This window comes from Mytilus californianus, unplaced genomic scaffold (genome assembly GCF_021869535.1).
Source record: "Mytilus californianus isolate M0D057914Y unplaced genomic scaffold, xbMytCali1.0.p SCAF_19, whole genome shotgun sequence".
Taxonomy (NCBI): domain Eukaryota; kingdom Metazoa; phylum Mollusca; class Bivalvia; order Mytilida; family Mytilidae; genus Mytilus; species Mytilus californianus.
The window spans coordinates 3,489,381-3,624,992 of NW_026262667.1; the positions used below are offsets into that span (position 1 = coordinate 3,489,381).

Consider the following 135,612-nt stretch of genomic DNA (forward strand, 5'->3'; position numbering starts at 1 on the left):
TGTGCTATTGTGCAATACTGTGCTGTTGCACAACACTTAGTTAATCTGTTATATATAATAATTTACACACAAAAAAATTGAAAGAAAATCCCCAAACTCAATCCTAGCCTTATCTTTGTGGTATGGAACCTTGAAGTACAATTTCAGAGATATCCATATACTTACACACAAGTTATTGGTCAGAAACTACAAAAATGCTTGTTTTTGGCCACTTGTTGTGCCCTAATTCCTTAACTGTTGGTACCATAACCCCCAAAATCAATCCCACCTTGCTCTTGTGGTATTGAACCTTGTGGTAAAATTTCAAAGAGATCCATTCACTTAAACTGAAGTAATTGTTGACGACGACGAAATGATAACATTATACGAACGCAATTTTTTTGCGGTCGTATAAAAACACCATGACTAACCTCAAATCCTGGATTAGCTCCTCAGTCATATCTATGAATTTGAAGGGAATCACAAACTGGAGGCTCCAAGGAGCCTGTGTCGCTCACCTGATATTTTTATTTACAATTGATGCATGAAATAATGCAACCGTTATACATTTGCTTTAGTTTCAGAGATATGTCAAAAACGGCATTTTCCCCCTAAGTTCTATTTTTAGCCATGTCTGACATGTTGGTTGGCAGGCAGGGTCATCGGACACATTTTTTTAACTAGATACCCTAGTGATGATTGTGGCCAAGTTTGGTTAAATTTGTCTCAGTTGTTTCAGGAGAGAAGATTTTTGTAAAAGATTTCAAAAATTTACGAATAATTGTTAAATTTGACTTTAAAGGGCAATAACTCCTTATGGGGTCAATTGACCATATTGGTCATGTTGACTTATTTGTAGATCCTACTTTGCTGAACATTATTACTTTTTACAGTTTATCTCTATCTATAATAATATTCAAGATAATAACAAAAAAATGCAAAATTTCCTTAAAATTACTAATTCAGGGGCAACAACCCATCAACGGCTTGTCTGATTCGTCTGAAAATTTCAGAACAGATAGATCTTAACCTGATGAACATTTTTATTTATTTCAAATTTGCTCTAAATGCTTTAGTTTCAGAAACATAAGCCAAAAACTGCACTTTACCCCTATGTACTATTTTAGCCATGTCGGCCATCTTGATTGGTAAGCGGGATCATCGGACATATCTTTTAAACTAGATACCCTAGTGATGATTGTGGCTAAGTTTGGTTAAATTTGGCTGAGTAGTTTCAGAAGAGAAGATTTTTGTAAAAGATTACAAAAATTTACGAAAAATTGTTAAAAATTGACTATAAAGGTCAATACCTCCTTAAGGGGTCAATTGACCATTTAAATCATTTAACTTATTTGTAGATCTTACTTTGCTGAACATTATTGCTGTTTACAGTTTATCTCTATCTATAATAATATTCAAGATAATAACAAAAAATGCAAAATTTCCTTAAAATTACTAAATCAGGGGCAGCAACCCAACAACGGGTTGTTTGATTCATCTGAAAATTTCAGGGCAGATAGATCTTAAGCTGATGAACATTTTTACTAACGTCAGATTTGCTCTAAATGCTTTAGTTTCAGAGATATAAGCCAAAAACTGCATTTTACCCCTATGTTCTATATTTAGCCATGTCGGCCATCTTGGTTGGCAAGCGGGGTCATCGGACACATTTTTAAAACTAGATACCCTAGTGATGATTGTGGCCAAGTTTGGTTAAATTTGGCTGCGTAGTTTCAGAGGAGAAGATTTTTGTAAAAGTTAACGGACGACGACGACGGACGACGGACGACAGACGACGGATGCCAAATGATGAGAAAAACTCACTTGGCTCTTTGGGCCAGGTGAGCTAAAAATCAACACATTTTATCTTTTGTGTTTAATTTTTTCTTTTACATATTTAATTTTTATCTGTATGAACTTTACTTACTCTGTCAGTCCCCTTTACGCAGAAAACGTAGGCACTTTCCCAGTGTGCTCGACAATTCGTGCATGTGAAAAATCCATATCTACGTTCTGTCCTAGGCATTCTGCTTATTCTCCCTACTAGTTAGGCCAGCTTTGTGTTAATATAAAAATATTAATAGATCACACGCATGCTTCGTGGTGAAATAATATAGGAATAGATTATACGCAAAAACAAATAATCCAAAGTGTAGGTTATTTTTCTGTAAATCTACTTTCGGTTTCAATTTAAAAATCACTGTAAATAAACTCTTCAATCGATAAATATTGTTTAACAAGTATAATTTTTGGAGTTTTCAAAGAAAACTGAAAAACTTATCATCACAAGAACTCGACAAACTGAATTCTATCAACAGATCTTTAAGCGACGTTAAGTTACACTTAAAATAATATTTGTAAACCTTTTTTTCTCTCTCTTAGAACTAATTCTAACGATTTACACAACATAGAACTATAGTTTAATCCAATTATGTTTATGTGTCAGTTCCGCAAGTCAGGAATCTTGTCCTGATGATTACTTCTTTCTTAAATGTATTTCTTTTTTTCTTATACTGTCTTCTTTTTAGAAGGGTCTGTTTTGGGTGGATTTAATTTTAATTAATTGATATTGATTCATCGGATGACTCTGTTTAATTGATTTTCAACTTGTCAAGATCAACCGAGTTTAATTGCTTGCCACCCAATTGTCGTGTTGGATTGTTGTCTCATTCGGACGTTTTCAGTATCCAATGTGTATCCATATATCTGTGTATTAAATAATAAATTCCTTATTACTAGAGAAAATACTATGACTTTTTGAGATTTTATTTTCGCTGATGATTTCATATAAACAGCTACAGAAATTCAGTCCCTATGGAACAATTCAACCTAAACCTTCACGATCCTAAGATCCATAATCATTCATATATTTGTACTGATACTTTGAAAACCTGAACTTTTCATGAAAGAGTCAACAACATTACATTACATTGATTGTGATCGGCATTTATGTGTTTCGGGTGTATTTTATTTACTTAGATTTTATCATTATGCAAAATATGTATTATTTTTTATGAAACCCATGACTTGATATCTTAGACTTCTGTTTTTTTTTACAGACTACGAAAATAAATTACTAGACAATACGGTGACAACAAAAGACCCATTAACGGCAAAGGACATCAAAATCCTCAGCAACAATAGAGACTATCAAGATGTTATAAACGTAGGAGATTATAATATAGAAGATTATTACTACGAAGACGACAACAACACTTCTATCGTTTTAGTTGTCTGCTAACTTGGATGTCAGTCTTCGTCGCAACCTTCATTTTCATATGAAAAGGGTGCTAGCAACAACAATACTGATGAAACAAGAAGCTCAAGTGCTTTTTCGTGAAGTACTATAACATACTACACAGAGGACAAAGAACTCGGATGTTTTCTCGTGAAGTACTATAACGTACTATAAAGAAGGCCTAGAAGCTCGGATGCTTTCTCGCTATAGTACTAACGTACTATACGCAGGGCCCAGAAGCTCGGATGCTTTCTCATGAAGGACTATAACATACTATACAGAGGGCCTGGAAGCTCGGATGCTTTCTCATGAAGTACTATGACGTACTATACAGAGGGCCTAGAAGCTCGCATGCTTTCTCATGAAGTACTATAAAAAGTAAAATCACAAAAATACTGAACTCCGAGGAAAATTCAAAAAGAAAAGTCCCCAATCAAATGGCAAAATCAAAAGCTCAAACACATCAAACGAATGCATAACAACTATCATATTCCTGACTTGGTACAGGCATTTCTTATGTAGAAAATGGTGGAATAAACCTGGTTTTAAAGCTAGCTAAACCTCTCATTTGTATGACAGTCGCATCACATTCCATTATATTGACAACGATGTGTGAACAAAACAAACACAATAGGTAAAAATGTCACAAATAGGGGAACAACAGCAACACGATCCCCATCAAAAACCGGGGGTGATCTCAGGTGCTCCGGAAGGGTAAGCAGATCCTGCCCCACACGTGGCATCCGTCGTGTTGCTCATGTTATTACAAAGTCGGTAAATAGTCTAATTCGGTAGGTCACATTCGTGAAAAGGGAACGGGATTGTAGTTACGACATAAGGAACATACCCGATATCATCTGTGAAACGGATATTCCATAACGGTCAACCAATTCGTGATGGCGTCCGTAAAATTTACGAAGTGATGATTTCAACTTCACCATTTGGAACTACAAATTGAAAGGTCACAATTGGAAAGCTGAAATCATCTCTTGTAAAGTTTTGTTTTCAACCGACCCTCATTGTCAATTTCTAGATGTAAGTCAAGATATGAGGCAGACAATAACATTCTATACAGAGGGCCTAGAAGCTTGGATGCTTTCTCGCTAATTGCTTTAACGTACTATACAGAGGGTCAAGAAGCTCGGATGCTTTCTCGCTAAGTAATTTAACATACTATACAGAGAGCCTACTCTTTCGTCAAGTACTATAAGATACTATAAACAGGCACAGAAACTCGGACGCTTTCTCGTGAAGTACTACGACATACAGAGGAACCAGAAGTTCATGCGCCTAATCGTGAAGTAAAACTTTCATACATGAGGCTAACTATTCGCCTGTGCAATATCCAATAAAGAGCGAAAACCGTGTCTGAAATCTGGTTTATAATAAAGCTGTTTATAAACAGAAGTAGACTTGGAGACTGCAATGTACAGAAATGTATAGGAATCGAGTTAAAGTCTCAGTTAGGAGGGATTAAAACGCATGATGTGAAGAAACATTTGTATAATAATTTTTATACTAGTAATCGACAAAGAAACTTTAAGCAGTTTGAATTATATAATCACTCGTGCATTTAAATTTAATTTAAAACTGTAACTAACATCTTATGAACATTAACTAAACAGGCGCTTGCGATAGTATACATATTAATCAATAAAAGAAGGTTTTGTGAATTTAAAAATGAATTGGCTTTTTTTCTATTTATTCAATGATAAAATATGCTTAAACATTCGATTTCAATAACGAGACTGTCACTCATTCATAGCTATCAGGTTCCGACTACACTATACCTGCGACTCTTTTCACAAAATATCTTACGATTAAAATTGATCGTAAGTTATACTGAAATGTGTGTGACTTACGAGTATTTTTTCTCTTAAGATTTTTTGTGAAAAGAGCCGCAGGGACGTAATACATTGAGTATACTAGTCCAGGGGCCGGTAACAAGAAATTTTATAAAGAGAGATCGTAAGTATTGAATTAAGGGGAAGATAAGATAATCCTAAGATCATTCAAAGAGTGTAAATCAAAGCTCCCTCAGGTTGTTCGTAGATAGGTCTTATTTCCCCCTTAAGTTGCATCGTAATAGTTTTCATTTTACGAGTTCTTAATAATTTTCCGGCGTCTCCGTGTTAGGCTCCTCGCAAAGAAATTAGAATCGCCTCAAATGAATCATACAAACGTTTTAATGAACGATAAAATGCGCACAATAATCAACTACCCATTTAACCTAAGGAATTCTAACGGTTCATTCTAACAAGTAATAGCTTTTCTGAAAAGCTTGCCGTATTTTAGTTGATTATGTCGAGATCGGTGGTTTGTGGGTATAGGTTTTTTATTGGAATCTTGCAAGCACTATGAATATATAGTGTGTTTTTTCTCTCCTGGAATTGTTTTTAGTTGTAGTATTGGTGGATCAGGGTAATGATGGAAGGAGGAATTATAGTCACATATGATATAATATATATTTATATCCAGATAAAATTGCATACTATTGTACTTATATGTATATTAGTCTAAAAATTTGCACAACGGTACTAATATATGACGGTATTACACAAAGACGTTGTTATTAAATCGTGTTGACAAATATTTTGGCTTAACAAATAGCCTTCGTCAGTGTCAATAATTTTAACAATACTGATTGTATGTGTAAAATAGCTCAGTAATATAGGTAAGTTTTGGTCTATTGATTTAATCCAAAATCTTGAATATCATAATATAAAACAAAACGCAATACTCAGATATACGTATCTGAGTATATTTACATCCCAAAATGAGTGAAAAATAAAACTGTTAGTATTTCTTATTGATGCCGTTTGGATGATGTACATTAAGTTCCTTTATCCAAAAGCTTTTCCGAACCAGTCGCTGGGCATTACTCCAGTGAATGTTCTGTTCAATCACTAGGATTTTCATGCGGTTAAAGTCATCATGTTTGTGACCCGACTGTCTGAAATGCTGAGAAACTGGGAGAAGTGGCTTCTTAGAGATATCACTCCTATGGCCATTGAGGCGTTTGTGGAAAGGCTGCTTTGACTCACCAACATATTGGAGGTCACAAACATTCTAGAATGTAAATAACATTCATACTTTTGCAGGTAACATTGCAAAATATCCTATAGTTATTTTCGGTTGCCTTACTGTGAAAAGTTGATGAGTGATGCATCTGTAGGCAACATTTGCAGCACTTCTCCCAGTTTCTCAGCATTTCAGACAGTATATATATATATAATAGCTAGAGTAGCAATACAAACACTTTTTTCTTTGTTTTGAGGAATATGATTGTTTACTGTTTATGACAATGCAAGTAGTTTTAAAATGCATACTGTGTCTGGACAGTTATGTAATAGTTTGTGAGGTTAATATAATCAACTTGATAGGAAAAACGTATTATTTACTTTTGAGGATTACTGCTTGACAAAATGGACTACTACAGAAGGCCGTTCAAATATAAGAATATTACATCTTATATGTATAGAAGTGATGAATATCTTATCTGGTTTTTGTCTTAGAAGAAGCAATTAGTTTTGACGGTACAGGTTAAGTGTTGTTGTTACTAATTTACAGATGTAGTAATACTGTAAGAAGATGTTTTGTGGTAATGGATTTGGAATGAAATATTAATTGCAAATAATTTTCTAGAACATGTTGTCAGCTGGCTTCTTATATCTTTTGATATATTACGTTGTGATTTGTAATCTTGACAATTTTTTTGTAAGTTCTATAGATGAGAGCTTCATATTGGTATTAGCATTTAGTGCTTTATATTTGGTTGCATGTGTAAGCATATGCTTTTGTTAGTTGGAATATTTATATTTCCATTTCTGATGGCAACCAGTTCATGTTATACATATAGGCAGGATTATTAGTAAGCGATAGTTGTTAGTTTTATTTGTTTATGTTTATTGTCATGATTGATATGGACTTTATAGCTTGCTGCTTGGTGGGAGCCAAGGCTTCGTGTTGAAGACCGTACTTCGACATATAATGGTTTACTTTTACAAATTGTGACTTGGATGGAGAGTTGTCTTTGGTACTGATATGACATCCTGTTATATCTGTCTACAAGATTGAGAACACATATTTTGTAATAAAACATATTTAATTCTATAATATCATATATACCAATTTATCGGTAATTTGTGCATTTTTCCTTTGATGTGTCAACTGTTTTCTGATAATGTCAGTATCAGTTGACTGGTCGTGATAAAAAATTATTGGGTCAGTAAGCAATTGACATGCGCGGGTGCACCGCGTGAGGATCTTCTTTCCCCTTTCATTCACAAAATCGCGCGTGATTTTTTTCGCAGAAAGTTTCAGTAAAGTTAGTTTAGCCTTTTTGACATACATACAGAAGCAACGCCATTTTATTATATTATTAACAAGTGAATGTGCAGCTAAGAGTAGTCGGGACCACTCTTACAAAAAATATCAAGAGAAGCTATTGCGAGTTGTTCTTGGTACACCCCTAAGTCGCCAAGTTTGTTTTAAGAACACTTAATAACTGACCAAAATTTAAGAATGATTTAGTGTTACCGGAATTAGTAAGATCGCTTTAAGGTAGACTTAAGAATCGTTCTTAAATCATGCACTTTTTCAAAACATTAAGGGCTGTCAATCATTCTAAGATAGGTCTGAGGTTGGGTCTTGTTACACTCTTAAATCTTAAGACGCTCTTTAAACGTTCGTAAGACATAAGAATGCTTCTTGTTACCGGCCCCTAGGACTATACTGAATACAGGATCGTTATTAAAGAAAAAATAACTTCTATAAGGAGTCGGCTGATGATTTCAATCATATAACTTATTGTAAATCTAATTGATAAATTTTGCTCATTTCAGGTTCTCGGTCTCTTTCAAAATTAGGCAAAAACGCAAACAATCAGAAAAATAACCCCGGCAATAACTCCAATAACTCCAATGTCTGCTTATTTGTACATCTTGTCCTTCTGATCCTTTTTTCCGGTTTTAAGTATCTATTTATCTTTTATAGTATTTATGATACATGTATTAGATACTTGACCTGGTAAATAAAATGTATACAATTGTATCAGGCAAAGACATTATTCAACAAAGGGGTAATCTGTAATTTATTCAAATAAATTTAAATTACTATTAGAAAATCAATCAAAACTATAATAATAACAAGAGTAAGGTTCTTAAAAACGAAGTATAATACTTCTTTCAGCATATTTATTTCCGTGTGTACAAACAAGGACGTATAACTAACATATAATATACATCATTAATTTGGTACAAAGAATAAAGAAGTTACGTTTGCTTATTCGCTGGGTGTACCATGACACCAATCCAATTACAATCTCTGGTTTCGTTATCCTCATATGAGCTTATATATACAAGCAAGAAAAAAACAGATTAGTAAGTATTTACAATAGCCAATACAGAAGTAATGATTCACCTAGCTAACAAACAAACTTAAGTTTCAAGAATAAAGTACAAACTCAAATAGATAAGCTATAATAAAACAAGTTTATACGTGAATTTAGGTACAAAAAAATTAGGAATATACATTCAATTTCCAATCATCTTCTCCAATTGTAAAACTACGTATCCAGAAAAGGAAATTACACAGCTCCATTTTAGTCCATGCAGGGGCGTCCACTTTGACATTTATGACAAAGATCACTGCGGTGGGGCTTGTTTGGATCGGTATGGCGTTGTGCTTTTTCCTACCGGGAACAAGTGCAGTCGCTCTGACCACAAATCGAGCATTTCAGCTTTTCAACTTTGTAAGGGCTACAGGCTGTATTACACTTTTTGCAATCTTGTTCGTAGTATTCCTAGAAATAGGTGAATGTTCGTTAAGACATGTGACTTAGATTTGCTGTTCAAAAAATAATGATAAGCAGTATACACACATATATGTATTATCTGCAATCATTTGAACCACCAGAAGTAGAAACACTAAAAAAAAATGAGAAATAGTTATTTGATCAGAGTATTCCAAGCATGTCCCGACTGATGCAGTCATCTAAAAAAAATTACTAAATAATAATGAGAAAAACTAAAATGAAGTACATGTATATGACTTATATGCACCATTTGAGTCCCAATATGAACACGGAAATTATGTAGCATTCATGAAAGGCTAAGCCTATGTTAAAAGTCAATAACAAATGTTTCACTAACTTAAATATCAATCCGTAAACATCAAATGGATTTACTTTAAAGAAATCATAAACATTCTGAGAAAAACATGACCATCGTCATAGTTAACACAACTTGTTTCATCTGTTGTAGTTGATTTGACCTTCCTTGTGTCTTGCTTCGAGCGCCACTGATGATTGCTATGTAGACGAAAACCAAACGAGCAGTCTGGTGTACTAAATTATTATTCTGGTATCTTAAGTAACTTCTGTGGTCAAGCTTTATATAAAAGGTAAACGGATGTCCACAGAAGTGAATTGTAAAAATTCGTAAATGAAAATGATTTTTGATTAAAACTCGACAAAAAGATTCTATTTGTAGTTTTTAGAAAATGTCCGGTAGATCTACATTTTATCAATCTGAATTTTCCTTACACTGTAAGTCCCCTGAACACAAAACACATAGGCACTTTCCCACTGTGCTCTACAATTCGTACATCTGAAAAATCCATATCTACGTCCTGTCCCAGGCATTCTGCTTATTCTTCCATCTAGTTAGAGAGCTTTGTACGGACATATATGATAGATATTAATAGATTATACGCAAATAAAAATCTATATTATTACATGATTCAAAGTTTAGAGATTTTTTGTAAATCTATTTTCTGTTTCAATTCAAAAATCACATAGTGAAACGCTTCGACCGATAAGTATTGTTTTATCAGGAGAACTTTAAGCAACGTAATTACAATTTAAAATAATATTTGTATACCCTTTTTTATTATTACTTTGTTTTGACACAAAGCCACAAAACTGGTTTAATTCGATTTTTTGTTATAAATTAGGCCGTTTGTGTTTCGATTGAATTGTTTCATATTTTTCAAGATGTGGCTTTTTATGGCCGACTATACGGTATGGGTTTTTCTCATTGTTGAAGGCTGTACGGTTGCCTGTAATTACTTACATACACTTAATTTGATCTTTGGTGGATTGTTGTCTCATTGGCATCATACCACATGTCCTTCCTTTTACAGTTAAAATACCACTCATGAACTTTAAGTAACAACAAAAAGTCCATTATTTGACAACAATAGCTTGTTTCCGTGGCTCAACGCACTTGTTTAAAAGAAAAGCATAGCTCTTTGAACACTTCAAGGAGTACAGTGTTTTCTGAAGACATGCTCTTGCGTTTTAGATTTGAACAAAAATCCCAAGTTTATTTGAAATTAGAGGTTTCTAAGAGTCCGAATCGCTCTTCTGTCAAACGCATGCCATTTTGATTTTAAGTCTAATCTTTGTTTCAATCAGTTATGTTTGCGTGTTTGAAGATCTTATCTAGCTGATATTTTTTTTCTGTTTTCCCTCTATATACTATAGTTTCACAAATGCAAAATAGGTCAACATTGTCATTTAAAAGCAATAACTTCGACAAGGAGTCGATAAATGATTGGCGAATTTGTTGTTTATGTATTTGTAGATCTTATAATGTTTTTAACTGCGGCTGTTAGCAGTTTTTCGCTGTCTATGATAGTTTTTAAGACAAATGTCAAAAAATGCAGAATTCCGAGAAAAATCTCTATATATTGAAGGCTTTTAATCCTTAAAGAAGTCAAAAGACAATTTCATTGATTTGATTTATTTGTAAACAATATCCTACCGACTATGTTTACCATCTACTGTTTTCTTTCTATCCTTTATAATTTTGAAAATAATTGCCTTAACGAAAAAAGTGCAGTTTCGTTTATGTTGAATTTTATTATTATTATTTCTGGAAATTTATCTTGTTGATTATTATTGCCGTTTACACTGAGTTTCTGACCACCTTCAATAAATACTGTCTAGATAATTTAAAACACATATCTTATCTGTTGAAAATGTTAAAAAAAAAAAACACGCAAAAACGCAAAATATTGGTAAACATCGTCACTCAAGGTCAAGAACTCCTACAAGGATCCAATACACCAATTGTAACTCCTTACAAACAATGTTATATTGCTGGGTCTTCCAACTGTTTTACGAAACCTCTTTCTTAATTATCAAAATTAACTATATCAGGACAAAGCCGGGATTCAAAGTTTTTGTGAAACTACCCATTGTAGAGGTGGCGTGAATCAGATGTGGATACTAAAACAATCCAAAGATCTTTAAGACACATTCATCTTGCAATAGTATTAAAACATTTGACTTTTCTACACTTTACACTTTACACAAGTATTCCCCATTCTAAACTAAAAGAAAAATTGAAAGAGTTGGTTCTGCTTTGTTTCATAAAAAAAGAATGGCCAACATAGATACAAATATCTTGTCTTAGGGAGGGATAAATCGTACTTTGTAAAACAATCACTCTAATTCAAACAAAAAATTCTCTTAAACTGACATTATCAAGATGCTTAATTTCTTGATTGACAACATATTTGTTACGTTTGGAGGACGCGTTTTTCAACAAACAATCCGCATTCCCATTGGAACCAACTCTTCTAGTCGACTTGTTTCATTATTCATATGAGGCTGACTTCATATAGGATTTTCTTAGGAAGAAAGGAAAGAAGTTATAGCAGTATCTTTTAACTTTATTTTTTGCTAATTTAGATGATGTTCTGTCACCAAATAATCAAAATTTGGTGACTATGTTGAACGCATCTACCCGACGAACTTCAAAGTATACAACAAATACAGTTAAGTCTGCCTCATATCTTGACTTACATCTAGAAATTGACAATGAGGGTGGTTGAAAACAAAACTTTACGACAAAGAGATGTTTTCAGCTTCCCAATTGTGAACTTTCCATTTCTATATAGCAACGCATGATTCCAGCAGCGCCTGCATACGGAATATATATATCTCCGAGTTGATACCGTACTATATATATTCCAGGGCTTGTATTTCCTATCATGATTTGCATTAAAGAGGGTTGCTACTCACAAGGAAGCTATTAAACCAAGCGTTTCAAGTGGTGAAGTTAAAATCACCTCTTCGTAAATTTTACGGACGCCGGGCGCCATCACGAGTTGGTTGACTGTTATGGAACATCTATGACAACGGATATGTTCCAATTGTCGTACTACAATTCCATCCCCTAATCCCCCGAATGTGACCCACCGAATTAGATTTATCACCGGGTTTGTACTAACACGAGCAACACGGCGTATGTCACATGTGGAGCATGATCTTCTTACCCTTCCGGAGCACCTGAAGAGATTACCCCGTTTTTGGTGGGATTCGTGTTGCTCATTCTTTAGTTTTCCGATCATGTTGTGTTTTGTCTGTCTGTTTGTCTTTTTCTTTGTTAATCATGGCGTTGTCAGTTTATTTTCGACTTATCAGTTTGAATATTTCTTTGGTCATAATCTTAAGAAAGCTTCTTACTGTAAAAATCCTTGATGGGACCATGTAAGCTTAATTTTGGTTATGCTCTTACAGTTCCGGAAAATCAAGAGTCACGGTACTTATTTAAAATTATTGCATTTTGTCTTTGTCTCTTTAGCGCTTGAGATGATATCAAATTTTAAAGTAGAATTAAGAAGAAAAATTACATTGAACGAAATTTTGTATACATATTTTTGTTTCGAAACCACCTGCAATAACTCGCTTGAGTTGACACTATTCATTCTTAATTATTTTAAGTCATAAAATAAGGTAGAAAATATGAATAATGCAGGTAAATAACTTTACTTTTAACCGTTTATATAAAATATAAATGTCAGTTAAAAAATCACGATATTTGGCCAAAGTTCATGAAAAGTAGCTTAATTAAAAGTCGGTTTTTCATATATACAAATTAATATAGAACTAGAGCTCTTAAGAGATATTTAAGCAGCTGATATAAAAAAATATAATACAACAAAATGAAAATATTGAATAGCAACAGATTCATTTACAGCACATACAATCAATACAAGCAGCACATATCAGTGAAGCAGTGTCTTTGAGACTCTGCATACAAGGATGATTAACAAAATTGGCCTTCATAGGCTACGCATACCTGCATCCTGTTCAAAAATAAAATGTCATCCGATTGTTTATGAAAAGTGAAATATACACTGGAATCATCGGTACTTTGCAGATGTGGTGAATTCAGTGAATAGAATGGCAAATAGTGTTTTTTGATTATTATTTTTTAGTTAAATATACATAATAAAAATTGCAAATTAGATGCACACTAGAGGTAAAATAACAAAAATGCCAAACTCATGATAAAACAGCAGTCCCTGTAAAAGATAAAATTATCAAAACTAAATGTAAATGCAAAGAAAAAATTATACTGAATTACAAAAAAAATGCTATGTAAGGGCACGACCATTTGATATTCATGGGGGGGGGGGGGGGGGGGCAGGAGGATTTGTTTTGGATCGGTTATTTATTTTTTTGTGGACTCAAAGGACAGATTATTTATTTTCTGCACTGTTAAAGCACGATTTTTCATTTTCATTAAAACAAGGGACTGATTATATATATATATATATATATATATATAATTTATTTTCACAATTATATTTATAATATTTGAAAACATACAATTTTTTAATTCATTTTTTTAATTTTTTTAATAAATAATACAGTCAAGTCATTATGTACCATTTAATCAGAATTAATCATCACCCTCTGGAAGTTAATCTTCTGAATTCCAAACTGCATATATTGCATATATACAAGATATTAAAGTTGGGCTGTAACTAACCTCTTTTAAAAGTAATGCCAAACAAAATTTCGGCAAAGGGTTTGGGGGACGCTGAAGGCCCAAAGAAGCTATAGAAAAAATGATGCAAAATCATGCATTCTGCGCATTTCCCAGACCCTTTCTTAATCTGAAACGCAAGTTCTGTTTTAATTATTTTTTCGACAATATTTTTGGTGTTAAAGCAAAATATATAGAATCAGTGTGAGACTTCTAGTTTTTTGGGACAACATCTTTCAAATTAAGTTAAGAGGGGGCTGATTATCATTGATATAACTGTGTCAAGTAATTTTTATGACACATTTCAATAATAATAATAATAATAAATTCTTTATTTAAAGAGGGTAAACACAGTTAGTTACAATTACTAATCTTCCCTGAGGCCCTCATATACAATACAAGTAAAAAATAATAATAAGAGAAAAAAAACAAAAAAAACAAACATACAACATATTAACACAATCGTATAGTCATGATATTTCAATGTACATGTACCATTAGAACATATAAAACAATTACAGATTGCATGTAGTAAATAGATATTATATACAAATCAAAATCATACATTCTAAAAAAGTAATAGTTGCAATCATTTCAAGACTGAATATTGGGACTGCCTCAAGTATCGTTTAAAATTTGTTTAAAAGAAAAAGTGTTTTGCACTTTACGCATTTCATAAGGTAGTCCGTTCCATAAAACTGATCCAGAATAAGCAAAAAATTTTTTAAACAGTTCAGTTTTTGGCTTAGGAATTTTCAAATTACCTTGAGTAACACCCCTTAAAGCAATTACAACTTGATGTTCCAAACTGGGATACAATTTAAAGTAGTTTGTAAAATTAGATAAAAAGTCCTTAAATAAAATAAAACTCAAGTTTAAAACAAAATAACTAAATTACAAAATGCATGGAATGCAACACTAAGAGAATAAAGAAGGGCAATCGATGAACAAAAGACAAAAACGACAAACAATAGAGAAATAACACTGAAAACTAAAAATAAATGAGAAACATGAATCCCGAAAAACGGGGGCTACGTCAGTGGGTGAACAGAACTTGCTTCTTGCAAGACACTCGCCGTGAAAACATTTGATATGAAAACAAGCTTTTGTTTTTTGAAATTTCCTACATGAGGCATTTGCCTCAATGTAGTTATGGCCCTGTAATAAAAGTGAGGTAAATGTTCCCGAGACAATATACCTCAAGTTAAATGAAACCCATTTTCAGACATTTCAAGTACATTAGTATTTATCATTGTATTATTAAAAGATTTGGGAAGTTTTTCACGAAAAAAATATACAAAAAGATGAATTTTTGACGAATCTGGTGCCATCTCATACTTTAGAATAGCATTTATAAAATGGCTTAAAAAGACCTGCCGAGCTATTTATTTTCAATACATTGTAAGTCAGGTTTTTTATTTTCAAACTACCACAGAACAAATTAGATATTAATTAACGTAATCTATGTATTACTGGTAAATTATTAAGTTACCACAAATTACTTAAAACCTTTACTATAATGTAAATTCTTCCATAGATATATATAAAGATTTGGTTTTGAAGTTTGGTTGTACCTGTAGAAAAATTATTTCAAAAGGGATAGCACAACCCCTTTTTTACGGAGATGTTGTTTACCGTGCCCTGAAATTTAGAAATGATCCTGGTAAACTTATCAATGCTTTAAATAAACTTATTATAAAAGGTTACCAATTCAACACTGTAATTAGATCTTTGAATATTGTTTTTATTGGTATTGATATTGGTTTTGTTAACAGTAAATTAAAAGCAAACTAAATATTATGGTTATATACATATGCACTTTCATGGACCTACAAACTGTCGATACCTGTATCTTGACATTGCACAAGGTCATGTTTTTCTCTGACTGTTTATGACGTCTCTACACTAAATCCATTGGATGTTGGATGTGTACTGATTGATAATTTAGTCTTAGATGCATGATTTTTTTTATTAGTTATTATAGGCTTTGAACTAGCTGTCAGTAACTGGGAGTACTCTCAGATCTGTACTTAGTGTCTTTTTGTTGTTGGGATGTACAAGTACCCCGCCACGTCTACTCTGTGTTTTTGTTAGATGTATTTCTATTTGTATCCATCTGATGAGTTAAGCTTTTTTCAACTGATTTTTATACGCCCGTTTACGGGACGTATTATGGTATACCGTTGTCCGTCTGTCCGTCCGTCTGTCCGTCTGTCCGTCCGTCTGTCCGTCCGTCTGTCCGTCGTCAACATGTCGGACATTAACTCAAAATTGCTTAAACCAATTTGCATAAAACTTTGGTGAATTGTTTATATCTATTGACGTGAGCTCCCTTTCGTTTTTTATAAAATTTAGATTTTACGTTTCCGAGTTATGGGGTTTTATTCATTAAAAAAAGGGGGATTTTCCAGTTTTCGGACAATAAGTCAAGAATGCTTTCACCAACTTGCAAGAAATTGTGGTGAATTGTTTATATCTATTGACATGAGCTCCCTTTTGATTTTTATAAATTTTAGATTTTACGTTTCCGAGTTACGGGGTTTTATTCATAAAAAAAGGGGGGACTTTCCAGTTATCAGACAAAAACTCACAAATGCTTTCAGCAATTCTTATGAAACTTTGGTGAATTGTTTGTATGTATTGATGTAAGCTCCCTTTAGAATTTTATAAATTTTACATTTTACATTTCTGAGTTATGGGGTTTTATTCATTAAAAAGGGGTGATTTTCCAGTTTTCTGACAATAACTCAAAAATGCTGTCACCAATTCTCATGAAACTTTGGTGAATTGTTTATATCTATTGATGTAAGCTCCCTTTTTATTTTCATAAATTTCTAATATGACATTGAGAATTAATTATACTTTATTTGTTTATAGTCTGACAACAGATTTACTAAGTATTGCACAACAGCAAGAAATCTTTAATTGAACATAAATTCAATTCATATTTATAACCAATTACAAGTTCTTTGAATACATTTATTCAGACACCTATAATATGTCAAATATTTAATTACAATCCAAATTCAGACCTGAATCAAGCTTGAATATTGTGTCCATTTTTGCCCCAACTGTTCAGGGTTGGACCTCTGCGGGCGTATCTAGCTGCGCTCAGCGAAGCAGTTTATTATAGTTCGTTCTTATGTTGTACCATTACACCTCTGTCCCAGGTTAGGGGGATGGTTGGGATCCGGCTGACATGTTAAACCCCGCCACATTCTGTATGTATTTGCCTGTCCCAAGTCAGGAGCCTGTAATTCAGTGGTTATTGATTGTTGCTGTGTTACATATTTGTTTTTCGTTAATTTTTTTGGACATTAATTAGGCCGTTAGTTTTCTCATTTGTCAATTCAGGGCCTTTTTTAGCTGACTATGCGGTATTTGCTTTGCTCATTGTTGAAGAATGTATGGTGACCTATAGTTGTTAATTTGTGTGTCATTTGGTCTCTTGTGAGAATTGTCTCATTGGCAATCATACCACATCTTCTTTTTAAAGTCGTGTATTGGTATGACGTTGGCGTCGTCGTCGTCGTCCGGCATTGGCGTTGTCCGAAGACACATTGGTTTTTGGGAAATGACGCTATCAGCGGCATGTTTCCGATACCATTGACCAGAACTAACGGAAGTTGATTATGCCTCCGCCTACCGCACTCGGTTTCATATTTACTATTTTACATACTATTACTAACTGGAATCTGCTTGTTTTACGCTACACTCGAACAAAGTGTTGTAGTCGGACGGGAACTAGTTTACATACGTTATTTTATTTACCAAAAAGATATCTTGACCTGTCCATATGTTTTTTGTTATTAAATGGTATTTGGAGCTATCCCTTTGTTATATTTTTCATATTTATTCGAGCTTTCACTTTTATGCACATGTCTTACAATCGTAAACAATCGGTATGTATACATGATAAATAGATCCGTTTTATTATGGTGTTGGACTTTTTACCTTCCAATGATCAGCAATCGCTAGACAAAATAGTTCTCCTAAATAATGTCAGCCTTTCATGCCATTTCAACTTTACAATCATTAAAAAAGTAATAATCGGAATCATTTTGATATCCATTGGATAGAAACTGGTCTTTTTCCAGATTTACGAAGATTTTAATAATCGGAAATTAGTAATACGGTTATACCCACGCGGTGCGTATGAATCTTTGTTTACAAAGTTATAGCAGCAGAGTCTGCAAAAAGTAAAATCACAAAAATACTGAACTCCGAGGAAAATTCAATCGGAAAGTCCCTAATCACATGGCAAAATCAAATGACAAAACACATCAAACGAATGGACAACAACTGTCATATTCCTGACTTGGTACAGGCATTTTCAAATGTAGAAAATGGTGGATTGAACCTGGTTTTATAGCGCTAAACCTCTCACTTGTACGACAGTCTTATCAAATTTCGTTATATTTACAACGATGCGTGAACAAAACAGACATTATAAATAAAATAGTCAAAATATGGGTACAGCAGTCATCACTGTGTTACAATATCAAAACAAACAATTATTTACAAAAAAAGCACAAAAGCATCTATCAAATTAAGACCCACATTCATTGCTTCGCGTGTCTGACGTCAGAAAATGTAAACGTCACATAAGAAAAAAGTTTGTCATTCAATGTCTATTCAAAACAATTTTATAATTTCACATGGGGAATGTTGGTATACAGGGTTAAAAAATCAAAAGTTATGTTAGAATTAATTTCAGAAATAGACCGAGATTTATAATTGTCCAGAAGTTCTTCAGAACCCTTAAGAATCCACATATGGCAAATACCACTACGCGAGTAAAATAAATTTGTCGTTTGTCGTTCAAAGTATTTTCAAATTTATAATAGAACAATAACATAATGACATATAATAGAACAATAACATAATGACGGGATCTTTTAAAGTACAGAGTCACGTTATAAGAACCACAGAAACACAAAAAGTCGCATATACAAAACACACCAGTAAAAATTAAAGATAATACAAACACATTGACGGGATGTATAAGTACCTAGCCACGTCAAATGGATATCACAGAAAACAAACCAAACAGTAAAAGTAATATTAATAATAGAACAAAGACAAATGAAAGAACAATATTACACGTTGTTAAGATGATAAACAACGTCAGTATGCAGAATCTATACTTCAAGACCATCATGTATTGTTTGTGAAGTTGATACGGAATATTTATCAACAAGGTCTTGGTACCTTCCGATGAACTTTTTTAGAAAAAGGACGAGACGTTCTTTGACATACCCCTGGTTCATCAACTTTCTGCTCAGACACTGGTGACGTTTTACAAAGTCTGAGTAAGAGCTGCAAGCTCTTGAATATCGAATAAGTTGGGAAATGTATATCCCATATGCAGGTGAAGTTGGTATATTGCTACTAAGGTGGGGGAAATTTATAATTTTATCTGTATCATTATTAATTAACTACACTGTTATTGTACTTAATATGATGAAAACTGCATATGCAATATAAGATGTCAACTCGGCCAATACAGATTTTTTTTCCGTATTTGCCGAGTTTTGATCCGGCCAAAACAGGATTTCGGAACGTCTCTAGTTTTTAGATCGTAAGTCAGGATAAACTCAAACTGAAAGTAAACAGTTGTTTGTACGACACAGTTTTTATTTACTTACCATGAACAAGCTAACGTTTAGTATGGCATATATTTTAGGTTAAAGACGGTCCCATTCATTTGAAAAGCATTTTGAAAGTAGACGATGGAATTATTTCAGGTTTGGGGAACGAGTAAATTATCACAAAGTTCATTTGTTCCATATCACAAGGGGAAAGCTGGAATTGAGTTTGGGGGTAATTGCTCAAAACGTTTAGGAATAAGGGACCAAAAAGGGGCCAAAAAATAAGCATTTTTATAGTTTCCAGACAATAACTTTTGTTCAAGTGTATGGATCTCTCTGAAATTGTACTGCAAGCTACCATACCACAAAGAGAAGGCTGAGATTGATTTTGGGGGTAATTGCCTCAAAATTTTAGGAATTAGGGGCAATAAAGGGGCAAAAAACAAGCATTTTTCTAGTTCAGTATGGATCTTTATGAAATTGTACTACAAGGTTCCATATCACTAAGGGAAAGCTGGGTTTGAGTTTTGGGGTAATTGCCCTAAACGTTTAGGAATTTGGGGCCAAAAAGGGGCCAAAAAACAAGCATTTTTACAGTTTCCAGACAATAACTTTTGTTCAAGTGTATGGATCTCTCTGAAATTGTACTGCAAGCTACCATACCACAAAGAGAAGGCTGAGATTGATTTTGGGGGTAATTGCCTCAAAATTTTAGGAATTAGGGGCCATAAAGGGGCAAAAAACAAGCATTTTTCTAGTTCAGTATGGATCTTTATGAAATTGTACTACAAGGTTCCATATCACTAAGGGAAAGCTGGGTTTGAGTTTTGGGGTAATTGCCCTAAACGTTTAGGAATTTGGGGCCAAAAAGGGGCCAAAAAACAAGCATTTTTACAGTTTCCAGACAATAACTTTTGTTCAAGTGTATGGATCTCTCTGAAATTGTACTGCAAGCTACCATACCACAAAGGGAAGGCTGGGATTGAGTTTGGGGGTGATGAATCATAAGGGGGTTCAAAAAATTGGGGGGGGGGGATTTTTTTCCCTTTTTTTTTCTTAAAAATTTTCCATTTTAAGTTGGTTATTTTTTATTTATATATAAAAGCAAATAATAATGATAAGGTTTGATTTCATCAAAAATTGAAATATTGGGGTTCTTTGATATGCTGAATCTAATCGTGTATTTAGATTCTTGATTTTTGGTCCCATTTTCAAATTGGTCTACATTAAGGTCCAAAGGGTCCAAAATTAAACTTAGTTTGATTTTAACAAAAATTGAATTCTTGGGGTTCTTTGATATGCTGAATCTAACTGTGTATGTATTTAGATTTTGGATATTGGACCATAATAGGTAAATAAAAAAATTTTAAGTTCTTAGACCACATTCATTCTGTGTCAGAAATATGCTGTGTCAAATATTTAATCACAATCCAAATTCAGGGCTGTATCAAGCTTGAATGTTGTGTCCATACTTGCCCCAACTGTTCAGGGTTCGACCTCTGCGGTCGTATCAAGCTGCGCCCAGCGGAGCATTTTATTTATATTAAGACTGTTTTTGTCGAGCCTTCGACTTAGTCGAAAAAGCGAGACATAGCGATCCTACATTCCGTCGTCGTCGTTGTCGTCGGTGGCGTCCACAAATATTCACTCTGTGGTTAAAGTTTTTGAAATTTTAGTATCCAGAAGTAAATTTTGTAAAAATAAAATTCCTGTTTTTCCATATTTTACTTGTAAATGGACTTAGTTTTTCTGCCAGGAAACATTACATTCACTCTGTGGTTAAAGTTTTTAAAATTTTAATAACTTTCTTAAATTATCCTGGATTTGTACCAAACTTGGACAGAAGCTTGTTTATGATCATAAGATAGTATCCAGAAGTAAAGTTGTTAAAAAAAAAATTTCATTTTTTTCGTATTTTACTTATAAATGGACTTAGTTTTTCTGCCAGGAAACAATATTTTCACTCTGGTTAAAGTTTTTAAAATTTTAATAACTTTCTTAAACTATCCTGGATTTGTACCAAATTTGGACAGAAGCTTGTTTATGATCAAAAGCTAGTATCTAGAAGGAAATTTTGTTAAAATTTGTACCTGTTTATCAGTATTTTACTTATAAATGGACTTAGTTTTTCTTCAAGTTAACATTACATACAGTCTGCACTGAAAGTTTTTAAAACATTTATTAGATTCATAAACTATCCTTGATTTATACCAAACTTTGACAGAAGCTTCTTACAATCAAAAGATAGTACCTAAAGGAATATTTTTATTGATTTTTTTTTCCTCATTTTTGTTGAGCCTGCGATTAACAGCAAAAGTAGGCGAGACACTGGGTTCCGCGGAACCCTTACGAATTTTTATTTTAGTTTGGTTTTTCTCACTTGTTTGTAATGCTTTTTGATTTGATTATCATTTAAATTTTTCTATCGATAGTTTCCATTATTAGTATACCAATAATAATAGTTAATACTTTAATGAAAATTATTTAAAAACTAACCAGGGACATTTCTCATCTTTGTGAGTAATCAATGTATTCACTAATTGCGATAAATTTCAAGTTTATTTCACGTTTTATTCCCAATCCAATGACATTAATCATAATACCAGAAGCGGGTACACATAGCCTTCTAATGCCAATTTGGCTACTTGTCCCTGCATGCGGGGTCGCACAAACACTGCCTACAAGAAAATAAAAAGCACATGCTACAAGCAAAGCAACATATACATTTAAAACACATAGGCATTAAAAGCATAATAAAAGATAAGTGTCTGTCAATTCCAGCAGGTAGGAATCGTGCGGCCAAAACAGAAAATTACTCCAGACATAATCCCAAAAGACAAAGTTCTTTTCATAAACTCTGTTATTGTAGTATCTTTTTTTTCCCATACCACCATAATTTGTTGAAGCAATTTTTATGTGCATATGTGTTTCTTTCCCATATACTACTTAATTGATTAGTTTATGACTTTTCTTTAACGAAGGGTATAAAAATATGTTCACATAATGTCAACAGACCAATGAACACAAGCTAGATGAAATCAAATACAATTTGATGTTCTCTGAAAATCCTCCAGATATATACTGTTGTTGTGAAACATTTTTGGACAGGAACACCAAGGATAATTTTATACAAATTCCTGGATTTATTTTAAACAGAAAAGATAGAATATCACGAGGTAGAGGTGGTCTGGTTGCTTATATTTCAGAAAAAGTTCCATTTAATAGAAAAGCTGAATTTGAAATAAGTAACATTAAAACAATGTGATTTGAAATTAAACCTGTTCACAAAAAATAATTTTTATTATGTTCAGTATACAGACCTCCTAGTTCATTAATTAATTGGACTGATGAATTTGAAAAAGAAATGAGAACTGCCATCAATCATAATTCAGATATTATTTTAGTTGGTGATTTTAATATAGATTTTTTGAAACCTAATAAACAACCACAAAAAGGGCTAAGTTTATTAGAAACCTATAATCTCAACCAGAAAATCCAAGACGCAACAAGAGTTACACCTGATTCTAGTACACTAATTGATCATGTTTATGTCACCAATAAGGATTTGATACTAGAATCACATGTTGCTAAATTCTCAATAAGTGATCATTATCCAGTATGTTTAACTAGAAAAGAAAAAAATGCCACTTATATTAAAAAAGATATTCATACTACCATTTCTTACAGAAACTTTAAAAAATTCAATGAGACAAATGTTCTAAGTGACTTAGCTATTGCACCTTTTGATAAAATTGAACATGAAAGTCACCCAAATACATGTATTCAGATGTGGTATGACATATTTAATGGAGTTCTAGATAAACATGCACCATTTGTTACTAAAAGAGTAAAAAGAGACAGACAACCTGAATGGTTCAATAATGAAATTATATATGCCAGGAAAATGAGAGAGAAATACCATAGACTAGGAATATGGTCTGAGTTCAAATTTTGATGAAACAGGACAAAACACATATATGATGAATCTAAAAGAAATTTTTATTCAAAGGTGGTAAAAATTCAAAAGCTTCAATAGATTTGTGGAAATGTATTCACAGTCTTAACCCATCCCAACAAGAAAAACCATATGAACTTTTAAATGAAGATGGTGTTAGAACTAAAAATGTCAGTGACATTTGTAATGTTTTTAATAAGTTTTTTACATCATGTGTTGAAAACCTGAGAACTGATAGATGTATGACAAATAATCATGATTATGCAAAATTAACTCAATTTGTACAAAAGAAATTTACTAAGTTAAAACAAGTAAAATTCTCAATTCCACCAGTCACAATAAATAATCTATTTAATGAGATGATCAAACTCGACATTAATGAATCCACCGGATCTGATAACATAGGACCAAAAATTTTAAAATTAAGTGCTCCTTTCATGACTTCATCTTTAACTTACATTTTTAACAGAATAATAGATACAAGTGCATTACCCAGTGTTCTAAAGAATGCAACAGTAACTCCTGTTTTTAAAGCTGGGAAAAAATTCATGGCAACAAATTATAGACCAATTTCTGTACTTACTGTTTTATCAAAACTTTAAGAAAAGCATGTTTCAAAACATTTGTATGACTATCTAAAAAGACTAAATCTTTTACACCCAGCACAGTCTGGGTTTAGACAAGAACACTCTTGCCAAACTGCCCTTATCAATATCATAGATAAATGGGTACAGGATATGAATGACGGTAATATCAACTTAACAGTCCTATTGGATTTCAAGAAAGCTTTTGATGTAGTAGATCATGATATTCTCTGTAAAAAACTTGAAATTTATGGATTTGATAATGCTGCTGTTCCTTTTTGTCAAGCCTGCGACTTTTGTCGCAAAAGTGAGACATAGAGATCCTACATTCCCTCGTTGGCGGCGGCGTCCACAAATATTCACTCTGTGGTCAAAGTTTTTGAAATTTTAATAACTTTCTTAAACTATCCTGGATTTCTACCAAACTTGGACAGAAGCTTTTTTATGATCCTAAGATAGTATCCAGAAGTAAATTTTGTAAAAAAAAAAATCCTGTTTATCCGTATTTTACTTATAAATGGACTTAGTTTTTCTGCCAGTTACATTACATTCACTCTGTAGTTAAAGTTTTTGAAACTTTCTTAAACTATCCTGGATTTCTACCAAACTTGGACAGAAGCTTGTTTATGATGATAATATAGTATCCAGAAGTAAATTTTGTAAAAAAAAAAAATCTGTTTATCAAAATTTTACTTATAAGTGGACTTAGTTTTTCTGCCAGTTAACACTACTTTCACCCTGTGGTTAAAGCTTTAAAAAATTTAATAACTTTCTTAAACTATCCTGGATTTGTTCCAAACTTGGACAGAAACTTCTTTATGATCAAAAGCTAGTATCTAGAAGGAAAGTTTGTAAAAATTTATTTCCTGTTTTTCCGTATATTACTTATAAATAGACTTAGTTTTTCTTCCAGTTAACATTACATACAGTCTGCAGTTAAAGTTTTTAAAATATTTATCAGATTCATAAACCATCCTGGATTTTTACCAACTTGGACAGAAGGTTCTTACAATCAAAAGATAGTATCTAGAGGAAAATTTTTAATCGGAAATTCAATGTAGGATCGCTATGTCTCCCTTTTGCGACAATAGTCGCAGGCTCGACAAAATTCAATAATATCATAAATTCAGGGAATGGAAAACTGGGAAATTTTACATTATTAAAACAATTAAATACATATTTAGTTATTGGAAGAAAAAGCTAAGGGTTGTATTATATAAGAAATATAGCTATAAACAATAAACTTATATTTTAAAGTAAGAGTATGAGAATTAAAACACCCAAGTGCTCAGGGGTAATACTTATACAAGTGTTTTTTTTATTAACTTATATTTACCTGGTCATGTACTTGAATGTCCATTTGGTATCTTTTGTTTCTCTTATACATGTCTTTTTTTAGAGGTAAAGCTAAAACCCTTCAATATTCAGTGTTTAAAACACATTTTACTTTTATATGCATGTAAGTATACTTTCATATTTTCTTCTTTTCTTGTTACTACATTGCTGTAATTGATTGTTTGATTGTCTGCCAATGATAATTGTCTTTACTTTGTCTTATTTGTCTGTTATCTTCAAAATAATGCCTATTCACAAGACTATAGATACTAATTATTGGAAGGCCTTGCACAGTACCTTTAAAACATTTGTGGAAAGTAGATTTCTTAAATTTACTTTGTTTAGTTCTTGAGAGAAAAGGATGAGCTCTTATTTAAAAATATGAGCAGAGCAGAAACTTTTCTTTAAGTATGTTTTGACCTCCTAAAATTTGAGAATTTAAAGGGTTGTTAACAGAACAAAATTACTTGTACAATTGGAGAAGATTACGGGGAGATTATTCAAACCTTGAATAGAAAATCGAAATCTCAAAGATTTACTAAATGTTATACTTCATTTTCAAGTAAATAAACATGACTTGTATTATTAACACCCCTAACTGACAGGAAAACAGTGGAAGTTACATGTACATTTAAAAAATATTGTATATTTTGAAAACAAACTTTGAATGTTGTTCTATAATTAATTACAGCTCCCAAGCCTCAAAGACAGCCAAGAGAAAACAGAAGACATAGAGCAGCAATGGCTGAAGGTATGAAGAGAATTAAATGTTTGCCAGTGGTAATATTAGAAATTAACATACATGAGAAACATTTATTAATAACCATAATAACATTGCAGTCAATATTACAAAATGATTTGTCATCATAACACTTTGTCAGGTCATTGGAATGGAAATTGAGATTTTAAGGGATTTTCAACCAGTTTTTGTTTGGGTTCATGCTGCTCTGTCTCTAGTTTTCTACGTCATGTTTTGTAGACAGTTAGTCTTTGTGTTTCGTCATGGTAATGTCAGTTTTTCTTCGACTAATGACTATGGTTGTCACTTTGGTATTTTATTCCTCTTTTTTTTCATTTTAAATTATTCCAAACGTATTAAAGAAAACTGACAGCCAAACAGAAGTGAATTCAAAAGTATAATGACTATTCACACATGTCTGGCTAGTTTATAATGGCTAATATGTGGGTTACATTCTTTTCTAACACATTGGTCAGCAGGTTACAAGTTTTTTTAATGTTACCCTTTTGTATTAACCAACAACTTGGCAACAAGACACTCCATTTTTTTTAGTAATCATGTTAGAAACATTCAGTATAATTGATTAAATAACACATAGCTTTGCCTTGGTTTACAATGTTTTTCTTTGGGTAAAAATCTGCTCTTTCACCCAGTTATGTATTATTTAAAAAGTGCATGTTGACATTATATTTACAAGAGGACTAGTATACATGTATTTAAAAAAAACTACTGAATTGTCTGATTACTTTGACATAGTTAGTTGCTGTGTAAACATGGTAAAGTTTAATGTTTCCTATTGTTTACTAATTTTTTGTTACAAACTGCAGATCAAGATTCTGGAGCAGCTTCTAACATAATACCAGGTACAAGTTCAGAACTAGTGTTGAAGGCAGCCAATAGTATTCAGGATACTAGTATTGTTGATATTGATGGAGGAGCTCTTGAAGGGGTGAGTGTTTTATCCTGATATTACTTATATGTGGAGGACAAGTGCCAAAAAATTCCTTACTTCCTTACTTGTTGATCGATTGGTACCATGCAAAAAACAGTTCTAGTATAACTAATCTTTGCAAGTTATTGCTTATGGAATTGAAGATTTCATATTAGTAATTATAAAATCAGATAAAGATTCTGTTGAAAGATAAAGATAAAGAATTAACTGATAATCAATGACAAATATGGCATTATTCAAGAATAATTCTTTTTTAAATCTCCTCGAGTATATACTGTGTGCTAGTGATATTTAGCAGATCACAAAATATAACATACACGATGTAGATAGAAATATTTAGAATTTACATTGTGCCAGGCAAGACAACTACATTGTATCGGGTTAGTTTTTGAATGTAAGTAAAATGAATACAATCATGACAATATTGTAATAACTTTTAGATTTAAATGAGATGAATAAATAAAACAATAATTTATTGTTAATGTAAATTGCATATTTACATGTGTGTGTGATCTTTGTTTGAACAATGAACTCTAAACTTGCTTGTAGGTATTTTCATAATATAAGGTTTTTGGTACAATTAACAAATGAAAGTATGTTGAATGTTTTATTAATCAGTGAACATTGTGAAATGGACTGAGAACATTTTGTTCCTTCTTCTTGTGATTTCAACCATTTATTCATATGCATTAGATCTGATTACTCATATTAAAAAAAAAATATATAGAGAGTGACAGATTATCATATGGTTGTTAGTTGCTGACAAGGGATAAATTGTCACATGTGATAGTGTTAATAACATTTGTAGGAGGAACATAAAAGTAATGCACAAAGCTATTTTTGTTTAATACAGAAATATGTTGAATGAAAATTGCAATTTGTTTTTCATCTACTTATCTTTTTTATAAGCTGATTGGAATTGTATTTGTGTAATTGTAGGGAGGTCAAGTCTTGAGAAATACCGTTTCATTTAGTTGTTTATTACATAGACCTGTTAGAGTATATAACGTTAGAGCTGGCAGAAGTAAACCAGGATTAAGGTATATTTTCCATATTCTACACATTGGTCTTTGTGCATCTTTGTATAACACAAACTGTCAAACATACCTCACTTGGTGTCCCTTTCTCTTCAAAATTAGCATATGATGATCTATTCATGGAGTCTTATGCATCTTTAAATTTTTTATGCAAGGATGGTCAAATGTTATTTGTGTTCAAAGGAAAACATAGAAATCTTCCAAAGTTACATGAACTAACATTTTTCAAGATATATCAAAACTCATACAAAAATATGGTTTAAGCATTAAACATGTCAAACAACTGACTTATTTTAAATTTGGCAAAATGAAACAATGAAAAACAAACAAACGATATTTTAAAAAATGTTTTGCCTTTTCTCTGTATGTTTCTTCAGGCCTCAACATTTAACTGGTATAATGTTAACCAGAGATGTTTGTCATGGTAGACTGGAAGGAGGGGCTGTTGGCTCAACAGAAATCCAATTTTATCCAGGAAATATTCAGCACGGAGAATATAGAGCCGACACAGGTACCGCAGGGTAGGTTCTAGTTAAACTCCAAATACTTGAAAAACAAGGCAACATTTCTCTACAAGCAAACATATTGGTAAGTGGATATATGGATGAATGTTTAACATTAGGGATCTTTCAACCATATACAGCTTGAGAATATGTTAATTTTAAATGATTATGAATTTTAGACGAAAATACAATTTTTCCTCAATCCACAAAAATAAATAAATCCACAGTAAGCTAAATTTGTCAAAAGAGCATTTCCTGAAATCGTAGTAATTAATCCCCATTTAGTCCTTAGTGAAAAAAAAATGAAAGCAGTACGTTATAAATTTTGTGCGTCCAAAGCGTTTTTCTTGATTGACCTTCATCAGGAACGTTCAAAGCTGAATATTTGAAAGCGAAGGATGCCAACAATAGCAATAATAAGGGCACACAACCTATTCTGAATTTACAACAACCAAAACCAACATTCCCATATCTGCTACAAAGATCAAAGAAAGATATACAACAATAACATGACATGTTTAACATCGGATTGTCTTTCATTGTTTAGTGATATAGATTTCTGAAAGCCTGTAGTTAGTTGATTACCAGTAAACAAAATGCATTGAAAAAAAGAAAAAAAAAGAGTTCTTTTTTTCAGGAGTATATGTCTTTTATTGCAAGTAGCTATTCCATGTTTAGTTTATGCTGATGGTCATACAAATCTGACATTAAAAGGAGGAACCAATGCAGATATGGCACCTCAGTTAGATCACATGACAATGGTATTTAGACCTATCGCAGAAAAATTTGGAATGAGATTTGACTGTAGAGTTATCAGAAGGTATGGATATTGTTACAATTCTTCAATTGTTGATTCATTTGATATTGTGACATTTTAAGGTCCACTTGCATCACATGTGTAATATATGTTCATTCATGTACTTTTTGTCGAGCCTGCAACATTTATGTTGCGAAAGTGAGACATAGTGATCCTAGATTCTGTTGTCGACAGCATCAACATTTAGGTTTAGTCTGTGGTTAAAGTTTTTTTAGACATCAATAACTTTGTCAAACCTTCATGGAATTTTAGGAAATTTGGACAGAAGCTTGTTTATGACCAAAATACAGTATCCAGAGCAAAATTGTTCAAATATTTATTTTCATTTTTCCGTATTTTACTGATAAATGGACTTAGTTTTTTTTACAGTTAACATTCAGATTTTGTCTGGGGTTAAAGTTTGTTACACAACAATTACTTTGTCAAACCTTCATAGAAATTTATGAAACTTGGCAGAAGCTTTTTTATAATTAAGAGATAATGTCTGAAGCAAACTTTTGAAAATATATTTCATTTTCAGTATTTTTCTCTGATAGATTCAGAGTTAGTTAGTTTTTTATGGTTAACATTTACATACAGTCTGGGATTAAATTTTTGTGACATGATAAATTTGTTAAGAATGGATTGTTATGAACTTGAACAGACACTAATCTTCAAGACAAAGAAATAGCATCCAAAGAAAAAGTTTGAATTTTTGTTTAAATTGTGTATTTTACTGATAAATGGAAACACTTTTTAAGTCAATATTACACTTTTACACTGACAGCAGCAATAGTAGGCAAATTTTCTTTTCAGAAAAAGGGTGAAGGTTTGGTACCATTAAAACGTTTAAACCCGCTGCATTTGTTTGCACCTGTCATAAGTCATGAATCCGATGTTCAGTGGTTGTCGTTTGTTGATGTGGTTCATAAGTGTTTCTCGTTTCTCGTTTTTTATATAGATTAGACCGTTGGTTTTCCCGTTTGAATGGTTTTACACTAGTAATGTTTTGGGGCCCTTTATAGCTTACTGTTCGGTGTGAGCCAAGGCTCCGTGTTGAAGACCGTACTGTGACCTATAATGGTTTACTTTTATAAATTTTGACTTGGATGGAGAGTTGTCTCATTGGCACTCATACCACATCTTCTTATATCTATATAAGACACAGGGTTCCATGGAACCCCTTAAGAATTTTATTAAGTACTAATGTTAATGTTGTTATTAATCATTATGTACCAGTTTTTATACGACCGCAAAAAAAAATTTGTGGTCGTATATTGGTATGACGTTGGCGTCGTGGTCGTCGTCGTCGTCGTCGTCGTCCGGCATCGTCGTCGTCGTCCGGCGTCGTCGTCCGAAGACGCATTAGTTTTCGCACTCTAACTTTAGTATAAGTGAATGGATCTCTATGAAATTTTACCATAAGGTTCAATACCACAAAAGGAAGGTGGGGATTGATTTTGGGGGTTATGGTACCAACAGTTAAGGAATATGGGCCAAAAAGGGGCCAAAAATAAGCATTTTCTAGTTTCCAGACAATGACTGTGGAACGGTGTATGGACCTCTCTGAAATTATACTACAAGTTTCCATACCACAAAGGGATGGTTAGGATTTGCTTTGGGGGTTATGGCTCAAACCGTTTAAGAATTAGGGGCAAAAAAGGAGGAAAAACAAGGTTGTCCTGGTTAAGGGACAAATACTTTAGTACAAAACATAATTTAAAGCAGTGTAAGGGAGATAAATCAAATACATCATTGAAATTATCTCCCTTACACTGCTTTTAAATTATGTATAAAGTAATGGTTAATGAACAATTAAGATAATTTAAAACAGTGTAAGGGAGGTAATCCAAATACAACGTTTAGTTACTTCCCTTACACTGCTTTTAAATTATGTTTAAAGAAATGCATATTTATAAAGGAAGACCAGTAAAAATATCTGCAAATGTTGCATCTTTTTTTTTACAACAAAATCCATATGAAAGATTTGACACTATATTTTAAATTCTATTATAAAATAGATTAAGTTAGCACTATGGTAAATTTAAATGGGTAATTATGGTTGCAAACTCCATTGGAAATTTGAATTGAGATTATGACCATATCTTGAGGGAAAGAATTTTTTGGGGGAAAAAAGGGGGGGGGGGGTTAAAGAAATTGTGGGGGTCAATTTTTTCTCATTTCAGATTTCAGAAATTAAAAGAATTATTTTTCAAATATTATTTTTTTTTCAAATTTCAAATATTGAAAAATTTCAAGAAGTAATCTTTAATTGGACAGTATGGCACATTAGATTTGTAAAATCTTTGACCACATTTATTTATTTGTTATGCCGAATCTAACCGTGTATTTAGATTTTTAATTTTGGGTCCAGTTTTCAAATTGGTCTACATTAAGGTCCAAAGGGTCCAAAATTAAACTTTGTTTGATTTTAACAAAAATTGAATATATGGGGTTCTTTGATATGCTGAATCTAAACATGTTTTTAGATTTTTGATTTTTGGCCCAGTTTTCAAGTTGGTCCAAATTGGGGTCCAAAATTAAACTTTGTTTGATTTCAACAAAAATTGAATATATGGGGTTCTTTGATGTGCTGAATCTAACCATGTATTTAGATTTTTTATTTGTGGACCCTGCTATCAAATTGGTTCATATTGAGGTCAAAAGGGTCCAAAATTAAACTTTGTTTGATTTCAACAAAAATTGAATATATGGGGTTCTTTGATATGCTGAATCTAACCATGTATTTAGATTTTTTATTTTTGGGCCCCGTTATCAACTTTGTCCACATTGAGGCCAAAAGGGTCCAAAATTAAACTTAGTTTGATTTTAACAAAAATTGAATTCTTGGGGTTCTTTGCTATGCTGAATCTAAACATGTGTTTAGATTTTTGATAATGGGCCCAGTTTTCAAGTTGGTCCAAGTTGGGGTCCAAAATTAAACTTTGTTTGATTTCAACAAAAATTCAATATTATGGGGTTCTTTGATATGCTGAATCTAAACATGTATTTAGATTTTAGATTTTTGGCCCAGTTTTCAAGTTAAATTAAAAAAATTGAAGTTCTTAGACCACATTCTTTCTGTGTAAGAAACCTATGCTGTGTCAAATATTTAATCACAATCCAAATTCAGAGCTGTATCGAGCTTGAATGTTGTGTCCATACTTGCCCCAACTGTTCAGGGTTCGACCTCTGCGGTTGTATCAAGCTGCGCCCCAGCGAAGCATTTTATTGTTTGTGTGCTTTTAAGTATTAAAGTTGCATAATTCATGTAGTACCACTTATTTTCTACATAAAATCTACAAAAAATTGGTTTCCATCAAGGAATAAGGAAACCGCAGTCAACTATATAACAAATTGAGTTGAAAAGTGTTTTATAAATAAGCAAAGAGCTGATTGTCAACTTCCAAACACTTGTTCTACAGATGTAGTGGTAAAGTAGGTAAAGGCTTCTTGATCAGTTTATAAACATAGTGTTAATAAACATAGTTGCTAGTTTCTTGATATTTCTTTTAGTCTCATTATTAGTGTAAGATGCAATGATTTTTATGTTATCATACAGAGGGTATTATCCTAAAGGTGGTGGAGAAGTAATGGTGACATGTCATCCTACCAAACAATTGTCAGCTGTTACTATGACAGATAGAGGAGATATCAAACAAATCTATGGTAGATCATTTGTAGCTGGAGTTCTTCCTATCAGGGTAAAGAATGGTCCATTGTTATTTTACTAGCTCACATATGAAAGTTTCTGAAAATTGGTTGATGTACTAACTCTGATTATTATTCACTTGAAAAATATGTAATAGCATTCCCTTTTTAAGATCAAATATCTTTTAAGTAACTTGATTACTTTTGACATGGATCTTGTGCTGCAGTAGCTTGCAATAAACTGCAGATTTATACTAACTTTAAATTCCATTTAAAGACAGTTACATTTTGATTTTAATAAAACATATAATTTTAAAGTTTTGGAACAATATTTGTATACAGTCGAACCTCATTGTGTCAAAGTCGAAGGGACCGGACCAAAGTATTCGACACATCCGAGGTTCGACTCATCCGAGGTCGAGTGTGTCGTCATAAATTTGGAATGCATGAAATATGGTATGATTTGTGTAAACTAGATACAATGAACAGTGTGCCTTTTTTTCGATATGACACTTTATGATTGTGTATTCAATCTCCATTTTTGGTCCTTCATAATAATTAAACACACAAGTACAGATACAAATCATGCACAAATAAAATCAATAGTCTACACAAATATTTACAAAGGTCAGTCACTATAAATTATGAAATCAATCGCGGAACGAATTAAGTTATGAACGGTCTCTGATGAGCCAGAGGTCGTCTGCTTTACATTAAATTACCATGAATTTATCATAATTATCCTTTTATTTATTGTAATTAATGAGTTTTAAATCTAACGATTCATTTAATCTCGGCTTGGGTCATTTAAATTCGTTTTGTTTTTATCTGATGTGAAAAATGTTCAACACACTAACATTCGGCTTGAACGATCAACCAAAGGTGTTAATTACCGGTCACCATAAACATGTCATTTTAACTGTTATACAAACAAGTATGTTTACTCAGCTTTAATCTCTTTGGAAAATGATTAGGTTACATAAGAAATACATCCGTTTTGAATTTTTATCATTAGGTCTGCATCTTTTGAAAATTCATACTTTCGAACTTCGAGTCATCGGGGTCAATTTACATCAATTTTACATCGACGGGACTATACAATTTACTCGACTTAACCAAGTATTCGAATCAACCGAGTTCGACTCATCAGAGGTAATTTTGCATTGATGAAACGGGAATTTTACCGGGACTGAGAAATTACTTCGACTCATCCGAGTTTTCGACACAACCGAGTTCGACACAACAAGGTTCGACTGTATTTATGCCCCGCTGTAGAGTAGGGGCATAAAGTTTTACCCTTGTCCGTCTGTACGTCCGTCCGTCTGTACGTCCATCCGTATGTACATCCGTACGTCTGTACATCTCAAAATTGGTTTCCGTTCTCTAACTTAAGTTTGCCTCAACCAAATGTTATGAAACTTATACACAATGCTTATTACCACAAAAAACAGATCAAGTTTGAATTTTGGTGGCGTCACTTTAACCATTCCAAAGTTATGTCTGTTTACAAATGGAAAAATTGCTGAATTTTTCATTTCCATTCTACAACTTAAGTTAACCTCAACCTAATGTTATGAAACTTATACACAATGCTTATTAGGGCCCCGCCAAATGGCGGGTTGCCCTATAGTGATCAGTCTGTCCATCTGTCCGTCCGTAACAAATTGTGTCCGCTCTATATCTAGAAAACCGTTATAATTTCATACTTTATACTTGACATGTATATTAACAAACACCAGAGGGTGTGTCATAATGTTTGTACAACTTCCTAGGTCAAAGGTCAAGGTCAAAAACTTTGGTTTCAGTTGACAACCCCATGTCCTTTGGTAAAGATCTTGTTCTCTCTATATCTTGAGAACCGTTATGATTTCAAAGTTTATACTTGACATGTATATTAACCAACACCAGAGGGTGTGTCATAATGTATGTACAACTTCCTAGGTCAAAGGTCAAGGTCAAAAACTTTGGTTTCAGTTGACAACCCCATGTCCTATGGTAAACATACAAATTTTTTACCACATGTTATTCACAGCTGGGCCCACAGAGATGGCTCCCATCTCAATGATATCTAGTTACCACAAAATACAGATTAAGATTGAATTTTGGTGGCATCAGTTTAACTGTTCTAGAATTATGCCCCTTTTCAAATGGAAAAATTGCCGAATTTTTCGTTTGTTCTCTAACTTAAGTTTGCCTCATCCAAATGTTATGAAACCTATACACAATACTTATTACCACAAAACTCAGATCAAGTACAAATTTGTGTAGCATCACTTTTACCCATCTTCAATTATGTCCCTTTATAACTTTATATAATATGCAAGTGGGGGCATCATCTGAGTCCCATGGACACATTCCCCATTTATTTTACAATTGAATGACTGACCACACCTTTCAATGCTAAAAGTGGTAAACAGAAGCACTTGGATAAGCTGCATAAATAAAATCAAAGTATTGATATTTGTTTCACAACCATTTTTGGTGCTAATTATTAAAAATGATGTAAACTAAACTGTCTAGACATGATTAAGGTGTTAAATGAATAGTGAAAGGTTAAACAGTCGATAATGACAGTGTGATAATTTGACAGATCTATTAATGTGATGCAGTTAGTTTATTTCATTACAAGTTAATATTTAAATTGGTGAAATTTGAAGTGGAAAACAACTTTCAACTTTTTACTTAAAGGAAATTTTTCTATTTGTCTGGTCTTAGACAAAAGATTTTTGAAGTAAAAGTGGCAATTTCTGACACTCACAGTTTCCTAAAAAAGACATATTTTGAACTTTGAAAATTGGTATTTCCTGTCTTTAGAGTATTTACCAAAATGTTGAAGTGTACATAATTATGTATAGCTCATCCAGGCCATTGTTTAATCCACGGGATGCATCAAATTAATCTACTATTTGACTTTGCAAAAAAAGGGGGATATGCATCAGGATTGTTCAATTAAAACATACATTGTACCCAGGGAAGGCGTTTTGAAAATAGAGTGACCACCCATAGAAGCAATTGTAGAGTCCTGCATACATTTAAACCAGTACAACACAATATTTCATACCCACCCATAGTGGCAAATTTAAGTTGCCTTCCTTGGGTCCCATGTATGTTTTTATAGAACAGCCCTCACCTTCTGTATAACTATATATAGTCTAGTCTTTCTATCATCAGGCACAATTTTGACATATTGATTTGTTCATGAGGGGAAAAGTCTATTGTTTTATGAGACCTTTATGAATATCTCCATCCACGTTTTTCCCCACAAAATTATGACTATGAAACAGATCAATGTATATTTCAGGTTGCCCATATTATGGCACAAGTTGCTGAAAGTATAATACATAAAGAATATAAAGATGTAGCAGTAAATATAGATGTAGTAAAAGAAGAATCAGCCATAGGAACTGGTACAGGTATTGTGTTAGTATTCATTTATTAATATAGTATTAATTTCCCTTCTGGAGCATCATTTAATGGTATAGTATAAATCAGGGCTTCCAAAAATTTTTTGAGCCAGCCGGACATTTATATCTTATCCCGATTTTAAATCCCTTTAGACTTAGTAAATTAGGCAACTATGATAAACAGTTGGCCATCATATATGATATAACCAATGATTGACATTAAAACGATGTTAAACTTTACTTTGATATAAATTCGATGTTCTGACGTAAAGTGTAAAATTGAAAGTGCAGCATTCGAAGTGTGCAACATCAGCGTACTAATTATGCTTAAGACTCTTTATTTATGCAAAATAACGCTGTCAAAAGCTTTACTTTCGTTTTTAAAATCACATTTTCCTAAAGGTATCATTGATAATTTTAGCATTATTGAAGATTAGGATGCATAATTAAATTTCCCACCAGCGGACAATAGAAACCTTTTCAAATTTTTCATCAAATCATATTTATTAACGTATTTCTTATAATTTCAATCTTTTAGACTAAATTAATTAGATGCAACCCGCTGAAATGTAAGAAAATAACTTTGAATACCCTTTAGCGTACCCCAGTATTTAACACGATGTACAGTGTTTTTAAATATAATAATGAATATTATACATATTCAAATTCATTTATAAATATTCTTATTTGAAGAATTATTTTAAAATCTAAGGAAACTTTTTTAAAACTGAATGGTCATTTACAATAATATCTACAAAGCGTAATTAAATAGGATGTTGTTCCATACACGCTTACATGTTTGACCTCGTTTACCTGATCACCTTTATGTTCATTGTTATGCATCATCAATTCTATTGATTACGACAAGCTAAGGTCTCTCATCAAAGGTAATGACCTGTAATCAGTGAATGATTTATGGGTTCAATATTACTTATTGAAGGGATAATTGTTTGACAGCTTGTTGTTTTTTAAATAAAAGAACACATTTTTTTTTCCTACTTTTTATTGATAGTTGGTAAAAAAAGTGAAATAACCGTTTTATGAAAATGCCTCGAATAACAAAAAGTGACAAACCTATGATATTTGACCGTTTGAGGCTGAGAACATCCAGACTTTTTATATAAATTTCGGTCAAGTCCGGAATATATGACCGTTTTGGAAGCCATGGTATAAATATCCCTATTCTGGAGCACATTTTATTAATTTAGTATTATTTTCCCTGCTTCATCACTCACATTCCCCCAATCCCCCTCACCCTTGGTTTTTGCTGGGGTTATTTTTTCTCAGTCTTTAGTTTTCTGTGAAGTGTTTGTTATTGTTGTAAGTTGTTTCATAGTGTTTTTTTGCTATATTTTCTCTCATTTTTATATATGACCAGAAAAATATTGGTTGTTGTTGGTTTTTTGTACGACCGCAACAAATTTTTTGGGATCGTATAATGGTATGATGTCGTCTGCATTGTCGTCCGAAGACACATTGGTTTCCAGACAATAACTTTAGTTTAAGTGAATGGATCTCTATGAATTTTTTTAAGAAGGTTCAATACCACAAAAAAAGGTTGGGATTGCTTTTGGGGATGATGGTCCCAACCGTTTAGGAATTAGGGGCCCAAAACAAGCATTTTTCTAGTTTCAGGATAATAACTTGTAAGTATTTCAATTGCTCTGAAATTGTACCACAATGTTTAATACCACAAGTAGAAGGTTGGGATTTATTTTAGGGGTTATGGGGCCAACAGTTTAGCAATTCAGGGCCAAAAAGGGGCCAAAAACAAGCATTTTTCTAGTTTCCAGACAATAACTTGTGTGTAAGTTTGTGGATCTCTCTGACATTGTACCACAAGGTTCCATATAACAAAGGAAAGGCTGGGATTGAGTTTGGGGTTAATTGCCCCAAACATGTAGGAATTAGGGGCCAAAAAAGGGCCAAAAACAAGCATTTTTCTAGTTTCCAGACAATAACTTGTGTGTAAGTGTATGGATCTCTCTGAAATTGTACTACAAGGTTCCATACTACAAAGAAAAGGCTGGGATTGAGTTATGGGGTTATTGCTCCAAGGGGGGTTTCAAAAAGTTGGGGGGGGGGATTTTTTTCCCAATTTTTTTAAGGGATTTATATTTTTTTTTCAAAATTTTTTAAATTTAGAATTTTTGAAAAAGTTTCAAGAAGAAATCTTCAATTGCACAGTATTGCACAATGGATCTTTAACCACATTTATTTTGTGTCAGAAACCTATGTTATGTAAAAAATTTGATCACAATCCAAAATTCAGACAGTATCAAGCTTGAATATTGTGTCCAAATTTGCCCCAACTGTTCAGGGTTCGACCTCTGTGGTCGTATCAGGCTGCGCTCAGCGAAGCATTTTATTTTTTGTTACTTTTGAAATTGTTACTTGTTTAATGTTGTAGTTTAGAATCATTGATGAGATTTTTTTGGACAGGCACAATTACATACGGTGGTTTTAACTAGTTTTTAACCTGATTTTCGAAAGAAAAATCGGTTATTGATTTTGGGATGTATTTTGGTCGGGCGGGCGGGGGGCTGCCAAACAGTGTCTGTTCATTAACATGAAAAGGCTTTGACGAAATCTTTTCAAATTTAGATATGTTGTTTCCTGTGACTAAATGAAGGTGAAGTTTAATTTTCACGATTTTAGCTGTTCTTGTTGTTGAGTTGTAGACCTTTTCAGTAGAAAAAGTGCTTATTATAAGATTTATTCAGTTTGAGTTATTTCCCTTTGAACAGAAACAGTATAATTAATAAGTATATGGATAAAATTAAACTGTGTTTCATTTCAACATAAATTGAATATATATAGGGTTCTTTCAAATGCTGAATCTAAACCTGTACTGAATATTGGATTTTTGGGCCCAGTTTTCAAGTTGGTCTAAATCAGGGTCCAAAATTAAACTTTGTTTGATTTCAACAAAAATTGAATTTATAGGGGGTTCTTTCAAGTGCTGAATCTAACCATGTATTTAGAGATTTTGCATTTTGGGCTCCTTTATCAAATTGGTCCACATTGAGGTCAGAAGGGTCCTAAATTAAACTTTTGTTTGATTTCATCAAAAATTGAATTCTTAGGGTTCTTTGATATGCTGATTCTAACAACGTACTTAGATTTTGGATATTGGACCATAATAGGTAAGTGTCCAAATTCAAATTTTTCTTTCATTGACCACATTCATTTTGTGTCACAAACCTATGCTGTGTCAAATATTCAATCATAATCCAAATTCAGAGCTGTTTTAAGCTAACATGTTGTGTCCATAGTTGCTCAACTGTTAAGGGTTCGACCTCTGCTGGAAATCCGGTTTGCTGTCACTCTGACAGCCTCTTGTTTTACTTTGGACAGGCATTAATTATAATCAGTTTCATAGCATTACAAGTCCAAGGGCCTTTCCAAAATCATCCATGAATAATATTTTTGTATGAAAATGCATAAAAGTGGCTAAGGTGATGGTTAAATTTATGGTCTAATCATGGCTCCTTAACTTGTAAGTTTTGTATTATCTCTAGTCTCTACTAGAAAGCCAAAATAAAAAGTGAAAATTAGACTCTTACAGCATCTTCCCTTTTAAAACCAAATGACTTGTGTACCCAAATGCAGCAGCTTTTTAAAACTTATACTTTTTTCAGACTAGTTGCAGAAACTACAACTGGGTGCTTTTTGGGAGGTACAGCTTTAGGGAAGAAAGGTAATTATTTCAATCTTGACTATGTTGGCCTCATGAGTTTTTATATAAAAGAACAAACCAGAAGAAGCCATAACCATTAGTTAAACCTAGGCATTATAAAGGTCTGTTATTCTTACAATACCCTATTGCTTTATCTAGAATGAAAAATGAAAATAAATTCTACTGACTTCATATCTTTTTACCATTTTATATATATTTGTAATACATAAGTTTTAACAGGTAAAGTTTATGACTTATTTTTGCAGCAGTGATCTTAGTTAAATAATTTCCACATTTTAAACTGTTATGAAAAAGATATGTTAACAATTTTACCAAGATTGATGTTATGGATTAAGTAAAATAATATATTTGTGAAAACCAACAAAACATAGATCTTATAATAATCTGATAATAAAGGCTTTATTTGTATGATTATTCTTTTATTTCTTTCAAAAGGCTATAGACATTTTTCTAGAATGAAAAATAAAGAAAAGATCTATAGAATTATAATCTGTTCCTGATCAAGATATAAACAATAAGCAAATGTGGTAAGATTGCAAATGAGATAACTTTCCACCAAAGACCAAAGAACATGGATGTGAACAACAGATCTTCAATAATGGGCAAAACCATATAGTATGCTATAAGGCCATTTGATGACAAATTTCGAAACAATGCAAAAAATTAAACCAACAGCTTTATTATACCAATACAAAAAATGATAAAGAATGGCAAATGGAAATCAGACAATAAATGGATTGTCTATATATCAAATTACTCAAGCTTCCTCTAAACAGATTGATTGATTGATTGTTGGTATTGAATGCCACTTTTAGAACTATTGGATATAACATGGCAGTCAGTTATAATTGGTGGAAGAAGCCCATGTGCCAGGAGAAAATCACTTACCTTAGGCTGGAAAACTGTCAATCCTAGTCAATTAAGGTTGGAGTCGAAGGCACCTGTCATATTTGGTGTTCAAACTCATAACCTTAGTGTTGACAGGCTAGGGATACAATAGTTGAACTACTTAGACTTATTGGCCATTGAGGCCCCTCCTACACAAACTATTTTTTTTTTAAATATTCCACTTTGTTAAGAATTAACATAAATTATGCTAATGAAATAATTGTTGAATTTTATTAGGAAAGCAAGCAGAACAAGTTGGACAAGAAGCAGCAGAAGAATTAATCAATAATTTATATCATGGTGGTTGTGTAGATGATTATGTACAAGATCAGGTTTGTGTTAACACTCTTTGTTTGTGCTCTCAGTTTCATCTACAAGGACGAAAATAGAATTTACCAGATGATATACCGTAAAGCGGGTTATTTTCGCAGGTGTAAAATTTCTTGATTTAGGGCAAAGTATACGAAAAATTTTGGCGGTTTTTATTTTGGTGGATTCTCAAATCCCAATGAAATATTTTGGCGGATACTGAAATTGTTGCAGTTAAAAAGTTGTAAAACTTGACAAACAAGTGTCTTTTGTTATGGTTGGTTTTTACCTAAATGACGTCTTATTTATTGATTATATTCTGATACAGTTAATAAATAGAATACCGATGACTTAGATATTTGTTACAGGTATTCAAACGTCTTGTAAATTTTACGGTTGATTAGTTACGAAATTGACCAGACCTTTGATGTACTTACTAATTAGGTTTCAAAATTATCATGAGTGTTTACAACTCTTGTATAGTTTGACACTAATTAATAAGGGTAATTATCTGATCAGAGTACCTTACACTCTTATTCTAATTGACACTTATTAATAAGGGTATACACACCTGACAGTCATTTTATAAAATACATGTATGTACAATGCCCTTTGGCATTTATGTTGTTAAAACTAACATATACTGCTATTGACTTGCCGACAGGGAAAAATAGATCGTTCACAAAACGCTTTAGCTATTAGAAATTACCCAACGGATGCATAAATTTTCGCAGAATTTTATTTTCGCGATTTTCGTTTATCCGCAAAAATAAGCGAAAATAAACACCCCGCAAAAATAACCCGCTATACGGTAGTCCATATAATCTTTGGCACTCTCTCTCCGTCTGCTTTTGTAGTCTTTCCTTGTACAGTTAGGTGAATAGAAAGTTTTTAGCAAATTATGAATTTTAATAATCTAAACATGCCAGGGTTTTGAAAAATGTTAGAGCTAGAAATATTTTAAGCTTACCTGGCCCATTGCCAGAACTTGACATCCATTGTAGTCTGTTGCCTGTTGTTGTGATCTTTTTAAACTTCCCTTAACCAAACTTGGCTAACATCATCCCTATGTTGATTAGTTTTAATATATAGTTAATAATAGTTTTAGTATCAAATATGACAGCTGACCTACTTACATGGCAACTGTTACTTTAAATAGATATTATTCCTCAAATGCAACTTTTTTGTGCTTTATTACTTCAAAATTCTATGCGTCATCATGACTCTGATCTTCGTATTAGCACACGTGATCTGTTGCTGGTTTGTAAAATAACTTACATGTGCATTATAAAAAAACTATAGATAGGAAACAGAATATACAGATTGGCTTTAAACAACAATCCCTTAAGTAACTGTCCTAGAGTCTCATGTTTTAATCTCACCCTTTATTACTTGCATTATTTTTTATACGCCCGTTTACGGGACGTATTATGGTATACCGTTGACCGTCTGTCCATCCGTCTGTCCTTCCGTCGTCAACATGTCGGACATTAACTAAAAAAAGCTTTAACCAATATGCATGAAACTTTGGTGAATTGTTTATATCTATTGACGTGAGCTCCCTTTCGTTTTTTATAAATTTCAGATTTACCGTTTCCGAGTTTTGGGGTTTTATTGATTAAAAAAGGGGGGATTTTCCAGTTTTCTGACAATAACTCAAGAATGCTTTCACCAACTTGCAAGAAATTTTGGTGAATTGTTTATATCTATTGACATGAGCTCCCTTTTGGATTTTTATAAATTTAAGATTTAACGTTTCCGAGTTACAGGGTTTTATTCATAAAAAAAGGGGGATTTTCCAGTTTCGGACAATAACTAGAAAATGCTTTCAGCAGTACTCATGAAACTTTGGTGAATTGTTTATATCTGTTGATGTAAGCTCCCTTTAGAATTTTATAAATTTTAGATTTTACATTTATGAGTTATGGGGTTTTATTCATTAAAAAGGGGGGATTTTCCAGTTTTTGCACACTAACTCAAAAATGCTTTCAACAGTTCTCATGAAACTTTGGTGAATTATTTACAGCTATTGATGTAATCTCCCTATTGATTTTCATAAACTTCAAATATGACATTGAGAAGAAATTGAACTTTATTTGTTTATAGTCTGACAACAGATTTACTAAGTATTGCGCAACAGCACAGTGTATTGCACAACAGCAAGAAATCTTTAATTGAATATAAATTCAATTCATATAACCAATTTCAAGTTCTTTGACTACATTTATTCAGAAACCTATAATATGTCAAATATTTAATTACAATCCAAATTCAGACCTGTTTCAAGCTTGAATATTGTGTCCATTTTTGCTCCAACTGTTCAGGGTTGGAACTCTGTGGGTGTATCCAGCTGCGCTAAGCGAAGCAGTTTATTCATATTTCCATCATACGATATATGCAGTTTTTACTGTGACTAGATGCTTTCAAGTTGGTAAAATGCTTTTGTTTATTAGAAAGTTTATGAAAACATCTGCTTGAAAACTACTTGACCTTTCTACTCAAAAAGAAAACTTGAACTGTCTAAGTGTTTAACTGGAACAAATTATGAAGATAACTCGTCCCATTCAAATGACTGTGGTCAATCTACTTGTTAAATGTCTACTGTCTGAACAAATATGGATGCATATGTAAACTTATATTTGTTTTGTCTTACAAAAGTTGCACTGGAAACTTTGTTTTAAACAATGCCACAATATCTGTTCCTGCTAGAACAAATATTCTATAATCTTTTTAGTTAGGAAAAAATACTGTGATATTTGATGCAGTCAAAATAATATTACAGAATATTTCTTTCATTTGGATCTTATATTATAAAGGAACTATTTCATGAGACATATAAATAAAAACATCTGCACATTTTTGTGAAGAGTTTTATTGTCAAGTTTTAGTTATCATATGCACACAATAATTGAAATAACTTGTTAATAACTTATCTATTTATTTTTGGTGAGTTTCACCGAGCTTTAACACCTGTATACATAGACACATTTTTGCCTATGTAAACAACATGGTTCTACAGGTGTTTTGTTGAAAAACATTAAAATAAAGATCACTTTTAATATTTTTTTCTCAATCTAGATCATAGTTTGCTTACATTTATATAAAGTTGCAAAACACCTATATGAAAAACAATTTTTGAAGACTCAGCACATATATGGTGCTTAGATAGACACAGCTTACCTGTATATTTACAGGTAAACAAACACAACCTGCTTGTCATCTAATCAACAATATTATTACTATTAACATCTATTAGGGTAATGGTTTTACAGAAATACCACCACATTTATTGGAACTAGAAGAGAAATATATATTCCACCACACCACTTGGTTGATAACAATATTTATCCAGTCCAGATACCTAGTTCAATTTCTAAACTTTAAAATGCTAGATATACCAAGCATTTTAAAATTTAAGTATCAAGAGTGGATAAATATTGTAGTCAATATAGGTTAAAGTGGTAAGATCTTGTTTCTCAAATAATTTGTAGAAAAATGCCAGTTGCAATGTTCCAAAAAAGATATGGCTAGAAATTTCTAATTTTATAAATGTGCAGTTTGTCAAAATTTACTAAACTTGTCAGAACTGGTTTAAATGCACACAGAATCAGAGAAATATGCCTCTATTACAGAAAATAATCCAGCTATAATGACCATTTAAACCATGAAAATATTTCTTTGGCAGAAGAAAACTTGAAAATCTATATTTGTTGTTTGGACCAGTGCATTTCTAAGAAACTTTAAGAAATGATTTGTTAAGTCTGACAAATCTTACTGTTTTTGAATTTCAAAAATTTGAACATTAATATTGAAACTTGAACTTTATGAATCAGATTTGTTCAGAAGTAGGTCTGAATTGTCACAAGTAACAATTTTCACTTTCTTATTATTTGGTAATTTTAACATTCTTATAACTAACAAAAGCAGTTGAAACAGGTCTTTCAAATAATACTGCACTTATATAGGACACTGTTAGCTTTTGAAAGTAATTATTCTTATGACAAAAGGAAATGGAATAGACCTATGAAAATTGCCTATCTTGACCAGTGTTATATAACATGTTAGATTATTGGATACATTCATACTTTCTCCAAAATTGTGTTCAATTCAAAATAATACATCGATATTATGTTATATCTAAGTGACTTTAAAAAAAATTCTTTCAAGTCTTGCTCTTTGCTCATTTTATTGCAGGTAGGCATTATATTTGTAAACATCTTTATACCAAGCATAACCTTGATGTGAAAATATTGACGAATATAATACAATGTCTTAAAATATTGACAAATATAATATAAGGTCTACAATATGATATTATTACGTGATTATTTCTGTATTGGCCTTATTATTGGTCAGAGGCAAAGCCGAAGGCTAATATAGCTTGCCGAGGACCAATAACAATGCCAATACAGAAATAATCACGTAATGATATCTTTATTAATCAACTACAGTGTTTCTATGGGTTTTTTGTTTTTGTTTTATTTCCTTTCACCATATTTTAACCTGTTTTACCTTGAAATTGAACTATCCAAATCTGAGTTTCCTTTTATAAGCTGCAATGTCAAATGACCTGGTGCTGTTTGGAAGTGACAGACATGGGGTCAATTACTTTTGAAAGTAATTAATTACATTCAATTATAATTACAAAATCTTCAATTAAATTACACATTACATTTGACTTTTTTACCAATGTAATTAAATACTTTCCAATTACTTGGCAAATGTAATTAATTACTTCAATCCAGCGGAGCATTTTATTTAAACATAAGATGAATGAATAAATGATTTTGAATGACTATTTCTACAATATTTGTCGCAAAAGCGAGACACAGCGATCCTACATCCCATCGGCGTCATAAATATTCACTCTGTGGTTAAAGTTTTTCAAATTTTACTAACTTTCTTAAACTATCCTGGATTTCTACCAAACTTGGACAGAAGCTTGTTTATGATCATAAGATAGTATCCAGAAGTAAATTTTGTAAAAAAGAAAATCCTGTTTATCCGTATTCTACTCATAAATGGACTTAGTTTTTCTTCCAGTTAACATTACGTTCACTCTGTGGTTAAAGTTTTCAAAATTTTAATAACTTTCTTAAACTATCCTGGATTTGTACCAAACTTGGACATAAGCTTGTTTATGATCAAAAGCCAGTATCTAGAAGTAAATTTTGTAAAAAAAATTTCCTGTTTTTCCATATATTACTTATAAATGGACTTAGTTTTTCTTCCAGTTAACATTACATACAGTCTGCAGTTAAAGTTTTTAAAAAACATTTATTAGATTCATAAACCATCCTGGATTCTTACCAAACTTGAACGGAAGCTTCTTACATTCAAAAGATAGTATCTAGAGGAAACCTTACAAATTTTTTCATTCAATACGAAATAAAGAATCTCCCATGGTTGTGTTATTACAGAAAGTATACTGTGTAGGGTTTGCTTTGTCAGCTTACTACGTTTACTAAGGTCATGGCTTTTCATCATTTTTTGAGAAAACACAAGATTGAATCTTTCTGATCCAAAATTTCAAATGCAATTGAGTTGTAATTGACAAGTAATTGTCAATTACAGTCAATTTTGGCTATGTAATTCATTACTTTCAATTACTTGTAATTGAAAAAATGCTCAATTACACATTACATTCAATTACTCGAGAATTTGTAATTGATTACAGTCAATTACAATTACATATTTCAATTACCCCATGTCTGGGAAGTGTCTTCTACATTTTTTGATGATTTGTTAACCCTTTTCAGTCACTATAAAGTGTTCAATACATATTTAGACGCAACACATAAATAGTAATTGGAAAGGTACTGCCATTGCATGAGAAATTCAGAAACAAAAGGATTAAATAAAACTGGGAGTTGAATATGATTGCCAATGAGACAACTATCCATAGACCATGACCAAAGAACAAAGACTTGAAGGTCAGCCTTCAACAATCCATATGCCTGATTTTGTTGAAAAATATATAATATCTAACAAAAACATGAGAAGCGAAAGTAAACAGTAAATTGAAATGCACCCATTAAACTGATAAAATGTTTTAAATACTTAATAGTTGTAAGGTCGACAAGAAATGAGTATTGTGATAATCTACAGACTCGTTGCCCAAACCTGAAATAATTCAATTGTCTGCTTACAAAATTATTTTTAAATGAATGTGACTGTCTTCAGCCTGAAATATTTGCCACACTGAATGTTTCGTCATGTTTATGGTGAGTAAATAAAACTGTGTCTTCCAAACGACATTTTATATTAAGTTTGTGTTTATTGTGACTTTGGATCTAAAAACTAGAGACATTCAGAAATCCGGTATTGGCTGGATCAGAACTCGGCCAATACGGAAAAAATCAATATTGGCCAAGTTGACTCTTTTGTTATGCAAAGGTAGTTTTCATCATATTAAGTCCAAAAACAGAGTAGTTAATTAATAATGACAAATATAACATACAAGGTCTAAAATATTGACAAATATAATACAAGATCATTATTTTCTCTGACTGTTTATGGCATCTTTACCCTTTATCTGTGAATGTTACTGATTGATATTTATGTCTTCAAAACAGGATTTATTTATTAGTAGTAGTTGACATTTAAATATCTTTCAGTTATATTGAGTACTCTTGGTTCAGTACTTTGTGTCTATTGTCTTTTTGTTAGTTGTTATTTGTGCCTCATGCCATCTGATGAGTCAAGTTCTTTCTTGCTGAATTTTACAGTTTGTTCTTATGTTTTGCGCTTTACTGCCACTGTTTCAGTGCTCACAAATATGTTTAACCCCTCAACATTATTTATATCCATGTCCCAAGTCTGTAACTGGACCTCATCTAAATAATCATCAACATGAACTCTGAAAATTGCAAATAGGCATGAGACAACAATATAAATATAAATAGATTCATATAAATAGCACTTGCAATTGTATAATGACAGTTTTTTCTGATTAATTTTATTAAGAGATTAAAAAAAGATGTAATGTACATCATTGTTTTACCTGTAACCTTTGTAAGAATTTAGGTTATTTTTAACTGTCCAGATCAGTCGAAAAAATCAGTCTCCTAGTTTCACTTATTCAGTTTGCATCCTTTTAATAAATAAACATGCTGAGCACATGCACAATCGTCTCCAAGATAGGTCACAACTAAGATTGCATGCACATGGATCCAAATGACGAGGACTTATTGTCTTGCAGGACAATAATGTATCAGCAACTCTTTTGATCTGATTTTTACAAAGTTAAACCAAACTGACTGCTAATAAAGAATTATTATTTAATATTCTTTTATTTGTAAGTGTTTGTAAATAAAACCCATACAGTTTTGATTTTTTTTTTTTCAACTTATACTACATTCAAAATCATTACTAATGCCACTTTAAATGCAAGATTTTTGTTTTCCAGATTATACTGTTGATGGCTCTAGCCAAAGGCAAATCCACAGTAAGAATTGGTGCCTTGTCTTTACATACAGAAACTGCCATTCATGTGGCAAAACAGTTAACTGAGGTATGGCTAGATATAATGTATTCAAAATGAAAAACAAGGAAATAATAAATACATTAATGTAAATGGATTGACCATTTTTATGCCCCTGCCGTAGCGGTGGGGGGATTAAGTTTTACCCTTGTCCCTCTGTACGTACGTCCCAAAATTGGTTTCCTTTCTCTAACTTGAGTTGCCTCAACCAAATGTTATGAAACTTATACACAATGCTTATTTCCACAAAACACAGATCAAGTTTGAATTTTGGTGACATCACTTTAACCGTTCTAGAGTTATGCCCCTTTATAAATGGAAAAATTGCAAAATTTTTATTTTCTTCTAAATATCAAGTAATTTTTATACGACCGCCAAAAAATTTTTTTGGTCGTATATTGGTATGACGTTGGCGTCGTCGTTGTCGTCGTCGTCTGGCGTTGTCGTCGTCGTCCGAAGACACATTAGTTTTTCGCACTCTTACTTTAGTTTAAGTGAATGGATCTCAATGAAATTTTACCATAAGGTTCAATACCACAAAAGAAAGGTGGGGATTGATTTTGGGGGTTATGGTACCCACAGTTAAGGAATTAGGGGCCAAAAATAAGCATTTTTGTAACTTCCAGACATAACTTGTGTGTAAGTGTATGGATCTCTCTGACATTGTACCACAAGGTTCCATATCACAAAGGGAATGCTGGGATTGATTTTGGGGGTAATTGCCTCCAAATTTTAGGAATGAGGGGCCAAAAAGGGGCAAAAAACAAGCATTTTTCTAGTTTCATGACAATAACTTGTGTGTAAGTGTATGGATCTTTATGAAATTGTACTACAAGGTTCCATATCACAAAGGGAAAGCTGGAATTGAGTTTGGGGGTAATTGCCCAAAAAGTTTAGGAATTAGGGGCCAAAAAGGGGCTAAAAATAAGCATTTTTCTAGTTTCCAGACAATAACTTGTGTTCAAATGTATGGATCTCTCTGAAATTGTACTGCAAGGTACCATACCACAAAGGGAAGGCTGGGATTGATTTTGGGGGTAATTCCCTCAAAATTTTAGTAATTAAGGGCCATAAAAGGGCAAAAAAACAAGCATTTTTTTAGTTTCAGGACAATAACTTGTGTGTAAGTGTATGGATCTTTATGAAATTGTACTGCAAGGTTCCATATCTCAAAGGGAAAGCTGGGTTTGAGTTTGGGGGTAATTGCCCTAATCGTTTAGGAATTTGGGGCCACAAAGGGGCCAAAAAACAAGCATTTTTCTAGTTTCCAGACAATAACATGTGTTCAAGTGTATGGATCTCTCTGAAATTGTACTGCAAGGTACCATACCACAAATGGAAAGCTATGATTGAGTTTGGGGGTGATGAATCATAAGGGGGTTCAAAAAATTGGGGGGGATTTTTTTTTCCTTTTTTTTCTTTAAAATTTCCCATTTAAAATTGGTTATTTCTGATTTATATATAAAAGCAAATAATAATGATATGGTTTGAATAGGTAAATTAAAAATTTTTAAGTTCTTAGACCACTTTCATTCTGTGTTAGAAACCTATGCTGTGTCAAATATTTAATTACAATCCAAATTCAGTGCTGTATCAAGCTTGAATGTTGTGTCCATACTTGCCCCAACTGTTCAGGGTTTGACCTCTGCGGTCGTATCAAGCTGCGCCCCAGTGGAGCATTTGATTAAAATTGGAGTTATCTTCCTTTGTCCATGATTATAGTTAAATCAACTACAATCAATATTTTATACAACGCAATGTTTAATTTTGACTTCCACTGATAAAACACAGATCAAGTTGAATTTGGGAAGTGTCACTTTAACCTTTATTGAGTTATGCCCCTTTATAAATCGAAAGATTGCAAAATTTTTAGTTTCCATTCTGTAACTTAAGTTTGACCCAACCAAACATTATGAAACCTATACACAATATTCATTACCACAAAACTAAGATCAAGTACACATTTTTTGTTTCCGTTTTCTAACTTTAGTTTGCCTCAACCAAATGTTATTAAACTTATACAGTATGCTTATTACTACATAATACAGATTAAGTACGAAATTTGGTGGTGTCACTTTTACCATTCTTGATTTATATCCCTTTATAAACATAAAAATTGCTGAATTTTTCGTTTCCGTTCTCTAACTTTAGTTTGTCTTAACCAAATGTTATAAAACTTATACACAACCGTTCTAGAGTTATGTGGGTTAACAAATAGAAAAATTGCTGAATATTTAGTTTCTGTTCTCTTCTTAAGTTAGCCTCAACCAAATGTTATGAGACTTACACACAATGCTTATTACCACAAAACTCAGATCAAGTTCAAATTTGAGTAGCGTCACTTTTACTGTTCTTCAGTTATGTCCCTTTATAACTATATAATATGCAAGCGGGGGCATCATCTGTGTCCACATGTGGACACTATCCACATTTATTTGCTGTTATCATATTCTAAACTTCATTATGCAGGTAAGGGTTAAAGATATTAAATGATAGAAATAATTATGTAAAGCAATAGACCACTTTCGAGTTTGTTGCATTTCCTTCAAAAAGTTTGGTTTTGGTGAACATCATTTGTGCATTTGGGGGCATCATCACTTCCTTCCCATGTTGAGCGAGTGGTTGAAAAATATGATGCTATAATGCACGTATTATTCATCAAATTAAATTCTCATAATTGATAATCAGCACTGCTGTCATTAGGGAATTGTGATTAAGTACCTACGGAAAAAACACTATTTCTAGTTTATCCTGCATAATGACAATCCTGAAGGCGCTTGATGAACCTATAGTTGTTAATTTCTGTGTCATTTGGTGTCTTGTGGAGAGTTGCCTCATTGTCAATCATACCACATCTTCTTTATTTTCATATTAAATAGTGCAGGGATACAGTCCATCCCCTCTATCTGGTAAATTATGTTCTTAAGGCACGCATAATTGACAAACTTTGCCGGTTAAGGACAAAACTCGAAAGAGGTCTTTTTTTCAATATATTTGAGTACACTTAAAAAATTTTGTATAGCTGAAGCACTGTTAGAGATTTACCTTCATCAGGAATGCTCAAACCCAAAAGTTTGAAAGCCTTGGATGTATGTATACGTGAACATGTGAGCCAAGGATGTATGTATACCTGGACATGTGAGCCTAGGATGTATGTATACCTGAACATGTGAGCCAAGGATGTATGTATACCTGAACATGTGAGCCAAGGATGTATGTATACCTGAACATGTGAGCCAAGGATGTATGTATACCTGGACATGTGAGCCAAGGATGTATGTATACCTGGACATGTGAGCCAAGGATGTATGTATACCTGAACATGTGAGCCTAGGATGTATGTATACCTGGACATGTGAGCCTAGGATGTATGTATACCTGGACATGTGAGCCAAGGATGTATGAATACCTGAACATGTGAGCCTAGGATGTATGAATACCTGGACATGTGAGCCAAGGATGTATGAATACCTGGACATGTGAGCCTAGGATGTATGAATACCTGGACATGTGAGCCAAGGATGTATGAATACCTGAACATGTGAGCCTAGGATGTATGAATACCTGGACATGTGAGCCAAGGATGTATGAATACCTGAACATGTGAGCTTAGGATGTATGAATACCTAGACATGTGAGCCAAGGATGTATGAATACCTGAACATGTGAGCCTAGGATTAATGAATACCTGGACATGTGAGCCAAGGATGTATGAATACGTGAACATGTGAGCCTAGGATGTATGTATACCTGGACATGTGAGCCTAGGATGTATGAATACCTGGACATGTGAGCCTAGGATGCATGAATACCTGAACATGTGAGCCTAGGATGTATGTATACCTGAACATGTGAGCCTAGGATGTATGTATACCTGAACATGTGAGTCTAGGATGTATGTATACCTGAACATGTGAGCCTAGGATGTATGTATACCTGAACATGTGAGCCTAGGATGTATGTATACCTGAACATGTGAGCCTAGGATGTATGTATACCTGAACATGTGAGCCTAGGATGTATGAATACCTGAACATGCGAGAAGCTATATGCTCAAAAGGGACTTAAGAAAAATGGCCAAATTCGTCTAAATTTTGTCTGTAGGAGTTGTAACCATAGTTTCTAAATAATTTCTTAATTTATCAATTATCTGTGTAATCTTGTTTGCTGTTGTTTATTAATGTTTAAATCTCATTTAGAATCATTTTTATTTGCCCGTTTACGGGACGTATTATGGTATGCCGTTGTCTGTCCGTCCGTCGTCAACATGTCGGACAATAACTCAAAAACACTTTAACCAATTTGCATGAAACTTTGGTGAATTGTTTATATCTATTGACGTGAGCTCCCTTTTGTTTTTTTTTTTTTAATTTTAGATTTTATGTTTCCGAGTTATGGGGTTTTATTCATTAAAAAATGGGAATTTTCCAGTTTTCAGACAATAACTCAAAAACACTTTCACCAATTAGCAAGAAACTTTGGTGATTTGTTTATATCTATTGACATATGAGCTCCCTTTTGATTTTTATAAATTTTAGATTTAACTTTTCCAAGTTATGGGGATTTATTCATTAAAAAAAGGGAGATTTTCCAGTTTTCAGACAATAACTCAAAAATGCTTTCAGCAGTTTTCATGAAACTTGGGTGAATTGTTTATATCTATTGACTTAAGCTCCCTTTTGATTTTTATAAATTTTAGGTTTTACATTATGGAGTTATGGGATTTTATTCATAAAAAAGGGGTGATTTTCCTTTTTTGGACAATATCTTTAATGTGCTTTGAGTAGTTTTCATGAAACTTTGGTGACTGGTTTATATCTATTAAGATAACCTCCCTTTAGTTTTTCATAAATTTCTGATATGACATTAAGAAGTTATTGAACTTTATTCTTGGAAAACGTGACAGGCATATCATGTCCTTATAGCGCAGCTGTTTATTCCACATACTATGCAAAATAAAAAATTACTAAAAAAAAAAAATACTTTTGTGATAGAAGACCATAAGACACAATTGGTATTACTGTTAACAATATGTTAAAAGAATTACCAGGAGATGACACAGATATATTCAACCTACATTTGATGAAAATTAACACACAACTTTTTTTTATTACTATGTGATAATGAATTTCAATATAATAGTTGATCTTACAAAGGAAGTGACACAATTGTTGTTCAATTAACCTTTTGAAAAAGTTTATGTAAGCTGATTTTACCTCTGTACATTAGTGCTTTAATATTTTAGTCATGTTCTGATTTTTTATTTTGCGTCATATATTTTATTCTCTCTATGGGTCATGATTACAGGTGCGTTTTCTTGGGTATATATACTATAGGTCACTGTAAGCCCTTCAATGATAAGCAAACCCATATCTAATGGCCAATCTATTGTATTTAGTACTTGGGAACCTTGATGTGATATTAAATACTTTGGGGAACCTTGACATGTTTATGTAAACATACTAAAGAATATCTGTACTCTCTGACAAAGATATAAATGTTAAAATTATGACCATCTTAATAAAAAAATATTGAAATTCCAGCTTTTGGAAGATACTGATTTCAAGGAAAATTGGGAAACAACTAGACAATATGAAAAATTCAACTTGAAAATTATGTTGATTTGAATAATAACTTTATGTAAAAACTCTGATCAGAAAATCCTCTAACTTTAAACATTTGCCATTTAAACACCCAATTATCAAAACAACAAAAAAAACACTTTAAGGATACGACATGCAACAACCACTGACAAGCATAATGTATATCTGTATATTTTTTTAATTTTTAGGCCAAATTTAAAATTACAGAAATTAACAAAGGAGCAACGCTTATAGAATGTGATGGAATAGGACTAGTTAATTCACAGGTTGGAAGTTAGTGATGGATTTATATTGTAGTTTGTGCCATCAACTCCAAGAACCAATGTAAAAATAAGGAGATCAAGTTTTTCTCTACCACTATTGTACTACTTCTGGTTACTTAACCAGTGAGTGAAATAGATACAAATATTTCTGTTATTGTCTTTTCGGTTTTGAAATTGTCTTTAAAGAATATTAGATAGTAATGTGAAATTAATCTATTGTATTTAGCAGTATAACATGTTTCGCTTTACGTATCTATGAATGACATATAAAAAGGTTCTGCATTTGCCTGATGCGATTAGGAACCAATGAATAAAATGTCACATATTCATTAAAACTCTGTCATTGTAGTGATAGTGTGCCTTTTTTGATGGTTGAAAATTATTAATATTCTCGTTAGCATCATTTACAGGTCTCACTTTACATAGCTATATGTGACATTTAAGGATGTCTACCTCTGAGGAGCCAAACATTTCTAGAATTAAACTTTGTTCTTAACCTGATTTTTGGGTATATATGACTAAAAAAGTAATTGATGAAGAAAGTATCATATGGTGGTGCCCTTCTTTTTTTTTCTACAGCCATTTGTTTATTTATCATCAATTTTTACGTATTTTTGGGCTATTATCATAAAAAAAATCACAGTTTCACAATTAAACTTTTTTTCATTCATTTCATTATAGATGAAGTGGACCAATCTGAATAAATTTAACTTAAGAAAACTATAGGTTGGTGTTAATATTAGAAAGTTTTATAAAATTTTGTTGCTTTTTGTGTCAAATTGACCATGCTGTCAATTTTGTAAATTGGGGATTTTTCTCTTTTTTTTTAGCATGTTATTTAAACTTCTTTGTTATAAATGATTGAAAAAATACATATCTAAGAATTTTGAAATGAAAAAATTGATATGGGATGTACATTTTTTGGTAAAAGCATTTCTTTGTACACTTCACCCATTTTCTCAACATTTTGGCTAATGACATTGACCGGATTGGTTATAAAATTTTTAAATTGTATTACTCAAAAACTACTTATAGCAAGTACACATTTTTTTCACAGAGTTTACTTTGATTATAAATTTTTTTTTAAATTCATTGATATTTTCCACTTGTATCACATGTTTTGGAAATAATTCCCGAACAAGATTTCAACAAGACTGAAACATCAGAAGAATACATCCTTAAAAAAAAGGTTCTATATTTGCCTTATGTAAATATGAACCAATAACAAAAGTTACATGTTTGTTAAAACTCTGACACTGTAGATCTTTTTTTAATAATAAACAAAATATCTTTCTGTTGTATTGTATATTGTATGATGTAGAAACAGGAGATGCGTTAGGATTGCCATGTGACGTAGATGTTAGCAACTTTAGGTCACTGTACGGCCATCAAGGTTAGACTCATACTGTAAAGTCAGCTATAAAAGAACCAGACATGACAAAATGTGAAACAATATAAACAAAGAAAACATAACAAAATAATAAAAGAATAACAAATATGACAGACCACAGCTAAAAACAATCACTGAATTACAGGCCCTTGGCTCAGGACAGGCTTATGAAGTGGTGGAGTTAGGCATGTTTGTGAGCACTTATCCATCACCTTAACCTGGGACTGGTGTAACAAAGCATCATAAAAACAAATTGTAAAAATCAGTTGGAAATGGCTTGACTCATCAGATTAACACAAAGCACAATAGATAATTAACAAAAAAACAAAGCACCAATCTAAGAGTGCCCACAAAAACTGAAAGCTAGTTTAAAGGCAATTACAACTTATACATTGATTGTGTTTTGATGAAAGTATTCAAAGATGTAATTCAGTTTATGTACAGATAATGAAGAAATAACTTTGTTTTTAAGTATTTAGAATGAAGCAGTTATACATACTTTTGTGATTGTATCTTAGATTGTGCAATAAATTTGAATTAACATTTAGTCACCCTTTATTTTTATTTATGCATTATGAATCTATGAAAAGCAGATTATGGTTTGACCCTAAATTTATCGGCATCACAGGTGTCACATGACTGAAAATCATGACAAAAACAGTGTGTTGAAAAGTTATCTTGAATGTATATGTCCTATACTCTTAGCACTTTTATCAGTTTTGATGGAAAATGCCAAATCTTGTGACAGAAAATTTTCCATGAAACTTTAAATGATGAGCCAAATTTAAATTTATTGACGCATTTTATTGATTAAAATTTTGTATTTAACATCCAGTAAGTGAATCAAAGTAAATCTTTAAAAGGAAGTTAAAGGAAGACGATGCAATGAAATGAAATCATAAAAAAATACCCAAAATCACACCCTATCACTTTTCTGAGGAAAAATTATTGTGGAAGCAAAAAGATAAACTATAGCAGTATTGACGAAAATTTAGATAGTCCTCTGTACAGTAAAACTTCGAGAGGAAAAATGTTATATTGTCCTGTTGTTTTTTTTTTTTTTTTTATCAAATTCTGCCATGGAAGTCTCAGATTGACAGACATAAGGAGGCTACCGCGGTAATCTGTTTCGGAAAAATATACTCTTTGTGTAAAGCTTTATATTTAAGTATTAGGTACTCAATATTTTTTAAATGTAAGTTGTTCTCATTTTCAACTCAACAACTGCATACCAACTATGTAGGTTTATTTATCTTAAGATTTTTTTCAATTAACAGACAGGGTTAACCTGACCATTTCAGTAATCTCTATCTTTAGTTTTCATGATGAGGCCAGTTTTTCTGATGCTAGAAGTAATAGGTCATCTAATTTGACCGATCGACTTTTTTTAAAAGAGTTATGTCCTTGGAAATATTAAATTTATGGAAAATGGCCTCGTTAGTGCTCTCATATGGGTACAATTCTTGCCAGATTTTTATAAAACTTATACTATAGGTTAATATCAGCAATATCTTGGACAAGTTCTATTATGGTGGCCTATTAACTTTTTTTATGCCCCCGCCTTGGTGGAGGGGGCATTAAGTTTTACCCTTGTCCGTCTGTACGTACGTACGTCCCAAAATTGGTTTCCGTTCTCTAACTTTAGTTTGCCTCAACCAAATGTTATGAAACTTATACACAATGCTTATTACCACAAAACACAGATGAAGCTTGAATTTTGGTGGCGTCACGTTTACCGTTCTAGAGTTATGCTCCTTTACAAATGGAAAATTGCTGAATTTATCGTTTCCGTTCTCTAACTTTAGTTTGCCTCAACCAAATGTTATGAAACTTATACACAATGCTAATTACCACAAAACACAGATCAAATTTGAATTTTGGTGGCGTCACTTTTACCGTTCTAGAGTTATGCCCCTTTACAAATGGGAAAATTGCTGAATTTTTCGTTTCCGTTCTCTAACTTTTGTTTGCCTCAACTAAATGTTATGAAACTTATACACAATGCTTATTACCACAAAACACAGATCAAGTTTGAATTTTGGTGGCGTCACTTCAACCGATCTAGAGTTATGCCCTTTACAAATGGAAAAATTGCTGAATTTTTCGTTTCCGTTCTCTAATTTTATTTTGCCTCAACCAAATGTTATGAAACTTATACACAATTCTTATTACCACAAAACACAGATTAAGTTTGAATTTTGGTGGCGTCACTTTTACCGTTCTAGAGTTATGCCCCTTTAGAAATGGAAAAAATTGCTAAATTTTTATTTTCTTCTTAAATATCAAGTCATTTTTAAAATTGGAGTTATCTTCCTTTGTCCATGATTATAGTTGAATCAACTACAATCAATGCTTTATACAATGCAATGTTTAATTTTGACTTCCACTGATAAAACACACATCAAGTTGAATTTGGGTAGTGTCACTTTAACCATTATTGAGTTATGCCCTTTTATAAGTCGAAAGATTGCAAAATTTTTAGTTTCCATTCTGTTACTTATGTTTGCCCCAACCAAACATTATGAAACTTATACACAATATTCATTACCACAAAACTAAGATCAAGTACAAATTTTATGTTTCCGTTTTCTAACTTTAGTTTGCCTCAACCAAATATTATGAAACTTATACGCAATGCTTATTACTACATAATACAGATTAAGTACGGAATTTGGTGGCAACACTTTTACCATTCTTGAGTTATGTCCCTTTATAAACATAAAAATTGATGGATTTTTCATTTCCGTCTCTTAACTTTAGTTTGTCTCAACCAAATGTTATAAAACTTATACACAACCGTTCTAGAGTTATGTGTGTTTACAAATAGAAAAATTGCTGAATTTTTAGTTTCTGATCTCTACTTAAGTTAGCCATAACCAAATGATATGAGACTTACACACAATGCTTATTACCACAAAACTCCGATCAAGTTCAAATTTGGGTAGCGTCACTTTTACCGTTCTTCAGTTATGTCCCTTTATAACTATATGATATGCAAGCGGGGGCATCATCTGTGTCCACATGTGGACACTATCCACATCTATTTAAAAGAGTAATGCCCCTGGGAAATATAAAATTTATGGGAAAAGGCCTCGTTAGCACTCTCATGGGTACAATTCGTGCCAATTTTTTATAAAACTTATAGTATACTATAAGTAATGCCCTTAAGGTCTGTTTGAAATGTAATTTGTTTTCTTTAACAAGATAATCAGATATTTATAAATTGTTTTAAAGAACAAAAAGTGTAAGGGAGGTAATCCAAAAAACAAAATTGTACAATGTTGGATTACCTCCCTTACACTACTTTTAAATTATCTATTTAAGACTTATAGATGTATTTAATTTAAATGGGTAATTATGATTGCAAACTCAATTGGTAATTTGAATTGAGATGATGACCATATCTTGAGGGAAAGAATTTTTTTTTTTGGAAAAGGGGGGGGGGGGGGGGGGGGTAAAAAAGAAATGGAGGGAGGGGCAATTTTTTCAGATTTCAGAAATTAAACAAAATTTCTTCACATATTTTTTTTTTTGCAAAAAAAAGGGGGGGAGGGGGGGTTCAATACGCAACAGCATAGTGTATTGCCCAAAAGCAAAAAAAAAAAAAAAATGGGTTAATTTTTATTTATTTTGTTTGGGGGTGGGGGTCAATTCGGACAGGCACAGTGTATTGCACAAAAGCAACAAATTGATAATAAATTCAAATCATATAACCAATTCTAAGTTCTTTGACTACAGTTATTCTGTGTCAGAAACCTATTATTTGTCAAATATTTAATTACAATCCAAATTCAGACCTGTATCAAACGCGAATATTGTGTCCATTTTTGCCCCAAGTGTTCAGGGTTGGACCTCTGCGGTCGTATCCAGCTGCGCCCGGCGAAGCAATTTATTATCTATTTTTGTGAAAATAATTTGCCAATTTAATTCAAACTTGGCAAAGGTATGAATGATAGGTGAACAACAAACGATCCTCATGTGAGACTGGATGGAAATTATGGCCACTAGAAGAAATCTTTTTTTGATTCTAATTGGCCAATTACAAACATCTTTTACTGTGAACTGCAATTCAAAATAGTTTAAAAACTAACAGGAACTGTGGATTGCATTTTGAGACATACTTCAAACGGTCTCGTGTGCATTATGTAGTGTAATAAAGTGATGATTGGTTCGGAAACACAACAGAATAGCTACCACAGAGTTCCTATTTAACCCGTATGGAACATAAGTTTTTCATCTTCTCTGAAACAAAATGGCTAACTTGAACATTGGCATTACTAATGCATGGAAGGTCCTGAACTAACTAAAACTGATATCCATTTAGTTTTGATTGATTGAAAGCGTGGTAGCAAGAGACACTCTTTTATTCTAATGGCTAATTAAAAAAGGATCTCTTTAAAGACAAGCAAAAGTTTTGAAACTGAAGTGAATAACGATTTAAATTTGAAAGCTAAGGATGTGAAAATGCACAACTATTTGAGAAGCTATGTGATTAAAAGTAATATAAAAAGAATAGCCAAATTCTACTAGGATCAACTTTGCCTGAGGGAGTTTGAACCTTAGTTTCTAATTAATTTCTTAATCTATCAATTATATAAATTAACATGACCCATTCAGATCACCATACTAATGACAACAGCAATAATCTACGTACGCAGCCGTGTTCAGTTCTTCTACAAGACATTTTGGATTTTAATGACTGAACAACACTGTCTCATTTCGAAATGTAAAACCAAAAGCTGCAAAACCTGTAAAATTGTAATTACAGACGCTCAGTTCACTAGTAATTGAACTAAATAGTCTTATTTTACTAGAAGCTACAATTATCTGAATTGTAAATCAACAAATGTTGTCTACGGATTAGAGTGTAACCTTTGCAGATTGGTATATGTTGGTGAAACGAAAGGAAGGTTAAATAAACGTATGATTTGCCATAAATCAGACATCAACAACAATGCAAGCGACATTGTTTACCATCATTTTAACCAGCCTGATAATTCAAGCCTTTTTATGCAAGTTCGCATCATCGAAAAAAATATACCATAGGACTAACAATCCTCATCTTGCAACACCTCTCCGTAGACAAAAAAGAAGATAATAATGTTTGGAAACCACTGTAACAAACCCTTATTCAAACCAATACAAACTTACAGCTATCATTTCGGATATTGCAAGTCACAGACTTTTCAAACCAGTTCGCATTGGAAAAGATGAAAAGGAGAAAAGATCCTTTCTTAAACTTTCCTTTGCCAACAAAGGTCTCGATGCCATCAACTTGGGCAATATCCCTCATCATTCTAGTAAATCAGTTCACTCGAAAATACCTCTCTATTTTAAAGATTAGTCTGTACCTATCATTTCTTATACCTATACCAAACCAATTGCAACTAAAATTTTCAATTACACAGACTTGTTGCAGGATCTCAATATTGACGACTTCAAGTCTAAACCTCCTGATTGCACCTTTGCTAGTTCCGCATTTATATATAATCCGGCTGGCCACGTTATTACTGGTTAACCTAAACACTTGTCAATAACACTTCTGTGCGAAATGTGTTATCCAAAGGCCCGAAATATCGTGAGCCTAAATCCATCAATTGGAAACACAACTTCAAAATACTGATGGATTCAGTCGAGGATTATGCCAGGCAATGTGTTAAACGCGAGAAAGAAGACGTAGATACTCCGAATGGATTGAGGCTGTGAGGTCGTTGATACAAATCAGAATTAAGAAACTGAATGGGTCTATGGATACCCATGCTACATCAATCTTTAAAGACCCAAATGTTGCAAAACATTTGTCCTACCTCCATGACAAATATGTTGTTGTCCTCGCAGATAAAGCCCCAAACAACATCGTTTTTGTGTTAAAAACAAATTACATTAACTGCTTCATAAATAAATTAGGTATTGACTTCACTTGGAAACTCAACATGTACCCCCACGACACTTACCAAAGAGGAAATCCTGAATAATCATATGTCTGCTCTATGTTTCATAGGAATTGCAACCAAAGATGAAGAAATGGATCTTCCATCACTGTATTGGACACCTAAACTACATAAGTGTCCTTACAAACAACGTTATATTCATGGGTCTTCCAAGTGCTCCACGAAACCTCTCTCTAAATTATGTACATTAATTTTATCAGCAATCAAAGCCGGGCTTCAAAGTTATTTTAAACTACCTATTCTAGAGGTGGTGTGAATCAGATGTGGATACTAAACAATTCCTTTAGAGTACATACAATCTAAGACTCTTTCATCTTGAAATAGTATTAAAACATTTGAATTTTATACACTTTACACAAGTACTCCCAATCCAAACTAAAAGACAAATTGAAAGAGTTGGTCCTGCTTTGTTTCATAAAAAAGAATGTCAAATGTAAACACAAGTATCTTGTCTTGGAGAGGGATAAATCCTACTTAATCACTCTGTTTCAAACAAAAAATTCTCTTAAACTGACATTATCAAGATGCATGATTTCTTGATTGACAACATATTTGTTACGTTTGGAGGACGTGTTTTTCAACAAACAATTGGCATTCCCATGGGAACCAACTGTGCGCCTCTTCTTGCCGACTTGTTTCTTTATTCATTTGAGGCTAACTTCATACAGGAACTTCTTAGAAAGAAAGAAAAGAAGTTAGCAGTATTATTTTACTTTACTTTCCGCTATAAAGATGATGTTCTCTCTCTAAATAATTTAAAATTTGGTGACTATGTCGAACGCACCGATCCCATCGAACTTGAGATAAAGGATACAACAGATACAGTTAAGTCTGCCTCATATCTTGACTTACATCTAGAAATTGAAAATGAGGGTCGGTTGAAAACCAAACTTTACGACAAAAGAGATGATTTCAGCTTCCCAATTGTGAACTTTCCATTTCTATGAAGCAACATTCCAGCAGCGCCTGCATACGGAGTATATATCTCCGTGTTGATACGATAATCCAGGGCTTGTATTTCCTATCATGATTCCCTTGATATAGGGTTGCTGCTCACAAGGAAGCTATTAAACCAACATGTGGAGCAGGATCAGCTTACCCTTCGGAGCACCTGAGGTCACCCCAGTTTTTGAATCATTTTTGAAACGTTCATCCATTCATGTGACGCGCAGTTTATATTTCGATTGTGGTGTCCTGGTGTGCTGTCGTAAATCCATGGGATGTGCCCGTTGTTATTCTGCAGTTTACATGTTGTAATGTACTATTATATTATTTATATATGTATTTCTCTGTGCTAAGTATTTTTGCGTTTGTTTGTACTGTATTCCTGTCACGTAGTGTTGTCATTTTAGCGGTATTTTTAACATTAACATTGCCATATAAGCAGGAGGTTTGGTTAGCCATACAACCAGGTTCAACCTACCATTTTTTCTTAAAATGTCCTGTAGCAAGTCAGGAATATGGCGTTATCCGTTTCTATGTATGTTGGCGTTTGCCTTTTTGTAGTTCAGTGTTTCTGTTGTTCCATTGATTTCCTCTTATAGTTAATGTGTTTTCCTCGGTTTTAGTTTGTTACCCGGATTTGTTTTTGCTTAATCGAATTATGACTATTGAAAAGCGGCTTACTACTGTTGCCTTTATTTTTCTTAAAATATCCTGTACCAAGTCAGGAATATGGCAGTTGTTATTTACAGTCCGTTCTATGTATGTTGGCGTTTGCTTTTGTTGTAGTTCAGTGTTTCTGTTGTTCCGTTGTTTTCCTCTTATAGTTGATGTGTTTCCGTCGGTTTTAGTTCGTAACCAGGATTTGTTTTTGCTTAATCGAATTATGACTATTGAACAGCGTTATACTACTGTTGCCTTTATTTGGTGGGGTTCGTATTGCTTAGTCTTTAGAATTCTATGTTGTGTTTTGTGTACTGTAGTTTGTCTGTTTGTCTGTTCTTTTTTTAGCCATGGCGTTGTCAGTTTTCGAGTTGTCGAGTTTGAATGTCCCTTTTGGTATCTTTTGCCTCTCTTTTTTATCTGTGTAGCCTTGTTAACTATTGTTTTTGTACGGATTGCATGAAGTGCATCAAAACCCTAATGGTACTGGCTTGATTTCCATTTCTTCCAAGGTTTATCACCGCCTTTGATAGTTGGAACAAACAAGTGCAGTGCAGTGATCATTCTTTAGATCGTAACCAGTCAATTTCATGCAATTTATTAATGATATGTTATACTTAGATATTCAAGTTACAATATAATGTATATTTGAATAACCACACCTGTAAAGAAAACTTGTTTTTCATTAAGAAGTACATAAGTTATGCATGGCATATGAATCTGTTATAAGAATAGGTTTAACTACAAATGTACAATCATGAACAAAAGGAGATAACTCCAACTCAAATTTATAATTTACTTAGCTAAATTCAATTCAATGTTTTATTTTAAATTCACAAAATTGCAAAATGAAAGCAATCCCTACCCTTCAGTGTTTACACGCACTTTAAAGTTTAATTCCTATTCAGACTCATTTTTCAACTATGCAAAACTGATTATTACTCAAAAATAGTTCTATGAAAGAGGAACATAAGACACAATCGTTATCACTATATACACACAGATATATTCAACCTACATTTGATGAAGATAAAAACACACAACTTATCTTTTTTTTTCTTTTATTACAATGTGATAATAAATTTCAATATAATAGTTGATCTTACAAAGGAAGTGACACAGTTGTTGTTCAATTAACCTTTTGAATAAGTTTATGTAAGCTGATTTTACCTCTGCACATAAGTGCTATAACACTTGAGTCATGTTGTAATTTTTTATTTTTGCGTCATATATTTTATTCTCTATATGGGTCATTATAACAGGTGTGTTTGCTTGGGTATATATGTAGGACTCTAAAGTGCGATGGGGACGCTAAAGTACGATGGTCACGCTAAAGTGCGATGGTCTGCGCTAAAGTGCGATGCCTCCATACGCTAAAGTCCGATGGTCCGCGAAAGTATAGACGTAAGAAACGTAGTTGGATTATGACGTTAACAGTCGTTTATACCAACCAAAAATGAACATGCCGGAAGATAGTTTAAGATTTGATTTAAAAACAACTTTTAAACCAAATGTCCATGACTTTATTTTAAACCAAACTGTGCTTTGTCGGCTGAAGCAAATGTGTGTTGTTTTTTTTCGGTTGCTGGAAGAAGGACTTGTGTCATTTAACTATATAGATACAAAATAGTATACGAGTAGGTATCCAGTATCCTGCTTCTATTGGAAGCGAATGGATACATTTGATTAAATCATTGTTTACGTTGCAGTTTTCTTTGCGGTCCCCGTTAAGATATTATTGATTTTATTGAAAAGTAACATCGGTAAAATAAAGGTACATGTTTTCAAGCGTAAATTATAAACTGTCGGCCAAAACATAGTTTGTACATTGTAGGAAAATAAAACATGTATGTCTACTCGCTACGAAAAAGGAGAAAGCTCGGCGAATTTCGCCTTTCGCTCGGATTTAGATTAAAGCTTGTACAAATAAATGTTACTGATATTCCGACAATGATCGAATTTTGTAATTGTAATTTACAAAGAAGACTGTAAGGGGAGGTGTTCAGATTATTGATAGACTGTGTGAATGGCAAGCTACACCAATTATCCAAGTATTTAACATGTTTAATACGCCCTTATTGTTAAAAGGTCATTTACAGGAAATATAGTATTTTGTGACACCGAAATTACCTTTTTAGCAATTATTACGTGATCGGTCTTCTAAATTTAGAAACAATCACATACGACTACCGGTGAATTATAAATTAAATATATACCATACTAGCTTTTAAAACAAGACTTATTTTTAACATCCATGTACTTTAACGTTTTAAGCCCTCGACCCTTATCCTATTGATCCATCGCACTTTAGCGTGACATACCATCGTACTTTAGCAAACAAACAACCATCGCACTTTAGCGTGATTCACCATCGTACTTTAACGTAGACCATCGCACTTTAGCGTGACCATCGCACTTTAGAGTACCATCGCACCTTAGAGTCCTACATATATATGAATGAAAAATAAATAAAAGTACATGATTTGCGTTTTTATTACCATAAATATTGATTAATTTTGTTGCTGACCTGAGTGAAAATTAGAATGTATTCTAGTCTTGTGTGTTTTTTTAATTTTGGCTTTTTTATATGTTTCGGAGTTTTGTGTGGCGTCCATTTTGCTGAACTAGTATACACGTTTTTTTTTGGACCAACTGAAGCCCGCCTCGTGTGAGGGATTATGTCGCTGCGTTGAAGACCCATTGGTGGCCTTTGGCTGTTTTCTGCTCTTTTGTCGGGTTGTTGTCTCTTTGACACATTCCCCGTTTCAATTCTCAATTCTATACATGATTATCAATAAATTAAAATTTTAAAATGATTGAGGAACTACAAAATAAAAACATATATAAACATATAGAGATGTGCTTTGAATGCCAGTGAGACAAACTGTCCACATTAGAAAAAATAGTGAGGATGTGATCAACCATAGATCATTTCATGGCTTTCAATGAAGAGCACAACCTATATCTAATGGTAAATCTATTGTATTCAGGTAACCTGTACTTAATCTTGATGTGATATTAAATACGTTGGGGAACCTTGACATAGTCTAACGAATATCTGTACTCTCGGACAAAGACATAAAAGGTGATAATGTTAAGATTATCACCATCTCAATAAACACAATTATTGAATTTCTTAAAGTTCAGCTTTCGGAAGAAACTGAGTTCAAGGAAAATGGGGAAACAACAAGACAATATGAAAAGTTTAAAATGCATATTTTGTCGATTTTAATAACAACATTATGCAAAAAATCTTATCAGAAAATACTTTAACTTTAAACTTTTGCCATTTACGCAGAATTTTCCTAATAAAACATTAGGATATGACAAACAACATCTACTGACAAGTATAATGTGTTTCTATATGAATAATTTTAACTTTAGGCCAAATTTAAAATTACAAAAGTTAGAAAATGAGCAACACTGTCACATTGAAAAAGAATCAGACTTTCATATACTCAATTGAATTTTGAATGTTTCAATGTCTTAAATTGTCATTCTTGTCTATTTATTTCATGGCGCCCTTATTACCCTATAATGAATCTTTTTTTTTTTAGATCCACAAAGATTACATAGCAAATAAATATTAAGGGTTTTTATTAAAGTTTACTTTGCGGTTCTAAAGTGAGGAACTAATTATAAAACATGGGTAAGCAAACTAAATACCTAGACGATGTTTTAAAAAATAGACTATAGTTGATGAGATAACTCCTCATGTAACAAGATTTATTTCTCCTGTGATTAAAACACATTTAGATTGAGATTGAATTGTCTCCCTTTGATAGCAGCTAGTACCAAAGCACAATTATTTGTTTGTGATTTTTTATTGATTAACAATAGTTAAATAAAAGAAAAAAAGATAATACTTTCAATTTCGAGGTCTCACAAAAGCTTTTTTACCTGATATTCTAATTTTACATTAAAACCCAAATTTAGATGAAAAGGCTACAACACTTAGAGAATTTGAGGGTATCATCAGCTCAGTAGTAAGTACTTCGGTACTGGCATGATTTATAACAAACCTTTCTACAATTGTCCGTTTTTAAATTTTGAAATTATAAAGGAGCTAAGGTTTCAACTCCCTAAGGCAAAGCTGACCTTAGATTCATTTGGCTATTTTTTTTAGGTCTTTTTGGTCATATAGCTCTTTAACTGTTTCGGTTCTTATACATTCTGGCTTTCAAATATTTGGCTTTGAGCATTTCTGATGAAGGATCACGAAGGTAAACCCAGAAAAGCGATTCAGACGCATGAAATTATTAACTTGTTGTTTTCATTTTTTACAGCACTGGGTCGATACATCTGCTGCTGGACTATCAGTCCCCGAGGGTATCATCAGCTCAGTAGTCAGTACTTCGGTACTGACATGATTTATAACAAACCTTTCTAAAATTGTCCGTTTTTAAATTTTGAAATTATAAAGGAGCTAAGGTTTCAACTCCCTAAGGCAAAACTGACCTTAGATTTATTTGGCTATTTTTTTTAGGTCTTTTTGGTCATATAGCTCTTTAACTGTTCGGTTCTTATACATTCTTGGCTTTCAAATATTTGGTTTTGAGTGTTCCTGATGAAGGTTCACCCAGAAAAGCGATTCGCACGCATGAATTTATTAACGTGTTATTTTCAATTTTTATGACAAAACCATAAACAAATATCAAATAAGACAAACAGTAACCAACAACAATAGCTGAATTACAGTCTCATGACTTAGGGTGAGTACAAACAGAACGTGGCGAAGCGAAGCATGTTGGTGAGCACTGAACATTCCGCTAAACCCGGGCTCTCGGTCATAAAACTTTACTCAGTACTCGGAGTACAAAATTTGTGCTCGAAACACCAAATCCAATAATTTGATTGGTTGATTTTTGAGTCTGAGTACAATAATCGTGCTCGAAAGTTTTATGACCACAAGGCCTGGAATAGTGGTGGAACAGCACAACATAAGAACAAAATGTAAAAATTAGTTCGAAATGTCTTGGCACGAAGCACAAAAGATAATTAACAAAAAGAACAAAGGCACACAGTATTGATCTAAGAGTACTCACAGCTACTGGAAGTATTTACAGAATTTTATTATTATTATTATTATATTTAAATATGTATTTCAATTTACGTACAGAAGATAAACAAATAACTCTAATTTTATGTGGTTGGAATGAAACAGTTACACATGGAATGAAACAGTTACACATATGTTTGTGATTGAACCTAAGTTGATGCAATTAATTTAAATAATAACATTTATGCATCTTTATTTGTATTTATGAATAATGAAATAAATACATTTTGAAAGCAGACGACAGTTTGACCCCAAATCTTTCATCACAAAAGGTGCCACATGAACTGAAAACCAGTATACTATAAGTCTGATACATCATCTTTTATCATAAATGTTTCCCAATTATGGCAAACACAGTGTTAAAATTAATCTTTGATATATATTTCCACCACTCTTGTAAATTTGCACATCAAACACCAGTTCTCCTTTTCTAACTTTTAGCTTTCAAATAATGACAGGATCGAGAATCGGATTAAATTTCCAGGAAACTTAAACTGATGGGTAAATTCAAATTTAGTGAAGCATCTAATTGATTAAAACAATAAATAAAAATATTCAGTCAATAGAGTTTGAACACTTATAAGTCAAGTTGTTTTTAACAAAAACTGACGGATTTTTATTTATTTGCACACTATGGTTACCCCCATTCAATAAGAACATTAAATTTAATTGATAAAAAGGAGGGGGCATGAAATAAAAAGAAGAAATCCCATCCTCCTTTCAGGAGAAAAAAATATAGTGCAAGTAAAAATGCAGACTGCAGCAGTACCGACGAAAATTCAGAAAACACTGCTGTAAAATTGAAAAATAGGAAAAAATGTTGTGAGGCTCTGTCTCTTTTCCTTCAAATCCTAAATGTCAGAAATTGACCATTTTGTTTTGCCTGCCACGAAAGTCACGGAATGCCAGACATAGGGAGGTTTATCCATTGGGGATGAAATAAAAAAGTAAAAATAACAAAAATACCGAACTCCATGGTAAATTAAAAAAAACCTGCCAAAATGAAATGTTATCAACCAACGGAACGAATGGAAAACAACTGTCATAATCCTGACTTGAGAAAATGGTGATTAAACCTGGATCTATAGCTAGCTAAACATCCCACTAGTTTGATATTTGTATATAGTTCCGCTACAATGACAAAATTGGATGAGCAACACAAACAGACGTAATAGGTTTATGTGACAATTATTGGGATCCAGCAGCCAAAACTGTGTAAACATACATGACAGACATACAACACAACTGACTAAAAAATTCAAACATTCAAATAAATCTATAAAGACGTCAACAAAAAATATGTTGTAGTTAATACTAAATTTGACAAAAACGCCAACAAAAACGTTTTTGTAGTTGATAGTACATACCGTATATATTGTTCTTCTACCATACTATCAGTGCTTCTAACTACCTCTCTTACTACTATCAAAGAACTTGTTATTAATTTTTGTAATAAAGCTTATGAATATAATGGTATTAATTATTTTTGGAGTGTTAAAAATTCTTTAGAGGTTTTAGATAAAATACATGCTTTTGGTGGTCCTTTTAATTCTGTTGACAGTTATGATTTTTCTACTCTCTATACTACACTTCCACAAAATCTTATCAAGAAAAAGTTTTCATATTTAATTAAATGGTCTTTTGAAAAATCTCATTGCAAATTTATTTGCTGCAACTCGTTTAAAGCCTTTTTCTGTAACGAAAAAGGAAAGTATGCTAGATACACTTACTGGAAATGTGAAGATATGATTGAAGCTTTAAATTTCCTCCTGGACAACATATCTGTATGTTTCGGCGATAAAGTGTATCGACAGGTAGTAGGTATTCCTATGGGCACTAACTGCGCCCCTTTAATAGCAGATTTATTCCTGTATTGCTATGAATCTCAGTTTATGACCAAACTCAGTAAAGACACGTCATTGTTACATTTGGTTGATACATTCAACAATACCTTTCGTTATCTGGATGATATTTTTTCGTTAAATAATCCAGAGTTCTCTAAATATACTACCGAAATTTACCCAAAAGAACTAAATCTAACATAAACAGCAGTAGTTGTCCTTTTCTAGATTTGGACATTTCAATCACTAAAGGAAAACTCCATACTAAAATTTACGACAAAAGAGACGACTTTTCATTCCCTATTGTTAATTTTCCTTTTTTAGACAACGATGTTCCTTTGGCTCCATCATACGGTGTTTATATATCCCAACTCGTTCGTTATGCCCGTGTGTGTAGTGATGTCATAGATTTTAACGAACGTAATCAATGCATCACTGGTAAATTATTAAATCAGGGATTTCGTTACCATAAATTACGTAACACTTTTACTAAATTCTTTAATAGATACAGATATTTGATTAGTAAATTTGGCTGTACCTGTAGAAAACTGATTAAAAAAGGTATTTCACATCATAAATTTTTAGTGTAATATTGTACTTAAAGCGCGGAAATCACTATGTGATCCGTGTAAACTCATCGAACCTTTAAACAAACTTATTGGTAAAGGTTATCTTACCAATGTTGTAATTAGATCTTTGAATATAGTTTACATTGGCACTAATATCGATTTTGTCATCAGCAAATTAAAACATAACTAAATTTATATTCTTTTCAAACGGGATGTATAAAGACAAACCCACGTTCATTTTGATCTATAAAGATGTTAACTCCTAACTATCCTACTGCCTGTCGATACATTTATTTTTGGCATTGCACAAGTCATGTCTTCTTTGACTGTCTATGACGTTAAAATACTAAATCCCTGGGATGTGTTTTAGTTGATTTTAGTCTCTGATGCATGATTTTTTATTATTAATTGTTTTTGGCTTTTAACTAGCTGTCAGTAACTGCGAGTACTCTCAGATCGTACTGTCTTGTTTATTTGACCTGTTGATACTAATTGTAATGCTTTTTTGTGATTTAATGTTTACTTATTCAGGGTTATATCTGGTCTATATACCAGCTTTGATAAGTGTTTGGTATTACTATAAATTTTCACTTCTTCTTACTATGAACATCAAAATTATTAATTTTGTAAAAATATTTCCTTTCTCCATTTGAACTGTACACGTATACCTAACAACAAAATTATTTTCATTTACCTGTGTTTAAAGTAATTGCAAATGGCTGATATTTTTGTTCAAGCATGTTGTTTTTCTTAAATTGTTTAATATTTCACAGCGGTATAACATGTTACTTTAATATTCTTCCCTTAGTTTATTTATTTTGTATTTACATTGTATCATAGATCAAACCTATTTGTTCAGTGTATGTTCACTGGTGTTAATATGTCTTTTGATTGGATTGAGTTAAGGCATTTCAATTGATATTTCATAGTGTGTCTTTCTATGTTGTGATGCTACACTATTATTTCAGATAAGGGTGAATGTTTGGTACCATTAAAACGTTTAAACCCGCTGCAATTGCACCTGTCCTAAGTCAGGAATCTTGCGTCCAAATTCTATCTGCATCAGGAACACCCAAAGCCAAAAACCCAATAGCTGGATGAATAAGTACAGAGTCACGTCATTATAGCAAATACTAAGACAAATTAAGGGAAACTGTAATGTAAATAAGAAGATATAGCAATAAAAGCGCTGATCCTTTGCTTTTTGTGTGTATTGTTTGATGTGCTGATTTTATGTCACGAATGGATACCCTATATTCTTTATTTTCTATTATATTAACAGAGTTTGTCACTCGTGCAGTGTGGAGGTCGTAGAAAATTTTTCTCAATTTTATGCCAGTTTGTGTACAAATTTTTTTAATAAAACGCATACCACCTATTCTTGGGCTCCATTTCTATCCACGTTAAATTTTTCACTTTCAAACATTTATGGGGGGAGGGGGGCAGGATTAATATACCGTTATTTACACATAAGACCGTACTGGTTACCGGAACTTTGGAAACACCAAACCAGATACTTTATATCTGAGAAACAGGCAATATATGCCCTAAATTTTAAAATTCATTCATATTTTTTTTATTATTCAAAATTATCAGTCAAACTCTGTTCTACAAGAATCACTAGTTTTTTCACCTTTCATCTGATACCGACATTCTACATTGTTTGACATTTACACCTATGAGTAAAAACTATTTTGTTTTAAATATGTACTACTTTCTAGTATGTTCTTTTTGACCAGGCCCGATTTAGTGGTGTTACATTTTACAAAGTCTGTCCGAATTAATTTTGCAGAGAATTCCGCTCAAGCCGGTGCTAGGGGCCGTCTTGAGCCTACTGTGAGGTGAGAGGCTTTTTGCTCCGTGTTGAAGACCTCTCTGTGACTTTGAGATAAAAATCAGCATTAAAACGCTATTCCTTTGGCCTTTGTGTGTTTGTTTTTTGCTGTGCATGTACTAATTTTGTGTCATGGATGGATAACCATATCCTTTGTTTTTCTATTATACACTCCAGCACCTAAAATCTTAAAGAATTTAAACCATCTTGTATTATTTGTGAAGAAGATACTGAATATCTATCTATTAGGTCTTGTTACTTTTCGATGAAGTTTTTAAGAAAAAGGACCAGTCGTTTTTTGACAAAACCTTGGCTCATAAATTTTTTGCTCAGACACCAATGACGTTTTACAAAGTCTGAGAAGCACTTGATATCGCATGAGTTGCGAAATGTATACTCCATAGGTGGATGAAGTTGATCTATTGCTGCTAAGGTGATGACATTATTATAATTTCAGAAATGAAATCGTATCTTTTGTTATAGATTTTAGTACTGAGATGACCGCGCTGTTGTCAAATTCCAGGTAAATGTCTAGAAATGAGGCGAATAAAGCTTTATCTGTGGCTTCTTTAATCTCTATCCCAGGGCGATGCATTAATGGAACCCAATCAGAAAAGTTTGGATTGTTAATGGGGAGAACATCATCAATATATCTGTATGTGAAATTCAGTATCTAGCTTCTTTGATCTTCCTGATTTTACAAATGTCTAAATTTAGGTGTAATACCACCATTGATTTTCCCCTATTAGTCTTTGTTAAATTTGCACTTTTCAAAAAATGGTGCAGAATTTATCTTTGTTTCAAATTAAGAAATACTTTGCATGAGTAAAGTTTTATTGTATCCAGTACTATAGACAAAATTTCACATAACATTTCATTGCATATAAGAAAATAACCATCACTGGAAGTTAACCAATCAAATTTCACCCCTTTTTCCCTGTGTACAAGCTTTAGAAACCATGTAACCTCAAGTTTCCAAAATATTCTATAGAAACACCAAATAAAAAAATAATGGTGCTTTGAAACACCCAAGATATATGTTTATGACTTAGAAATGTTTTACTGCAATGAAATGTAGGATTAATTTCCTACAACTGTCAAATTCAAGGGAATATTTTTTATCGACCCTTTTTCATATGCAACCTGATGTGACGTACTATGATTTGGTGGTATTACACCTAAAGAAGACTTTTTTGTTGAATAAACTGAATGTGATTTTTTCCCTTTGTAATACTGGTTTTTTCAAGCATTACTGTCAAGTTTTGTCATAATCAGTTCAATAGTTTGAGAAAAATCTAGTATAATGCAAGACGACATCTACAGCGACTCGAGCAAAATTTCTTTGAAAAATCCAAATCAAGCCGCATCATGATATAATATAGTGTGGACCAATAAATGATCAAATATTTATCTCATCTGCCTACAAACAGTTGAATATGATACAAAAGATTACTCTAGGATGATAAATACCACTAATGGACATCTTTGTCTTCATAATAAGGTCTCTTTTGGTCCTTTTATACCTCTCATTACCTCGAAAAATTCAACTTTTTAGACCAATAAATACAAATTTTGGGGTACCGGTATCTTTCACTCATTTATGAAAGAAATGTGAAAATAAATGAGTATTTGAAGTATTCAAGCTGAATGAACTATCCATATAAAAGTTTACTGACTCCATGGAGGTTTCAATAAGTCCTTGCGTAAAACTTAAATTTACGCCTCGTTCCAGAGAGGGACATAAAAAGCTTCCCTTTTAGTGAATAATTTGTTGTTACTGCTTCAAAAATAATTTCATTTACTAATAACTATATATTTATTAAAGTATTACTTAGGAAAAAGATTTCTATTATAGCAAAATATAAGAAATGAGGAGAAAAAGCCTGGAAGTTAACCAATCAAATTTCACCCCTTTTTCTCTGTGTACAAGCTTTAGTAACCATGTAACATCAAGTTTCTAAAATATTCTATAGAAACACCAAATAAAAAATAATGGTGCTTTGAAACACCCAAGATATATGTTTATGACTTAGAAATTTTTTACTGCAATGAAATGTAGGATTAATTTCCTACAACTGTCAAATTCAAGGGATTATTTTTTATTTACCCTTTTTCATATGCAACCGAATGTGACGTACTATGATTTGGTGGTATTACACCTAAAGGATCTCTGACTCAAAAAAGCAGGACAAAAAGGTCAAAACAACTGGAAATGAATAGAGAGTTATTGGGTGTAATCTTTGTAGAGGTTCTATGGAAATGGAGGAATGACAAAGCTACAACAGAAGTCCAAAAACCAAGATGTTGACTAGCAACACAAATATTAAAATGAATGGTAACTAAGTAACATGAAGTCACTTTTGTTTATTTATTGTATATTTTATATAGTTGCCATGGAAGATTATCTGTAAATTTTCCATGGTATTAAGGTGGTACCTAACACTACAGGGAGATAACTCTGTAAAAATCAGCTAAACGTTTTAATTACGTTGTTTTGTTAAGGAAATATTAAACTTCTCAATGATCAAAATTAGTGTTTGTCAAACTGCTATATAACCAATGAAATTTTTCTGATAAAGTGGTTGGTTCAAATTTTTTGAAATTTTTATATTTTTATCAAAGGGTCAAAGTAAACATTTTGTCAAAATTTTATGAAAATTAAACGAGCCAAATTAATTTTAGTCAAGGTGTTGGGTACCACCTTAAATGAAGTTATTTTCTGAACTTTAATTTTTGCCAAGATGTGATGTTGGTCTACTGCTGTAAAATTATTCGTGCTGTCTACAATTCTGTAACATATCTCATAACTATTAGACAGTAATTCGTTATATATATATGTTTAATTTCAAAGATATTTTAAATGGGCAATATGCCAAATATTGTAGTCTATTGTCAAAAGATAAAACAAAATGGCAGATTCCTAACAGAGAAGAAAATGCGTTAAAGGGGGAGATAATGTCCCTGAAAAGAAATGCCCCAACCAATGACCACAAATAATGCCAAATTTTATCCAGCCATGCTGTATCTATGTGATCACTCCGGATTTGAGATGATGCAGAATTCCAATTTGGAGACATATAATGAAACTAATTATGCGTTTTTATGAATTGCAGAGACTTTATATACCATTTTAATCATCTGCTGCCAACTTTTGGCATGCTATTTCCCCTTAAATTAAGATAAGATTTGTCGAACAGCTACTTTATTCTAGATATACACTTGCATATTTCCTTTGTAAAACTATCTTAATATCAAATAACTATTTAACGAATTCATGTGAGAAAGTAATATATCAAATTTAATCAGTTGATAAGAATTATGAAAATATTCTATCAGTATCTTATACTTGTGTATTGAATACAATTTGGTACAAATGTGTATTGCCATCAAAGTTGATTCCCACACCTTTTTGAAATCCTATTATTCCAATTTTTTCCTTAGGAAAGTAAAAGTACTGATATAATAAAGTATGATATACAACTGTCATTATTTAAAAACAATTTCACTCAAAGATGGGAGTATTAATTGGAATTACCGCCACTTTAGTTTCAGTCTTAACTGACCACAGTTAATATCTCTTGTATAACATAATTGAATAGACAATATATTATACAGCTTAATATATATCTTTATACACAACCGTTTCTATTGATCTTAATAGTATACCTATAATCACTTTTGATCTACACTACATACAATTATTCTGTAAATTATGTTTCAAAGATGAATGATATAAAAAAAGAAACATTTTTTTTTGCAAAAAAAAAAGACAAAAAACAAAATATGTATAAAAATGCAAGCTGATCTATTGTACTTGTAAAATCAGTGTTATGACCATCTGATGTTAGTCGATAATCGATAATTTAGTTTAATATTTAAGTTACAATTATCATTAATTTGCTTGAAACAATAAACAAAATTGCATAACTCTTGCCTGAGCATTTTCTGCAATCAAATGCATTTGTTTGTTCCCCATTATATTGCTATTTAACAGTGTAAGGTATGTGTACATGTATATTTGAATACAGGATTTTTTTTCTCAATGAAGAATGAACACAAATTCAAATGTAAATTAAAAACCAATTGTTCAGAGAACAATTGAAGGTCTTTCCACCCATAAAGATCAATTTTGATATAGAACTATTAAAATATCATATCCAACGTCAAATGATAGCTTATTGTACACCGATTCCAAAAATATATGGTTTCTATACATTTTTTTTCTAAATAAGGGAGATACATTTTTACTTCCGGTTTGAAAAATGTCACTGCCAGTTTTTTTTTTATAGTTTACTTGATACTGATTCCAAAAATATATGGTTCAATATACTTTTACATTTAATTAGTACACAAAATAGCTACTTCCGGTTTACACATGGTCACTTTCGGTTGGCTTTTCCATGGTCAAGTGGCTTGCAACGTAATGCAGAAAGTTCCATGGCTTTATCATGTATACATATGAGGTAAAAGCAAAGGGCAATATCTAGAACGAAAAATTTACCAATGAACTTGAGCTCAATTTCAAGGTCATAAACCAAGGGCTTCAAATCAAAAGACCATAGGTCTTAATTATACATGATTAATGAGTTATATCACTATATGCCTATTTCTTAATATAAGAGGGGAGAAAACTCCAATTTAATGTTAGTTTACCCTTTCAACCAAAATTTATGTGTTACGAAATGTCGCAACTTACAATTAAGTAAAAATATGTTGTCAATATCTTATACGGTTTTTGAAAAGAATTGAAAATAAGCCAAAATCAAAATTTAAAATATGACCTTGACCTCTGACCTTGACCTTATTTTCTTTTTTTTGGACCAAGGACCTCAAATAAAAAGATCCTAGGTCTCTTTCACTTATGGTTTACAAGATAGAAATGCATATCACTTATATCAAATGCATAAGGGGAAATAACTCTCATATGGAGTGTTCGTATGGCTTCGGTCAAAATTGAACAAATCATGCGAAGGATATAACGAGCATTTTTATAAAACAAATTTGTCGCTTTCTTATACGGTTACGGAGGAGATGCAGTCACAAGGAAAACAGTGTTCGGGGAGATAACTCCTACAAAGAAAAGTATTCGGTTACGCAGGGTGAATTTCAAAGGCGCATAAACTGTTCGATATCATATACCAAACATCTATGCGACATCTTGCGAAACAAAACTTATACGCTAGAAATAAAAGTGGCGGAAGGAGAAAAAAAATAATAATCAGAACAAATACAATAGGTCTTTCCATAGAAAAGTGGAAAGACCTAATTAATTATTTGATTGCTGTTGTTGGAAAAGTTTATTGTTGTTGCCTCTTTCTGGACATTATAAAGTCAAACTACAATAAAAATATATACTGCACGTTCTATTTCCAATCATGTCAAAATTATTTAATTGAAAAAAAGAAGATGTTTAAAATCAGTGCCTCTTCGAATAATTGAAATATCAAAAGAATGTGTACCAATATAGCGAAATTTTCCATCTTTGGGCAATTGAATACAATGTTTTAGTAATATTATGGAAATGAAATTAAACCATTAATCGCCAATGTCATATATTTTTTTATTAAAAGATGTGTTAAAAACATTGCCTACCTATGTTTAAACATAGAAACACTCCCAAAAGCAACCATTTACAAATAAATTTAGGGAGACAAGCTTTAGGGAGACAAGCTTGTTTTATCAACTTAAAAGAATAATTCTCTTTCTATTTAATGCAAGAGAGATATATGATGTGGTTTTGTTTTGGTTAACCACGATACCTGAGAATATGATTTGAAATTATGTACACAACTCTTCCAGTCTTTCCATCAGTGATTTCGATCACTTTGATTGTCGGAAATACTTTTTGAAAACAATTTTTTTCGAAAATTTCATGAGCTGATTGGCTGGTAATTTTTTAGTGAAATAATAATGAAAATGATGACGTTCCACATTTTAATCCTTGTAGTGTCTGTTTTTTTAAATAGCTAAAAAAAATGGCCGGATCACCGCACCGACGATGCTTTGATTTTATATAGTATTCAGTATGCTTCAAATTGGTATAAAAAATTATCGTCTTTTATAAGACTGGTGAAAGCTGCAGAGTCACAACATTGTACAAATCCAAATAAAGTTCCTCTGGATATACCTTATTGTATTATGGGTGTAGATATGTTTATTTGGTATCGACTCATATCTTATTTAACTCTATAAATGATAACAATATGTCCTTGAACATTTACGTCTATCTAATATGTTTTCCGACAATATTGCATAACCATGTCAAGGTAACCTTGATGTAAATTGTTTTTTCCTTTTCGGAAATTTAGCGGATGAAAAAGATATTTCTAACTGTCTATACTACGACGAAAGTGTTCAATATAATATAATTTAGGACAAGGCCGCATGATTTGTAATGCGGTTTTATCGAGTACAGTTTAACTATTTTAACTATCTTTACAGTATGAATACGCTTTTGCTTGACATTATAATTTGCAAATTTAAGAATATTTTTTTTACCTTTTTAACTTACTTAATATCGTACATAGATGTTATTTCACATTAAGTCGAATGTATATTTGATTCGTTATCAATACTATTTGTTTTTCACTTTTAAATGTTTTCCATCTTAAAATTTTGTGCGAGTTAATTTCTTGAATGATCCATACTTGTTATGTATATATTACTGTATTCAGTTCATACCTCGTATTATATATACTACAAATGCCCATAAAGAAACAACATAAATGCAAATATCAACTTGCCGACAGCCCGCCGTATTTGATGGACGCGGGATGTAATATCATAATAACACAATATTGTTTATAACATCAAATAACAAACAAAATAGTTTAGTGAAAACCTGTTTCCGAAGACAATACACAAGCCTAAATAAATCGAACATGCCTACATACCCGGATCTAAATCAACCCCTCTGATTGGACCATACGCATATTACCAATAACGTCAATACAATATTTTCCCGCTTTACTTTCGAACCGCGAGAAAATAATATGGCTATACGATAGAATCTCATACACAGCTACGTTCAAGTGGTTCCTGCTCGGAGTTATCTTTTCTTTGATAAGTCGGAATGTGTAAACATGAAACGTTAGCTTCTTAAGTTGACGCTGTTCATGACTACTGGATGTAGTAGGCATGCTACTTCGTTTTTTTTGTCATAAGGCTTACAATCGTGGTATCCTTTGATCTAACAGACTATCAATTGCAGTAAATGGGAAAATGCGACCATTTATAAAAAACATGATAATTTTTGGGTAGCTTGAAATATAATGCTAAGTTCAAACAATCCTAAACTTGAAGAGCAATGTTTTCTTAACCTAACAGTTTATTTTATGTTAAAGTCAAGGACAAAACAGTCAAATATCGAAAACATATTTGTTCTACCAGTAAAGAAGGTGCTTTTTTTTTGGACATTAATGTTTGGATATTGTTTGACTTAAAAGTTCTTTTGACTTTTCAGTATTATTCGGAATGCTTTGAATACTTCAAAAATTGGCTATTATATACATTTATAGAACAAGGGAATTACTTTTGTTTCTATTGCTAAGAAATTCAACTGGAGTTTAAAAATACACCCAAACCTGATGCAAGTTAAACATGTAGCTCAAAATAGATTGTCAATGTAAAATATTATATATTAAACAGAATATAAAACATTATAAACTAGAGTGACACGTGATGTATGATAATAGTTAGTTAACTATAAAACATAAGACAAAATAGTTTCGTGTGATTCAAGAGCAGAACTTTTTGAAAGGTTAGTAACTTATGTTTGTTTTATATTTGTAATTTTCTGAAAGTGAGGCGGCTAGGCATACCTTTGACAAATAACATTTTAAGTAAGTTAAAAATACTAAATAAATATCATTCAAATATAATAGCAAACATTTATAACGTTTATAAAATTTGGTTTATGGTTATTGTAGCGTCTTCACGAATAAAATATTCAGTCACTTCCATGCATTTTCAATGCATCATTACGGGTAACTAGAAAAATCAAGATTAATAACGGAGGTAATATTTAAATGAGTAATGAATTAGACATATGATACTCACTTAAGTGTACATGATTACTGAACGTGCTTACTGTTCGTTATGTCATCCACCTATCGAAAGGAATTATCGCTTTTCTATGCGTGCTTCATCAAAAATAATTTTAGTTTTGTATTTCATTTTATTCAAAGGACAATCTTTTTTCGAACTCACATCATGCTTTCGTTTTTATAATAATCATACTTCAACTTGTATTTCAGAGATTCCGGCATAATACATTTCTATATTTTATTTTTTTTTATTCTTTCTCGTGTACCAATTCGTTTAAGATTTTCAAGATCGTTTTCTTTTCCTTTTATGTTGTACAAACAAATTCGTAATGTAATATAACGAGAGAGAACAGACAAGCTAATGCAAATCATTGCCTCCTCCGTTTTGAGTATCGATTTATGACTATTGAACAGCGGTATATTACTGTTGCCTTTATTGATAATAAAGATAGTAGTCCTTGTATTTGTTTGGTGAGAGAGTTATAATACATTTGTTGCATTTTAAATTTTTGTTAGTTCGTACTTCGGTAGTTGCACGTAGATAAATTTATCAATAGGGCAGTCATCATGGTAATGCATTTCATTTTGTTGTCCATAGTGTATATGTATTTTTGTGTGTGCATATGATTACTAAAAGTGCTTACTGTGTCTTGGAGTTCGGTATTTTTGTTATACTTTTTGTCATTCGTCTATGCGCCTATGACATGCCTGGTTGCATATATCTTTTTAATCCGTTTTCCTGCCCTTAACAGCCGTTTTTCCTAAAATTTAAAATCTAGGAAAAACGGCTGTTTAGGGCAGGAAAACGGATAAAAGATATATGCAACCAGGCATGATATATCCTATATTTTTTAAAATTTAATGACTAAAAGTAACCTGGACAGAACTTATGCTGCCAATTTCACGTAGTTTTGCTTTTTATATGTTGAAGGTCAAACTTTTTTTAGAGGGATGTTTAAAAAAATATAGGATATACCATGCCCAAAAGTAAAGGACACAGTAGATATGCTATCAAAAGTGAGGAAAAAAAAAAACGATGATCGAATACCCCTATCTGGCATATTACCTTACCGATATAAATTACTTTCTTATAATGAAGATTTTTTTAATTGTCTATTTTTGTATTTTACTGAAAATATTTTTACGACTTCCTACACCAACGACGCAGGTACTTTTTTCTGATTTCCTTTTCAGCTATATTCCTTTATATAACACATGTATCTAAGAAATACCAAAAACCGATGCATATAAGGCAATCAAGAAACTGTAATAATTTGGTTTACTGACCCAAAAGTGTCATACTTAAATCTAAATTCATGCAAGTGTAAATTAATATGTCTTGCAAATAAAACTATTCTCAACTTATCTTTATCCTTAGCTACTGTCACAGGATTTACTAATTTTGATATAAAATCTACTTTTGACACACAACCAAAACTTATTTAGTTTTTTAGTTTGATTTTGATTTTTGGTGTTTTAACGCCACTTTTAAGCACCGCATTTGGGCTATTTCGTGGCGGCCAGTTTTTATTGGTGGAGGAAGCCGGAGTGCCCGGAGAAAACCACCGACCTTCGATAGGAAAACTGACAATCCTAGTCAATTAAGATTGGAGTCGAGTGCACCCGCACGAGCGGGGTTCGAACTCACAACCTCAGTGTTCACTGGCTAGTGATTACAGTAGTAACTACTTAAACCACTCGGCCACCGAGGCCCCATTGGTTTTTTAGAGATATTTAACATTGCCATAAAAGCGATCCTACATTCCGTCGGCGTCGTCTTTGGCGTCCACAAATATTCACTCTGGTTAAAGTTTTTGAAATTTTAATAACTTTCTTAAACTATCCTGCATTTCAACCAAACTTGGACAGAAGCTTGTTTATGATCATAAGATAGTATCCAGAAGTAAAACAATTCCTGTTTTTCCGTATTTTACTCATAAATGGGCTTACTTTTTCTGTCAGTTAACATTACATTCACTCTGTGGTTAAAGTTTTTCAAATTTTAATAACTTTCTTAAACTATCCTAGATTTGTACCAAACTTGGATAGAAGATTGTTTATAATCATAAGATAGTATCCAGAAGAAAATTTTGTAAAAAACAAAATCCTATCTTTTACTTATTTTACTTATAAATGGACTTAGTTTTTCTGCCAGTTAACATTACATTCACTCCGTGGTTAAAGCTTTTAAAATTTTAATAACTTTCTTAAATTATCCCGGATTTGTACCACACTTGGACAGAAGATTGTTTATGATCAATAGCTAGTATCTAGAAGGAAATTTCGTTAATATTTATTTCCTGTTTTTCCGTATATTACTTATAAATGGACTTAGTTTTATACGAATTAATATTACGTACAATCTGCAGTTAAAGTTTTTAAAACATTTATTAGATTCATAAACCTTCTTGGATTTTTACCAAACTTGAACAGAACTTCTTACAATCAAAAGATAGTATCTAGAGGAAAATTTTTAATAATTTTTTCCCCATTTTTTTTTAGCCTGCGACTAACAGCAAAAGTAGGCGAGACACTGGGTTCCGCGGAACCCTTACGAATTTTTTTCTTAAAATGTCCTGTACCAAGTCAGGAAAATGGCCATTGTTATATTACAGTTCGTTTCTGTGTGTGTTGCATTTTAGTGTTGTGTTTCTGTTATGTCGTTGTTCTCCTCATGTATTTGATGTGTTTCCCTCAGTTTTAGTTTTTAACCCGGATTTGTTTTTTTTTTCTCAATCAATTTATGAATTTCGAATAGCGGTATACTACTGTTGCCTTTATTTAAATGCAATACATTCAATAAGAAAATAGATGAGAACAATGATGTCAATATAGCACATGAAGAGTTTGAACCTGATTTTTAAAATACTGTAAATAAACACATACCTTTAAAAATTGAAATAAATGTTTAGAATCCTGGTCCGTTCATGAATCGAATAATGAACTTAGATGAGCTATATTTAATAAAAAGATGTTGTACAATAGATATAAGATGAAATAAAAGAAAAACTGGGGGGAAATATAGGGTCCAGATGTTTTTTTAACAAAATCTAGCGTCAATTAATTAGAAATTATTTTATAGAGCTGTTTTTAGGTGGACCAAAAAGCAAAGACTTTTGGCCACCATTAGACTTTTTTTAGCAAACAAAGGTAGTCATTTTAGTAATACCTTTATTTATGAAACAACGATAACATTATAAATGTTCAGTCAAAGTTTGATAATACGTTTTATGATTTTTGAAAATATAATAGATATTGGATCAGACTGTCCTGTAGATCAAAACCACCAAAGTGTTAAGTCTATTAACAGCAATTGTAGAAACGAAGTTATTTAATTTTCAAATGTGTAGAAGAAACTGTTGCAGAGAAACAAATAAACACAATTGATGTAAATAAAACAACAGGTAAAGATGGGTTATCCGGAAAAATACTAAAATTGGAAAAACCAGCAGTTGTGACACCAATAACAAAATTTAGTAAAACAAATCGGTTGAGCACTCGATATATCCCGACAACTAAAGTAGGCTAAGTGGTGCCACTTCACAAGGAAAATAGTCAACTTGAAGCTGGTACCTATAGACCAATCAGTATTTAACCTGTTGTGTCGACGTTTTTTCAATAAAGTTTTCTTCATAGTTTATTTCATCCAAATTTATCCGCCTTTAGGGCAGAATACCGCTGCCAGACAGAACTCCTTAAAATTAATGATAATTGGAAAAAGGATTTTAAAAACGATCAATATATTACTGCTGTGGTGAAAACCTTCGACTGACTTAGTCTTACTGTATTGATTTTGAAACTGAAGGCTTGCAGACAAGACGAATCGACTATAAGCTTGTGTAGATACCTATTTAAGTAAAAGAAAACAATGTATAAAAATTGATATCGATATAAGTACCTTGATAAATATATATAAAGGGGCGCAGCAAGGCTCTTTATTTGTACCTGTAGTTTTAATGATGTTTTAAAATAATGGTTTTCCTTTTGTGTCAAGTAGCTCACTATTTAATTATGCAGATGATAATTCTTTGTCATATTCACATTCTTATATAGACAGTGTTGTAAATACTCTAAAAAAAGAATGCTTAGATAGATATAAGAAGATTTGGTATGAGAGCCAATGAGACACCTCTCCATCTAAGTTACAACTTGTAAAAGTAAACCATTAAAGGTCAAAGTACGGCCTTCAACACGGAGCCTTGGCTTAAAGTTTATTATTTGGTTTAGTTTAAATACTATAAATGCCAAACCCTGACAAATTTAAGACAATAGCCATTGGTAAGAAAACTGAACATCCACTTTATTTGAACTTTGGTGGATAGTTGGCAATCATACCATATTTCCGTTTTTTATATTGAAAATAAAAATATAGACAGTGACCCGTACTTAAATTTTTCAATAAAATTTTTCAATAAAATTTAACGAAATTATGTAGACTTGCTATGCAATATTCATTTATTCTGTACAATTTTAATTACAGTCATGTGTAGTATGGTATGATTATGGTGGTTGTAATACCAGAATTATATTTATTTCTGAGGATTATTGGAGCACATACCAACAGCTTTTAACTAAATAAAAAATATCAAGTTTAAAAATCAGGAGAAATAGAATGATATCAATAGACTGACTACACAAAATTGTTAATAACCACAAAAAGGAGGTCAATATAATCTACATTTTTTATTTCGGTGATTTGGTAAACCAAGGGTTATTTCCGAGTTAAGGTCTCATATACGGCAATTAATTATTAAAGGAAAATATAGATGCATCATTTAGTATTTGTTTTCAAAAGGTATGTAGTTATTTAGTAAATTGCAAAGTACTCACGAATTTACATCACATGTTAAATGCATTTTATATCAGGAATAAGGACTTCAAATATAGCAGCGTAATTAAATTATAACATTCAAATGAACAGCTTGTTTACAGCTGTTGTCCAGTAACTGGATTTTTTTCAAATAAAAGATATTACTTTTTTTCTTTTCACTTACTGATTAATATGTAGTTTTCAAAATTCTCATGGACTTATTGAAATTAATTTTCCTCCAAAATATGAGGAATCCTTTGGGGGAATTGGTCGGTGGAAAAGTAACCCTACAACTTTGAATTGTATATAAATAAATGAATGTGCTGTTTGTTTGGGATATTAAGTGATTTTTAAACTTTTAACCATGATGACTAAAATGTTAGGTTTATAAAGCTCAAATGTCCTGTAAAAAAGCGCAAATATCATTTTTTAAAAAGCGCAAATGTCAATTAAAAAAGTGTAATTGTCCATTTAAAAAAGCGCAAATGTCCTTTCAAAAAGCGCAAAAGTACCGCGCCGGTAACATATGTCTCAAAGATAATTATGGATTAATTAGATGTTTTTCTTTTAAGAACAGATGAAACATAGAATTTGTGTAAATAAAAGAAAGCAACTTGGGTCTATTTCTCGTTAAAATCAGTGCTGTGTTGATCTGTTTAAATAAAGTATAGATATGCTGTGAAGTTTATACGATATGTCATATTTTGGAAAAGACCAGTAAGGTAAATCAATTGAAATTTTCATTACTGAAGTGGAGGCAAAGCTCAAATTAAATGTGGAAAATATTCAAGTAGTCACTTTCTGTGAATGAGCTGTAATGAGTTCGAGTTGCCTTTCCTTTTTTTCCAAAGATAATAAAAATAACCAGAGACTAGTGGCTCCCAAGGGTCATCACACATCTTTTCACGTTCGTAATTTGCAAGATGAGCATCAAGACCAGGGTACGCTGCATGTAGTCATACATTGATCATGGATCATGCCGGCATCGTTTACAAACATTCTCTACAGATTATTCATATTGCTAACATGATCTCTACCAAAAAGTCTAGAATCATAGGTTTTATGTAGGTTTTACTCATCGAACCTTTAAACAAACTTATAAGTAAAAGTTATCTTACCAGTCTTGTAATTAGATCTTTGAATATAGTTTACATTGGCACAAATATCGATTTTGTGATCAGAAAATTAAAACATAACTAAATTTGAATTCTTTTCAAACGTTTTTTTTGGGATGTATAAATACACATCAACGTTCATTTTCTATATAAAGATTACTCTATCTATATATTACATTATACATATTTATTAACAGGTTAACTCCTCACTATCCTACTGCCTGTCAATGCTTTTATTTTGGCATTGCACAATGACTAAAAGTAACCTGGACAGAACTTATGCTGCCAATTTCACGTAGTTTTGCTTTTTATATGTTGAAGGTCAAACTTTTTTTAGAGGGATGTTTAAAAAAATATAGGATATACCATGCCCAAAAGTAAAGGACACAGTAGATATGCTATCAAAAGTGAGGGAAAAAAAACGATGATCGAATACCCCTATCTGGCATATTACCTTACCGATATAAATTACTTTCTTATAATGAAGATTTTTTTAATTGTCTATTTTTGTATTTTACTGAAAATATTTTTACGACTTCCTACACCAACGACGCAGGTACTTTTTTCTGATTTCCTTTTCAGCTATATTCCTTTATATAACACATGTATCTAAGAAATACCAAAAACCGATGCATATAAGGCAATCAAGAAACTGTAATAATTTGGTTTACTGACCCAAAAGTGTCATACTTAAATCTAAATTCATGCAAGTGTAAATTAATATGTCTTGCAAATAAAACTATTCTCAACTTATCTTTATCCTTAGCTACTGTCACAGGATTTACTAATTTTGATATAAAATCTACTTTTGACACACAACCAAAACTTATTTAGTTTTTTAGTTTGATTTTGATTTTTGGTGTTTTAACGCCACTTTTAAGCACCGCATTTGGGCTATTTCGTGGCGGCCAGTTTTTATTGGTGGAGGAAGCCGGAGTGCCCGGAGAAAACCACCGACCTTCGATAGGAAAACTGACAATCCTAGTCAATTAAGATTGGAGTCGAGTGCACCCGCACGAGCGGGGTTCGAACTCACAACCTCAGTGTTCACTGGCTAGTGATTACAGTAGTAACTACTTAAACCACTCGGCCACCGAGGCCCCATTGGTTTTTTAGAGATATTTAACATTGCCATAAAAGCGATCCTACATTCCGTCGGCGTCGTCTTTGGCGTCCACAAATATTCACTCTGGTTAAAGTTTTTGAAATTTTAATAACTTTCTTAAACTATCCTGCATTTCAACCAAACTTGGACAGAAGCTTGTTTATGATCATAAGATAGTATCCAGAAGTAAAACAATTCCTGTTTTTCCGTATTTTACTCATAAATGGGCTTAGTTTTTCTGTCAGTTAACATTACATTCACTCTGTGGTTAAAGTTTTTCAAATTTTAATAACTTTCTTAAACTATCCTAGATTTGTACCAAACTTGGATAGAAGATTGTTTATAATCATAAGATAGTATCCAGAAGAAAATTTTGTAAAAAACAAAATCCTATCTTTTACTTATTTTACTTATAAATGCACTTAGTTTTTCTGCCAGTTAACATTACATTCACTCCGTGGTTAAAGCTTTTAAAATTTTAATAACTTTCTTAAATTATCCCGGATTTGTACCACACTTGGACAGAAGATTGTTTATGATCAATAGCTAGTATCTAGAAGGACATTTCGTTAATATTTATTTCCTGTTTTTCCGTATATTACTTATAAATGGACTTAGTTTTATACGAATTAATATTACGTACAATCTGCAGTTAAAGTTTTTAAAACATTTATTAGATTCATAAACCTTCTTGGATTTTTACCAAACTTGAACAGAACTTCTTACAATCAAAAGATAGTATCTAGAGGAAAATTTTTAATAATTTTTTCCCCATTTTTTTTTAGCCTGCGACTAACAGCAAAAGTAGGCGAGACACTGGGTTCCGCGGAACCCTTACGAATTTTTTTCTTAAAATGTCCTGTACCAAGTCAGGAAAATGGCCATTGTTATATTACAGTTCGTTTCTGTGTGTGTTGCATTTTAGTGTTGTGTTTCTGTTATGTCGTTGTTCTCCTCATGTATTTGATGTGTTTCCCTCAGTTTTAGTTTTTAACCCGGATTTGTTTTTTTTTTCTCAATCAATTTATGAATTTCGAATAGCGGTATACTACTGTTGCCTTTATTTAAATGCAATACATTCAATAAGAAAATAGATGAGAACAATGATGTCAATATAGCACATGAAGAGTTTGAACCTGATTTTTAAAATACTGTAAATAAACACATACCTTTAAAAATTGAAATAAATGTTTAGAATCCTGGTCCGTTCATGAATCGAATAATGAACTTAGATGAGCTATATTTAATAAAAAGATGTTGTACAATAGATATAAGATGAAATAAAAGAAAAACTGGGGGGAAATATAGGGTCCAGATGTTTTTTTAACAAAATCTAGCGTCAATTAATTAGAAATTATTTTATAGAGCTGTTTTTAGGTGGACCAAAAAGCAAAGACTTTTGGCCACCATTAGACTTTTTTTAGCAAACAAAGGTAGTCATTTTAGTAATACCTTTATTTATGAAACAACGATAACATTATAAATGTTCAGTCAAAGTTTGATAATACGTTTTATGATTTTTGAAAATATAATAATAGATATTGGATCAGACTGTCCTGTAGATCAAAACCACCAAAGTGTTAAGTCTATTAACAGCAATTGTAGAAACGAAGTTATTTAATTTTCAAATGTGTAGAAGAAACTGTTGCAGAGAAACAAATAAACACAATTGATGTAAATAAAACAACAGGTAAAGATGGGTTATCCGGAAAAATACTAAAATTGGAAAAACCAGCAGTTGTGACACCAATAACAAAATTTAGTAAAACAAATCGGTTGAGCACTCGATATATCCCGACAACTAAAGTAGGCTAAGTGGTGCCACTTCACAAGGAAAATAGTCAACTTGAAGCTGGTACCTATAGACCAATCAGTATTTAACCTGTTGTGTCGACGTTTTTTCAATAAAGTTTTCTTCATAGTTTATTTCATCCAAATTTATCCGCCTTTAGGGCAGAATACCGCTGCCAGACAGAACTCCTTAAAATTAATGATAATTGGAAAAAGGATTTTAAAAACGATCAATATATTACTGCTGTGGTGAAAACCTTCGACTGACTTAGTCTTACTGTATTGATTTTGAAACTGAAGGCTTGCAGACAAGACGAATCGACTATAAGCTTGTGTAGATACCTATTTAAGTAAAAGAAAACAATGTATAAAAATTGATATCGATATAAGTACCTTGATAAATATATATAAAGGGGCGCAGCAAGGCTCTTTATTTGTACCTGTAGTTTTAATGATGTTTTAAAATAATGGTTTTCCTTTTGTGTCAAGTAGCTCACTATTTAATTATGCAGATGATAATTCTTTGTCATATTCACATTCTTATATAGACAGTGTTGTAAATACTCTAAAAAAAGAATGCTTAGATAGATATAAGAAGATTTGGTATGAGAGCCAATGAGACACCTCTCCATCTAAGTTACAACTTGTAAAAGTAAACCATTATAGGTCAAAGTACGGCCTTCAACACGGAGCCTTGGCTTAAAGTTTATTATTTGGTTTAGTTTAAATACTATAAATGCCAAACCCTGACAAATTTAAGACAATAGCCATTGGTAAGAAAACTGAACATCCACTTTATTTGAACTTTGGTGGATAGTTGGCAATCATACCATATTTCCGTTTTTTATATTGAAAATAAAAATATAGACAGTGACCCGTACTTAAATTTTTCAATAAAATTTTTCAATAAAATTTAACGAAATTATGTAGACTTGCTATGCAATATTCATTTATTCTGTACAATTTTAATTACAGTCATGTGTGGTATGGTATGTTTATGGTGGTTGTAATACCAGAATTATATTTATTTCTGAAGATTATTGGAGCACATACCAACAGCTTTTAACTAAATAAAAAATATCAAGTTTAAAAATCAGGAGAAATAGAATGATATCAATAGACTGACTACACAAAATTGTTAATAACCACAAAAAGGAGGTCAATATAATCTACATTTTTTATTTCGGTGATTTGGTATACCAAGGGTTATTTCCGAGTTAAGGTCTCATATACGGCAATTAATTATTAAAGGAAAATATAGATGCATCATTTAGTATTTGTTTTCAAAAGGTATGTAGTTATTTAGTAAATTGCAAAGTACTCACGAATTTACATCACATGTTAAATGCATTTTATATCAGGAATAAGGACTTCAAATATATATGCAGCGTAATTAAATTATAACATTCAAATGAACAGCTTGTTTACAGCTGTTGTCCAGTAACTGGATTTTTTTCAAATAAAAGATATTACTTTTTTTCTTTTCACTTACTGATTAATATGTAGTTTTCAAAATTCTCATGGACTTATTGAAATTAATTTTCCTCCAAAATATGAGGAATCCTTTGGGGGAATTGGTCGGAAGAAAAGTAACCCTACAACTTTGAATTGTATATAAATAAATGAATGTGCTGTTTGTTTGGGATATTAAGTGATTTTTAAACTTTTAACCATGATGACTAAAATGTTAGGTTTATAAAGCTCAAATGTCCTGTAAAAAAGCGCAAATATCATTTTTTAAAAAGCGCAAATGTCAATTAAAAAAGTGTAATTGTCCATTTAAAAAAGCGCAAATGTCCTTTCAAAAAGCGCAAAAGTACCGCGCCGGTAACATATGTCTCAAAGATAATTATGGATTAATTAGATGTTTTTCTTTTAAGAACAGATGAAACATAGAATTTGTGTAAATAAAAAAAAGCAACTTGGGTCTATTTCTCGTTAAAATCAGTGCTGTGTTGATCTGTTTAAATAAAATATAGATATGCTTTGAAGTTTATACGATATGTCATATTTTGGAAAAGACCAGTAAGGTAAATCAATTGAAATTTTCATTACTGAAGTGGAGGCAAAGCTCAAATTAAATGTGGAAAATATTCAAGGAGTCACTTTCTGTGAATGAGCTGTAATGAGTTCGAGTTGCCTTTCCTTTTTTTCCAAAGATAATAAAAATAACCAGAGACTAGTGGCTCCCAAGGGTCATCACACATCTTTTCACGTTCGTAATTTGCAAGATGAGCATCAAGACCAGGGTACGCTGCATGTAGTCATACATTGATCATGGATCATGCCGGCATCGTTTACAAACATTCTCTACAGATTATTCATATTGCTAACATGATCTCTACCAAAAAGTCTAGAATCATAGGTTTTATGTAGGTTTTACTCATCGAACCTTTAAACAAACTTATAAGTAAAAGTTATCTTACCAGTCTTGTAATTAGATCTTTGAATATAGTTTACATTGGCACAAATATCGATTTTGTGATCAGAAAATTAAAACATAACTAAATTTGATTTCTTTTCAAACGTTTTTTTTTTGGGATGTATAAATACACATCAACGTTCATTTTCTATATAAAGATTACTCTATCTATATATTACATTATACATATTTATTAACAGGTTAACTCCTCACTATCCTACTGCCTGTCAATGCTTTTATTTTGGCATTGCACAAGTCATGTCTTCTTTGACTGTCCATGACGTTAAAACACTAAATCCTGGGATGTTTTAGTTGATTTTAGTCTCTGATGCTTGATTTTTTATTATTAATTGTTTGAATTTCATCTAGCTTTCAGTAACTGCGAGTACTTTCAAATCGTACTTTCGTGTTCATTTGACCTGTTGATACAGTTTGTAATGCATTTTTGTTATTTAATGTTAACTTATTCGGTGTTATATCTAGTCTCACTATTTTTAATATATACCACCTTGGATAAGTGTTTAGTATGACGATAAATTTTCACTTTTGTTCTCGTACTAGGAACAACAAAATTATTTACTTTGTAAAAATTATTTCCGTACTCCATGTATACCTTACTACAAAATTATTTTTATTTAACTGTGTACTTTATTTTATTTGGCAGCATTTTGTCCGAGGTTATGGTTGTCTTTCTGAAATTGTTTTATACCTAACCCCTTTGTTTATTTTGTATTTACATTGTGTCATAGATCACATTTATTTGTTCAGTGTATGTTCACTTATTTTTGTTAATATGTCTTTTGATTTAGTTAAGCCATTTCAATTGATACTTTATGGTGTGTCTTTCTATGTTGTGATGTTACACTATTGTTTCAGGAAGGTTGAAGGTTGGCGCCTATTAAAACGTTTAAACCCGCTGCATTTGTTTGCACCTGTCCTAAGTCAGGAACCTGATGTTCAGTGGTTGTCATTTGTTGATGTGGTTCATAAGTGTTTCTCGTATCTCGTTTTTTATATAGATTAGACCGTTGGTTTTCCTGTTTGAATGGTTTAACACTAGTCATTTTTGGGGCCCTTTATAGCTTGCTGGTCGGTGTGAGCCAAGGCTCCGTGTTGAAGGCCGTACTTTGACCTATAATGGTTTACTCTACAAATTGTGACTTGGATCGAGGGTTGTCTCATTGGCACTCATACCACATCTTCTTATATCTATTAACTGTTTTATATGGGTTTCGCTACTGACTTATTTAAATATACTGTCTATTATTTGTTTATTGATTCATTGTATTTTCCAGTCAGATGAGATTAATTTTCAATAGAAATTCTACCACTTTATTTATTTATTTGTTTATAATACTTAATTCATGAAGTAAATACCATTCGCCTTCTGGCTTCTGTAAGAGCCAACAGGGTTGCATACATGGTATGTTCGGAAATATCTTATAAGGATACTAGCTGCTGATATTCAAGATAACATTTGGCTGAATGTTTTAATATGTTAAATAATGACAAAACAAAAAACGATCCGGGTATACTTATCAATCCTTTAAATAAACTTATTCTAAATGGTTACCTATTCAACACTGTAACTAAATCTTTGAATATTGTTTTTATTGGTATAAATATTGATTTTGTTATAAGTAATTAAAACTATACTAAATATTACCCATACGTACCTTTACAGTACACATATGTACCTTCACAGTACTACAATCTGTCGATACCTATATTTTAACATTGCACAAGTTTCTTCTTCTCTGACTTCTAATGACGTCTTTACACTAAATCCGTTGGATGTTGGATGTGTACTGATTAATATTTTAGTCTTAAATACATGATTTTGTTTTATTAGTTCTTATTGGCTTTGAACTAGTTGTCAGTAACATCGAGCTCTCTCAGATATGTACGTAGTGTCTTTTTTGTTGTTAGGGATGAGGTATTAATATATACCCTGCCACGTCCTGTCTGTGTTTTTGTTTGATGTTTTTCTTTGTATCGATCTGATGAGTTAATATAAAAAATGGAGATGTGGTATGATTGCTATTGAGACAACTATCCAGCAAAGTTCAAATGAAGTGGATTTCAGCAATTATAGGCAACCTAATATTAAGCCTTTTTTCGACTGATTTTTATAGTTTGTTCTTATGTTGTGCTGTTACATCACTGTCCCAGATTAGGGGAGGGTTAAGCGCTCGCAGACATGTTTTACCCCGCGACATTCTTTATGTGCCTGTCCCAAGTCAGGAGCCTGTAGTTCAGTGGTTGTCGTTGGTTCACGTCTGTCATATTTGTTTTTCGTAAATTGTTTTATTATAAATTAGGCCGTTAGTTTTCTCAATTGAATTGTTTCATATTTATCATACGAACCTTTTTAGTCGACTATACCGTATGGGTTTTTCTCGTTGTTGAAGGCCGTACGGTTGCCTATAATTGCATCCAATTTATTTGAATTTGGTAGATAGTTGTCTCATTGGCAATCATACCACATCTCCTTATTTTTATATGGATTCACATGCTTATATTTTTTAGAAACAAGCATATCAAAATTGACATGTTATTTCGACTTTTTAAATTTTCAGCAGCCGGGATATATTCAGATAAATAACCTGTATTTGAACCTTTCTATTGTAATAAAAAGAAAACAAAAGGTACTAATATCAGTGTATTAACAATAACCAAAATATATATGTTAAAAAAAAACTTAATTTCGTGCATCCGAAGCACTCTTCTTGATTTATATTCATCAGAAAGGCTCAAAATCAAAATTTGAAGTCCATTATGTATAAGTACTTGAAAAGATTAATGACTTAAAGGGACTTTAAAAGAATTGAAGTCAGTTTAAAATCCGAAGTCAGTCAGAGGTTTTTACAGTGTTGTTTTCATTTTGTGTACCCTTGTATTTAGATGTTTCTTAATTTGTACTTTATCAAGAAAGTATATACTGTATACTGTATGTACTACTAAATATAGGTATAGGAGGGATGTAGGACAATAGTTCAACAATAGGACAATAGCTGTGTTTATCTATAAATTTGGCAAAGATTGAACTATCGAAAACCTTATAGACGTTTATTAGATAGAATAATACGTTGTTAGGGTTATAAGTAATGTATCCATAAAATATGATATCCATTTTTTGCTTCGCATCATTGCTTCATATCACGGTGCGAAGATATTAGGTTCATACGATATTCACGCAAGCTTGAAATAATGACGTAACAAATTTCGGTTCTCATTGGTTACTTTATGATATGGGAAAAATTATATTGGTAAGAATGAGATATAAAATTGGGAACATATCCCAGACAGGAGAATATATTAAATACGGACAAAATTACAATATGGGCATTCAAGATCCGATCCGATACCCAATCAATGAATAATTGTGCCTTTACTGGTTTAGCTTCCTTGAATAATGTCGAGTCAAATTCACATTGATAAATACTAGAAGGGGCAAATATGAACAAGTTTCTGAGTTATCATTTGAATTTATATACTTATAAACCAACACGTTAAATACATGTTAATGCCAATGATCTTCAAGGACTTTATCAGAATGCATATTCATGTATTCCTTGTTATAAAAGAAACCAGCTATGCAAGCAACACTAGTCGTGAGAATGATATTGTATATCTAGGAAGTATCTATAAACACGTTAGTAAAATGGATGAGTAAGAAGTCAGAGTGAAGATATCCATATGAAAATAAATATTGCGCAAAAATGAGTGACACTTGATGCATGATAATAATTAGTTAGCTACAAAACATGAAACATAGTTTTGTTTGATTCAAGCTGAAAAAGAGGGACGAAAGATACCAGAGGGACAGTCAAACTCGTAGATCGAAAACAAACTGACAACGCCATGGCCAAAAATAAAAAGACAAATAGACAAATAATAGTACAGATGACACAACATAGAAAACTAAAGACTAAGCAACACGAACCAAATTTCGAAACGTTAATACCTTAGATTTGTTTCATAAATCTGGTTTACTGAAAGTGGGACATCTAGGCATACATTGGCCAAATGGCATTTTAGGTTGTATAAAATACTAAATAAATAATGTTCAAATATAATAACCAAGATGTATGAATTCTATGAATTCTAGAAAATATTCAGACACTACATAGCATGGTTCAATTCTAGTGGAGTGGAATGTAAATATTAAAAAAAAGTTGTTTATATTGTTTTGGCTTTTGCATCGTTCGGGTGAAGTCATTTTTATCTTACCAGCCTGGTTTCATAAACATTACTCAACTCTTTTAACTTTCCTTAACATCATTGTATCCTAAAACATAATATTTTTGTCCAAAAATAAGGGTAACAAAATATACCATGCAAAATAATGAGGGATACAATAGACAATATCCTATCAATAAAAAAATAACAATGATAGAATGCCCCTATTTATCACATTGCCTTATCGAGACAAATTACTTTCCTGCAACGAAGAATCATTTTTAATTGTCTATTTAGTATTGCACATTTACACGTACCTGATAATAATTTGGAATTTTTTAATTAACAGATTTTTATTATTACGCTTTCCACCCCATAGCCACCACATCAATATATACCATCAAAAATACATTTGTTGTAAAATTCTGAATGATAAAATACAAATATTTGGGGAGGAAATGGACATGGGTTGATGAACATTAAACAAAAACTCACAACTACAAGGAATTAAACAACGATTCAACAATTAAAGAAACAGAACTTTTAGCCTTTGATTTTGTTGACAGCCGTTTCCAAATAAGAAATGATAAAACAAAGAAGAAACTACCAAGGGGACTATAAATAATCATAAACCAAAGAACCAGAAGGAAAAAGATGAGGAGACAATCAACTGCAAGAATAATTTAGGTCATTGATGTATAAACCCAGTTATGTTTAAATCAACACAATATGATTTCTGTTCTATATTCTATGATAACTATACGAACATATATTCGATTTGTTTACTAATATGTATTTTATGTCTCTTCCAGTAATGAAGGCTTATAGTATATTACTCTTTGTGACAGCAATGACATTGATTGTCCTGGTGTCAAGCTCTCCATTTCATTCCGGAATAGCTGCTGAGATCAGGAAAATAAGCGAAAGTAAGTTATATAGTTTATATCGTAAGTTTGCCTCGACGAGACCCCAGTACCCCATTGTACTAAAGAAAACTACTGTCGTAAAGATGTCACATATGTAGGCTTATATAATAAAAAGTTATTGATTGAATGTATGGTAAATATTATCAGCCCTTACGACAGATAAAATAGCTGATTTCTAAAAATGGATCTGCTTTCAACAATACATCGTATACTGCGTTACCTCCCTAAAGGAATCCGACGATTACCGAAATCTCAACTTTTATAAAGCCTAGTTGCCCGAGTGGTCTAGAGCTCTGGACACATTGTAGGCTACAATGTCATAGAAGCAAGCATGGGTTTAAATCCTGCTGAGGGAAGACAAAAATTTGCTAACGTAAATTTGCAGATCTAAAATGTTTGTCAATGAAAGTGAGAAATTTCAAGTTGAAAGTGAGAAATGTCAAGATGAAAGTAAGAGATCACAAAATGAAATGAAAAATTTCATAAATAGTATGTCCCTACGTCCCTACCGTTTTTTCGTAGTTTTCTCAGAGACTCAGCAATCCGTATTTTTATCATTTGTCATTATGCATGTTAACCATTTATGCGCCTGTCGCAAGTTAGGAATCTCTAGCCTTTGTTAGTCTTGTGTATTTTTTTAATTTTGGTTCATTTATATGTTTCGGAGTTTAGTGTGGCGTCCATTTCGCTGAACTAATATACATTATAGTTTAGGGCCCTGCTGAAGCACGCCTACGGGTGCTGGATTTTCTCGCTGCGTTGGACACATTGGGGACTTTGGGCTGTTTTTTGCTCTTTGGTCGGTTTGTTGTCTCATTGACTCATTCCCCGTTTCCATTTTCAATTCTAACATAGTTAACTTTTTTTTATCTACAGATGAAGTCTTCAGTGAAAAAAAAGTAAAATTTATGGAAACGTCGCATGCGACCTCCATGCATTTTTAAAGTCGACTTTAAAAATGAGCAATTAAAATATGTCACTGACATTAACTTCTCACAAAATGAAATAAGCTTGAACCATCGCAAACTATAAAAAAAAAAAAGGGAGAAATAGTTAAGCATGTATTTAATTTACGTACACATAACTCCTCATAACAGAATCTTGGATCGTTTGGCAGTCGGTTCAAATTGTTTTTCTGTGATTCAGTATGGACTTAGAATTAAGTTTGTGGAATTATATAGTAAATAAGGATGCATCTACACACAAAAAACACAGAAAGGAAACTTTTGTCTGTTTTTGAAATAAACGAAAATGAAAACATAATGTCCAAATAGGTGCGATTTGGGAACCCTCACGTGTAATATTTTCGCGTTAATCATATGCATGGTTTGTTTTTTAAATGCTGTTTAATAAATACATAATATCAATTTCTAAAAGAAATTGGAATCTTTTCCAAAATTATTATGTATTATATCTCAAAGATTTAAACTATTTAATATTTTTTTAGCATTTGATTTCAAGATGGATTTTTTTTTAAGAAAGCAGGCTATGTTTTCTGATTGACCTTTTATCTAATTGTCAACATTACGACAGCAATGCGACCACGAAATAGCCATAGGACATCTGGAGGTCAATATGCATGCTGTCTACAACAATAAAACTATGTCTATACAATATCTGAAGATGCATTTTAGTTCCGTAAAATTTTCTAAAATATTAGTAAGAGTTATCATTACGACATAGCGTTCACTTTAGTGGAAACCTTGTGCAGCTGTTGACTCGGAAATGACATGAGGAAACTTGCTAGTTCTAACTTTGTTTGACTGCATTCACCAACTTTTTCTTTCTTTTTTAGGGTTTTTGTTCCAAACTGCGGTCGGATGTTGTTGTCCTTCTTGTCACCCTGTTTGTAGATGCTGCTGTGCCAAATGAACTAAAAAGTTTTGAGATTATTGACTTTAGAAATATAGGAGGATGTCTAAACTTATTGTAACCAAGAAAAATTATCTTGCAGATATAAAGGGAAAACGGTAGTATGTATTCTTCCATAGGCGACAATACTAACATTTTCTAAATTTACTACTTTTTATAATAAAACCTGGACAAAACAGTTATGTGTGGTGTCAGTACTTTATTAATTTGTTTTAGAAATTGAAGTCAAATATTATCATGACCATCTTCGAACGGAGCTTTTTGTGGTACCCATGCCCACCGTCATTTTACATCAAATGTATGAAAATTTGGAAGTCTTTTCGAATAATTCTCAAGAAAATATTTCAATGGGTTTCAAAATTTATATTGTAAATTTACACACTGCAGTTATTCATAGATAAATAAAAAAAATATATTGTATTCTTACATCAAATCACAGAGCTTCTAAGTTGACTTTCTTCACCTGCCTTTGGTACACAAAAGACCAACCTAAAGCTAGGAAAATACAATACTACTATTCCTTACATCTCCTAAGATAATCCAATATTGTTTTTAGTGTACGTGTATCCTTGTGGTTTTTTTTAATGTTAACTTGTTTGTAGCCATAATTTAAGTAAAAGAAATAGTGCTAATAAAACTAATTATTTAAACATAATTCTAAAACTAAAAAGAAATATTACATTGAAAAAACTGGGGGTCTAACAGCTACATACACATTATATACAATAAAATGAATTATCCCCCTTTTGACATATAAACGAAAATTAATACAGACAAAATTTGGGGGATAAGATTAAAATTGTGGATAGAAGTAAACAATTTTATCGAAGTCCAGTAAAATATACGTCGGCATGATTATATTTTTTGATAACTCATATATAAGCATTATTCCGCTCAAATCGGTGCTAGGGACCGTCTTAAACTTGTAGTGAGGTGAGAGATTCTTTTGATCCGTGTTGAAGGCCTTACTTTGACTTTGAGATGTAGAACACCATTAAAGGCCAATTGCATCATCAACTATAATATAACTATGTGAAAATAAATATGTTTATCATATCATTAACGCTTTCATGCTCACAGCTTTTGTGTGACGAGGAAAGTTCCAAGGTCTTTTCTTAAAGAATATCTATGTACTGCAATAACAATAGGGCTAATTATTTAAACAGGAAAAGGGTTGAAAAAATTTTCACTGCATGAAGCCTTTCTCTAATTCATCATCAATAACAGTTGTGACTGAATCAGGATCTCTCCTGGCTGACAAAGCATTTTTACTTTCAAATGTTCAAATATTAATATCAGACACTATTACATAGTAAATTGACAACATTTTTGTCAGTGTGATTTCTTAATTCTAATTCTAACTGGTCATACTTAAAAGGCGAAACAGCTGTATTGGTATGGTAATTTAGTAATTTTGGGGTACTATTTTACTGCTGGTAACTTGGTTTTGATTATTAGGTTGCTGTTCTTTTTTGTAGCTTTTGTAAGTAACTTTGATGTGAGTTTTACTTGTACAAATTTTACAAGCATGTACATATTTACAACAAGTTTTAATGCAACCTTTAAACCAATTAATTTTTTTACAAACAGATCAACCATCTACATAAACTACTTCACGACCAATACAATTCACTGAATAATTTAAACCTGTTCCCACAGCTGTAGACGTATAAAAACATGCTTGGCTCATCACTTTGCTTAACATTGTTATCAGTTCATATGTTGGATGGACTGCTGCCAAAGTTGAATCGTGTTGATAAGCACGCTTTCCATGTTGTTAACACTCTGAGAAAGCTGGATCGGTGAGTGCGTTGTTACAGTGGGCGTTGTCTCATTGCGTCCTGTAGACTGAATATTCACATGAGCATTAATATTGAAACCAATTGTAATGGAATCAATTCCAGTTGCAAGAGTCAAATTTGTAGCATTATATCAATTTTCTGGAACGAAATCAATAATATAGTTTGTAGATGTTGCCTCATTGGGCGAAGTCCAAGTAGCAAGATTATCTCCATCTAAATTTTCAGAAGATATCATTTTACGATAAGATCGCTTTCTGATCTCCATTTTGTTCCAAAATTCACAGTCATATAAATTCCAGAAACATGAATGACAATATCTGTTTAAAGCCACAGACTACATAATACGAAAAGTCTAAGATCACTGTTGTAAGAAACGTCTCTAAAAATGAAATTATTTCAATAGTGAGAAAATCCAATAAAATTATACTTTATGAATAAATCATGACTACATAATGCACTGCTTATAAAAACTGAAGGCGTATCAATGACCTATGGAGACTATCATGCTGTAAGAGGCACAAAAGGGAAAATCCAATCTTACTACTTTAAAATGAATAATCCTTTATGAAGATTTCAGTTAAAAAAATCGCATTTTACAGCCATCAAAGTGTCGGAGTCGCTCACACGGATTTTACTCAGCAAAAGAATACAAAATAAGAGCAAAAAATTTGCGTTTTATTTCAGTACACACTATCTGAAATGTCCTTTCATCTTGTACATGGCTTTACACCAAAAGTTACAGAATCACACAACGTTTGAGCATTAAAACTAAATTCTCATAATCTCATAAACAGCACAACCAATACCGTTTTATCCTCTTTTTTTTGCCTAATGAAGTTGCAACCTACTTTTTAATACATTTATGAACTGAAAATATTTCAACATGTATCATTCAAATCATTCCAATACCAATACAAGATCAATACCGGGTCTGAACCTGCATCGCTGCAAAAAGTAAAATAGCAAAAATACCGAACTCCAAGGAAAATTCAAAACGGAAAGTCCTTTATCAAATAGCAAAATCAAAAGCTCAAACACATCAAACGAAAGGAAAGCAACTGTCATATTCCTGACTAGGAACAGGCATTTCCTTATGTGAAAAATGGTGGATTAAACCTGGCTTTATAGCTACTTAACCTCTCACTTGTATGACAGTCGTATAGAGTTCCAATTGATCCAGGTAACACGTGTACTGATGCATAACTAATGAAGAAGATTTTCATTACTTTACCTCAACGCTACAACTCAACATTATCGAGCTCCAGACCAAATATTAATTAATTCCTTTCATTGAAGTCTAGAACACTTTGATGAAAATCTTCCTTGTATAATTAGAGTTATACAATTTCAAGCTATCGGCAAACTGGACGTGGCTTCACGACAGACCTTAAAATTACTTGCAAGATACAACTCAACATTATCATGCACCAAGCAAGAAGCCAAGGAAATGTTGCCGAAAATTGTCCGTTTATAATGATAGTTATAAAATTTCAAACTATCAGCAAAAGTGAAGTGGCTGTACGACAGATATAAAGATTGCTTGCACGCTACAGTTAGACATTTATCAAGCTCCAGACGAAATATTTTTACTGATAAAAACATATAACTTACAGCTATTCTAGTCGTGCTGGTACTATTCCCCAATTTTATAAGCAAACAAAAACATGCAACAAATTGTAAAGTACTGAATTACCACAGCGTTACATTGTGCGAAAATGGGTATTATTCCAAGAACCCGTATAACAAAGGGCACTCAAAGTTTAACTAGATTATTAAGAAATTTCATGTCATATGCGTCTTAAATTTAAATCACATGTGTAAAAACGTCTCAGTTTCGAAACAAGGCATCATAAAAATTATGTTCGTTGATGTTGACTATGCTGAAAAAGGGATATAAGAAAATGTTTCAATTACGGCCTGCATGAAGTTAATTGCGCACATCGAGCCAGTTGTAATTCATACAAGATTTGGTTAAGAACAATGATATTCAGGTTTGTCATTATATAGATATAAGAAGATATGGTATGAGTGCCAAATGAGACAACTCTCCATCCAAGTCACAATTTGTAAAAGTAAACCATTATAGGTCAAAGTACGGCTTTCGACACGGAGCCTTGGCTCACACAGAACAAGCAATTTTGCCTGGTTTGTTGCTTTCAATGTTTATTCTGTTGGTTGTGTTCTGTAAACTAGCTGAAGTTCTAATTTTTATTCCTCTATTAAGTTCATATTTTATATATGGTATTTAACAAATGAGGGCCTTAAGACACATAACATAGAATAAAATATAAACGCTAAATATTGCCGTTGAAGACAATTTTGAAACAATATTGCAAATTTTAAATGTTTTTCGGGAAGTTTGAATAGAAGGACATTAGTTACAGCCTTGATGAATAAAAAAGTACAAAAAAAAGAAATTATTACAATAAAGCGCGCAGAAAAATACTAATATTGTAAATATAATAATGAAAGCATACAAAAATTAAAAAAACTCAGTAAAGAAATTTAATCTATCATCATATTGGTTTGCAATAACTATCACAAAAAAAGGTTGCAAACGATGTACGGAACTTATCGAAAAAGATACAATGGAATTATTTGTTTTGGTTTCCATTGTTTTTGTTCGACAACAGTTTACTGTACTGTTTTTAATTTCAAAATTGGTTTTGATACTAAAGTGGTGGATTGTGGTAAAAATCAACAACAAAAAATCACATATTTATGGAATAAGAGGAAGATACTAAGGGGCAATAAAAAAAACCTGTAAGTCTAATAAAAACAGACAACACCATGACCAAAACGAAAACCGACGAAAAGCAGCCAACAGAAATGTTTGTACATATCATCATTACATGTATCAAAATGAAAGACCTGTAAAGACGTACAAATTACTATTCTTTTTTTCACAGGGAACAATGGTGTAAAAGAATGGGACAATTTATCACCAAGCAAAATTCAAGAAAATCGATTTTAAAATTTGCAAAATGTATAAAACATTATCTTCATAGGCATTGTATAGCGTTGAATAACAATTCATTTTATAGATATGTATGTCGAAATATTTTTGATGTGTCTTTAGACTCTTTTATATTCAAATTCTACTAGGTTTCGTCTACTTATGAATTTTTACCCCTTGAGTCAATAAAAATTAAGTGGAATTAGGACATTTTCTGATATAGTTCCCTGTTTGTCTATTTCAAAATGAAAATGGGTGCAAAAAATAAATTAAAGTAATGGCTATCGCTATAAAAGAAAATAACACTTCATAGATAAGCGAATATATGAAGAAGTGACATAAAAAATAATAGACAAATTCATCTTGGGGTCAACTTTGCCTGTTAATTTGATATATTCTTATATTACTTCCTTCTTCAATATATGAAAGTAACACATGAATTTTGCACGTCCAGAGCGTTTTCTGGATTTACCTTCATCGAACGTTCAAACACAAAAAAAAAACGTTAAATCAATTTCGCGTTCGGCTGTATAGATTTAAATAAACAATTCAATTTAGCGATTCAAGCTGATTTCATATATCCCACTGAACTTGAAATACAGGTCACAATCAGGTCTGCTTCATACACTGGCATGAACTGGTAATGAGGGTGATTGACTTTACTTTATTACAAGTTAAGAGATAAATTGTATGTTCACATTGTTAACTTTCCACATGTATGTAGCAACATTTCAGCAGCAACTATATATTTCTCTTTTTGTTATCGATTTCCGGATTTCTTTTAGAAAACGTTGCTTATCACAAAGAGGATAACAAAACAAGGGTTTTAGTAAGTTAACCTGTATTTCTGCCATCGAATGTTTTACAGATCCCTCCATAGGTAACATATTCCTTTCAATTGTAAATTTATGAATACAAATTATCACTGGAATTTTTCTAACCAAGTGATATTAATTAATATTTATTTTTATGTGAATAATATACATGTACTTTTACTGTCAATTCTGTCTATTTGTACCTGATTTCTACATTTTTGGTACTATAGACGGCACGCACATACCTATAATTGCGCCTTCTGAGATGTCGAGTGACTTTTACAACTGGAAAGGTTATTACAGTATTATCATGCAGGCTGTGGTAGATCATTCTTATAAATTCATAGATATAAATTTCAGATGGCCTGGAAAAGTTCACGATGCCCGAGTAAGCAGACATTCTTCGCTTTTTGAAATTGGAAACCAGGGATTTCCCGTAGAAGGTGTTAATCTAAATAACACACAGGTTCCTCTTCACTTGAAAGGAGATGCCGCCTACCTTCCATGGTTAATGATCCCGTTTAAAGAAAAACTAACAGATATGCAGGAAACATGCAACTACAAATTACCTTGTGCAAGGATGGACGTAGAAAACTCTTTTGGCCGATTAAAGGACCGGTTTAGAAGACTGCTCAAACAATTTGATGGCCAGCTTCCATTTTTGTTGGATTTTATAGCAGACTGTGATTCTCCATAATATTTGCGAAATTTGATGATGAAGTGACAAGGGACGTTGAAAATGCTAGGGCTATTTGCGGAAATTTCGATGGACAAATAGGTGATGCTAAAACATAAGAAAAGCGATAGCAGAGTACTTTTTCAAGTGAACGTATGAAACTTCAAGACAAAGTAGAAACTTCATGACGTGTAATTTAAATTTAACTTTATTATATGCTCTTATAATTTAAAACGCAGAATATGTATAATGTTTTGCATTAAATTAAAGGTGTGTATATCTAGTTACATCCATTTTAGACACTTTTTAAAAAATACACATTTTATCCATTTTAAAAATGATTTTTTTTTGTTCATTTGTACTTTAATTTTTTTTCGGTCTATACATTTATTATTTGATGTCTTCCGTTTTTTTTTTGTTTTTTTTGTTTTTACTTTGTCCTTAACTCTTAATTATGGATAGGTTTTATCATGCTGAATGAAATGAAATTATAAAAAAAATACCCAAAATCAAACCATATCCCTTTTCTGAGGAAAAATTATAGTGGAAGCAAATGGATAAAGATTATAGCAGTATTAACGAAAAATTAAGATAGTCCACTGGACAGTAAAACGTCGAGAGGAAAACATTATATCGCCCTGTTGTTTCTTTTATCAAATCCTCCATGGAAGTCATAGATTGACAGCCATAAGGAAGATAATCTGTTGGGGAAGAATAAACTATTTGTGTAAAGCTTTATATTTAAGTCGGGTACTCAATATTTTGTGTTCATGTTATACCTTATAAATAAAGTTTCCATCTTGTAAATGTACGTTGTTCTCATTTTCAAATCAACAACTGCATAAAAACTATGTAGGTTTTATCTTATGATTTTTTTGCAATTAAAAGACAAGATTTACCTGACCATTTCAGTGATCAATGTTCAGTTTCCATGATGAGGCCAGTTTTTCTGATGCTAGAAGTAATAGGTCATTTATATTTGGTATAGAATAAATGATGAGTTGATTGATTGATTGGTGTTTAACGCCACTTTCAACACTAGTGTGCTATTTCGTGGCGGTTTTTATTGGTGGAGGAAGCCGGAAGTCGGAAAACTGACAATCCTAGTCAATTAAGATTAGAGGCGAGTGCACATGCTACGTGCTGGATTCGAACTCACAACCTCAGTGTTGACTGGCTAGTGATACAGTAGTTCGACTACTTAGACTATTTGGTCACCGAGGCCCCTTTTGGGGAGTAACTGTCTTAGCTGTTTTGTAATTAGGGACAAAAAAGGGGCTAAAAAAAGCATTTTTCTGGTTCGGAGACAATTATTTGGTTCACAGACAATAATTTGAGTATAAGGGTATGGATCTCTATGAATTTTTAGCACAAGGTTTCATACCACAATAGGAGGGTTGGGATTGATTTTGGGGGTTATTATCGTAGCTGTTTTGTAATTAGGGACCAAAATAGTGGCCAAACACCAACATCTTTCTGGTTAGCACACAATAACTTGTGTATAAGAGTATGGATCTCTATGAAATTTTACCAAAAGGTTCCATACTTCAAAAGGAAGGTTGGGATTGATTTTGGGGGTCATGGCATAAACCATTTGGGAATTAGGGACCTAAAAGGGGGAAAAACTGGAATTTTTTGGTTTCCTGACAATAACTTTAATGATAAAGTGATCAACATCAAATTTTGGAATTAGGTTGCATTCTCAGATAATGTTATTATTATGTCAACTAATTAGTGTTTGACCCAATTTTCGTTTTTTTCAAGTTTATTTGATACAAGACCTAATATATCAAGTATATTTGGCATATAAAATGATTGTAAGGAGCACATGCTGACTTATGGTTTTACATGACCTTTTCCTTATTTTCATGAAACATAGATAATGGTAAAAGTTGGTGATACTTGTAGCAAGATATTGATTTCAAATGATTTTCATAAAATTCAGTCTTGATCAGTAAACATGATTTAAGGACCTTCTACAAACTATCCTCAATTTATGTTGATTGGATGAATTGATGGCAGATATGTCATGTTGAAACCCTAGGGAATAACACATTTTTATCTTTTATTTTTGTGAAATTACTTAGCCAATTTAATCCAAACTTGGCAAAGGTATGAATGATAGGTGACCAACAAATGATCCTCATGTAAGACTGGATGAAAATTATGGCCACTAGAAGCAATCTTTATTTGGTTATAATTGGCCAACTACAAACATCTTTGACTGAACTGCAATGCAAAATGGTTTGAAAACTAAGAGGAACTGTGGATTGCATTGAGAGACACACTTCAAACGGTCTCATGTGCATTTTGTAGTGTAATTTAGTGTTGACTGGTTTGGAAACACAACAACAATAGTTACCACATAGTTCCCATTCAACCCCTATAGAACATAAATTTTTCATCTTTGATCTAGGACCAACTTTGCCTGAAGGAGTTGGAACCTTAGTTTCTAATTAATTTCTTAATCTATCGATTATCTGTGTAGCCTTGTTAACTATAGTTTTTTTTTGGTAAAGATTGCATGAAGTGCAATCAAACCCCTAATGGTACCGACGTGATTTCCATTTCTTCCAAGGCTTATCACTGCCTTTGATAGTTCGAACAAAATAGTGCAGTGCAGTGATCATTCTTTAGATCCAAACCAGTCAATTTCATGCAATTTACTAATGATATGTTATACATATATATTCAAGTTACAATATGATGTATATTTGAATAACCACACTTGTCAAGAAAACTTTTTTTTTTATAAAAAATTACATAAGTAATGCATGTCATATGAATCTGTTATAAGATTAGGTTTAACTACAAATGTACAATCATGAACAAAGGAAGATAACTCCAACTCAAATTTATGAATCCTTACTGCTATTTAACTTCGTACTTTATTTGGCCTTTTAAATTTTGTTTAATTCGAGCGTCACTGATGAGTCTTTTGTAGACGAAACGCGCGTCTGGCTTACAAAATTTCAATCCTGGTATCTATGATGAGTTCATTTATAATTTACCTTGCTTAATACAATTCAATGTTTAATTTTAAATTCACAAAATTGCAAAATGAAAGCAATCTCTACCCTTCAGTGCTCACACGCGCTTTAAAGATTAATTCACATTTAGACTCATTTTTCAACTATGCTAAAATGATCATTACTCAAAAATAGTTCTATGAAAGAAGAACATAAGACACAATCGTTGTCACTATATACAATATGTAGAAAGAATTACGAGGCAATGATACAGATATATTCAACCTACATTTGATGAAAATTAACACACAACTTAACTTTTCTTTCTGATAATAATTTTAATATAATTGTTGATCTTACAAAGTAAGTGACACAATTGTTGTTCAATTAACCTTTTGAATAAGTTATGTAAGCTGATTTTACCTCTGCACATAAGTGTTATAATATTTGAGTCGTGTTCTAATTTTTTATTTTGCGTCATATATTTTATTCTTTAAATGTGTCATGATTACAGGTGTGTTTGCTTGGGTATTTATAAGAATGAACAATAAATAAATGTATATGATTTGCTTTTTTATTACCAAAAATATTGATTATTTTTGTTGCTGACCTGAGTGAAAATATGAATGTTAGTCTTGTGTGTTTTTTAAGTTTGGTTTATTTATATGTTTCGGAGTTTAGTGTGGCGTCCATTTTATAGAACTAGTATACATTATTGTTTAGGGGCCAACAGAAGCCCGCTTCGGGTGCGGATTTTTCTCGCTGCGTTGAAGACCTTGGGATGTTTTCTGCTCTTTGGTCGGGTTGTTGTCTCTTCTACACATTTCCCGTTTCCATTCTTAATTCTATATATACATGATTATCAATAAATAATATTTTTAAATTGATTGAAAAACTGCAAAATAAAAATATATAAACATATGGAGATCTGCAAAGATTGCCAGTGAGACAAACTTTCCACATTAGAAAAAAGAATGAAAATGTGATCAACTATAGGTCACTGTAAGTCCTTCAATGATGAGCAAACCCATATCTATTGGTAAATATATTGTATTCAGTAACCTGTTCTTGGGAACCTTGATGTGATATTAAATACTTTGGGGAACCTTGACATGTTCTGTGTAAACATACGAAAGAATATCTGTACTCCCTGACAAAGATATAAAAGATGATAATGTTCATGTTATCAACATCTTAATAACCGCAAATATTGAATTTCTTAAAGTTCAGCTTTTGGAAGAAACTGATTTCAAGGGAAATAGGGAAAACAAGACAATATGAAAAAAACTGCATATTGTGTCGATTTTAATAATAACATTATGTAAAAATTCCGATCAGAAAACACTTTAACATTAAACGTTTGCCATTAACACCGAATTTTGCTAATAACAAAACAAAAAAATATTAGGATATGACAAACAACAACTTCTGACAAGTATAATGTGTTTCTTTATTGATAGTTATTATTTTTAGGCCAAATTTAACATTACAGAAATTAACAAAGGAGCAACGATTATAGAATGTGATGGAATAGGACTTATTAATTCACAGGTTGGAAGTTAGTGATGGATTTATATTGTAGTTTGTGCCATCAAATCCAAGACCCAATAGAAAGATAAGGAGATTATGTTTTTCAATTTCACTATTGTACTCCATCTTGTTGCTTACTACAAAACCAGTGAATGAAATAGATACAAATATTTTCGGTTTTGGAATTCTCTTAAAGAATATTAGATAGTAATGTGAAATTAATCTATTCTATGTAGCACCATTAACATGTTTCACTTTACGTATCTATGAATGACATAAAAAGGTTCTGCATTTGCCTGATGTAATAAGGAACAAATGAATGAAATGTCACAATATTCGTTAAAACTCTGCCATTGTAGCGACAGTCATACTTTTTTAAAAAAATTTTTTATTAATATTCTAGTATAAATGTAGAAAGTAAATGTTATAAATACATCTGGGATGGTAAACCAGATAAGGTTAAAAGAAATACCATGATAAAGGCATACGAAGAAGGGGGGTTACAAATGATCGACATACAAAGTTATTTTATGTCTCTGAAAGCATCTTGGGTAAGTAAACTCATTAGTAATGATATTTCAAACTGGAAGTTGATTCCATTAAAATATCTCAGTGTGGTGGGTATTAATTGGTTGATTTTTAAGATGAATTTTGAAAAGAAGAAAATTCTAGAATATATAAAACACATCCCTGAATTTTATAGAGAAGTATTTAAATGTTGGGTAATATCAGGTGGTGGACAGACAAAAAAACCTACCAACTTCACAGAAATAAGAAAACAGGTAATTTGGGGGAACAAACTGATTAATTTCGAAAATAAAACCATTATTTTTGAAAATTGGATTAAGAGTAACTTGATATTTGTCAATGATATTATAGATGACACTGGTAATATATCTCAACATTTTATTCTGCAAAAATTAGACTGCAAGAATAATTGGATTGCAGAAATAAATATTTTAAAAAAAGCCATCCCAAAAGACTGGCTTCAGATGTTAAAGTCTGAAAATTCTATTAAAAGTATTGTAAATATTCCTAGACAGAAACTGATCTGGAAAGGAAATTACATTGAGGCTTCAAGCTTTTCAACAAATATATTATATAAGTCAATTTGTAAAGATAAAATTGAACCATCAATTGGTGTTAGCAAATGGATGCGTATTTTACAAATTAATGAGAACCTTAGTATTAACCAACTATATGTTTTCATGTTTCATTATTTAGAAGAGAATAAGTTAAAAATATATAGATGGAAACTTTTACAATTCATATTACCAACAAAACACTTATTGTTTAAATGGAAACAGAAGAATGACGGTCTATGTAATGTATGTAACGAAGAAGAAGATTATAACCACTTTTTTATTTCTTGTCGATTTTTAGAAAAATTTTGGAAAAGTATTTATGAGTTAATGATAAAATCAAATTTAAATTTTAGAATATCGTTAAAGCAATTAGTCTTCGGATATAAAATTTTTGACAAAAATTATTTTGGTCTGAATTATTTCCTAACAATTTTAGGTTTTTCTATTTATAAATCATATTATGTATCTAATCAGAAATTGACAAATGTAAATGTTTATCAAATTTTTGTTCAAGAATACATTAAAAGATATAACGAAAACAGAACAATGAAATTTAATCCATTACTTAAGTCACTAAAAAGAAGTTTAGACGATTGAATAGAATAAAACATAATGCATTAAAATGTTGTAAAATTGTATTTCAAGAAATTTATACATATTATTATAATATATACATATATACCAGCAGCTGACTACTAACCTGGGTAATCAGTGGAATATAACAGGATACATCAAGAAATGCTTGGTTTCTTGGTGTTACAATGTAACAAGCATATTTGGTGAATAAATATATAATGTCGTTAAAAAAAAAAAAAAAATATTCTAGTTAGCACCATTAACATGTTTCACTTTATGTATTTATGTGTGACATATATAAAGGTTCTGCATTTGCCTGATGTAATTATGAACCAATAAAAAAGGCGCATGTTCATTTAAACTCTGTCACTGTAGATATATGAGACAGTGGGCCTTTTTTGATAACACAAACATGATCTTTCTTCTGAATTGTTTATTGTATGATATATAAAAACAGGAGATGTGTTAGGATTGCCATATGACGTGAATGTGAGCAACTATATAACAACATAATCCTACATAATCCCATTGTGTACATAAAAATTCTGGGAACTCCTACATAAAATTTTACTATTTTACCTATAAAATTCAAAATGTAGGAATAGCCAGAATGAACCGTTTACAAATAAATAGATCATGTTTTGTTTAAAATATTCAAAGATGTGTTTCAATTTATGTACAGTTGATGCAGAAATAACTTTGTTTTAAATATTTTGATTGAAACAGTTATACATACTTTTGTGATTGTACTTAAGATTGTGCAATTTGATGAAAATTTTTTACTCACCCTTTTTTTTAATTTATTTTTATACGACCTCAAAATTTTCAGTTCGTAGTATACTATGCCGATGTCTGCGTCGTCGTCCGAAGACATGTTGGTTCGCAGGCAATAACTTGAGAATAAGTGTATAGATCTTTATGAAATTTTAATACATGGTTCCATACCACAATAGAAAGGTTTGGATTGCTTTAGGGGGTTATTGTCATAGCTGTTTAGTAATTAAGGGCAAAAAAGGGGCAAAAAACAAGCATTTTTCTTGTCGTCCAAAGTCTTTTTGGTTCGCAGACACTAACCTGAGTATAAGTGTATGGATCTCTTATGAAATTTTGGCCCAAGGTTTCATACCACAATAGGAAGGTTTGGGTTGATTTTGGTGGTTATTGTCATAGCTGTTTAGTAATTAAGGGCCAAAAAGGAGTCAAAACAAGCATTTTTTATTGTATATTATTATACCTATGTCAATAAAAATTTGATATGCTTGATCTCTATCGAACTGACAAGATCCACCGTGACAATGTTATTATCAGGATAGATCATAATTTGATGAAGATAGCTAAGACTTCATTTGGGATCATACTTCCCAAAAACTAATAATTATATCTCATAGTATTTTCAAAAGAAATCCATATTATTTTATCTGTAAGGAATTCAGTGTTTTATTTAACACATTTTATAGAAAAAAAAACGATAAGAATTATGGCTGCCAATAAGACAATTTTCCACCAGAGACCGAAGGACGCGGATTTAAACAATTATAGTTCACCGTATGGCCACTTAAAGAATAAATTGCACAACTTTTGGCAATTTTCGATTTCAATGATCTTCAACTTCTTATTCTATGTTATATAGCCGAATATGAGTCTTATGTAGACATACCAAATTATAAGCCTTGTATCTTTAAAGAGATTCTTAAACAATAATCAAAACCAATACATGTAGTAAGCTAAATGAAATACTCCGGTATGACGAAATGTGAAACAATTCAAAAGAAAAAAACAAACGATCTGATTTATTGAAGAAAAAAAAACGAAAACAAATATGGCAAAACGTTACCAACGACAACCACTGAATTACAAGCTCCTGACTTGAGACAAGTACTTGCAAAAAGTAGCGCGGTTACACATATTTGCGAGCACTCAACCCTTTTCTTACATTGGACAGTGGTATATTAGTACAATAAAAGGACAAACTGTGAAAATCAGTCCGGAAGGGCTTTACTCTTCAGATCGACACGAGCACAAAAAGAACTAAGAAAAAGACAAAAGACACAAAGTAACGATCTTGGAGTACTCGCAGTTACTTAAAGTTAGTTAAAAGCCCAAAAAAAAAAGAACAATGTCCCGAGCATTGCACATATTTTATATTTCCAAGGGCATAACTCTTTTAAAAAAAGTCGATTGTCCACAATTATAGAACTTGTCCGAGATATTGCTGATAACGCGTTACGCGAGGGACAAATATAAGTAAATTATGTTTTTCTAAATGAAAATATCAATTGGTATCCATATAGAAACAAGAAGATGCGGTATGATTGCCAATGGGACAACTCTCCACCAGAGACCAAATGATGAAGTCGATGTTTACATTTGTGCATCTGTTCTAGTTTGTCTCCATTTATTGAAATTTTCTCTATACCCTATACACTATCTTAAGTTGTCTCTTCGAAAACTTTTCAGTTTTTTTAAAAAGAATATTTCTGCTTGGTTTTTTTTAAACATTTATAACCATTTATACGTTTATGTCAACTCCCAAATATAAATGGATTGTTCTTCATCATTCTAAAGTTTAACTGTCAATGTCAATTGTTCTTTTCTTATCGCTGTCTTATTTGAAATACTTTAAAAGCATTAACGCTTGCAACTTTAATATCAAATAGGAAGTTTTTCAAACAATCAAATTAGATTCAAAATCATATCATTTCTTTGTAAACATATAATTGACACTTTTACGCGGCAAGAAGGGCTCACAAAAATAAGCAATTAAGGATTAAGCTTGATCTTTTTTTTGGTTTTATCAGTTCTTCAATTTTTTCACAAGTTTTAGATTTTCAAATGTTTTAACCTCGATCATCACTGAAGAGATGTTTATTGTCGAAATGCGAGTTTGGTGCAGTATAATCGGAAGCGTTAATGTTATCACTACCACTGGGTCGATACTTCTGCTAGTGGACTGTATGTCTCCGAGGATACAACCAGCCCAGTAGGTAGCCAGTAATTCGGTACAGGTATGAAAAAACGGATATTGTGTTATTAAAATTGCTGTTACAAAATTTTTATTTTAAACAATATTGAGGAATATATCTCCTCATGCTAAGCTCGGATTCCTTATCCTGCTCTGGCTATACTTCTTGTCATTTTTGGTTCATCAGCTCCTTCAATTTTTGATAAGTTTTGGGTTTCAAATATTATAGCCTCGAACATCACTGAAGAGATGTTTATTGTAGAAATGCGCAGTTGGTGCAGTAAAATTGGAACCGTTAATGTGTTATAACAGTCATTTCACAATTGATCAAATGAATGAATTGGAACAACTCAAAATCAATATTACTAATATTTTCTAAAATCATAGATATAAAGATTATAAAATTCAAAGCTTTGATGAATCATTATAGTTTGAATTCACTATTAGTAATTAGGTAAATATGATGAAATAAATTTGCAAAAAAAGAATGACAGTAATTACTAAAAAAATATTGGATAGTAAGACAGAAAAATCAACACCTAACGGACATTGTTTTACAAACAAAGTGTGTGTGTGTGTATGTGAATTTGTTGTTTTGTTATATTGTCTAAACATTCATAAAAAGGGGATATATAAAAAAAAAGATGTGGTGTGATTGATGAGACAACTCTCCACCAGAGACAAGATGACTTAGAAGTTAAAAACTATAGGTCACCGTATGGCCTTCAACAATGAGCAACACACCACATCGCATAGTAAGATATAAAGGGCCCCGAAATGACTAACATTAAACAATTCAAACGAGTAAACTAACGTCCTGATTTATGTACAAAACAATAAACGAAAAACGAATATAATATACAGCAACAAACGACAACCACTGAATTACAGGCTCATGACTTGGAACAGGCACATACAGAATGTGGCGGGGTTAAACATGTTTACTGGCGCCAAACACTCATTCTAACTTGGGACAATGGTGTAACATTACAACATAAGAACAAACTATAAAACTCAGTTGAAAAGGGCTTAACAAATCAGATAGATACAAAGCACATAAAAACCCTAAAAGACACACAGTATAGATCTGAGAGACTCACAGTTACTGAAAATTAGTTCAAAGCCAATAAAAAATTTAAAAAATCATGTGTCTGATACTAAAATCTTTATTATTATTATTATCAATAAAACATTTTTTGATAGAATGTCCAGACGGTTTTACATCCAAGGCTGGATCTCCTTGCGAACAATGCCCAAGAAAAAGCTTTAGAGAAAGATGTTCAGGAATATGTTATTGTGCTTTTACTCAAAGGTAATTGTAGTGATATATCATAATATGTGTATGAATCTTATATGGTTATAGTGGTTTAACAACAAACAAATGGTGAATTTTGATTTTTTCTAATTTCTAAGGTTTTGAGTGAAATAGAATTTGCTTTGAGAAGTTTGATAACTGTTAGTGTCGTCTATTTTCTGGACATCTGAAATAAAGGCTTTAAAAATTACAAAATTCTGAAACTTTTATGACACCCATATTCAATATATTTTAAACAAATCATTATGACGTCCGTGAACTTTCGAAGGGATGCATCATTATTGCCATTAAAAACCCTTAGTGTCAATAGTCTTGATAATGTCAGTAACGGATAACATTTTGTTTGGATCAGAGTTTTGTTTTACGATTGTGATTCTCTTAATCAGATTCTAGTATTTATGTCTACGTTGTTCGAATCCCAACTCAATCAAAATGAATTCTTTTGAAATTTGTCAATAACTCAAAAGAAAAAAAAAATATTTAAGAATCTTTGTGTTTTTTACACTAAGACAAAAAGAATAAAATTTTAAAAACACAAAAACGTTTTAGATTTAGGATAATTGTTTTTTTTTAATTTTTTTTTTTGCTAAGATAGAATTTAAAAAAAAACGCAAACATTGATAGGTTGAATGATTAACTTTTAAATTGAAATGTCAAAGTTTTTAAAACTAGCAATATCTGAAAACAATCCAGTTAAATGTTACAAAGACCATTCCGAACAGCTGAATATGTATGAACACATCGTGTAAACTTCACAGTAAAATGTATTTATTTATTGACAATACACTAGGATGTGTGAAGATAGAAGACAGAGAAAAACCAACCACAGAACTCTTCTCAACTGACGGAAAAGCTTTCGAAAGTAATTTTCTGAGTTATAATTGTTGTCCGCTAATTGCAAGTTCAACTTTTACGGAATCAATGTTGCGCTTGTCGTGGCCACAATTCATCTGTATCACCTGAATTCACCGGTGATTTTTGGTGCATTTGTGTTCCCAAATCTTTGGTCTTCTACGTTCTGGTAGTTTTTTTTTCACTGTTTTTTTGTTGATCAAACAAAATTCTATTAGCCAAGATGCTTTATTAATCTTTGACTAATATGTTTTAATTGCGCCTTAGCTATTGATCTTCTCTCCCTTTTTACTGCCTCCATATATGGCATACTTCGGCATATTCATTCAAATAAAATTGAGAATGGAAATGGGGAATGTGTCAAAGAGACAACAACCCGACCATAGAACAGACAACAGCAGAAGGTCACCAACAGGTCTTCAATGTAGCGAGAAATTCCCGCACCCAGAGGCGTCCTTCAGCTGGCCCCTAAACAAATATATATACTAGTTCAGTGATAATGAACGCCATACTAAACTCCAAATGCATATTATATATAAGTATCCGTTTATGTTATTAAAATTCAGAGACGGAAAAACATGAAGTTCAAGGATAATGCTGGGTGGCTCCTTTATGACATCTGCCTCAAACGAATAACTAGTTTAACCCCGCCACATTCTGCATGTGCTTGTCCCAAGTCAGAAGCCAGTAATTCAGTGGTTGTCGTTTGTTGCTGTATATCATATTTGTTTTTCGTTTATTATTTTGTACATAAATCAGGCCGTTAGTTTTCTCGTTTGAATTGTTTTACATTTGTCATTTCAGGGCGTTTCATAGCTGACTATGCGGTTTGGGTTTTACTTATTGTTGAAGGCCGTACGGTGACCTATAGTTGTTCATTTCTGTGTCTTATTGTCTCTTGTGGAGAGTTGTCTCATTGGCAATCATACCATATCTTTATATTTTAAAGATACCAGTCTGTTGTTTTCAGTAGCGATTTGTATTTCAGATGCATGTAAATGACTGTGTTGCCTTGAGTTCTTCTATGAGGTTTTCAGGCCCAAGAACGTTTTTTTCATCAATCGAGAATACTGCTCCTCTTTCAAAAATTCAAAGGGGATCGGTGCAAAATCTTGTTTGATATATTCCATGATGCCTGTTTTTTGGAGCCAATAGGACGTGTAGTGGAGTTACGGTAAGAAGGAAAGATTTAAAAAGAAACTTATTGAGGGCATTTTTTCTTTCCCAACAACAGCAAAAAGTTGAATTTATTGATTATTAGTTGATTGCGTAACGTACATTTGATTTTTTTTTAATCATACTCAATTATAATTGATGAAATAGCTTAAACATCCTGTGACGTTTCTACGTATTTATAAATCACTGTAGGTAAATGAAGGCGATAGTAGTTTACCTATGCCTAAATCAAGGTAACAAACAAACAAACAAACAAAAACCCAAGGGAATCGCAAAGGTAAACCCAGATAAGGGCATCGGGCGCACGAAATTTATAAAGAGGTATTTTCACTTGAATTAATAGATTACTTTTAAAAAAAAGTTTATCGATTTAAATTTACATAAAAAGGTATCTTGTTACGCTAACAATTGACTATTGGATTCCGAATCCGTTCTTTTTCTACAATCATATGATTTTTCATAAAAGACTGCGAAACCTGCCAATAGAAATAATTGTGTTTTAGCATGCTCTTTGTGTGTCTTTACATCTTAATATCCCTTCGCAGCAAAACTGCGGAGGGATAATTGAATCATGACTGTACGTACCTCCGTACAAAATTGCTGACTCAACCACGGGTTTGTTGTCCTTGATTGAGGTAATCCCTTCGTAAGTTCTTTGATTGTCATTAAGAAATTATTGGCCAAATATACTCAATTCACGTTGATGCAGCAAATAAGCAGAAATGATCTGCTAGATTTCTCTGAAGACTGTTCTCCTTGAAGATAACATATACCTAAATCGCAACCCTTTGTTACCACCATTTACGACATCTCAGATCAACTGTTAGCCGTGAAATGTGAAAGAGAAAGTGTCATACAGAATTAAATTGAACATCACATTGGTAAATTAAAAATTTAAAAGTAATGAGTACATTATGGAGGTATCCCAGAAATAAAAATGGGATATTAAAAAGACCTGCACCACCTTTGTAAACCATTCTTAAAAATGTAATACAGGTTTTTTTTCATTTCCCTTCCCCTTTTATCAAGGTTTCTGGAAGCTCGTCGTCTAAAAGATAAATTATCATTGAGGCCTTTCTACTTCTCCATACTCAATTCAAAAAGAAAATGACTTGCAACCAAAAATTAGAAATAAATATTTTTGTAGTAGGTATAACAGGCATTCTCTTGTGGAGAGTTGTCTCATTGGCAATCATACCACATCTTCTTTTTTATTTCAGTATTTCAAGCCAAGAGACTACTAATTATTTTAATTTACGATCAAACTAATTTTGACACAACCATTAAATCTAACCTGTCGGTTTCGTTGTGAACTGTAGGTTAAGACAGTTATTGCAAAAAGTCAAATACGATGTGTCTGTGTCTCAACTCACCAGTGACATTTTTTGCGGTTCTAGATGTTTAGATACCAGAATATTCGTCTGATCTATAAATTTACCAATTATGTCAAATTCCCTATTTTGATATTTTGATTGGGTATTATTAACATGCATAGCCGGAGACGTGTACCCTGTTGACGCATCTTGTCTCGTTCCTTTAAGAGTTCATACAATTCATTCTTTTTTTTTTATTTAACGTGATTTGTATCTTTTAAATGGATTTATGAGATTTAAACAGTATTAAACTACTAATTGCTTACATCTAAATATATATTATAGTTTTGTAGCGTTTAGTTGTTGGTATAGACCCATTGTAAACACTAAATCCCCGAGGTTTGTTCTACAGAAATAACCAAAGCTCTTCAATTCAAATGAAAATGAACAAATTCGTAGGAAGCTAAGGATTTATGACAAGTTTATTAGAATTTGTACATTGAAATTGTTGAATTAAACTAGTTTTGTAAGCTTTACCAATTGTTTTGATCAGTGGAAGAAGAAAGGATATATTTAAAAACCCATGGTAAATATAAATGTATCGAAAATATTAAAGTAGGTGGTGCTAAGTGTAAGTATTTTGTCTAGAAAATTGAAATATTACAAAATCAATCAAATGATTTTGTTGTAAATATAAGTGTTAACTGTAAGATCTTAAAATGTGAGTGGGAATTAAGTAAGTAACAGGGATATTACTTCAAAGGTAGACAGATATTATGGTAAATTGTTTAATTGGTTCTTGTGTGTGATCAAATGTCTGTATGAAATGGTTGAAACGACAATATATCATTTTCAACTTATCATGCCTTTCATTTTGTCCAGTTATGATCCAGTCTACTATTGGCAAAGGGAAAAAGTAAAATAACAAAAATACCAAACTCCAAGGAATATTCAAAACGGAAAGTTCCTTATCAAATGGCAAAATCAAAAGTTCAAACACATCAAACGAATGGGAAACAAGTGTGACTTAACGGAATCAAATCAATAATTGGCAAACATACTTTTGGGATGTGTTCTGTCCGGTAATTTCGGTTTGGAAAGACCTCAATTTTTATAATGATAATTGTGTTGCGAGACAAGAAGGGTAGATTTTTTCCCTACTTTCATTGGTCGTAATTATATCTGTTTTTTATGTGTTCAGTGTATTGAGTCTTTACACTTTTTTCCCGGATATTTTCAACGTTGCTCCCGTATGTTTTAGTTCTACGTCCACGCGGACTAAGGATGCCCATTTCACTGTTTTATGGGAATGGGGGCTTTTAAGGTAGTTCAAAGGTATATATTTCTTGAGATAGAATTTTCTTATACTTTGCCAAAATGAAGATTTTACTATGCTTTTTTCAAAAATATGATAAAAAGTATGGGTCACCGTGCTATTTTCAAAGCTATGAGTCGTTGAATATTGCCTAAATTTGGTTAGATTGTTCATGAAAAAACACATTTGTGTGCATAAAAAAAAATCTATGAGATAGAATTTTGAAATAAATTGTGAGAAGATAGGTTTTATAATATATTTTAAGAAAATAAAAAGAAAAAATGGTGTCACCGAACTTGTTTTCTTGCTACAAGTAAAAATTAAAAATTTCCCTATCAGTCCAGTATATATTTTTTACCTAAAGAGTTATCTCCCCTTAAATGGCGTATTTGAAAAAATTGATTCTAAAAACACAAAATTTGATATTTGTTTAAATATTTTGAGTTATACAATAAATCACCAAGTTTTCTTTATATAAATAAACAGTCTAACCAATAAATTGCAAATCTGTCTCCAAATTTGCAAATTTGGGCAAATAACTAGACCGATTTTGTACTGGGATTGTACAATTCAAGATGGCGGTATACCATGAATCTACCTTAAGAAGGCGGAATAATTTGGGGGTTGGGTGGTAACATTGGCGTCGTCCTGGCGGTGACGATAGTAATAATGGACAACACTTACCGTTATCTTGATGATATTTTTTTGTTAAATAATCAAGAATTTTCTCAATATACTGCCGAAATTTACCCAAAGGAACTTACTTTAAATAAATCAAATTTAAACGGTAACAACTGTCCTTTCCTAGATTTAGATATTTCGGTTTTACACGGGAAACTCCAAACTAAAATTTACGACAAAAGGGACGATTTTTCGTTCCCTATTGTTAATTTTCCCTTTTCGGATGGTGATGTTCCTTTGGCACCATCTTACGGTGTTTATATTTCACAACTCGTTCGCTATGCCCTGTCTGTTGTGACGTTTTTTATTTTAACGAACGTAATCTATGTATTACTGGTAAATTATTAAGCCAGGGATTTCGTTACCACAAATTACTTAAAATCTTTACTAAATTCTTCCACAGATATAAAGATCTGGTTTTGAAGTTTGGTTGTACCTGTAGAAAACTTATTTCAAACGGGATTGCACATCCTCATTTTTACGGCAATATTGATTACCGTGCCCGGAAATTTAGAAGCGATCCTGGTAAACTTATCGATCCTTTAAATAAACTTATTCTTAAAGGTTACCGATTCAACACTGTAATTAGATCATTAAATATTGTTTTTATTGGTACTAATAATGATTTTGTTATCAGTAAATTAAAAGCAAACTAACTATTATTGTTATATACATATACACATTCATGGATCTACAATCTGTCGATACCTTATCTTGGCATTGCACAAGGTCATGTTTTTTCTCTGACTGTTTATGACGTCTTTACACTAAATCCATTGGATGTTGGATGTGTACGGATTGATAATTTAGTCTTAGATGCATGATTTTTTTTTATTAGTTGTTAGTGGCTTGGAACTTGCTGTCAGTAACTGCGAGTACTCTCAGATCTGTACTTAGTGTCTTTTTGTTGTTTGGATGTACAACTACCCGGCCACGTCCACTTGTATTTGTAGTATTTGTATTTTATCCATCTGATGAGTTAAGCCTCTTTCAACTGATTTTTATAGTTCGTTCTTATATTGTACTGTTGCACCACTGACCCAGGTCAGGGGAGGGTTGGGATCCCGCTAACATGTTTAACCCCGCCACATTCTGTATGTATGTGCCTGTCCCAAGTCAGGAGCCTGTAATTCAGTGGTTGTCGTTTGTTTATATGTTACATATTTGTTATTCGTTCATTTTTTGTACATAAATTAGGCCGTTAGTTTTCTCGTTTGAATTGTTTTACATTGTTATTTCGGGGCCATTTATAGCTGACTGTGCGGTATGGGCTTTGCTCATTGTTGAAGGCCGTACTGTGACCTATAGTTGTTAATTTCTGTGTCATTTAGTCTCTTGTGGAGAGTTGTCTCATTGGCAATCATACCACATCTTCTTTTTTATATGTATTCGGTGATGGTGATGGTTGCAGTTGTTACTCTAGCTATAAGAGGTGATGGACATTTTGATTGTGCTGTTTTTATCTTTAATATAGTTTTCCTGAATTTGTTTCTTATTAGATTTCTGCTTCTGTAGTCGTAGTCCCACAGCAGGCCATAGGAGCTTGATGTAAAACTGGTTTAAAATGCTGCTATGCGAATAAATTCTTGCATTTCATACAATAGTACATATATCATATCTGTTAATAAATGCTGTTGACATTTCATGCCAACTCTAATCTTGTTTTTTTAATGAGCATCTAAGATAATGTCCTCTATCATACATGTAAAATCGCTCAACGATTCATCAAAGTTTAACGATTATTGATTTTCAAAGTTTATACGATCCTGTTAAAGAATGATATTGTCCATATTGACACGAATACACTCACTACACTGTTCTTAAAACTGATCTTTCCATTTGTATTTAACATGACGTTCTACTTTTCCAGCGCCATCTGAACATTAGACTGGGTTTCGCATGGTGTGTAATAGATTTAGTTCTACATATAAAAACGCATGGTACAAAAAAGATGTAAAGTTTGACACAATAAACTGTTTTATTTTCGTAAAATAGAATAAAGGTACATTAAAGTAGTCCAGAACGCTCATACCATTTGCACCACAGTATGTGAAGTCATTTGAAATCTGTTTTTGTGCCTACCATTCATTATCCTCAAGTCTGATGATTTACACATACTAATTAATTTAGGTCCATAACTGTTTTATTTAAATCCACGTTGACTCTTATCGGAAGAACACTATCAGCTACGTATTCAAAAGCGCCACAAATCCGTTTCTTTACAGTAAAATGAATATCATCATTTTCCACAAAATCGGCAAACGTCCCAGTTCGACTATTCATATCGCCAATAACAAAAACGTGACCAAGTTCAGAGTATGATAACTCAATACTGTTTTCTAATTCAGTACATACATGACAGTCATATAACTTATAGTATTTAGATTTAATTGGGACAATATAAACACAAGCAATGTATACAGTTTTGTCTTTGGTTAATATACCCTTCTGAATATTCAACCATATAATAGTCTAAAATACATGTTTCAATAGCAATAACAGTAGAAAAACATTTTTAAATCAATATCACACTACCTCCTCCTTGAATAGATTTAGACTTACAGGCAAATTAAATGAAAAATCTTTTATAAAACTAGATCATATGTACATAAAAAATAACAAATGTTTTATCGTCAAGTTTTGTTTGTAAGCCACCATTTTCCATTCCAAGAGATAATTATTCGCCTATCAGCACAAGTGTTAGATAAATCATAAGATGAAAGTCCTTCAATGCTATCATAGTCTTCGTTGTTCTTTATCCGTTTGGCCTCATTTTGTTCGTTGTCCATCCCAGCCATACTGCAGTTAGATTTGCAACAATCAATTGTCCAGCTTGGTCAAACCATGCTGATTAAAGTCACTTTGATATATATTTATCTGTGAATCTGCCGAATAAAAACTATTATTATCAAACTCATAGAAATTTTGATAAACTGTTATTTTCGATTGTAATTGTATATAAACATGTGGTGTGTTGATATTGGACACACCGTACGACAGACCGGCTTGAATAAACTGTTAAAAACAAGCTACCTTGTTTTGTCACAACCGGAATCAATCCATACTCATCGTACAATGAGAAATGTTATCTAGCGCATTTTTGTGTTTCTTTACACTATCTTTTAAAAAAACCAAACATATCAAACTTTGAGGTCTTGACACACCGACAGTAATATGCAGACGTAAGAAACAGAAAATTTTGATACTTGACAGAGCAGTTGCGGAAAAAACTGTTGGATTCAAACATTCTGTACTGTACTCAATTTGGAATAATAACATTAAAATGTAATATTTAATAGATAGTTTTACAGTTATACGTTTTCGTGTTTTTTATGCTTGTATTACCAGTGCATAACAAAACGGGCTTATCATGCTCTTAATGATACCTCCCTCCTCCTCGTTTGTAAGCAAGGGACTTGCACAACAAATTACATAACAAATTCATTGCTTTAAACATTATCAAAGATATGCTGATATATTAAAAGATCTTAAAACCATATTTACCAAATTGTTGCCTTTTTTAACATTTAAGATAAATTGTAATTGTACGGCTTTTTACGCGCGAATGTAATAAAAAAAAAAGAAATGTGATGGAAATGCACGCAAATGTAATGCACAGTTGCCAACAAATGTGGCTGACATGAAATGTATATGTCGAACTGTGTTGTTTACTTTACAAACATTTATATACCCAACAACAATTTTATTAAGGTAAAGCAAAAGGTCATATCTTTCATTTGAACTAATTCTAAGTATAAGCATTAACTAAACGGAATTAACCATGCAGGTTGATCGGAAAAAGAAGGTTATGTGGTTGAGGTTTGTTGCATAAACCCCAAGTGCCACATTCATGAACATCAAAACTTGTAGAATGCCAGAAAGGAACGATAGCAAAAATATGTGACCTAAGACATTAGACCATTAAACATGTTTGTGAACATCGATTAATTAAGACACCGAGAGAATGCAACGATCAACCAATACACGAGTTCCGCCATAGAACCAGTAGCAAGTCAAGATGGCTTTTTTGTAGTTACAAAAGTCTGAGTCTAGTTGCTGTTCAAATTATCTGTTGTATATACTAGTACTAGGATTGATTTTTAGCTCACCGGGGCCCGAAGGGCCCCATGTGAGCTTATGCCATCACTTGGCGTCCGTCGTCGTCCGTCGCCGTCGTCGTCGTCTGTCGTCGTCGTCGTCTGTTGTCGTCGTCTGTCGTCGTAAACTATTTCAAAAATCTTCTCCTCTGAAACTACTGGGCCAAATACCTTCAAACTTTAACTAAATGTTCCGTAGGGTATCTAGTTTATTAATTGTATCCGAAGTTTTGATCCATCGAGAAACATGGCCGCCATGGCTTAAAATAGAACATAGGGCAGTTTTTGGCTTATATCTCAAAAACTAAAGCTTTTAGAGCAAATCTGACATGGGGATAAAATTGTTCAATTGGTCAAGATCTATCAGCTCTGAAATTTTCAGACGAATTGAACAACCCATTGTTGGGTTGCTGCCACCGAATTGGTAGTTTTAACAAAATTTTGCAGTTTTTTGTTATTATTTTGAATATTATTATAGATATATATAAACTGTAAGCAGCAATAATGTTAAGCAAACTAAGATCTACAAAAAAGTTAATATGACCATAATTGTCAATTGACCCCTTAAGGAGTTATTGCCCTTTAAAGACAATTTTACACAATTTGTTCATCAAGTTTGCTAACATTTAAAAATCTTCTCCTCTGAAATACAGGTGAGCGATTCAGGCTCTTGAGAGCCTCTTGTTTGTTATGTCTCATGTGTCACATAAGAGGGTGTACTAGACATATGTATAGGATATAAACTCAACCTAATTAGAATACAGATCTCTGATTTCGTTATACTCATATGTGACCCTCCATGACATTCCTAGGCTTATGGAGGCATCACGTCATTATGAAAAACGTCAAATTCTGTTATTGGACATACGATTTCATTTTTATTCTGAATTTAACAACTAATAATGCCATAATAAATTATTACAATAAAATATTCTGCTGTTTGTATCTTCCTTTGTGTCGCTGGTGCTTGAAAAGAGCATACTGGGGCAAACATCTAATTACGTTAATCAAATTAAAAGAAATATATTGAGCAGATTGAATAGATTTTCAGAAAAGAAAAGGCTATGTATATTCTAATTTTTCCAAAATTTTGTTTTATCAGTTACATTTGATGCTATGGCTAACACCACTTTAGCTTTTTCGAAGATTATTGGTCCGTTTCTTTGTAAACCACATGTTATGAGATTTATTGTATATGTATACATATTCCTTTGCTTTTAAAACCTTACCAATGGGATAATTTTCTCTAAATCTATTCACATAATGTGTAAGATATGAAATAACAGAGGATAACAAGAATTATGCAAAGCCATGTACATGTAAACCTTATATATATAGCTTATTGGTTTTAAAGGGTTATTATTTTCGAACACGATAAATCGTCTTCTTACTTATCTTACTTCATCCAATTACTTTAAAAATTTATATTTTTTCATTAATATTATATGCTAATTTTTGATATTTCACAAACTTTAACAATATTTCCATCTCAGTTCGACAACTGTAGGGACTCATTTATGCATGAATCCAAGTAATTTGATATTGCTGTATAGAGATGATTTCAGCTTCCCAATTGTGAACTTTCCATTTCTATGTAGCAACATTCCAGCAGCGCCTGCATACGGAGTATATATCTCCCAATTGATACGATATTCCCGGGCTTGTGTTTCCTATCATGATTTCCTTGATAGAGGATTGCTGCTCACAAGGAAGCTATTAAACCAAGAGTTCCAAATGGTGAAGTTGAAGTCATCCCTTCGTAAATTTTACGGACGCCATCACGAGATGGTTGACCGTTATGGAATAACCGTTTCACCGATGATATCGGATATGTTCCTTATGTCGTAACTACAATACCCTTCCCTTTTCACGAATGTGACTTACCGAATTAGACTATTTACCGGATTTGTAATAACATAAGCAACTCGACGGGTGCCACATGTGGAGCAGGATCTGCTTACCCTTCCGGAGCACCTGAGATCACCCCCAGTTTTTGGTGGGGTTCGTGTTGCTTAGTCTTTAGTTTTCTATGTTGTGTCATCTGTACTATTATTTGTCTGATTGTCTTTTTATTTTTGGCCATGACGTTGTCAGTTTGTTTTCGATCTATGAGTTTGACTGTCCCTCTGGTATCTTTCGTCCCTCTTTTGTATCCGATATTGCATGCATATTCAGGACAAGAACACATCACTGCATTAATTTGTGTTGCACTTGACATATACGCTGAGCCTAGCTAACAAGGTAACAGTCCAGTGAATAAGTTCTGTCATATAACCGGCGCAAAAAAATCAGATTCAAAGACGTGCAGCTTTTTGTCTCTAAGTTTGCGTACTCAGCGGAGAGCAGTAAATATCAGTTTTTCCTCGAAAATCAATCTCCCGCACTCAATGCGAACTCGCTGCAACGAAATCATCGATAAAGTTTGATAACGATTGTACTAAGTTTAAATAATTTATATATTTACCACTGCATTAACATTGGTTACTCATCCTTGATATAAAATTTGTTCCTCATAATTAAAATATCATTTCTTTCGATTACATACATGCGACAGAATCTGTTGTAAAGTTTTCCTTTTGCTGAAAATGCATTTCTTTGTTAGGGCCACTAAAGTAATCAAACACAAATGATGACTTTGTCTTTAATAAAGTTTTATTTTGCAAGAAAAACATTAAAAATACCAAATCCCATAGATATTCGGATACGAGTACCAAAACATGAACAATTAAAAGACCCAGGGGGTTGTCCGATATGTTTGCATATCACGTTGTAAATATTATTGTAAGCTGGTAAAATCTAAACTGTTACGGACTCGGAGATGATTAAGAGTGTGACATACTGCGTGAACACCTGTTGATGAGGACCGTATGTTGACTTCTAGGTGTCTTGGTTATTGTTGTCGGCGGGTTGCATTAACGTATACCCCGAACTTACTCTATTCATATTAGAGAAAGTAATTTTTTCCGGGTATTTCTTTCTATTTTGTATAGTTTGATATTTGTAAGTGGTGTTAGTCGATTTGTAGTACTTGGGATAGACGATTTAACCATATATCTTAGTACCATTTCTTTGCTTGCAAGTAAAAAAAAAACCACAAAATGATAGACGTTTTTGTTTGATTTCTGTAAAATTGGAAAAGCTCTGTACCGGATAAAATCTAAATGCATGTTTAAAAGTTACTTTATACATAGGCCTTTATGTTAAGTTGTAGAAATTTGTTCTCTGTGTTAGAGTTTTTAAAGTTATTGCAGAATTAAGACAAAATCATATTTATTATGTCATTTATGCACTATAGTAGACTTCTGTAGGGCTATGTATGCTATAATAGTCACGGCATGGTGCATCATTTCTTTATATAACCTATTCTTATTTCTAAGTACCTACGTAATTTTTATAACAAATATAAAAGTTATACTGTGATACGTCATTTTGATGAATAACAAAATCCAAAAACAAACCGTCGTTTTTAAGTTATATAAAAGAAACAAAAGAATAAATGATATGTTATAACAATGTGACATGATCAATCAAAAACGTATTATATTAAGTTTAAATTTTAGTGTGTCGATGTTTTTAATTAAATAATGAATCAAAGAAAAGAAAGTCATTTTACAAAAAGAAAGTTCATTTTAATAGTTTTTTTTTTTTTTTTTTAATTATCAAATAACGACTACTCATTCGGGTGTATTTCAATATATATTTGCTTATCTCTTAATATGTATCTTGAAGGTATTTTTATAATCCTAATTAACTTAAGGTCAAGGATCAGTAAATGGGCTATGTCACAGATTTTAGTAAAATTTTGCATACAACTTTGGCTCGTAGAACTATAACTGAAAATCAAAAAAAATAAAAAAAATAATGCCTTTATCTCCCTTTTTTTCTGAAATATTACTGATTGAATTCTTACATTTTTTTTTCAATTTTCACATTAAGTTCAACAAGCCAAGAGTTGTAAGCATAATTTTAAAAAAAATCTGTGACATCGCCCATTTACTGTAACTTGACCTGAAAAGAAATACTGATAATTCGAGTAAAATGGTTGATCAGTTTTTACAAAGTCGCCGGATCATTCTGAGAAAAAATGCAGTACACACTACATCCGATCTACAATAACCTTGACCAGTCTTACTTTTAGTCTTACTGATAGTCTCTTGGGCTGTGCTACTTGGTTGTCTTTTATTGTTCTTTGTACCCACAATGAATTATTAAGTAAACTATTAGATAACGCTTCGATAACCATATAATTAGTTGAATTGACGGTTACAGATCATCACTGAATTGATAAGTCATTGTTGAATAATCAGTTGCTCTTTTTATAATACTATAATGTATTGATCTAGCCGGGTGGAACAGTCACCGTAGGTGCTGTAATAAAAGAGGGACGAAAGATACCAGAGGGACAGTCAAACTCATAGATCGAAAACAAACTGACAACGTCATGGCCAAAAATAAAAAGACAAACAGACAAATAATATAGTACAGATGACACAACATAGAAAACTAAAGACTAAGCAACACGAAACCCACCAAAAACTGGGGGTGATCTCAGGTGCTCCGGAAGGGTAAGCAGATCCTGCTTCACATGTGGCACCCGTCGTGTTGCTTATGTTATTACAAATCCGGTAAATAGTCTAATTCGGTAGGTCACAATCGTGAAAATGGAAGTGTATTGTAGTCACGACATAAGGAACATATCCGATATCATCGGTGAAACGGTTATTCCAAAACGGTCAACCAACTCGTGATGGCGTCCGTAAAATTTACGAAGGGATGATTTCAACTTCACCATTTGGAACTCATGGTTTAATAACTTCGTTGTGAGCAGCAATCCTCTATCAAGGAAATCATGATAGGAAATACAAGCCCGGGAATATCGTATCAATTGGGAGATATATACTCCGTATGCAGGCGCTGCTGGAATGTTGCTACATAGAAATGGACAGTTCACAATTGGGAAGCTGAAATCATCTCTTTTGTCGAAAAGTTTTGTTTTCAACAGACCCTCATTGTCAATTTCTAGATGTAAGTCATGATATGAGGCAGACTTAACTGTATCTGTAGTATCCTTTATCTCTAGTTCGATGGGATAGATTCGTTAAACATAGTCACCAAATTTTGTTTTATTTAGTATAGAAAACATCATCTATATAGCGGAACGTAAAGTTAAAATAAGTTAGCCATTTCAATCTCTTTGAGAAATGCCTTATGATCGTTCCGTTTCATTATTGTACAGACTTTGAATATATCTGTACACCCCTTTTGCCTCAACAAAGAAAATCAGCAAACAAAAAAAGGCATTTTGTTTTCTCTTTTCTCTCTTCTCTTTCGAATTGTTTCAAGTTTGTTATCATGAAACGTTTTATAGCGTACTTTTAAGTATGTGCTTTGTTCATTATTGTAGGCCGTACGCTGACTTTTAGCTGTTTGCATTTTTGTCCTTAAGTCTTTGGTGAATAGTTGTCTCATTAGCATTCATTCCATATCTCCTTGTCTCATTAGCATTCATACCATATCCCCTTGTCTATTTAGCATTCATACAACATCTCCTTATCTCATTAGCATTCATACCATATCTCCTTGTCTCATTAGCATTCATACCATACATCCTTGTCTCATTTACATTCATACCATATCCCCTTGTCTCATTAGCATTCATACCATATCTCCTTGTCTCATTAACATTCATACCATATCCCCTTGTCTCATTAGCAATCATACCATATCTTCGTGACTCATTAACATTCATACCACATCTCCTTGTCTCATTAGCATTCATACCACATCTCCTTGTCTCATTAGCATTCATACCATATATCCTTGTCTCATTAACATTCATACCATATATCCTTGTCTCATTAGCATTCATACCATATCTCCTTGTCTCATTAGCATTCATACCATATCTCCTTGTCTCATTAGCATTCATACCATATCTCCTTATTTATAGAGAGCAATACAGATCTTATAACATAGTTTATACCTTGACTTTTGAAGAGGCAGCTAACTATTATTGAATGTTATTGACCTGTGGGGGGGGGGGGGGGGGGGGAGTTTGCATTGTTAACAAAATGCTCAAGTCCCTATTTAGATATATCAATGTCAATGTTAATGAAATTCATGACAACCTTCCTTAAAAAAACGATTCAGAGAACTTTACAGCCACTGACTTTACCGAGGTCACAGACAAAGACTTTTATAGAGTCTTTTCGTATCATAATAGACGTGTTAGGAAAGTCAATACGATTTTGACGCTGATGTTAAATACCAATACCACTACAGGCTATAGTGGGGACCATCTCAAAAAGCACAGATAATCATTCATTATAGTTACCTGTATGAGTTTGTTTGATAATGCTGAGATGATTTTTAAACAATAAAATAGTAATATTCCGCTATACACGGACGAGTGTCCAGCAAAACAACACGAACATTATTCTTGCATTGTGTCAGAGTAGGGATCGATTAAGTTTAAGATCGTTGTTCCCCCATTTCTTACTATTTTGTTGAACGACTACAAGGAAAATCTACAAAGTGATCAAAATAAATGAATAGAAAAAAACACAGGAATCAAATCACATCCGAATCCGATTTTTTACTCTACATCAATCTTTGTTCAAAACGTTTGTTTATTTGAAATTTATTTAAAAAATAATTGTCATGTCGGGGCCTTTCTTAGCTTTTATATGCGGGAATGGTTTTGCTCCGTGTTGGGGGTCTGTCATACGGTGATCTATAGTTGCAAACATTTACGTAATTTGGTCTCTGGTAGATAGTTGTCTATTTTGGCAATCATACCGCATCTCCTTATTTTATATCATTTTCTAGAATAGGGAAATGTGTTACACAGTAGCGCAAAATTCTAAAAATAAACCAAACTAGAAATTTGTGTACTTGACAATTAAAAAAAAAGACTGAAACAAAAGCGTTTTCAATTTAATTATTTTTATATTTTAAATATATATATATAAAATTATATTTTATCTAGAAAGGTCACTGACAATTTTACATAATGTTAAATGAATTAATTCTTATTCACATAAAAAATTTTGACCTGACATTTTCCTTCTATCAACTTTTATCAGTTAGGTTTTTCGAAAAAGAGAGGTTATCGAATTAAGTATTAAAAGATTACAACGTTTGGACATTATCAAGCATGTTAAATTTACGTTTCGGTGAAGGGTCGGAAGTTGTTTTTTTTTTTTTTCTTAATACCACGGCTTCCACCACCAACAAAACAGAACACCACGATTAAATTGAGATATTGTTGAAAGTGGCGTTAAACTTTCATATGGAGAATTTAATGTTAGTATCTTTGGGTCAGGAGGTTATTTTGAAAATGGAATATTCATTTTCACCTCTTTCAAAACAAAGTCTGCTAAATTATATGTCGGACATTTTTTTTTTTCGATTTGCTTCATTTTGTTTTGCCTTAGATTCACTATACACTCCGCTTTCTAAATTGGACGGTATATAGTGATGGGTGAATTGGTCCATCCGTCCGTTCTTTCGTCCCTCTGTCCATTCATTGCATTCAGACCCAGAAAGTAGTAGACAATACGAATCACATATAGCTCATGGAAAGTGGTTTTCTTGAACATTAAAACGATGCGCAGCAAGACAACCTTCTACTGTAGCCCCTGTTTCTTAAAGTTTTATATAGAAATAGCACTGTATCCACTTGTGTCCACTTTTTATTTTCTTTTTTATATATAGATATAACGATGAGTTCAGATTAGTACTGATTTTTTTAAGCCACAAATATATATATATATACGCGTCCCTGTATCCCTGGACACAAAATGCATGCTAACTATATTTTGCAACGGAAATAGGACATATCTATTGTGGAGAGACAAACTCAGTTATTTAACTATTAAACATTTTCTAATCATATCGCTTAATATATATATTTGGACTTGTGGCCGTAAAATCCGTCATTCCAATTCTTGACTCTTACATATATTTTTGTTAAGTTTTGTTTTGCACCCTTAAATCAAACAAATACAAATTAATGTATGAATGTATGAAGATCTACGTAAGGCCAACACACGTCTTAAAATTTGGAGTCGACGTTAACTGTTCGCTTCATGTTGTATAAAACACACCACAAAGGTAAACTATTATACTTCGCCGGGATACTTTTCAGTGCAATTGCATTTTGAGAAAGTCCACACTGAAATCTTGTATCGGTATTGGTATTTAACATCAACGCAGTATTTAAACCCCTTTCCTAACACGTCTTATAGTTAGCCAACATTTTGAATTGGGCTATTGATCCTGATGAAGGATTTTTTTTCCAATAAATTATTTGTTATTGCATTTTTTGGATGATATGCTTGCTTGATATATAGCGGCAAAAAAAGCATACATATTCAATATTATTACATGTTTGTTAAAGAAATCGACAGTTTTGCATAAATCATATTAACAAAATTATTTATTGTTATTTTGAGTTATCTTGCGCTGTTCAATAAAACAAAACGAAGCCATTATAACATCGTGTCTGTGACCCAGCTATCAATGATTATAATGCATCATGGCGAAGCATTATACCGAATCATTTATCTTTATTTATTTTATTTTTTTTGGGGGGGGGGGGGGGGGGGGGTAGTGTAACATTTTACATTTACATGCAACAGTATTACTGAACGAGTTTTAACAGATCTTTCTTGCTTTTCTCGTGTTTACAATGTTATTTCACAAGATAAAAAAAACATCATCGACACACATAAATCAGTGATATAAAGATTAAGTCACGCTTTTTTCCATAACCGCCCTGTTATTACCCCTCGATTGATATTTGCCCTCTTGCAGATGTTAAGGTCTCGTGAAAATAACAGGGCAAATATGAAATAGTCATAAATAAATCTATAAATAGTAATTGTTTGGAACTACCAAAAACCAGCTATTGCATGCGATATTATTTGTCTTTGAATCTCTTAAAAAAATGTATTACTATTCAATAGCCCCTAATGCCATTTATTGAAAACTCGTCTCGATATTACGTACTCAATGCCACATTGATGTTAGTGCTAAATTTTATCAATCGTACTATAAAAAAAACTTCACAACATACCAGCGACCATAACAAATCTGCATACTACTTTGAAAAATATTAATTAGCCACAAGTGTGGGCCGTCAATTAAGAGTCGTGAGTATAACAGAGAGAGAGAGAGAGAGAGAGAGAGAGAGAGAGAGAGAGAGAGAGAGAGAGAGAGAGAGAGAGAGAATACGCTAGATATTCACCGCTGTATATAATGCTGTATATAATTTTTAGTGTAATAGTCGAACAAATATTTTTCTTTCCAATATACAAACAATTGATATAAGCAAAGTTGTTGTAAATTGAACTAGCAACTAACATAAACAGGGAAATATACCAATTACCTGTGAAAAAACTTGAAACTGTTAAAATTAATTTATTTTATAATTAAAAAAAATATAGACGCTCCATTAAGGTTTCGTATGTTTAGTCTTCCCAGAAAATATGTTTTCCTTAAATGTTAAAAGAAACATGACAAAGGAGAGTTCATTGTTACTTTGTTTGGTAAATGTATTACTTTTGACTGATTCCCCATTAACCAAATTTATTTTGCCCTGTGGCAATCATTCCAACAATGTTTTCTTAAGGAGAGTTATGAGGAGTAAAAAAAAGAAAATATATATACCACAATATATCAAGTGCACGTGTTTACGCTTGCAAACATTATCAATCGTGAAAATAATATAACTGTTATAAAAAATAAATTTCCCTCACTCGTCGTATCATATTTTATGAGAAACAAAAACAGTTGGAAAATCAAATCAAGAGCAGTCACGGAAATCTAAAATTCCAACATTGCGCCAAATCCGATTAGAACAAATTGTGTCTGTTTTTTTTTCAAACGCCTTTTAACATGTTTTTCAAACGCCTTTTAACATCTTATATAGCTTAAGTCAGATTTTGCACAACATTTCGGAAATTTTAGTTTTCAATATTTAAGCTTCTCAACGAATTGATTTATTCTTTTCTTACTTTTTTGGTTCATTCATAAACAAAGGGGTTAAACCTCCCCCTTTTGCATAGACTGCCAACGGTTATGATACGAGCGCAACTGAGGAGTCTTGGTTAGACAACGGGCGTGTATGATAAACTATTAGCCCATATCTTTTTATTAAGTCAACTTAGTGATATTTT

The 135,612-nt window shown here is 32.2% G+C and overlaps 1 protein-coding gene and 3 long non-coding RNA genes across 15 annotated transcripts; 2 read left to right on the forward strand and 2 right to left on the reverse strand.

The window, feature by feature from the left end:
- Nucleotides 1–8,292: 8,292 nt before the first annotated feature.
- LOC127727086 (uncharacterized) lies at nucleotides 8,293–9,913 on the reverse strand. The gene is made up of 2 exons (XR_007993771.1): nucleotides 9,762–9,913; nucleotides 8,293–9,020 (listed from the first exon to the last, which is right to left on the reverse strand). It is a non-coding gene; the product is annotated as an uncharacterized LOC127727086 (long non-coding RNA).
- A 2,906-nt stretch (nucleotides 9,914–12,819) lies between these two features.
- Nucleotides 12,820–110,129, forward strand: LOC127727071 (RNA 3'-terminal phosphate cyclase-like). 2 transcript variants are annotated; one of them, XM_052234487.1, is made up of 12 exons: nucleotides 12,820–12,984; nucleotides 26,158–26,217; nucleotides 27,033–27,154; nucleotides 28,097–28,197; nucleotides 28,572–28,715; nucleotides 29,335–29,517; nucleotides 33,056–33,197; nucleotides 36,446–36,564; nucleotides 40,190–40,248; nucleotides 41,374–41,468; nucleotides 48,854–48,958; nucleotides 110,003–110,129. In XM_052234487.1, the coding sequence occupies exons 1-12, from the start codon at nucleotides 12,972–12,974 to the stop codon at nucleotides 110,090–110,092; spliced, it is 1,233 nt and encodes a 410-aa protein (XP_052090447.1). In that variant the 5' UTR covers nucleotides 12,820–12,971; the 3' UTR covers nucleotides 110,093–110,129. The 2 variants fall into 2 exon arrangements, with proteins under 2 accessions (XP_052090447.1, XP_052090446.1); XM_052234486.1 differs by lacking the exon at nucleotides 110,003–110,129 and adding an exon at nucleotides 54,720–56,731 and having other exon boundaries at nucleotides 12,825–12,984.
- Nucleotides 51,559–53,408, reverse strand: LOC127727083 (uncharacterized). 5 transcript variants are annotated; one of them, XR_007993767.1, is made up of 3 exons: nucleotides 52,741–53,408; nucleotides 52,338–52,523; nucleotides 51,559–52,089 (listed from the first exon to the last, which is right to left on the reverse strand). It is a non-coding gene; the product is annotated as an uncharacterized LOC127727083 (long non-coding RNA). The 5 variants fall into 5 exon arrangements; XR_007993768.1 differs by lacking the exon at nucleotides 51,559–52,089 and adding an exon at nucleotides 52,097–52,275 and having other exon boundaries at nucleotides 52,369–52,523; XR_007993764.1 differs by lacking the exon at nucleotides 51,559–52,089 and adding an exon at nucleotides 52,097–52,213.
- On the forward strand, nucleotides 80,709–99,489 carry LOC127727079 (uncharacterized). 7 transcript variants are annotated; one of them, XR_007993756.1, is made up of 4 exons: nucleotides 80,713–80,802; nucleotides 94,911–94,979; nucleotides 97,326–97,439; nucleotides 99,235–99,489. It is a non-coding gene; the product is annotated as an uncharacterized LOC127727079 (long non-coding RNA). The 7 variants fall into 7 exon arrangements; XR_007993755.1 differs by lacking the exon at nucleotides 94,911–94,979 and having other exon boundaries at nucleotides 80,709–80,802; XR_007993761.1 differs by lacking the exons at nucleotides 80,713–80,802; nucleotides 94,911–94,979 and adding an exon at nucleotides 80,845–80,884.
- Nucleotides 110,130–135,612: the final 25,483 nt, after the last annotated feature.

What these genes read in the sequence shown, in the direction of transcription:
- LOC127727071 (XM_052234487.1), top strand. An exon ending in CTGGAGTTCTTCCTATCAGG is followed by an intron (nt 33,198 to 36,445) that starts GTAAAGAATGGT and finishes TGTATATTTCAG; the next exon opens with GTTGCCCATATTATGGCACA. An exon ending in TACAGCTTTAGGGAAGAAAG is followed by an intron (nt 40,249 to 41,373) that starts GTAATTATTTCA and finishes GAATTTTATTAG; the next exon opens with GAAAGCAAGCAGAACAAGTT.